The 144,179-nt window shown below is 46.1% G+C and overlaps 1 protein-coding gene across 1 annotated transcript; it reads right to left on the reverse strand.

The window, feature by feature from the left end:
* Positions 1 to 18,006: 18,006 nt before the first annotated feature.
* On the reverse strand, positions 18,007 to 81,833 carry VAMP5 (vesicle associated membrane protein 5). The gene is made up of 3 exons (XM_069619040.1): positions 81,493 to 81,833; positions 22,506 to 22,643; positions 18,007 to 19,406 (listed from the first exon to the last, which is right to left on the reverse strand). Exons 1-3 carry the CDS (start codon positions 81,493 to 81,495, stop codon positions 19,176 to 19,178), a joined length of 372 nt encoding a protein of 123 aa, XP_069475141.1. The 5' UTR covers positions 81,496 to 81,833; the 3' UTR covers positions 18,007 to 19,175.
* Positions 81,834 to 144,179: the final 62,346 nt, after the last annotated feature.

The following is a 144,179-nucleotide window of genomic DNA, read 5'->3' on the forward strand; positions in this document are numbered from 1 at the left end:
TCCAACCTCCCCTCAAGAAGTCGGTGTCAGTGATATCAAAAAACGACTAGAGAACGGAAGTTGTTTTCCAATGACTGTGTGTGACCTGGACCCCATTTTGGAGGTTGAAAGTCAGGAACGTATAAGTGAGGATAAGAGTATTGACTCCTTTGAGGATTTAATGAACTTATCTGTGTATCCAATTGAGGACTTAGAGTCTCAGTTGGAATTTAACAACGCATTGTCTATAGCAAGAGACAATTTGGTTCCTTGGAATATAGAGCTAATGATGGTGTGAAGTTTGTGGGAGTCCCATTCACTCCTAAATTCTTGACATTATATGAAATAAGCTGCAGAGCTGATGAAATTTACCAAGTCTCTGTGCAGAAGGAGGCAAGTATTGACCTAAATCAAGAAGAGCCAGCCCATATCCAGACTAGTATCAATTTAGCAGAGAGCCAGTCTACGCAAAGGCGGGACCAGTCAGTTTCGGCATGGCAAGAACTAAACTGGAAAACTACAACCAAGACACATAGCACTCTATAAACCCTCGGCAGTGAATTAAAAGTTCTCGGCTCAGAGCAAGAAGGGTAGCGCAGGGGAGAGATGAAATACTACGGAGTGGCCTAGCTCATGTAGGCTAGCTCTGGGATGCTCCCAAGGGAGGAACAAGTTCAAGTGTGTTCTGCTAGAGTGAATTGTGGATAGAGATGATAACCTGATGGTAAACCGGAAGAACTTCATGTACCTGCTTCAATGTATCCCAAACGTATGCCATATTCGATCCAGTGACTTAAGGATCATAGAATGTGTTGATGAATCGCGCACTGATAGCATTTATTTGCACACAATCTCTTCCGTAGTGAAACCAATGCTCCTAGGAGTGGCAGAAAGTCTGCAATTGTTCGGATTCAACCTCACAGCGGTTCAATAATCTGCTGAAGATCGTTTGGCAGAACACAAAAATAAGGAAACAAGAATTAACAAAGAACCCCAAACGGATCTTAGTCCAGAGGTTAATGAGGCTGAGTGCTAGGGGAACACCCTTACTAATACCATCAGAGGAGACTCTATGCAGACCAAACTGACAGGGAAGCCAGTATGTCAGGGTCCAGGAAGACATATCCTTAACATCACTGTACATCACAAGTGTGGATCCATAAGGGAGCTCAAGATGGTTGCATGGATGGACCAAGTACCTTGGAAAGGTTTTCCTGGTCATGGCTATCTGGAGCCCTGACACATAATAAAAGGCAATAGCTATGTGAGAAGTGCCAACCATCTTCGGATGGCATCCTGGAACACTAGAGGTTTTAACCACCTGATGAACCAAAGTGACGTGAACTTGGGCAACTTCAACCTCATTTTTTTTCCAGGAGATCTGGTTGTGGCAGAAACCATGCCTAGATGGATATATATCGTGATTGTTAACCCTGCAGAAAGGGTCCTAAAGGGAGACCCACATCAGGCCTCCTGGTGGAAATCAAAGCTGGGAGTGGCCTTAGCCTGATCAAAATAGTCTTTGGAAATTCATTTGCCTAGGAAATGTTAGTGGATTGGTCCCCTCCCTCCAGAAGCATTACACAAGACAGAAAAACTCAGTTTGGTGATCATAAATCTATATTGGAACCTTTCGGCAGTGTCTGAGGAAGTCTTCCTAGATATGGTGTCTTCCTTGATAGATGACGCATATACAAACAAAGATGCAGGCTATATAATCCTAAGCAGTGATTTAAATGCCAAGTGCCCAAATAAAAATGGTACTACTAACAACTACTCACAGTGAAGTCCATTGGAAAGAAGAGGTGCGGCTTGGATGATTCTCCTGGCAGCCAGGGATTTGCAATGCTGAATGGCCAAGTCGCAGAAGATATTTCCCTGCGTTCAACTTGGTCGAGGAACGACATGAGGAGGATAATGAGAAGAGCCAAGAACTCAAATCTACCTGACGTGGCTCTTCAAACTAAAAAGGCGGCTCAGCACTACAAGAACTAGTTGAGATCGCATAAAACAGAAATGTGTCAGCATCATGCAGAAATCATGTTGAAAGTAATTTGGGGGGGGGGATCAAGTGACTTCTGGACCCTGGTAAAAAATACAATTACATCTTTAACACAGGCTAAAGAAGCTTGGGTGACTCACTTCCACAGTCTTTATGAAGATAAAAGCAAGCCTACTATTGTAGACTCGAAAGAAGTGGTATCTGCATGGGTCATTCTGCACAGTGTCAAAGACATTATGGAGAAATTGCGAAATTGAGTGGCTCTCGTACCCCTGGCCTTGATGGCCTTACCAACGCCATGTTAACACAAGAGCCAGGGGCCTGGGCTGACTTTATCCATGCTCTGTTTGAACGAATAGTGGAGAGGCGTTGTCCCAGATACTTGGAAGGAGGCCATTGTCGTGCTGATTTTCAAGAAGGGCAATAGGGAGGATCCTAAGAACTGTCTCCCTGTTGCCCTTCTTGATGTGATCAGCAAGATATTTGACTCCTTGACTATGACAAAGTTGAACGAGTGGTCCGCCCGCAAAGTTTGTAACAATCCTTTTCAGATAGGGTTTGTGCGGGGGATTGGCACAAGCGGAAACATCATGATTTTAAGAATATTGAAAGGGAGGGTCTGGGACGACAAACCCAGGATTTTCCTGGAATTTGTAGACCTTGTTCAGGCCTTTGATTGGGTGGGGAGATCATGATTATGGAGGAACCTTTCTCGTTGGAATTGTCCCGTGTCTCTTCTTGAACCTTTGGTTCTCTTACATTCTGACACCAGCCTAAAAGTAAGATTGAACAAAAGCAGGCAATTGTCACAAGAGGTAAAGACATCTCGAGGCCTCAAACAGGATTGCCCATTTGCGCCAGCACTTTTTAACCTTTTCTTAGCAGATTTAAACATTACAGTAAACCAAGCGAGACGTTTTCCTCTGTGTATTGGTGGGGTCCCCTTAAATCGCCTCCTTTATGCTGATGATCTAGTACTGATGGATCAAACAGCCATCGGCCTGCAGTGGTAGCTTGGTAAACTGAGGGATTATGTGGTTGGAAACAATCTGTTAATAAACACTGAAAAGACCCACATTTTAGTGCTTGAGAAACAAAAAAGGAAGAAATCAAAATTTGTGTTGCGTCTGGGGGCGACATGAATTGAACAGCTGACCTCATTTAGATACTTGGGGGTTCTGATCAATAGAAGTAGCAGTGAAGCCCCAATGTTAGCATCACTGCTCCAAAAGGCAAAAACATTGGCAAGTGAAGCTAACATAATAAATATGAAATTTGGATTCTTTTCATTGGTGCCAGTCTTGGACTTTTATAAGATGAAGGCTGCACCAATTCTAACATATGGCTCCGAATCAATTTTGAAGATCCCCATTACATTTTGGCATCTACTGGAGAAGAGTTGTAAAAGTACCAACTTCTACCCCTATGCAAGTCTTACATAACAAATTGGACCTTCTATGATTAAGGGCCCTGGTTGAATAGAAAAGACAAGCCCTCTTTAGGAAATGTCTCTTGGGCACCACTGTAAAAATTATAGAGGTAATAAATAACGAAATGGCTAAAGGAGATAACGGGGCCCTGAAATTTTGGGTTGAAGCCAACTTGATTAAATTGGAAGAGATTGGCACTACAGAGGAGGATTTAAAATCTAATCCGTGCAGAGTGAAAAGCAAGTTGTGGAAGTGTGACTGGATCTCCACGCTTAGTGAGGCAAGCAAGTATAAGCTGTTTTACCATCTGGAAAAAGGTCCGGGCCCTGGGTGAAATACTCAGGTATTTAGTTAAATTCCCATGCAAACGTTAAAGAGGGCGATTCCTGAGGAATAGACTAAACATTTTACTAACTAAGGAAATAACCTACTACTAAATTGAGAACAAGGCATTTTGGGCGTTTTTTAAGGGATGTAGTATCGTTAGCGCAGGAGGACTGGGGAAAGGGTGCCTTTGGTGTGGGCAGCAGTGTCATTCATGAACGAGATTTTAATTTTAAGAGAATGGCCCACAAAGCAGTAACAATCCGAATTATGGTGGAAAGTATGTCGAAGCTGTCTATTGTAAGAGGATTCAATTCAGCACTACAGCCAAGTCAACGCCTAGTCTAGAATACTGAATGAAAACCCTTATTGATATATCTTTATGTCCAGTTCATGCGTTCTGGATGACTACCCCTATATAACACCCCTCCCTTGGAATCCCCCTGACCCCACTGAGCCAAGAAGTAGTTCTGTTTTGCAAGTTTAAAGGTTTATTTGATAACTTAAACAATATATATTATATCACGCTTTATAATAAATTAATAATTGGATATCACACTTAATCTGGTATGATAAAGATTAACAACGGAGAATCTGGCACTAGCACACTTCTTGATAATCACTAAGGAGTTGACATGAAATGGATAAGATAGCAACAATACTTCTATGGTTTCTTTATAATCAATGATGAGTGGTTATAGGATGGATAAGATAGCAACAATACTTTTATGGTTTCAAATGGATGCAATGTGGAATGAAAATGCAATACAGAAAATAACTTGATAGGATTTCAGCAAAAGACAATGTAATCACTTTCTTGGACAATTCACCCCCCCCTTTTATGCAATGCAAGGAAATGGAGGGAAGCACACAGTTCTCAGAAATGCAATCAAATGTGATTCAGTTCACCCCAGCAACTTAGACTACAGAAGTTGAAAACACAGGCCCAAATGCTTTTAAATGTGCTGGAAATGAAGAAAAAATATGCTAAAATGCTTTTAATTCCCTCTAGAGGTTCAGGGTGAGTGGTATCTAGTTAATATTAGTCCAGGCTCACACTAGCAATGATGCAGGGATGGTTTTTATGAGGCAAACGAATTTCTTTCAGAGGAAAGCAAAAGCAGCTATCTTTTTGCAAGTGGAGAAATTTGCAAATCGCGGTAAAATTCGCGAATGCGTCTGGTGCGATTACAGAGGAACTACAAGGGCTAGCAATATCGTTTTGGGGTCCTAGGAAAGCCTAGGATCTCAGCTTCCAGATGAAAGTTACTGCAAGTCTCTAAGACAAACGGTCGCGGAGATATGAGCGATTAAATAAAGGTCGTTTTTCAGATTTGAAATTTTAAAGTTCAAAAAGACAAGTGCAGCTTGCAACTAGAAAATGACAGGTGACAGCTTTGCAAATGACAGGTGACAGTTAGGAGACAGTTCTACTTAGATTAAACTAGATTGAATTATATTATTTTAACTAGGAGATTGGTTCTGCACAGTTTTCTAGGTACTCACACTATATTCTTGAGTGAAATGGGCCTCGCCATGGATCTGGTCAGGTTTTAGACGGGACTCTGGTCTCTGCACTTCACAGTGATCTGGGTCTGCTCTCTCTCTGGATTCTGAAGATTGAGGGATTTAAAGTCTGGATCTTTCTGCACAGCTTTCTCTGGAGATTGATGGAGGTAAAGTATGGATTTTCCCGGCAGAGCTTCCAGCTGAAAATGGATTTGAAAGTCCCTATCTGTCCTGTCTGTCTGCTTTTATGTGTTTTGAAAATGGGTGTGTGTGAGCAGCATCACTAGCCAGCCCCTCTCCACTTGTCATTGGCCACTTCATCCGCTTCCACTTGATTGGGGGAATGAAATGAAGTGTCATCATGATGAGGTCTGTTTATGATACAGAGAACCCACCCCTGTCAACTTTACACACAATCTATATTTGCTCAAAAAACATATTTGCACAGGTACACATTTGTTTAAAATTACATGCACCCTTCACATATCACAGGAGGTATACCCTGTCCAAATCTGCTCTTCCTGGGGGCTTGCATTCAAAAATGGCACATATTTCACGTTTTAACTGGTTTCGCAATTTCGGACATTAACCCAAATTTACACACATGTGCGCAAGGAGTATGGACATTAGTTGATGAAGTGTCAGATTTTTCACATGCACACATTTTGAGTAATATCCTCTTTTCCGCTAAAACCCCCCTGAACATGCCACCGGTTCTAAAAACCTCTTAAAATGTGGGCAGAAAAATCACAAGAATTATGGTGTCATTTATACAATTTTCACATGTCCGCTCTATGAGTTATTCATCTTTTTAGAGTTATGTTCTGGCCCCAAAGGGGTGTGGTTTTCCTCCAGCACAAGGTTGAATTTCTGGTTTTTCCAGTTCTGCCAAGCCAGCTTGCTCTCACAGGCAGTGCCCCTCCCCTGTGCTTCCAGGAGAAATCTCCATTTACGACTCCCGCCATAAAACATTTGCCTGAGTCAAGACAGGGCTTTGTTCAATTTCCTGCAGAGCCCAGGTAATTCAATCAGGGAAGTGTCATATCCCTTTTGGTGTGAGCAGCAAAAGGGCAGCTAGGCCTGGGAACACAGCTGTGACTCAAGTTTCACTCCTGATGGGGGTAGTTGCCAGGCAAATTGGAATCTCTTTAAGCCAGTTTTTAGCTACATGTCATTTCTGTTCCCCAGTTTCTGCATTCAAATAAAACTAAACATTTTCACATATGCAGCTAGAAGGCTGATTCTAAGTTTAAAACTATGACATTTAAACAATTGCAACCTATGTGACACTCAAAAGTAGGTCACTCAGTCAATTTAAACATTTAGATTTTTTTAGTGTCTTTCAGTCCAAATTTACTTAAACTGCTGAAATCCACAGCTCAGCCAGTCTTGTTATAAACCTTCAAGTCACTTCAGAATATAACTTTACATTGTATCCACCTCTCAGTAAGTCTTTCTTTGACCTGTTTTGGGTTCATTTATTCAGTTTTCTACAAAAAAGTAAAATCTGGTGGTTTTAAAACGCCGGCTTTCTGATAGTGGTGAGTACTGGTACTGCACCCCTTTTTGGGATTTAAGAAAATGAATTCCCAACAGTTATGGGTTTGCGTTTGGCAATCAGCATTGCCACTCCCAATGGTTTCAGACTACTGTGTGGGTAGTCCAATGGTGGTTTTAGGCAGTTTCCTTCTGTGCCCATAACATCGGCAAAAATGAGTGGCAGCCTATTCTTCATGCATTTCCCCGTGCATTTTCTGGGAAGCTCTGGCCATCATGATGTTTTCATGTCAGTACTGCACAGTTTTGAGGTAGGGCTCGGATGCATGGGTAAATACATCCCACACTATGGTAGCCACTCTCTTGGATTCACATTTTTAATATTATATTGTTTTTCGTTTGGTTTAAGTGATATCCTACATTTGCCCTCTATTTTCCTTTCATCCTTTTTCTTATTTTCCTTGTTTCTCTCATTCTTTGAAGTAAAATTGTGAAGCTCTATGTGATACTATGTTGGACAACCTTTGCTAATGATTTGTAATGAATCAATGCAATAAATATATAAAATAACGAATAAGTCAAGTGATGCCACATTCGCTAAACCGCGTGACAGGTTAGTTACTGCATGTTTCATATTTTTCAAAGGAGACCTGCAGCGTTACGTCCTTTTTACTGTTTTTTTTAAATCATTGTTGCAACATGGCATTTTCATATTTCAGCAGATTGGGTTACGTTTTTACACTCGTGTGAACGTACTTATTAGTGCTACACTTCATTTTGCCATCTTAACACCACTAAGCCCGAGCCTAGAGAATTTGTTTTGCAACTATGGAGTCATCTGGTATATAAGGGTCTTAGACACTTTAAGAGAGGAATTAGAGCACACTGGCATTCTGACAAAGAACCAAGTCTTTTAGTGCTTGAATTTTCCCATAGGTTCATGCAGTGTCTGTGACCATGTGATCAAGTTTTGTTCAAATTATGAAAAGTGCAACATATTATATATAATACATGTATGCCTTCTCTCTCAAGCTATTCTATTTCTGGAAAGCCAATCAATCTTCCACAGCACTCTCCAACTATAAGGAAGCTGCAAAAAATTACAAAAGGGCGGTTACTGATGCCAAGAAATCCTACCTGGATTCCAGAATCTCCCAGGCTATATCGAACTCTAAGGAACTACTTAAAATATTGACAGAACAAGAGTCCGTCCCAGAACCGGCACTATCCGCCATTATTAAAAATGACGAGTGGTGTCTGGATATTCAGACCGCCATGGCTAATAAATTGGACGGTATCCGGGAATCTATAGCAACCAAAAAAGCAGCCTCTGACACACCAGGTATCGACTTAGTTAGTAACACCTTCATCAGGGATCCCAATATCCCCATCTTTGATTTTACACTTATATCAGAGGAGGGGTTGGCTTCCATTATTAATAAACTTAAGGCAACCAACTGCACAGGGGATCCCTGTGCTTCGACAATTATCAAAACCTGTCCCCCCTCTCTTGTTCAAGCCATATGTAAATTTGTAAATGCCTCGTTGCAGAACTGTTCGGTCCCAGACGATTTGAAACAAGCATGGGTTACTCCCTTACTGAAAAAACCCAGCTTGGATCAAAACGTCCCTACAAATTATAGGCCCATAACTAACACTCCTTTCTTGCTTAAGATACTGGATCGAGTAGCATATATTCAAATAGCGCAACATCTAAACGCTCACCCTATTCTTAATCCTTTTCAGTCAGGATTCAGACAAGGGTTTGGTACGGAGACCTCGCTTCTTGACCTTAAGTCACAGTTACTACAAAGAATGGACTCTCAAAAGATCTCTCTTTTGATCTCCCTAGATCAATCGGCAGCATTCGATCTCGTCGATCATGCCATATTAGCAGACAGGCTTATGTCAGTAGCTAACTGTTCGCAGGCCACTACCAACTGGCTACTTTCATTCCTATCCAACAGGTCTAGCAGGGTATGTGCCAACAATGCCAAAGCACCTGCAATTCAGACATTGGAGTGCCACAAGGCGCCAGTTTGTCGCCTTGCATCTATAACATCTTCATGTCTCCTTTCTTTGCCCATCTGGCCCATGAGGGCATCCTCTTTTCCAAGTATGCTGATGACACTCAATGTGTCATCCCTTTTACAGGCCAGCATTCGGAGGATGAAAAAGAACTTAATCACATCTTTGCTATGATAGAACAATGGATGATGTTGAATAATCTTGCACTCAATCGCAGCAAGACAGAACTCATGGTTGTAGGATCTGATAGCATCATAGCCAAATTAGACCCAACCTACAAACATTTCCAGCTGGGAGATGCTCTAATTTCCACTCTTCCCAAGGTTAAAATCCTGGGCGTGGTTTTGGATCAATCACTCAAGATGAATTCTTATGTGGCCAGTACCTTTTCTTCCGCCAACTATTATATTAAATTGCTGTCCCATCTACGTCCGTACATCTCCCAATCCAACGCTGAGAACATCGCCCGAGCCATTATCGGCTCCAAACTAGACTACTGTTGTAGCCTATTAGCAGGCTCCAGTAAAAAAATCATCAAACGCCTTCAGGTGCTTCACAACGGAGCTGTTAGAGTAGTATCTGGTCTTGCATACAGGGTACATGTCTCAGAGGCACGTCGAGCACTACACTGGCTGCCCGTGGAATCAAGAATCTCCTTTAGACTTATGGTCATCACTTTTAAATGCCTTCAGGGCAAGATGCCCTCCTACCTGCAAAGGTACATTGGAATAAAATCTTCAGCCAGAAACCTTCGGTCCAGCAACCGGAACCTGCTCCAGCAGCCCAGAGTCAAAGGCAAAAAGGTACAATGTGGTGCTTTTGCCTCTGCTGCACCGGTGCTATGGAACACTCTGTCAGACCAACTGAGAAATTCATTATCCCTGAATACATTCAAGAAGGGCCTTAAAACCTTCCTCTTCAAATAGTTGCCCCTGGTTTACGGTTACTCTTTCCATTAGATCGTTCAGCCTCTCTATCTCCCCTTTCTTCTATGTTTTTGTCTGCGCCCTCACACCTATGGGTTTATGGTGCGCCATACAAATGCTATAAAAGTAAAGCTACTTGTCTTTTTTCTTTCCCCCACTCATGCACGCCTCATATAAATGTACTGCAATTTATGACAGATACATGTTATTTATGTTGTAATGCTCCACTCTATTTTCGCATGTCCGTTATCTCGTTTATACAGATTGTGCCCTGATGAAGGACCACTCTGGTCCGAAACGCATTGGCATCTGTCAAAAAACTATTGAATTAAATTGATCACTTTTTAAACCTTGAAGAACACGAGTATAATATATTAAGCTTGTAGCAGCATGCATGTACATGTAGTTAGCAGCAACTGTTCACCACAATAAGTGGGTACGGTGTTCAGCCCTCATTGCAGGCCTGGTGGCTTAGGTCTTTCGTTCATAGGCATGTTATCAGCCCTGTTCAAGGTGGTTTTCCCAGCTCCACTCTACTATAGGGCTTTTCAAAGACTAAACCAATTGAGCTTTTCAAAGAGGGTTCAATTACTCAAGCTGGGTCACTGTTTCTGCAGTGGCAAAGTTCGAGTTTTTGTGGTGGTATGAAAATGGAAGTTTCTGGAATGGCCACGTCATCTTTCCTTCCTCCCCAGATCTTCGATTAGAATTCGAGGCAAGACAGAAAGTATTAAGGCACCAGATCTGGCTCAGTTTGGACTGGTGAAGGATGGTCAAGGAGGGAGAGTTGATACATAAACCATGAAGGGCAGATCCTGCTGTGTTGTGAAAATTTTACTAGACAATGTACCTCATTACAACACTGGCGGTAGCCGTGCCCTTAAAAACAGCACGGCTGCTGACAGAGCTGCATTTTTTACGGCACCTGTGAATGGGCAAGAGCCGGGTCAGGCTGAGCTCGGCAGACCCGGTAATTGTCCATTTGCGGGTGCCGGAATCAAGGGCCTCCTCTTCCCCATTCTGCCCCATAGGGCTGAATGGGGATGGGGACGTTGGATGCACCGGCACATGCAGAGTTGTGCCGGTGCATCCGACGTGCTGTGCTCACGGGTGCAGGTCAACCCGCCAGGAAACACCTGGCAGGCTGTCTGGCACCAGCAAGCACAGCCTGTAGTATGGCGGCCTGGGAACTGCGGTACCGGCATGCTTACCGGTACCACAGTTCCTGGACCGCCATGCTTGTAATGAGGCCCAATCTGTCAGCAGTCCATTGAGTTCCATCGGTTGAGTACCACCAAGTCTGGAGATGGTCAGACTTGACAGTGGTATTTTGAGAATGTTGCCTCAAGTTCCAAATCTAAATGCTGATTGAATATCTTTCAGGTTCAGCAAGTCAGGTGGCGGATTGATGCTCAAGATTCCTGATCAATTCAAACAGCTGGAGACTACACAAATTAGTATTTTCGAGTTTGATGGATCAGTGGGGGCCCTTTCAGATAAACTTCTTTGCCTCCAAATTCAAAAATAAACTTTGATGGTTTTTCAGTTGGAGACCTGGTCCATTTACTCTTGCTACTGATATATTTCTGAAGGCCTGCGGCCCCGGGGTTCAAGGCACTTCTCCTTTATTGCCAATAATATCCTGGACTCTTATTTGCCCAGAAATAGGCGGCAGAGCTGGTATTAGTGACTCTGTGTTGGGCCTCACGACTGTGGACTTATAGAGCCACTTGGGGAGTGTGGGTGGTTTGGTTGGGGTGAAAAAGGTTTGGATTCCGTATGATCAGATGTAACTGCGGCCATACATTTTCTTTCTTTCCTTCACTATCTTTTGCTTATTTGGCTGTCAATCTTTATAGGCAATCCACTACATCTTTCCTTAAGGTAGTGGAGAAAGGGCCAGTTGAGGCCGATCCATTGGTGCATCGTTTTCTTTGGGGGATTTAGAGCTGAGGGCCTTCCTGAGCCTGAATATTCTTGTTTGTTGGATGTGAAAAGGGATTTAGGCATGTTCCAGGATTGGCCAAATAATGATCTTTTTTCAGAGGTTATCCCCTAAACCTATTATGTTGATGTGTTTGGTTTCTTTCAAATGAGTGGGGGACGTTTGGGCATTGGATTTCTCTTGAAAATTGTATACGAGTGACAAGGTGTGTGAATTTGTTCATTTTCCTAGGATTCCCAACCTGTGTGTGGTTAGATGTTTTTAGACCTACGAGGATTGAGCAGCACCTTTGAGAAAGTCGACGGATTAATTGTTTACTTCCTATAGGCATCTTCTCAGGAGGATAGCTCAGGGGCAACATGCTCGCCTTGAAAGCAAGACGGCGTGGAGCAACACTGGTTCGATCCCTGGATCCACGCTGAGAAACCTCTGGTAATTAAGTGTAATGTAAATAACCAATTATAGATATGCATCCTTATTTACCAGTGTCCTCTCCAACTTTGGATAGGTGGGTTAAGTGGGCCATTTAGGCATCAGACATTGATGCTTCTGTTTACAGGGCTCACTCTGCTGGGTTGGGGGCCATGGGCTGCAGGGCCTTGGGGGCTGGAGCCAGGTTCGAGGACATTCTCAAAGCTGCTGATTGGTCAATAATGATGCCAAGATTATGGGCAGAAGAAGATATAAGAGAATAAGGAGGAAAAGAAAGAAAAGGGAGAAAGAGGAGGAGGAATAGGTGCTGCAGGAAAGAACAGAACCTCAGTTTTGAAGGGATTAAGGTGAAGATAATGAGAAGACATCCAGGCTTGGATATCAAGAAGACAAGCAGACAAAGAAGAGTGAATAGAATAAGTAAAAGAAGGAAAAGATCAAAAAATGTGTGAGTCATCAGCGTATAGGTGATAGGAGAAACAGAAAGATTAAATAATAGGACCAAGGGGAGAGGTATAGAGAGAAAATGGAAGAGGACTAAGAACTAAACCTTGAGGAACACTAATGTAAAGAGAAAGCATGGGAGAAAAATGACCAGCCCAAGAGACACAGAAGGTATGCCCTGTGAGGTAGGAGTGAAACTAATTTAACACTGAGTCCTGAAAGCCCAAATTTGAAAGAGAGGAAAGAATAGAGTGATCGACTGTATCAAAAGCAGCTGAAAGATCAAGAAGAACAAGGAGAGAAGAGCGATTAGAGTGTCAAGAAGAAAGAAGTGAGTTGGTGACTGACAAGAGTGTAGTTCCCGTGGAATGACGGTATGGTCACATCATTGAGGTGATCATGAGCGATAATTCACGTTTACAATCATCTGCTTCAGTGACCGAAGATTAGAAACATTAAAAAAGGACGTTTTATGTCGGTAGTAGTTGACGAACACCACTGGGTATTTTATTTTAGACCACAATTAAGGTGATCTTGCTCTGGAGACTGCCAGGCTCGGCTAGAAAAAACCTTCGAGTGGCATTGCAGCCCACCAGGGTTCGCTGAAAATGTGTCAGGGCTAATAGGGGCCCATTTCAACATGATGTTTGGGGGCCCCTTTGCCTACATCTGGGAAAAACATTCTGAGGCACCCGTTGGGTGCTTAATTTATAATGGAGACATAAAGGATTGCATCAGGGGGTTAATAGTTGCAGCTTATCACAGGACAGGAAGCCAGAAATGAGCTGAAACACTAAATGCCAGCTAAAAATCTATGAATTGCTCTTTGACACTAAGGGACTTATGTAGGGGCTAACATAGACAAAAACGGATTAAATCGTCACAAGGTGACACGAACGCTGCTCGATACTGCAAGAGGCCTGAGGGGGGAGACTGCCTCAGGGCACCAGAAAAACATTGTGTGATGTGTGTGTTACAAAGTTTTCATTTAATGTCCTGAATTAACAGAGTATGTTGATGTGTCACAAGACTTCAATATGGGGCAGCTGCTCGAGGGCCTCCCTGAGGCTCAAGTTCATTTCAGCAGAAGAAGTTGAAAGGTCCTAACGCATTCCCTGAAGCCCACAGATCTTATATCTCGGCCATTTCAACCACAAAAATATCCTATACAATATTGAGAGCTTGACGAGGTGTTCCTACTCTTCACATGATACTTTTATAGGTGAGATTGAGTCGTGGGTTGTTTGGATGTGTGTAACAAGTAGGTGGTTTATGGGGAGCCGTAGACAATATGGGATCCCTGCAATTGTACCACCCTCGCCTCTTGCTTCTTTCCCATTGCCTAATTTTCTCCTGTTTTGCCTCTTTTGGACTCTCCCAGTCCTGGCATGCTTCTTTTCAGGACCCTTTGCACTATAATGCGCACACTGTCCTCCTGTGCAGTGGGAGGAGACAGTGTTATCCCGTGTTACCCCCACACACCAATGCCACTAGCGCAAGGCTCAAAATGCCCTACCTGCTGATGGGGGACATAAGTGTCCACTGAAGAAAAGACTGATACTAAAATAACAATTAAAATACATGTTTGGCTTAACTCCAGTTCATCCCGAGGTCGTCCTCCCTTGTCTACTTTTTCCCCTTCGATGGACAGTCCCTCTTATCCCCTCGTCACCACAGCAGCTTGGGTTGCCGGGGTCCGGAACACGCCGGAGAACAGGACATTTGCACCCATGGGCCGAGCATTGTATTCTCCGAGGCTGGAAATGGTCCTTGGTGGCGCATGGGCCGGTCCAGAGCTAAGAATGATTTGCATTTTTCCTCCTGTATCTGCATAGCTGGGGAGTACGAGTACTCCAGGTGTTTGTCTGGAGACATAGGATGACCAGACATCCGAGTTTTGGGTGGACAGCCAGGTTTTTCACAACATGTCCCACTGTCCCTACAAACTTCTGCAATTGGGCTAATTGGCATACATACACTGCCTTGCTGACCTGGAGGTGAACTTCCAGTGATGGTTACTAGGTGGCGCTGTGTGACTTGGCTCAAAGGAATTATCCTACTTTCTCATAAAAAAGATGAAAGAGTGTGGAGATTTGATGGAATTGAGTGGAACAGAAGAAACCTGTGTGAAACGGCATGCATGCGTTCCTGACGCTGTATAACACCTTAGTAAATGTGATGGAAAGGGGGTGGAATAGAAGGAAAATCCAATGAAGTCAGGGTGTGGACAGGGCTTCCAGTCCAGGGTCTTACTGGTGGAGAAGAGATCAGAAGGATACAGATTGATCCTAAATTTGGAGAAACTCAGTATATGGCTAACAACCACCATTTCCAGATGCAACAATCCAGGAGAACATTCAATTGACCCCAAAGGGAGCCTTTATGACAAAGATAGACTTGTGTGAAGCATATCCACACATTTTGAAACAGAGGAAGAATTCGAAATTTCTCTGGTTCCACATATCAGCGCACCATGTTCAGGTCATCGCGCTTCGTCTATGCTTGACATCTGCACCCATTCTTTTCACCAAGCTGATGGCTCCATTAGTAGGAAGATTTCATCTGAAGGGCATTTACTTACACCAGTAAGTAGACAGGATGTGTAATGCTCAGCTGATGCAAGAGGCCCACTCCCACACTTATCGGGTGTGCACAGTACTGAGCGTTCAGAAAGTCTAGTTTGGAACCCTCTCAGATATATGGAGTTCATCTGGGTAACTGTCAGGACGGACTTGGATCAAGTGTTTCTTCTGGCTGTTAAGCTAAGATCCCATCTGCGGTGTCTTGTCCTCCCACTTGTCATCAGTGAGGAGTTGAATGACCATCCAGGGGGACCGGGCACCCGTTTTCTTCCTAGATCCCTCAGCCAGGGATCACATCAAAGCAGGGCAGGAACTTGGATCAGTCCCTGGGAAATGGTATTGGCCAGCTTGGTGTCTCACTGAACATTCGTGTGTTACTAAACTGGTGGTTACTAAGGAAGTCTTTGGGTAAGCTCGAACATTTTGAGGCATTCATTCTGGATGTCAGCAGACTAGGTTGGGGACCAATCCTGCATACTTTCTCAGCACAGGGTAAATTGGAATCCAGCCAGAGCAAGCAGTTTTACAATTGGACATAGCACTGTGCTATCTTACAGGCTCCACTTTCACGTCCAGAGCAGGTTGCCTGGCCATGCAGTGTTGTACAGAAGCGACAGCACCATGGACTAAGATTAAGTAGACTGAACAAATGGGGAGGCGTCATTGTACACCCCCTTGCTATTCTGGCAGATCACCTGATGCAGTGGGCAGAATTCCAAGCCTTTTTCTTGCTGGCAGTTCACATTCTGGGGATTGTCAATATTGCTGCAGACAACCTCAGTCTGCTTTTTCCCTCATCCATGGATTTCTGCCTCGAGAAAAACATTTCCAGGTGAGCATAGGAAGATTCGGGTTTCCCTTTATCGCCATCTTTGCAGAAAGGTTGACTCCCCTTTTACTGTTCTCAGCAACAGATCACTTGGCACGTGGGGCGGATGTCTAGTCTCTTCTATGGCCCAGGGTCCTCATGTTCACTTTTTCTCCCATCTGCCTCATCCCAAGTGTGTTGACCGAATTGTGAATGGAGTGGGAGGAAATCACATTTGCGGCTCCTCAGTGGCCAATATGTCCTTGGTTTCCTCTTCTTTAGAGGAGTGGTGGCTCCTGTGTGGTTTTTTGAGATTGTCCCTCCCTCCTGGCCTTTCCAGCTCCTTCTCTCCACACTCTAGCCACACACAGATTGGGGGTTTGGAGGGTGAAAAGCGGTTTTCTCTCAGGAGGTTGATGATACTCTTCAGATCGCCAGATGTCAATCCATCAGACAGCCTTATGGAAGACATTGGGTCTCTTTTCAGAGCTGATGCAGTTCCAGGAAGCGTTACGCATTGTCCTCCCGCCATTAGTCATCCTGGATTTTCTCTTGGGGAGGATTCAGGAAGGGTTTGGATGTTTCTACCTGGAGGATGTAGTGGGCAGCAGCATGTGCTCTGCATCTTCCTTGGGGTAACTTGGGCTCAGTTGAATCAGCAGTTTCCGGAATGATGAAGGCGATCACTTTCTTGAATCTACCTTGTAAAATGTGCCATCCACCACGGAACCTGCCCTTGGTCGCTAGACCTTTGCAGCTGACGTTGTTGTTGGGGAAAGATCTACTTACTTCGGCAGGCTTGGTAATATTTGAGCATCCTTCCCAAGGCCCTTGCTCTCTTGGTTGACCTTGCGTTCTTGTCCAAGGTGTGCACCAATGTCAGCTTGGCACAGGAGGATGTTTTGCCAGCTTTTCCTTCTCAATGGCACTCTGGCTCCTCGGGGGACTTTCCCTCGCTAGGTGACAGGCAGACAGTCCTGATTTATGGGGAAACAGAGAACACATGAAAGTGTGATCATCTTTTTGTTTTGCATGAGGGATTTGAAGCCCTCGATCACCGCTCTTAGTAAGTGGATTAGGAATGCAATCACTGAAGCCTGTGAGCTACATTAGATGCACCTTCCGGCCATCGTACAGGAGAGGTCTACTCGGGGCGTTAGGGCTTCTTGGGCAGATGCTTTGCGCATTCCTCATGTGCTTGTGTGTAGGGAGACCACATGGCCTTCACCTTCCACTTTCATGACTCATTAGTAACACGTGCACAGTTCAAGAAAGCATAGAACAACATTGCATTGCAATCCATCTGTCTCTTTTGCGCTACGGGGTATAGATACATAGTTAAATAGACAGGCAGACCGACAGCTATGTAGACTATATAGTTACAGCTATAGAGACATAGAGATAAACAGAGATGGATCGACAGATAGGTATACATGTATACATATATATATGCACTCTTGAAGTGCGAAACGCGTCACCTCTGACCTTTCTGATCCTTTTTTTGGGCAGCTCTGTCCTAGGAATGCGGTCTTGCCGCTTTCAGCAGCTTTTGCTTTTTCTTTCTCTCTTTTCTCTCTCTCTCTCTCTCTCTCTCTCTCTCTCTCTCTCTCTCTCTCTCTATATATATATATATATATATATATGCACCCCCACCCCCAATGACAAACCATTGACAAACCACATCATCACAATGGTGCCATGCTTCAACGCGGTACATGTAATCAATTTCTTTTTTTACGGTTGTTTTTGCCGCAAACATATGCAGAGGAGAAGTCTGTGTCCCCTCTCTTTGTCCCCCTACATTAATTATTAGCCCAAACCCACCCCCATTTATATTTTTGGCAAAATCCGTTAAGGAACACTCAATGAATTCTGTTGACTAAATCTGCTGGGGCAAAATCTCCCATTCGCACTCGGAGGGCACAGCCTGAGCTCCAGGCCTGGTTCTAAATGGAGACACCTGGGAGGCAGCAGAGACTTGGGCTCACAGAGGTCAGCAGAGGGGTAACAGGTCCCTTTCTTCTATAAACATCCCGACTTCATGTTTACCCTCCACCCCACAACTCGGAGTTCCTTTAACACATCACTGTGTTTAAGAGCTTTGTAAATAAAGTTTTTATTTTCGAAAGCTACATTGTTCAAAACAATCCTTCGGTAAAGGCTGTGAATGGTTACAGTCTAAAGACGGCTCGGTTGACCAAGGTCTTGCCATTGTTCCTGCGTGAGATGGGGGGTGGGCGGGCTCGCCAGCTGACTGCTAGACAAGGCAAATGTGCCTAAATTACAGAGCTGCCAGAAACATTAGGAGGCAGTCAGAAGTGGAAATCTCCTGTCCATCGTCCCCACCCTGCACCCCTTACTCAATAGATCTCATAGAGCACCAGGACAGCTCCTTCCCCAGCAAATGTTCGCGAGGTGGTCTTCCTATGCAGGTGGGACCTACTGGGTATGGGGCCTTCACCTGCAGCTGGAACAGGCTTGGAATGGACCCTTCCACCGTCTAGACATTATTCTGCAGATTTTGGTGACAGGGCAGTGAGGCACGTGCGGGAGGCAGACCCCTCCCCGAGACGTAAAAAGCACTTTTATTGTGGGGGGGTTCGTCTGTGGGCTGCAGGACTGGAAGTAGTCAACGTGTGGTGGGGGGAGGGGGGTGGGCACAGGCTGTGATGCTCCCTACAGAGAGGCACATCACATGGACCATCACTTTGCAGGTGGCACAATCTGGGTAAAGGGTCCTTCTTGGTGTGATGAAAAGGTACTTCAAATGGGGCTGAGCCTTGATGAATGGCCTGTCGTTTGGAGGTGGGAGAGGATAGGTAAGGGCCCTTCCCAGGGTGTTACACAGTCATTGGACGGACACTTCTCATGTCCCATCAGGGCCTGATGATGGACCCCCTCTTCTGTATGTCTGGGTGGGTGCCCTTCTGCGAGTGATGTACAGTCTTTGAGAAAGCATTTAGCCAGGCGTGAGGTTGGCAATGGACCCTCTTTCAGCAAGTGGTACAGTCTGGTGGTGGAACCTTCCGCAGCAGGTGATGCCGCTGTGTACGGTCCATTCTCTGAATCTTGCACAGTCTTTCACCTGTGCCAGCACAGTCCGATGATGGACCCTTCTCTGCTCATGATACAGTCATGGTATGGGCCTTTTCTGGGTGTTGCCAATTCTTTGAAGAGGTCTACACTCAGTGGTAGAACAGTCCTAGGCCAGCATTGACTTCCGGGTTTGCATCGTGCATCAAACCTCACAATTCTTACTGTTGGTTCCGTCACTGCCCGGGTGGATTGGTGTTCCCCGAGTTCTCACTCACTGCATTGGAAGACCTTTCTGGAGGGGGGTTGCTTCCCTCCTGCGAACCCCCTGCGAGCGAGAAGTACAGAACCAAAATGAGAATGAGGATGAATAGGGTCACGGCTGCGGCAATGATGATCTTAAACTTGATGTTGCTCCATCGTGTCTTCCGCTCCACAGTCCTGGCTGTCTTGTGGAATACTTTGCTCTGTTAAAGAAAAAGGGAGTAGAAGAGGCGGATGAATAGAATCATTAAAATATCCAACATAATAATATTTCATTCGTACAACTATCTTACAGTGTTCCCTACAACATCGCCACTCCCAGGTGTTGTCTGATTAATCCAGGTGTATGGCATAAGAAGGATCAGCCCCGTTAGCACGTGAAAGTGATCACTGACCGCCTCTCAGCCAATCAGAAAGGTCAGAATGCAATCAATAACTAGCGATATTGACTGCATTTGTCAAGTTCTGCCTTCAGAAGCAGCCAGGGAAACAACAGAAGCATTTCTGAAACAAGGATGCAACTTCCCAGCAATGTGTTTTTCAACAAAAGAAATCACCATTCTTTAGCACAACAAAGTGAAAGATAAGACAAGGAACAATGCTTTCGCTTTTGTAAAGAGGAACTGTTAATTTTAACGTTGCACTCAAAACTCATGCTACAACTGTTCAACCAAGTATACAGTTAAAATGCTGTACTTTAAGACAACCTAGTTATTTAAATATTATAAAGTGAAAGACCATTTAATTTACTAACTCATTTTGTGTTCTTTACTCATTTATAAACTGACATGTTTTACTTCACAGCAACTCGATTGCTACTGGCACTATGTGCTAATACCCTCTGGAGGAGTCATTATCACCTGGCATAATGACCGATTCCCAATTTATGGGCCTTGTCATAGCTCTGGCCATAACTTGGGAGCGGGGAGTTATCCCACAATAATGACCCCTCCTTCTGGCTTCTAGGGCTATACTAATGGCAAACTACATTGAAAATAAGAACCTTTGCATTGGTGCACTAAAGGATTGATTACTATAGGTCAAATATCATATTATGTTTATTGCCTGTATAAAGCTGTACACTTGCCAATGCTATTTAAAAGCAGCCAGATTCGGGAGAACACTATTAGGAAAAGTAAGAGTGGGGAGTGAGAGGTAGGGGCAGTGGAAAGGAGACAACATAACGTTATGTTGATTGCTTGTTTAGCACTTTACACCACAATAAGGCCACCTCACAGCACCAAAGGTCAGGGAAGTGAATTCACCAAAATGCAGAGGTAGCAGAAGCGACATTAGGTGGCCTTTTACCCTCCTCCCCGGTGACATCCCAAGACCTTTAATCCCAATAACACCACAGGAAGTAACATGGATGCAGTCTGTGTATGGGCTGGTCAATACTGTACATCCTTGTGGGATGCCTCCTGCCCATATTATTCCCCGAACATATACTTGTTTCTAATGCCTTGCCCTCTATTTCCACACTGGTAGTGTTGTGTGCGCTTTGGATGACTGACCATTCAATTAATCAATTTAAAAGGGCAGCACAGACATCCTTGTGATATGCTTTTCCTTTAGGCAGTGTGTGTATTCTGAAAGTGTGAGAATACACTGTCCACATGTCCAATGCTTGTGCCATGCTCCTTAGTGGTTCTGCTGAAGAAATCATGGCAAAGGCAAAGTCTGACATGTGAACATTGGACGTGCCTAGCCATATCTTTCTCAGCTGCCGATGTGGCCAGGTGTTAAGTCAGATTCTAATAAACACTCTGTACAACATATAAACTGCTGACATTGTCTGATACTCAATGCATCCAAAGTCTGCATTGGAAATGCTACGCTAAACTGACGAGGCCACACTTTCCAATCAACACAGTGCTGCAGAGGGAAAAATATGAAGCGTAAATAATAATTAAAACTATTCCGCGATTGTAATAATTAGTGTGCAGTGTAAACTAATGTACAACTGCAGTGAATTTGGAACAATAACATTTTAGATGACAGCAAAATGTAGTTGGCCTTTGGGTATCTAGTCTTTGCATCGAATGCCTTACCATAGAAAAGAATGCATCGAAAAAAAGCATTGAATGCATTTTTTTCAATGGTAAAGGGTTTATTTTAATTATTATAGGTTTTTGAGGTTAAAAAAGTGGGCCCCCATTAAAAAAATGAAAAAAAGAATGCATTCGATGCTTTTTTTCAATGCTTTTTTTCTATGGTAAGGCATTCGATGCTTTGGCATTCGATGCAAAGACTATAAACCTGTGCTTTGCCATACAGATTTCTCTCTTAAATACTGTAGGTAACTGTAGTACTTTTGCTTTGCCATTAAACTAACTTTCTTATGGAGATGTCGTGAGTATTTCACGTTATTCAACCAATGTAACATTTACTGCCTTGCTTCTGAAAGTATGCCTTCTCTTCTCTTCTCTTCTCTTCTCTTCTCTTCTCTTCTCTTCTCTTCTCTTCTCTTCTCTTCTCTTCTCTTCTCTTCTCTTCTCTTCTCTTCTCTTCTCCCTAATCGCTATGAAGAACCCAGCATTCATCCATCTATTCTACAAAACGCCCCAGCATTCTTCCGCCCACGCATTAAGAAGGCACCTGTTAAATGCATTTTGCGATCTAACAAAGCCGCCCTCCTGATCTCTTCGTGATTCTCTTTAAAAGAAAAATGGGAGGCCCTGGCTTTGATGCTTGGGATCCTTTGATATGGAACGCCCTCCCTTCTCCACTAAGGACAATTCGTCCCTGGCTCAGTTAAAAAAAATCAATGAAGACTTTTCTTTTTGACAAAGGTAGAGATGAATTCGCTTGATTGTTCCTAGTATCCTTTTAACATGTTTTTTTCCTGTTTGTCTTGTCAGCGCCCTGAGGCCTACGGGTGTCAGGTGCTCTAGAAAAAATATATAGAATAGAATAGAACAAGCAAAATAACAGCACAATACATGGGTTGTCCTTGGCAAATCTCCTGATGCTTCATTGCCCATCTAGTGTTATCCAAGCCCACTCCGCGCTCCCTTTCACTCAAAGCTTTGAAGCAGCCTCTGAGTCTATGCGAGCAGCATAATAGAGTCTTGCAGGTTGCCCACTCTGAGATCCTGGAAGGGAAGCTACTATGTGGGTTTGACACAAAAACTGTCTCCTCAGTCGGAAAGGTCATAACTGGTCCCCCTCCCCTTACCTTCCCCACTTTGTCCCCTTCTGGGCCTCTATTCTGATCACATAAAAGCTCAGCATATATTCTCTGTAGCGCCCGTCAGAAAACAACACTTGTTTGTGAGGTCTAGAACTTTCTTGAATCGTACCATGTCAACCAGCTCTTGCCCTCGCACGTCCAGGTCGGCCAGCTTGCCTTCCCGCTCAATCACCTTGTTGACATTTTCAGACAGTATCCCCGTAATCTCTGCCGCGTCGTTCTCGAGGTCCTTCAGCCTCTTGTCCGCCTGTGATGAGGAGACAAGGAAGACAATGAGGTAGGAGCACTGAAGCAACCATGTCACCTGCACACCAAGACCAACCATTCTAGCCTCCTGAAAGGACCAGAAGACAGGCTTGTTCTCACTTTTTCACTGCCATTACTTCAGCCCGGAAGTGTGTGCAGACGTAGAATGCTAGGGAGAGCCTCTACCAAGGGGATGGTTAACTCTATATAGCAGCCCATATACGTATTGGTGTCCATTCATTCAACAGCAACAATATGAAAGAACATTAGAAAAGCCTTTAGTTTTAATTAGAGGAAAACATTATTTGGGCATTACACATTAAAACACATTAGAATGATAAAAACAGTACTTTCTCTCAATAACGTATTCTAAAAAAAGGAACCATCCGAACACAGTATATAGACCTCGTGAACAGCTATGTACTGCATCAATTCTGCAGCCAGGTGCCTTGGCGACACACAAACCTCCTTCAAATATCTAAAATTAAAGTATGTTTAGGAGCAGGGACTCTTCAGATGTTTTGAACTACAACTCCCATGATCCCACACCATTGACTATGCTGGTTAGGGCTGATGGTAGTTGAAGTCCAAAACACTGGATGAACCAAAGGTTACAGACCTTACTGTGCAGACCATTCTCACCCAGTTCTATTGTTGTAAGTGAATGATCCACGTCTATGTTCCTCTGTTGAACACATCCCCTCTCCTATACATTGCAATTTACTTTAATTGCTCTGCAGCTCTCATATAACAATTAATCGCCCACCAGAAACAAAACTCGTCACTGGTCATGAAAGTGTTGAGAGCCTCTCTCATCTATCAGACCCTGCTATTTACTGAAAGAGTTTAACAATTGGGCTACCTGGACGAGCGAGAGCAGGACAGATTCACAAGACACTGAGCATAATATCAGACGTGTTGGGACAGCACAGGCACCTCACAAATAAACTGGCAATCTTTAATTAGCTCATAGGCTTGTCTATCCATCTAGCTGTCTACAGACAATTTATTTGGTGTGGGCCTGAGTGGTTGCCTGAATGTTGTGAAGAATGGTCTTCTTCAAATCAATCCTTAAAGGGTCAATAAATGACCTTGAATGCATTGCAGTTTAGCAATATAGAACCCCTTCCCTACTTCACTAGATTTGAACAGTGGTGCAGCAAGAACTACAATATACTATTCCCATGTAAATGTTTAATTATGGAAACCATTACCTTCTAACTTCTTTGTTGTGATTTGCCCCATTTAATATTGCATAACATTGATGTAATGATTTACGTGTTCATTTTTAAAGATATTAGGTCTCCTGTCATTTTCTTTCTTAAGGGATACCAATTCCGTCAAGAGAAAAATTCCTGTGATTACCCTGCAGGGCCCAAAAGTTCTACGACCAAGTACAACACCCTGTCTGTTGCCTATTCTTACCATTATCTTGAGGTTCACATTTCCTGATTCAATGTTCTACAATTATGCCAATGTCGGGAATGCAGGGGCCCTGTCTCTGTTTAATTCATTTTCTCTGCATTTAAGGTAATTCATTGAACATATAGAAGATTTGGATGTGAAGAAGACCCTGTCACTTTTCCACACGAGGCAAATTTGAAGCTACATATAAAAACATAGTATGCAAGTACTACAGCAAATTATATTTCAACCCGTGCATAGAATATAGTTGTGATCGACAGATTGGAGGATGTGCAAAAATGACTCCTCGGATCCCCCTGAAGAATTTCCAGTATTCAGTACATACGAGGAGAGAAACATGTAGGAAGAGGCATGAATACATGTAAGGCTCAAGAAATTAGAAGAATCAATTATATTAAGTGCAGTATGCATTGTAGGATTTAAATGCAAAAATACATTAAATGTACTGTGTGGTTTACAGCTGTGAAAATGTGTACAGGTTTCTGATCATAACATTCTCAACTAAAGAATGAGATCAAACCACGTTGTAGAGGGATGAATATTGTGAGTAGTTGGACATAATATGTAAATCAGTTGCGTTATCTTTTAAATAACTTATTTATATAAGTATTTTTAAAAGAAATCATAAATTAAGGAGTTTGTAATCAATTAAAACAAGCAGGTTATTGAGTAGAGGTTGATAACAGAATATCATTTGTATTAAGGTCCTTGCATGATAATGGAGACCTTAGTGCTGGATCACAGAACGTACCCTCTGATTATATATATAAAATGTCTATTGCAAAACAGTGTGATTAGGGGGTACACATTCCCAGTAATCCCAAAAGGTAATAATTGGTTTTCATATCTGGTTTCACCACGACTAAGCCAAGAGACGACAGACAATATATGAAATTTAGAAACAGCCACCATTATTATGATATGTGGAGCAAAAATATTGTGCATGTAACCATTAGTGAGGCTTTTGGCTATCAGTTGACACTGTTGACTGCATCATTTTAGGGAAACCCAATTTTGGTAACTAAGCTACAGTGAGGTTGCGCGATTAGTGCAGAATTACACAATGTTGTGAAGTGGTAAAGCCGGAGTTCATATCTGATCTGCAATGTAGGCCTCTGAGCACATCTCTTCCCAGCCCTGGCTGTGAAGCAAGGTAGGATTATCTATGAATGTTTTGGTTTCCAGAGATAAAATAATGTTCAGTTTCACAAACCCGGCTTGCAAAGCACCCAAATCACAGACGAAACCAAGCAGGTAGGATTTAGGAGATCCTTATAGATGCATGATAATCAAAAACAGGGTGAGTGTGGCCTACTTTCTTTCTAAGTGGCGATATTGCCAAACCTTTGTCGTCCCAGGAAGAGCTATGTGAGTCGCCTGTTTCTGACTAGCATTGGTCTCCCTTGACTGCCTACTGGGGCTTAGTCTTGCCTATTTTTTAACTTATTTTACAGCATTGTATCAGCAATTCGTTTTCTAGTCCGTGATCCAGCTAGCCTCTGGTCTGGCTGCCCGTACCCCCTATAGATAGACTAAAAATATCAGTGTGCCCCTCCGAGCTCAGGGGGCCCAGCAGGAGAGACAACCCCCGGACATGGCCCTGGTTGGGCCTTGCATTGCAGTTTGGCCTTCCTTACTTTGGAGGTTGCAGAAACGAGTGGGAGTCAGACGTGTTTTTGCAAGGGAGGTGAGCTTTAAAAAATGTGCTTGGCATTTGACTTTCCGAAGCTGAGCTTGGTCATCAAATCAGCAGGCCAGTCCCCTTGCTCAGTAGGGCAGGGGTAGCACTGGGTTCTGAAGGAGGCACACAGGGGTGAGGTCGCCCCCGCTACTACTCCTAGCTCTGTCCTTGGGAGCAGATAAACATGTCACCCAGAAACTTGCTTGGGGGCGCTGGAACCACCTTTGGACACCTCAGCAGACTCCACTTCCTTTCTGTAATAGAATTATACAGGTAGGGGCCAAACAGCAGCTCTTTACCCTGACATTGTTTCTCCAACGAGTTATCATAAAGCAGAGGCAGGTCCTCTCGCTTCGTTTCCAGCCATGGAGAGAGGGGAAAGGTGCTGTCTTTTGTTACAATGACACTCAAAAGTGAGACGCTCAGGGACATATGTGGGGGCTACCCCTAGGCTATTCAACCAATATATTACAACAAAAACTCTGACATTGTTTACTGCAGATGGCGACACTTCGAGACACAACAGAGCACTTGTCTTTACCAACATATCTATATACCTTATCAAAAGATCTATCAAAACTATTAAAATACATCCACAATCAATTACATGTTTCTGTGAGGAAAAATACATTTAAAGTGACAAGTGTATCATAAAAAATGTGGATCCAAACAAGAGAACAATGTTCATTCGTTAGCAATATGCACATTTTTCAGAGTTTCATATCAGCTTAGATGGGCTAATCTCATCCACAACAAAAATATAATCTTGGTTTATCGGCATAAACAGAATAGGATTCACAGATCAAAAAACTGAAAATGGCGCTCGAGTGAAGAATCACCTAATATGTGGATACTCATTGTAGCCTTAAAGAATACCCAACATGTTTCGTTCCTGTATCTCTACTCTCTATACTGTAGGAACTTCTTCAGAGGAAGCGAAAGTAAGTTAGCGACATATTTTAGTAATACTAAGGTCATAATGTCCTAATCTCACGGTATCCAAAAGCAAATCTAAGACAATGTGTCTCTTAATTTCATTAACACATCAGTTCATTTAAATTCTCTTCTTTGTGTCACCATCTAGTGTAGCCACCTGTAATATAAAACTATATATTTTTTTAATTAATTATGGATGTATTGTCATAGTTTTGAAAGATCTTTTGAATAAAGCATATAGATATATTGGTAAAGACAAGTACTCTGTTGTGTTTCTCAGTGTCGCCACCTGCAGTAATCCATGTGAGGGTTTGTGTTGTGATATATTGCCTGTTGTTACAACAAGCTTTCCTGTGGCTCATGTAGCCCCTTGTAAATAAATGAACAAGGCACAATTTGTGATCGTAATCTTTCCACACGTGCGTGGCAGCGCTTGCTATTTGTTAGCGCAGGGCTGCGTAACCCGCCTTGCTGCATGTGTGCATGGATGACAAGCCTGGACTGACACATAAGGCATGACAGCAATCCAGCTACCTGCCTGCCACTCCGCTCTCCCTCATACCCCTTCCCACCACAGTAGAATTTGGAACATAGACGCTCCCTAAAGTCCCCGTTTCCAGTCTTTGTGGTTTTTCAACTTCAAAGCCAATCAATCTACTTGGTACCCTTTGCTAGGTATGTGGATGTCGAGGCGGTGCTGTAAGTTGAGTCCATCTCAGTGTTGGTCGTTGTTTGCTGAGTATCAGCCAGACTCTCTTTGTTATCTGGGTACTCTATCAGTTCACCTTCGACCTATCCTGAGTTACCATTTTAATTCACATGTTTCCTCCATCGCTTGGAACAGATGGTAGCACTTCACTGGCTTCATGTGTCAGGGGCTTGAAAAGCGACAATTCCTAGCTGTTATGGACGACCCTAGTCATGTGGTGACCATTGTGCCTTTCTTGGCAGTCACCTAACGTGTGTCGATGTGAAAGGCATATTGAATTTCCCCAAGGCTCTAAGATTTTTCAAAAAATCGGTGCCTTTCACTTTCAGGAATGCTGATGCTACATGTCGTCACTGGCTCTCCTTTTTGTTATGCTCACTGTGACGCCTGGATGTGTCTGCGCTATCATACATTGGAGGGCTCCAGGGAGGAAGAGTGGGTATCCTTGCAAGGGGGGTGGGCAATGAGCAGTGTAGCTGGAGCAATACCGGTTGATGAGTGGGGAGTAATTAGGTACTCCCTTCAAAACTGAAAGGAAGCTCTTTCCTTGTCAGTCTGTTGGTCTACAGTGACCCTCAGTACCTTGATGATGGTGCCCATGAATCTTCCGGTGTCACTGTGGGCTTGTGGCCAACATGGGGTGATGCACTTATGTTGGATGTTTAGAGAGTCAATGAATTAATGCAGGTCCTTGCTCTTGAACAGTGGCCGGTTGTAGGTCTTTATCGATTTTGGCAGCCCTTAAGTGGCAAATATTTTCACCAACTTTGGTATGACTGGCGTGGCTGATGTGGACTTAACATTTTCTACCTCTGGTTAGCAGGAGAGCTTATCTTATATGAGTGTCCTATTGGCAGAGACCCAAAGACAGCAGTGTTCTCCTCTTGGATTGGTGCAGGGCTGGAGAGGGTGTGGCAGGGGATGAAGCCTCCCAATGACCACTCCGCTGCCTGTTCGATGTGTGGTAACCATTCTATTTCCCTTAGGCAAGCCTTTGTCTTTCTTTACCTTGGTGGTCCACGTGGGCCAACTGGAAAAATCTAGGTATGAGTGAAGCAGGGTCCAACATGAACAAAAATCTCAAGGGGCTGCTAGCCCCAGTTTCGGAGAGTTCGCCTGGGATCAAGAATATGTTTTCAACTATGGATATTTATGTGCAAAGGTGGTGAGCCTTCAGGAATCCCTTCCACTTGCCGGTGGATAACACTTGCTTTATGACACACAAACACTTGTCCACTGCCGATGCAGTCAGGATTTCTTCAATTGAGAGAGCTTTTGGAATGGCGCTTGTGACTATGAGGTTGATATACCTTTCTAGTTGGAGGGCAGCTTCCTCTACTTGTGCTGTTGCTGTTAGGGGGTGAGCAACAGGATGCCCAAGGAATTGCCAACTCCAGGTTGGGAATTGATTTAGAAATTATATTCCTGCCACGTATATGGCTCGTTTTCAATTTTGGGTGGTGGGCAAAGGTCAGGCCCATAGAATGTGGGCACCGGGGGCTTATGGTTGATGGTTATTTTGAACGGGTGAATATAGATGTAGACCTGGGAGTGCTGGCACCCCAACATGATGGGGACTACATTTTGATTAATTTACAAATACCTGGATTCTGGGGTGGGTGAGAACTTTGCTTGAATATGCCAAAGGGGCGACTTCTGCAGGGCTCCTCTGTGTCAGCATTGCGCCCAGTCTATGAGGTCTGGTGTTGACCACTAATTCTGTTTGTTGAATCAGATCAAAGTAGCCTATGGTAGTAGTAGTTGGCCATGCTCAAGAAGCTTCTCATCTGTAATTGATTCTGAGGTGGTGGGGTGGATTTGATGTTGTCCACCTCGGGGGTAAAAGTGGAGATCTGTTACCCCTCCTGCTGACATAGCCAAAGAATTTCAATGTTTTCTTATCAGCTCACACATTTTGCTCAAGGTGAGGCCTTGGTGTCTCGGGCATTGCAGGATCACTGTCAGGTGGGGGTGGTGGGTGGGGCTCTGCAAGCGACTGTACAAAGATGAGGATATCATTAGTTATGGTGACAGCTGCCAGAATGTTGGCAATCACTCCCCGGGTTGTGTCCTGTAAAATGTGTGCGACTGAGGACAGGTGAAACTGAGACTCTTGTATCTATGAAGGGCGATGTGTAATGACAAATAGGTATATATCCCGAGACATTGTGCAACAGGATCTGGTGAAAGCCAGCACTGAGATTTAATTTTGAGACACTTGGTAAACTCCTTGAATATCTGCAATGAGTGTGTGAGGGTTGGGCTCTAGTGTCTTTTGCACATTGCAGCCTTGTTTAGGAGATACAAGTCGACACAGTTGCGCACTTGGACTCTCTGTTTTGGCTTCTTGGCCACTATGATAGGTGATAGCCATAGGAGTGGCCCCTGAACTCTCTCAAAGTTTGCTCTTTCCAACTTCAGGAGTTTCGTTTTAACCTTGGCGTACAGGAGGAATGGGATACTTTGGTGTTTGAAAGCAACAGGCTTTACAGTATTGTAAATGTACAAGCATCCTTTATGGCTCGTCAAACTGCCAATAACCTGGAAGAGGTTGTCGACGTCCTGCAGAGGATAATTTGGTTGCTCCTTATAGGGGCTGCAGGTGAAGTGTATATTCTGTATTACAGCTGATGAGTGGCAGTATCAGCTGATGTCATGTGGATCTTGCTGTCAATGTATAGATTGTCATGTTTTATATGTGTGCAGGCTACTCCAAGCAAGGGCTTTCAATAATCGGATTGTTGTGTTCGATGTATGTGGAGTCTACGCAAAGCAAGGGCATTGGTGTTCTCCCTGCGTACTCATATATATCCTCACCATATTGGATATTATCTTGGTCTTGTGCTTCAGAGAGGCAAACTGGGAGTGACCCATCATGTTGACTGACATCCCAGTGTGGATGAGGGCCAGGATGGGCATGCAAAGGTTGATGATTGTCTTCCAGCCTGGGCGCAGATCCTATAAAGGTTGCAACACTTCTTGTTGTATTTTTCAGTGACAGGATGTGGTCTCTCTAGCTTGGAAGCTGTTAGCACCAAAGCAACATACCTTAGCAAAGTTATTTCAATGTCCACATATCTCGCTTTCGATGTTGCGACTATTGTGGGGGACCCCTTCCTCACAACGGAAGGTTTAACCACAATAGTCACCACATTGCAATTGTTTTGATGTGGGAGCATTGTGATTCCGTGATTGCATTCAGGCCATTGAATTAACTACCGCAGCTTCTAGGTATTGAAACCCCTGCTTCCATCCCTGCGGCATGCATTTCAGTGAGCTTGTGCAAGCGGCCTAGCTTTAGGATGCATTACAGGCACAGGCTGGATTTGTTAATACTCTGCCTTCTTATCTTGTTGCAGCGGCCCTGGTTCAGCTGGGCCCTACCTTTATGAGTCTCACCCAATAGAGTGCCAATCAATGCCAGGTGACAGAGTCTTGAATGAAAGGCACCTATGTCTTTGTGTGCGCTGTGCCTCACTTAGACATAGATGAACATGCTTGAAAAGTGGCATTGCCCTGGGGTTCGCAGTAAGCAACTAGTGTGCACTTTGCAGTATCATATGAGCCTCACAGAGGATTTGCGAGCTTGTGGCTTCTCTAGTGCTGTAGATTCATAAATGAGTCACACTCTGTAAGTGACTGGATGCTTCCATCTGTTTATGGGAGCTCTCCCTCATTTATTAGTGTGGTGAAGTGTAGCCTGCATCACTGAACACGTGCGTGGAAGTATACATGGCAAGCCCAGTCTGGCACTTTGGACATGCCAGCAGTTTGGCTGTGCATCACTCCGCTCTCCCTCACATCAGTGTCTTGCATACTGGGCTCCTGCAGTGGTGAGTGAGCTACAGGAATTGCCAGGTGTGAATGGTTGGTAGATTGGCCACTCCGGCAATGCTACCCTGTCTCACCCTGCTAGTCTCAGGTCTGTACAGGTATTTTATCTTATGGATTTTGTTGTGGATTTCCTTTGCTCTCATGTGTTGTGATGATGCACCTATGTTGAATCATGAATATTTCTCATGACTGTCATCAATATACTCAGAGTAAGCCTTCATTTCTGGATATGCTGTTGGGTTTGACCAACTATTATTATTACTGTATTTATTGAGTGTGGAACTAGCTTTGGGAAGCAAAAGACCTCTTTAGAGGTCATAGGTGGAAGTACATGATGAAGGAAGCGGGGAGGGCGGGGATGGGAAATTTGGCAGCAAGGGATCTACAAGCAGCCATTGGAGGAAACAGGGGGGGTGGAGGGGAGGGGCAGATCACCCACTCCCAGTTTAGGTGGGTGTGAAGAGTGTGTGGACCTAGGAGTCAGAGAGGATCCTATCTTTAAAGAGGAGGGTCTTGACTGCCTTACTGGAATTTAGATGCAAGAGTGTGAGTCTGCTGTTTATGTGTTGGAGGTTCCAGACACTGGCGGCATAGACATAAAAGGCACGTATTCTGGTTCTTTCATTATTACACTGGCAGAGTTCAGATCTGCACGTGTCCTTGTTTCTGGCGGATCGTAGGCCTCCAGATATGCTAAGCTACTCAATGAGGTAGTTCGGGAATTTGATACCGACAGCCTTGTGGATGATTCAGCAGGATTTGAAGGTGATACATGCTTTCAGCTGGAGCCAGTGCAGTTCTATGTGGATCGGGGTGATGTGGTAAAATTTGTGGAGACCTTTGATGAGTCATGCCGCAGCATGTAGGGCACATCTCAGGGGTGACAATGTGGTCGCAGGAGGTCATTGACACCATCCAAGTGGGAGCCAACTAAGTCTTGGAACCCTTAGACCTGACAAAAACGACAATGAGGAAGAGACATACAGGGAAGCAGCGTCTATTTGAAATGCTTACTTCGAAGGGTGCTTGCAGTGCTTAGAGAGTTGGTATATTCAGCTGGAAAATTGAAGAAGGTCCAACATATGTGGAAAGAATTTGTGAACCACACACTGACGGGGACACGCCTCTTGGAAATTCTCTCCATTTCATTATAGGTAGGTCTGTCTACGTGGAAATAGTGTGAGTGGTGGAAGGGTGTGTGTAGGCCAGATAGGATTTGCTGGCGGTTTTGGGTGAAAGGAGGGGTGGAGAGTGAAATGTTTGGCAAGGGCCACAGCACCATCCATTTTGAGAGTTTGGTGAGGGACGCGGCTAAGTGGATTAGCCTTAACAGAAGTTGAACGACTTCCCAACAGGCATGTGCCTAAGAATGTAGGGCTACAGACTAAGCAATGCGTGACTCCACACCCCATGCCCTATCTGCCTCTCATAGGAACTCGTTAGAAAAACCCACCTTTTCCTTATACATAGTCTGTCTCATGGGACACAAAATTAGGATATCTGTCTGTGTGTGACAGCCCACCAGAGAACCTTCCATTAGTTGATGTAGGGGTGAAAAAGGGGCAGGGGCTAAAATGTAGAATGGCTATCATGGGACAGGAAGAAGCAGACAGCTCGACATATGCATGTGTGGTGGTAAGGAGGAGCGATAGCAGTACGACTTCCCAAAAGACATGTGCCTTTGCGAAGGGCCTAGGGCTGGGGTGCTGTCGGTTAAATGTCAGGCTGAGGGCATGCAGCTGACACTGGTCCGGTCCTAGTAGCCCTTGGAAGGACATGGCTGTTTGAAAAGATCACTTTTTCCAGACCCAGCTGAAGATGTTTCATGGCTCGTGGGGGCCCATTTCAACTTGATGGTTGGGAAACCCCGCTCGCTTAGAGCGGAAAGCGGTCTAAGGAACCCATGGGTGATATATTTATAATGGAGGCTAATACATACAGCCGGGGTTAATAGCCACTGATTATCATGAGACGGCCAGTCAGCAGGTAGCTGAAACACTAAGTGCCCACAGAATAGCTATAAATCGCAACGAGATAACACTTCTGTATATGCAGCATGTAACACAGGTGCTGCAAAGATCCATTTAAAGCTCCAGAACGAAAGTAATATAGAAAGTAATATATTGCCTTATTAGAAGACTGCTGACACTGGGGCAGTTGATGGAGGGCCCCCCTTGAGGATAGGAGCCCTTCTCAACTGAAAGTCTTGATAGGTTTTTCCCTACAGACCTTATTTAACGCAGTAGATTGGAGTTAAGAGGACTCTGCCTGTGTTGGTCAGTGTGGATTAACTATCTGCAGCCAGGATGCAGACACCAATTGGATCACGCTGGAGCGTTTCGACCAGTTCCTTGCCTTGTGGGTAGCATACAAATCCTGTGCATGACAAATAGGAGTGCACAGTGAGGTGCAGTTCATGAATATTTATGAGCCAGATTTTGCATGCCTGCCTGTTTTCACACAGCTGCAAATACCGACTTGTGTGGCATCGTGGTTTGCATTGTGATCCGCGGGTTGGCTGCATGGCTTGGGCGGCCTCAGTGTATAAAATAGTACTTCATTGTGAAGTGGGCATTGGAGGTGACGGCAGCTCTACGAATGCCAGCCGCTGCTTTGCCTGGGCAAGCGGTAACTATTCAACGCATTCAAACCAAATGAGTGGACAGAAACCATTGACACGTTTGGTTTTGAGTCAAAAGAGGCCCTGGAAATTATAAAGTGGCCCTATATTTTCAGCAACCCTTTTCCTATGAGACATTTGCAAATAAAATAGGTTAACACACAAAAGAGGCCCAGGGTGCAGAGGCCTACCAGGAAATCTCCAGATTTCGCTATGGCACATTTTGAATTTGAAATAGCCCACATGCCAACTCTTCTATGTCACGCACATGAGGAGGTTGCTATGAGGCTGATGCGATTCTCAGTAGCAATTGCATAATGCAGTGTGTGTACACTGCGACCTCGGACTTTGCATTGCAAAGCCTGCACTTTGAATTTTCAGGTATAGCTGGCTTGTGTATGAAAGCCTGCCCCTTCGTCCGCCCTCTATTAATTATATCTATTAATTATTTCTGGTGAAAATAAAAAAAATAAAAAATAAACTTGGTGACGCATATTTAAAAGTGTAATTTATTTAATAAAATGTATTTGTGAGGTATGGAACTTGAGATAAAACTAAATAGATTCTTTTTTTTAACCCGGCTGAATAATTCAGAAGTTATTGTGCTGAATTGCAAACATGCTATTAGGTACTGCCCCCAGTTTATCGTTTTGCAATCCAATTAATTGTGCTTTGAAAAAGGGCAATGCGGACTGCATACTTGGATACTTTGCAGTGTATTTTTCTACCCGACTGAGCAGAGACAACTGATTGGCTGTGTTTAGAAGATTTCTCTTGAAATAAAGTTTCCTCCATAGTCTAGGGACTCCCAAACTGTTTGCATTTGTTTCTGTATCCTAACCTGACTTTTTACAGTGGAGCACAGCCTTCAGCAGCACTCCACTGGGCGTAAGCTCATTGTTATGGGGAAACTGACACGTCCTTTAGGATTTCAGTACTGAGAAACTGTGTTTCTCTTCCTGTTTCGACTTTGTTGCTGCGGTTTGGTAACATTTTATCATTGCACAAAGTACCTTAGGAATATCTTGTGATTGTACAATGTGCCATGGAACAGACTGTGGCAACAGTCACATTTTTATTCATTTGTATGTCTTTTTACCGAGCCTTACCATGTTTACTGTGCCTGGCTCCTGACTGTGGCTAGTGTCTAACATGGCCGTGCCACAAGGTCTTCTGTCTGTTTCTTGGGCCATTTTGTCCCTTGGCCTTCCCCTTGCACTTCTAGGGCAGGGATTTCCTTATTTGGGCATGCAGTTGCCTGTGAAAGCTGGTTCTTTTGCGGGTCCCTGCAGGACACTTGCGTAGGCACCCAGGAAGTGGACTGGGACTGCCTGGTCCCAATACACACTACTAGTGCCAGGATGTTTGTTGTGCTTGCGTGCGTGAGAACCCCAGTGGTCTCTGATTGGACCACTGCTGGTGTGCATGCATGGAGCAGATCTTGCCATTGGTGGGGTGAGTGTGAGCACTCACCTGACTGTGGATAAGAGAAGGGGTCCTGCATTCATTCCATAAGATGGGCAACAGGTCAGAACCGACCTGCAGAAGGAACCAAGCATCCTGAGGAGTCGAGCAGAACAAAGGACGATCCTGAGATGCACTGAAAAGGGCTGGCATGCAAATCCTGTTGTTGTCCCGGTGGAACCCTGCTTTGCACTTGATCGCACAAGACCTGTGAAGATGCTTCAAATCCTTGCAATGGTTGGACCAGTCACTCTTGACATCTCCTGGTAACCCTGCAGGTGAGCCTGTTCGGATGTGACCATAGGCCATCCAGTGGACTGTCCAGCGCAAACCTTGTTTGCTAAGCAGGAGGGTCTTAGTTTTGAGTTTCGACTAGGGACTTTGAGGAATCCTAGCCTATCCAATAAATCACCCTTCTGCTGGATTTCGTCATCCCAGCACCTTTGGGTCAGGAGACTGTCATACCGTGAGAGTTGGGTGCCCAGGCGTCACTGTGCGATAGTGACGGTCACTGAAAGCAGTTTTACTGCGTTCGTTCCAATGTCCTGAGACCTGCTGGATATGTGTTTTCTTCATTCTTCATCCAAATCAAGAGTTACAGCTCCTGTCCCATAGCGGACATGTATTCGCACCCACAGCACCTTTGCATCTGGAAGCCGAACCGAGGGCTGGAATTTGTAACTCTGATGACCACCTCTAGACCTGCCAAGTCTGGACCAAAACTGAACTACGGGCAGTGAGTAGTAAAGTCACTTACTTTGTCCCTTTGTTTATCGCTTTGAAGGTTATTTTTGGCTTTTCCTTTGGCTTGGGTAGTATTCGCTCCCAAAAGCCTTCTGAAAGTTGGGAACAGCTTTGTTCATCATTGCAGATCCTCACCTGATGCTTGGAATCCATCTCACCCCTTCAGAATTATTCCCCTAACTTTGTCCTGCTCCCTAACAAGTACTTTGTGAACTGTACACATCACCATGCGCTTTTACATGCGCATTGAACATTGAGCACAAGGCTCCATTCATCTTAGGGCTGGACTTATAAAGTTAGGGTTGCCATCTCTGAAGACTGCTGGTGCTATACAAGTTATTCACCCTTTTCCTTTGCGGTTACTGGTGGCCTTGCCTCTGGTCTACCTGTGACTGTGGTTTCTGGCCTCCAGAAGCAGATTATGAGTGGTCATGGCACATGCAGATGTGTGATCCGGCCAGGTGATTGCCCAGGTAAAAGTAGAGACCCATAATTGAACCTGGATTCCCTTGCATTGCGTCTGGGGTACGTTCAAGGATTCAACATTACTTTCTTGGTGCAAGGGATCAGGAGTCACTACAACCTAAATTCACACTCAAAGCTCAGAGTGTCTTACAAATGCTGAAGCTTGTCTCTGGGCCTGTGAGCAGCATGGGGTATCAGTTCTCAGATGCCCAGTCTCCTTTTGTGGCGTGGTCTATACTTCCACCAGCTGACAGTGCCCGACAGAAGTTATCAGTTGTTCCTGCAGATGTGGAGATGAGCAGCCTCCCTGGGGAAGTTGTTCTGATGAAGCACCCTACCTCTTATTGCCCCTCCCCATATAAGAGTATTGTGTGCCTCTGCAAATGCTGTCAGTATAGCTCGGGCAACACCAAACAAATTTGCCTAGGACGTGCCAAACATCAAACATCATGAAACCGCTTTCTCATTATCGCCAAGCTAATGGGTTAGTGGAGTGTGCTAACAGGGTCGTGAACAAGTGCGTGCAGTTAGCAGCTGCGTAAGATTTGGAAGTCAAACAGGCTGCTAAATGTCATAGCACATAACCAGATGGCACTACATATCATATCACCACTGCAGAAAGGCTTATGAGGGGTGGATGGGCCACACCACACCTATATCCACTGTGGATGCCAACTGCCAAGGACCCAAAGAACATTCGCATCAGTAAAATAGGCTTCACCTGAAGCAGAAGCAATGGAAGTTGAATAAAATGTCTGACGAAAAACATGCTGCCAGACCTCTTTGGATAAAATCAGGAGAGGACATTAAAATGTAGCTGCCACACAAGAATAAGGACGTCCTATCTAGGTACAGTAGACCTCTCAGAGTAGTAAGAACAGGAGAATATCAATTCGGGTAGAGGACAGCAGCAGGTGGAATCTGGAAAGCGTAGCTAATTCCAAGAGATGGAAGCATAGGACAGAGAGACAGTGCAGATGCGGCCCGGCTGACTGAGAATCATACTTATGAAGAAAGTACCGGATCTACAAAAGAATGACACCAACATCAACAGCTCAACCCTAGACTAGACACCGACGATGCCACTCATGGCAGTCATAACGTCCCAGGCAAGGAGACCCAGGGGAGAAAGAAGAGTACCAGGTTCAAAGTTGTGTTGAACCATATTCAATTTTCTCTTTGAACTTTAAGAAGGAAGATGTGTGGTGTTCAGTCCTGTTTCTCTCTCCACACTCAGCAGCGCACCATGTCAGGATGGGGAGTGGCTGGGGAAGGGGCATGCAGCACACTTCCTTCATTCACAGCAGAATCAGGACTGAGGAACTGCAACATCTGCAGTGCTGCTCAACAGATTTTCCCACCCAGGGAGAAATCGAAATATTGGGCACAAGTAAACACTGTTATATGAATCTGTAAACTGGGTCAGGGAGCTTTGTTAGCAGTTGTTTTCAGACACTTTATAGGCTCGCATATTGAACAGGGACCTCTTATCATTGATTTTCGGTGATGTACGTTTTATTCGGATCGTACATGTCCTTTTAGGTGCAAGTTTAAATGTCTATTTTTGATAATGTGTTGAAGTTTCCGTATGGAATGGCCAGTATAAAGGTTTATTGTAAACCATAGATATTTATTTAAAAAATAATAATTAAAACGATGATGCAACTTTTTACAATTGTAAGTATTTATTTTGTTATAAATAACACCACAATAGTGACTCACTCGAGAGCACAAGGCTTTCCAATCAGAAAAGCAAAAACAAATAAGGTATCTTTTAATAGCACTCTGCTGCTGTGCCGCAGCCAATCAAAAAACTCAGAGTGTGGCTTGTGCTTGCCGATACAAGCCCATGCTCTTAGCTTTCTGTACGCTGCTCACTTTCCAAGTCTCGCGCCCCCTTTGCCTCACACGCAGCCTTTCTAGATTGGGCTATTGGTGGCTCTTGCGCCACCTATAAGTCGAAACTAGAGTACAGCTAGGGAAAAATGTCATATGAGGAGGAACACAAAGCTTTTAGGTGTTGTTTGGTTATTTGTCCACCCACTGACTGCCCATTGCCATGCTAATCCACATGGCCATTCCTACCTAGTTCCCGCCCCTCCCCACCCAACACACTGCCTCATGGGTACTCTTTGAGCTCACTTTACCAAGTCTTACCATCAAACTTTGTACTCGAAGCACCGGCCAGTATTTTTTAAAGCAGTCTTCTGATAGTGAATTACTTATTTGGAGCTGTAAACATGCTACTGGTGTAATACAAATGTCTTAACCAGGTCTGCCTTCAGCCACTTGATTTATGAAAACTGTGCTTGTCCTTCACTGAAGTCCTGTTAAAACCATTTTGACTTATGTATAAATATTGGGCATTTGACAGGCACTGCTATTAAATGACCAGGTACTCGTACCATTTTCTCACCTGCTACCGCCAATGGGCAGTTTATCACTTTGGCACTGCCTAGCAAATGCCTTTCCCATGACTACACAAAAGCCCAAACTGATGGCATTGCCAATGCTTGTTTTACTTACCTTGATTCTGACTGATACCTGATCGCTTTCTCATTTTTCTGGCTGCGGGACACATGCAATCCCTGTATCCAGAGCCGGTGAAGAGGGTGGGTCTTTCTCTTTTGAAGGGGTGTCCTTTCGATTTTACAAGGTGGCTGCGCTTTTTTTTAAAGTTTTTTGTAAAACTCGTTTCTGTAACGAGCACATTGTGCTTGGTTCGCGAACATGTTCTATATAAACAACAAAAGTGAGCCAGGTCATGTGGATCTCACTGCTGATGGAAGAACAACACACTCCTGAATTCGTCACACCTTGACTTGGTGGACACAGAATCAAGCACATACATTTTCGAAAAGACAATTCTGTAGACTGCAGTTTGGATTTAATTTGTTTGCAGTAAGTGTTTCAGATACACTTGAATTTCTAGAACATAGGATATTTCAACATTTATAAATTAACAAGGTGTAGTACCTCAGTTACATGGACCAAATGTTGAATATTTGTGAAACATAGTTCTATTGCTTCTACATATTCGTGTGGGAGAAGTATCAATACTGTGTAGCGGTTGTCGGCGGTCACGTAGCCTTCTACAGTTCTCTGATCGTGAGCCATTCTGTAGAAGGCTACGTGACCGCCGACAACCGCTAACACAGCGGTCCTGTCTTTATTAAACCATCACGCAAGTGATGACCCCAATGGTCTCTCTCTGGAATTTAAGCCGTATTGATTACGCCGCCTGCCCTTAGAACTCTCTCCAAGCAACAGGTTCAATAGGAATGGCCATTCTATGGATAATGAAACCCGCTCAGTGTACATAGACACTTCGATGCATTGAGCCACTGTGCTCCCCAGATCCGACCACATAGGATACTTTTCCCACACGAATAACCCGTCCTGATGAAGGCCTACACCAGCAAAGCTCAATCAGCTTACCCCTTGGCCGAGACACTGTCGTGTTGACTTGTTTTTGTGTTGTTGTTGTTTAACCCTACATTGTGTCCTACACAATTACGCTGATTACCATGCTACTACCTCACTAACTTCTCTAGTCTCCTTCCCAAGGATTCCATAGAGGATGTAGAAGCAATAGAACTATGTTTCACAAATATTCAACATTTGTTCCATGTAACTACACCTTGTTCATTTATAAATGTTGAAATATCCTATGTTCTAGAAATTCAAGTGTATCTGAAACACTTACTGCAAACAAATTAAATCCAAACTGCATTCTACAGAATTGTCCTTTCGAAAATGTATGTGCTTGATTCTGTGTCCACCAAGTCAAGGTGTGACAGATTCAGGAGTGTGTTGTTCCATCAGCAGTGAGATCCACATGACCTGGCTCACTTTTGTTATTTTTAGATGATGTTACCCCACTGGGCAGAGCAAGGCATTAACCAGGTGCCCTTTTGAATATCGCGAACATGTTCGACATAAAACACCCTGACAATGGGGCTGCGGTGGTAGTGACATAAATGCTGGTGTCTGTGAGCCACACCGCGGTAACGTTGCCACAAGCCCTGTTTTTATTTTTTTTATTTACATGTTTATTCATTTTTAAAGCCCCCGGAACTCAGGCTGCTGGGCTGTTACTGGTTGGCACCGGGATAGGGATTTGTCCATTTAAGTGGAATCCAGAATTTGGATTTTCAATCTATTGCTTAACGGAAATACAATTGTCTACGAAGTTTGTTTTTGCGCTGCTACATTCTCCTTTTGCTGCTGCGAGCTAGTATCATTGGCGCAAGACCACTGGAGACTGACTATAATCTCGGAAGACCATGGACAGCCATTGTTTTATTTGTCCCCTAGGAGTGCACTCAGACGGCGGCATCCAGGGACATTTCGGCCCACCCACCGTATCAGCCATTGAAAGCGACACGAGTGGTGTCTAGAGGATGCTGGAAAATGCACGAATGAGTCACTTCCCTTGCGGTGGAGCTCGGCGACGTCTCCACGACTCGGCCTCATCCGTGATGTGGGGATGGAGAGGGAAGAGAATGTATCGAAGAATGGTGGAATGGGTTAACTTGCAGCACTGGCGAGAAGCAGCACAGGAAATAAAAAGAACACGAGACGAAAGAAAAGAAAGATCAGCTTCTGTCCAGCGCTGGCCGGCAGAGCATGAGGTCATATGAGCTTAATAAAAGGACCACACAGAGCTGAGACAAAGGCAAGTGCCAGAGAGGCCCAATGGGGGCGGGCATCTATGCTGGGACTCTGCACGGCGGGACAGATGACATCTCAAGACGTGAGCCTGAGGCCTTCCATAGATACTACGTGACCAGATGACAGAAGGATCGGGAGGTGCAGTACCTGCTGCCTGCGAGCATAAGTCATTCAGTACTCAGCAGCATAGCCCCTTGCTCCCGTGCTTCACAGTCTCCCATGTGAACGTTTCACTCATGGAACTTCTGGGAGGCCGGGTACCTACCTTAAGCCATTTCTGGGGTGTGTGAAGGCAGGGGGATTCTATGGCGGTCACACATCGAGGCCACACAGTAGTGGAGAGAGTCCAGCTGCTATTTATAGTGAGGGGACTGACACTGACATGTCTCAACAATTTGAAACGTTCAACACCAACGTGGGGGTCATGAAATTAGTGTGCGATCTACATCCCTTTCAGAGTGGGGTTAGGGGCGGGCCAAAATGTGCCATACAACTGATTTGCAGGCTTATGTCTTAGTACATTTAAAAAAAATAAAAAAATAGCCCATAATGGGAGATCATGAACACAACAGCATTTCCTAAATGCGTCTTTATTTACATTCTGTGCATCTAGTTCTGGTTGCTTGGCATCCCCAAAGAAGGTTCTGAGCCCGGTCCACATAATGCATGCAGTATTGCCAAATGTCCATGCTGCTTGAGCCCAAAGATCGCCATGAGGCTTTCCTCGTCAATATATGCCAGCACTGCCCCACTATCACCTTCGTGAGCCCAAAGAAAATTCTCTGCACCCTGTCCTCATAGTACAGAAACACTTGTGTACAGGCACGTTATGCATACCATATCATATCATATATGCCAGCACTGTCCCACTATCACCTTAGTGAGCCCAAAGCAAATTCTCTGAACCCTGTCCTCACAATATAGAAACACTTGTTTACATGTGCGTTATAAATGCAATATCATATCATATAGGCCAGCACTGCCCCACTATAACCTTGGTGAGCCCAAAGGAAATTCTCTGAACCCTGTCCATATAATATATGCCAGCACTGCCCCACTATCACCTTGGTGAGCCCAAAGCAAATTCTCTGAACCCTGTCCACACAATGTATGCCAGGACTACTGTCACATATCACAAAGAGGATCGAAAGGCAGATGCTTCATACTTGACTGAGTCCAAGAGACCGTGCAAGAGGCCACCCTCAAATCTATGCAAACAACAGGAGATGCGTTCCACTGCTATTGTTTGTTAATAGCTCTACTATTTTTTCACAACCGTTTTCACAGCTACAGAGCAGTTCCTTTTGCAGATAAGCATGCTGTGGTGATCTGTCTTGGTGTTCTGGCACTGTGTTTGCAGTGATGTCAGACCTGTTGACGCCACGGCTGGAATGTTGGTTTGTTTGAGCTGTGGGGAGCTTCAAGGGGCACCGTTGGTCTGGTGTGGAGGAAGATGGTGGCTGCAGGGTGTGGGGGAACCATTGTTTCAGTTGTCTACCACCCATCTAAGTGTGTGCCCTCTGTCTACCCTTCCCACGCACCTCGGTGGACCTCGTGGCAATAAAGCTGCACCGCTACTGCACTTACCTGCGACTGTCTTCTGCTCTACAGCAGCTATACCACTAGACACATTCCTCTTATTTTTTCTTAATAGGCTTCTTAAAACCAATCATTTCACTTGGACTCCTGCTCGGCTACTAAGCAGCAAACCAATGTAATGTGCTGCTTTCTAGCTCCTGTCTGGGTGTGAAAGGGCCTTCAAGGCGAGCTTCTTGTGCTCAAAGAGGCACATTGTGCGCTCCCTCTGCATTCTTTGATGGTTCAAAGTTGTATATATTCATAGTTCATATGAACACACAGTATTTTCCTGAATTTCCTAAAAGAAAGGATGGGCACATGTAACAAAACTATTGTCACATTTAAAAAGCCACATCGTTCCCTCCTCGCTCACAAACATAGTTCAGTACCACTGGGTGTATGAACATGTTTCTGAAGTATTTTACTTTGAATTAGCGTGGGACTGTTGGGCAACAATGTAAAATGCCATATTGGGGTTGCCAATGATGGTACGAGCAGGACAGATGGTTCTAGGACTTAGGCACTTCTAATCGCATGGAAAGATGGGAGTTGGAAGGTGGTTGTATGTGAGACTCTTCGACTACTTGTAAGTGTTACTTTCCTTTGGTGTGTGAATTGGGCATGTGTTGGAGTGTGTGTTATGCATTCCTCAGCCTCCACACGGGTGCAGGGGTCCGATACATTACAGTCTTTTGGGGGCGTTGGTGTCTACACCGGGGGAATTTTGCTCCAAGGCCTAGGGGCAGAGGGATATCGCGACTACGGCAGAGGGATGTCACGACTGCGGCAGAGGGATATCGCGACTATGGCAGAAGGAAACCGCGACTACGGCAGAGGGATATCGCAACTACGGCAGAGGGATATCGCGACTACGGCAGAGGGAAACCGCGACTATGGCAGAGGGATATCGTGACTACGGCAGAGGGATATCGTGACTACGGCAGAGGGATATCGCGACTACGGCAGAGGGATATCGCGACTATGGCAGAGGGATATCGCGACTACAGCCGTGGGATATCGCGACTGCAGCAGAGGGATATCGTCACTACGGCAAAGGGATATCGCGACTACGGCAGATTTGCTTTGTTCTCCCCCAGGAGATTGTTTGTTCCGGGAGAAAGGCATTGCTGACCTCTCTCACTGGAACGCAGGCTGAATGTGTTAAGAAGAGAAACATCAGTTGTGCAAGTTTCCCTGGAGACCTGCAGGGCTCTTCCATAATTTAGCGCAAACGTTAATGAGGTCATTCTACTAAAGAGCACTGCACGCTTCCTGACTGGGGAACATCTCATGAGGGAATGGCCCTTGTTGGGTTTACACTCATACTGCCAATCTTTTGAAAACACGGGTAAAAGAACAGCTCTCGGTCTCTGTCCAAGTCCGTAGATGGAGAGGCTTTTGGTCCCTGATCTGCCCTGACTTCCGGCGGATGCCACAGCACGGTGCTGATGTGCTGCGCAGTCTTGAGTCCGGTCCCTTTGGTTTTGCATGGATATTATGTTATGTTATTAGGATTTGTGTGTGTGCATCCTTGACATGTGTATGGTCTCCAAGCGCTCATGCAGATCTGGAAGAGAGTGAGTGGGTGGGTTTGGTTAGGTGGGAGCAGGGGCTAAGGGAAGATTGCAGGGCTTTCTGTTGAGGTTGCAGATCGGAAGTACACTGAGATCTGCATGCTTGCAAGCTTTCTAGGTGAGAAGCGTGGGAGGCATTGAAGGATATGGGCCTGATTCATGGAACATTTCGCACGTTGCAAAGCCACTTTTCACTTGTGCAAAGTGACTTTGCACTGCCAACAAACACTGTGGTTCGTGGAACAGTGCAAATTGTTAAGGGGGATTTGCAGAGATGATTGGGAAGTGGCACTGTTCAGGGCAGTGTTCGTGACAGCATTGTTTGGGGCATTCAGGATTAGGGAAGTAGTGGGTTCATCCACATCTGACCTAGCGAGGGAGTTGGCAAGGGGCGGCCTTACATTTGAGGGAAGCAGCTTGGCCCACATAAGGCTGCAAAAGTCAAAATATTGATCAGGAAGGGTGTCAGTGTAACACTAACGGTACACACTGTGGCAGATCGGTAGGACGGCTGCAGGAATATCTGAGGCACAGAGGGGAACAGGAAGGCCCGCTGTTCTACATAAGGATGGGTCTTGCTTATCTAGATACCAATTCTGGAAGATCTTGGAAATCACACGACCCACACTTCTTCAGAATTCAGAATTGTGGCAGCCACCACGGGTGCAGGTTGGGCTCCTGGGGCAAGAGGAGACCAAGGGTGTGAGGGATGACAGGGGGGGTAAGAATGATGGATTGTGGTAGCATATCTTGATGTGGCTAACATACTGTCTTTTCTTGTCGCTGAAAGCAGATAGATGGCAAAACCGGTGGTGTGGGTCACAGGACACGCGTTCATAAGAAGGATTGGTTGTGGAGGCCTACAAGTCTGCCAAGTACCTTCTTTGGTAGAAGGACAGATGAGGAGGGGGCTGCCAGGCCATGAATTGGTGATTTTACACATTGGGGGACACAATCCTGTGACTTTGGGCAGGAAGGACCGGATCATGTACTTTTTATCCTTGTTTACCTGGTTCGGTTAAACCTTCCCTGGGGAATCGCTCGCCTGGTCACAGATCACCCCGAGACTGAACTGGCATTACCCTGGTCCAACGCACCCATTAAACATGTCTGCACGTAAACTAAACAACAAACTGGCCCATATGGCTCTGGGCCACGGGTGCTGGCAGATAGTGAGGAACGGCCTGCTGAGGGGCCCCGGGACTTATCACCAAGATGGGGTGCATCTATCCCAGCACGGGATGGAACATTTGCTACATAACATTTTGGCAACAATAAGAACATTTGTGCAGGTTGGGGGGTCATGGACCAGTGGGTCTGCAACCCTGTGGCAGATGGGGAGGACAATGGAGGCACTGAGATCCCTTTCCAGGGTACTACGCAGCTGGAATGGGGCACGGCTACCGCAGGCTCCCGGCAGGCGAGGGAGTGGCGGGACTGGGGGGCATCTGGGCCTGCTGAAAAAGGGGCTGCCTCTGGGTAATGCCCCTGAGTAGGGCATGGTGGGTAGGGGCCAGGGCCTCATCACCATGCACCGCACCTTCGGGGCAGGGAGCCATGGTTCACCTGGACCACTTGCCAGTAGAAGTGTTAACAAAAATGTGTGAGCATTGTTATTGATGATTACGACTTATGATTTGGTTTTTAAGGAATGTCACAATTTTGGTGTTGATTTATGGTTGCTATGTAATTAAAAAATGTGGCCGGTTTGGCATCCAAATGTAGAGTTTCGTGTGTTCACTATTCCTCTTGTTATGCCTCCCTGTTCAGCCCATAAGGGCAAAAGCCAGTCATTGCGAAATTACTGGATTGGGCGGGCGGGGGGCAGACAGATGAAGTGGCTGGTGGCCTGAACAGGCCCCCCCAGTGGGGGGGTGGGCAGGGCAGTTGGTGCGATCATTGGCTCAGAGGGGGGCGGGCGTGCCGGTGCCAATTTGGGTACCTGTACGCAACCTCAGTGGGACGAGGAGAGCACAGTTCTCTACCTCGTCCCTTGGAAGATTGACGCCACTGTGCTCGCACCGCCCTGGCCGAGCCCTCGCCTGCCAAAAAGAATTTGTTTTCTCATCCCATCCATGCTTTATATAGGGAGAAGGAGAGAGCAGTTGCGGGTTGGTGAGGTCTATGGGGAAACTAAGATCCCTTTCCAGAGGATTCAGGAGCTGGAATGGGGCACAGCTACCGGAGGCTCCCTGCGGGGGTGGGGTGAGTGGCAGAACCGGGGGCAGCTGGGCCTGGTGAAAAAGGGGCTGCCTCCCGGTAACACCCCCCGAGGAGGGCATGGTAGGGAGCTACTAGGGACTCATCACCATGCACCACCCATTGGGGCCAGGGAGCCATGGTCCACCTAGACCACTTGTCAGTAGAAGTATTAACTAAAAGGATTGAGGATTGTTATTGATGATTATGACTTCTGATTTGGTTGTTAAGGATTGTCACATTTTTGGTGTTGATTTATGTTTGCTGTGGAATAAACAAATGTGGCCAGTTTGGCATCCAATTCATGGCGAAGGAGCAGAAGTCCTACAAAATAAAATAACCATCTACCGACAGACAAGAACACTCGGATCAAGCAATGACATCCGCCTGGAATCAAAAGCATACACAAGAAAAAAAGTTAGACGATCTTCATTCTCACATATGGCAGCCGAAATATGGAACACGCTTCCGAAAGAAATAGGAAATAGGAAGGATCACTTAAGATTCCGAAAATCACTTGAAACTGGGCTCTTCAGCTCACAATCAGACAGGAACGAGTAGAAAAAACGAAGACACTGCTGATAAAAAAACAGGCCACAACGAGCTAGCATGGAAGGAAGAAGCCACGGAGGTAGGGAACCCAGGACATACCCACTCACTCCCAAGCCAACACGTACTTTAGGCATTGCCTAAGGACAGACATGCCAGCTGCAGGCGATGGCGGTCTAACTAGCAACCAGTAAGACAGGGAGCACCTACAATTAGGAGCGAGGGAACCCACCCTAGAAACTCAGGGAGGCAATGGCAAGCAACCCCCTTTTGATGACCTATGACCAAACCTCGTACCATACCAATCTCGACCCAAGGGCAGGTGGGGGGGTCCTTCTCTACCTTCCTACCCACAGACTACGGAAAGGTTACAGAGACGCCACACCACTATGCGCACAACACAGCGAGGCACTCGACAAGTGACGGAAGTCCAAAAGCAACAAGGTAACAAAAGCCCCACTAACCCAAATGCTAAACCTCAAATCTCCTCTCTGCATACACCTCTCAAACACTAAACAAACACAACCACATCCTTGCACAGCAATCCGCACACACTTCATTACATTGCAACAACAAAACCAACCACACATACCCCCGCACAACAGCACATGGGAGTCTACCGATCCATAAACCGCACCCATGCTCAGCGAACGGTGCTAACCGAACTGAAGATGTCAACAGTACATCAAAAACTTCTAGCTCTATCTTTGTTCCCGCCATGCCCAAAAACTCTCCCTACCCGCTTACCTTTTCAGTGCCGCCAGAGCGTGAGGGTACCACTCCGGTGGTGATAGTGCACGGTATAAATATCCTTTAACATTAACATTCAAACTTAGAGTTTTGAGTGTTCACTCTTCCTCTGGGTGTGCCCCCCTGCTCACAAATGTTTGGTCTGGTTGTCGGTTGCATTAACATAACCAGTGCTTGGCTTTAGTGGTTGATGCATGAAGATTTGTGTTGAGGAGTAGAGATTCTGGGACACAGGGACGTTGATCACTTATGGTTTTGGGGGTGCCCTGATGTGATGTTTTCTAGTCATTATAGGTTCCTGAGTGCTGTGGGTTATCTTCTAGGTGGACGGTCGGGAGCTGGTACGGCATTCCCTTAGGTTGTGTCAGCGCATGAAAGTTGAACTATTGAGGAGTGTCGTTTGCACTGTTTGAGTAGGTCAACATTTCTGTCTGTTAAGCATTGAAGAGCCAGTTTCTCCTGAATTTCAGGTTGTTCTACACGGTACAGATTTCTTCGATTGTGCATTCAAGTGTTCAGCCACCACAGAGTAAAAGCCGGAGTCTTTGTGTCTTTCTCTGCAAAACTTTCCAGTTTCTAGTGGTCTGTCCTTAGGTTTCTGGTTGGGTGGTCATGTGAGCAGTGCTTAATTTGTAAGAAAATAAGTGCCATCGCCCAAATATTTTCTAGTGCGCCAGTGGCACATCAGGGAGGGTAGCTCACCAGTGACTGTTGACACCACCCATGGCTGCTCCATACAGCACTAACATATTTGGGGTTAAAGTTGCAGCTCCCACCGGTTCATTGAGGGTGATGAATCCACTTTAAATGTTATAGTGCTTCTTTAAAATACATCACGGGTAACATTTTGCTCTGATCCCATCAGTGGCAAGCAGAACATGTTAACCAACTATTCACAGAACAAAAAAACAAATATTATTTTCTCCTTTGATAAACTGATGGGCAAATGCAGGCAAAATCATTACTGAACTGAAGAAATTGCCTGTCAAACACTGCAGCAGGACCTTCTTGTATAGGTTGGCACTCATGACATGCATTCCCTCTTTGATATTGGCCTTTTCACAGACCTCGCCCCTGTGTTGGGGATGCTGGCTGGTAATAATTCTGTTGTTGTCAACCCAACCCACTGGGTAGCATAGTAGAGAATTGGCTGCAATGCCATGCAGCCTAGGTGGAGCATTGTGCAGACATGGCCAGCTTCAGTGCCCAGCACTGTGACCTTTCAACTAATTTTTATTCATGAAAATGGATAAATAGCCCTGCCCTGCCTACCTGGGTCATCAGGTTCCTGGATAACAATGAGAAAGCTGAGGGTGAAAAAGGCTCTGGCCAGTGCACACTGTTGTTGATAGTTAAACTGGTATGACTGGCTGACAGTTATGTCATACTAGCCCAACGTACTATGGCACAACACCACAACATAATTAATTTGGGATCAGAAATAAGTGCCAGGGTGGGGCCCTGGCAAGCCCCCCAAAAATTAAGCACTTAAGCCCCCACAAATTAAGCACTGAGAGTGAGATTTTGCTTTGGGGGAATTCTCCTCCTTGACCTATAAGTGCTCTGTGGGTGATGCAGAGGGCCTTCAACTGCATCCTTGTTTGGATTTGTAGCCAGTGGAGTGTTCTGAATTCTGGTGTTATGTGTTCCCTCCTGTTGTGTCTGAGTAGGGGTCTAATTGCTTTGTTTTGGATCCGTAGAGGTTTTTGTGAAGTAGTCTGGTATACCTAGATAAATGCTATTTGCGTAAACAAGGCTGCCCTCTGGCTGCTCAACTATTCAAGCTATTCATCTCTGACCTGCCGCTGACTTTAAATGGTCAAAGGGTTTTCCCCCCGTTAGTAAATGGGCATAAATTAAGTTGGGCCATCTACGCAGACGATATTGTGCTTATAGATTCCATCCCAATTGGCTTACAGTGTCTGCTCAACGCGCTACATGGGTACTGTGCGCAAAATGACTTACAGATCACCACAAACAAGTCTAAGATCATTGTGGTTGGCCAAAGCAGTACCAAGAGAACTAACAACTTTTCATGGAGGATAATAGATGAACACCTTGAGGTGACAAACAGCATACGGTACCTAGGTCTACTATTTAACACCTCTATACGTGAATGGGAATGGACGCAAGACCTGTTGGTTCGCATGCAAATGTTCGCGCTGCAGGGGGCGAAATTGCATGCAGCCTATGGAAAATTCACTCTCAGGCCAGTATTATCGTTTTATCTCCAAAAAGTGGTCCCAGCGATAACGTTTGGAAGTGAAACAAGTTGGAATATTCCACATGAGTTGTGGGATAAGCTTGAAGGTAAATTCTGGCGTAAGGTGTGAAGACTACCGAAAAACTTGTCAACCACTGCAATACAGTATGAGCTATGCATCGACTCTCTTTACGGATCAGTTCTGTGGAAATCAGTCTCTACCTTCAGGAAAATGCGCGTGAACTCAGTTGTAAAACCCTATGAAATCTTGCATTCAGTTTCGAAGCATCCCTCTGTTTGCCTGTTGAATGAGTGGTGTGCAAGACTGCTACACGTATTAGATAATGCGGATGTTCCTCTAGAAACTGTGCTGTTACGACCTCAAGAAGCAGAAGAGAAACTGCGGTTAAGAAATTTGATAATAAATGAAGAAAATCAAAAGAATTTTGTAACATCGCTTGACTTGGGTAGTGCCTTGAACAAACTTGATGCGATCCCTAAATACTTGGAGCAATTTCCATCAAGTTACCATCGGAACATGTTTTTACGTTTACGTCTACATCTTTACTACACCAAGGAGATCCAAGTGATGAAGCGAGACCCGCTCGTCCAGGACTCACTGTGCCGTTTCTGTAAACATGCTGTTGAGTCTGTGAGACATCTAATTACCGTATGTGAGGCGATCACAGCACAACGTTCACTGCATTTAGCCCATTTTGCACCGCTGTTAGGAAACATGGACGCTTAGTGGAGTTATTTGATTGGAGGATTTAATACTCTGTTAACCTGTGCTACAATAAATTTCATGGATGCCCTGATGTTAAACAACAAGGAGCGATAAGCTCAGAATCAACATGACAAGCATTCTAGGTGGAATGTACTAGAAAGAACTAGAAAGTGATTCCTTTTGTTGATGAACTGTAACTTAAAGTTTTTCTTTCTTTTGTATTAAACTAATGTCACAATAAAAAAATAAAAAGAATTAAAAAAATTGCATAATCGATTCTTGAATCAGGAAGATGGCTATGGGATTTACCTGCAGAGATGGGTCGGACTGGCCAGGATTTTGACTGGTACTGTTGTTCAGTCTGGGGGAGCTGGTTCTTTACAAGTTCCTTCCGTTATGTATGAGGTATGTACATTGCTTCTTTGCAAACAGAAAGACACTTCATACATCCTCGATCTATGCACTGCTTGACTGGTGGTTATGCATAGTGGGCCAGTTGAGATTTAGTGCTGTTTACCAATATACCTTGGACAATTGAGCAGTGTGATGGAGCAGGCAGTGTCAAGGTACCTGACTAGCCCGTGGGGGTGCTGAATGGCATATTGCATTGCCACATTTCCTTTTGCCTGGATCTCAGGCCCTCCTCTATAGGTACACAGGTGCCGGCTGTGTAGCCCTTTCCCTGGGTCTCCTTACCTGTGTTGGGTTTCAAGAGGGTAGGATCTAAGGGAGGGGGATCTATTGCGGTTCGGCACAGAGGCAATCTGACACCTTTCCTAGACCTCGTTAGTAAGTACTGGGATAAGGAAGAGGGACAAGGAGCTAATGCTCCAATAACTTACTTCTAATTTTCATAACACATAGATATACTCTTCCTCATCACAGTACTAGGACCCGTTCTTCCACTGCTTTAGACTGATCATCTTGGAGTATATGATCACAGGAGTCCTATTGGTAAATAGAAGGGTTTTATAGCCCTGTTGGGGTGAAAGGAAGAGCACAGGAGAAAAAAGGAATGGGCTATATCAGAAGTCAGACTGCCTTCGTGTATTGTGACGAAAGGATGAGTAGGACTAGGAGTAATGAAGATTGCCGTTAAGTAATCAGAGCATTTCCTGACACTTCTCAACCCCTGTAACCAATGATCCATATATCGGATTTATCAGAGGGCGAGGGGGTGACAAAAGCGATGTCATTGTGTCTCGCGTGAGGGGGCCCAACTGAGAAATAAAGCAAAAAGGTATTTCTCTAGTTGAACTAATGCCGCGGCAAAAGATAGCTGCAGCCACCCAATTAAAGGGTGCAACACATATGGCAGGTGCTGCCTCTGGTGAGCACTCCCAACTTTCTTAGACCAGCAAATAGAAGCAGGGTCTGCACCTCCTTTAGGCGTGAGACAGTTCAGGCGAACACCGTACACATGGCCTTGTGGAGGCAGGGGTTTGAGTGGGCCGGAGCTATGTGATTTAATAACAGGTGGTATGACCACCACATTAAATGGTACGCATTTCATCACTTTCAGAAATATGAAAGGCTGAGCCAGCACTTTTGTGCGATTCAGACTGTCGATGTGCAAGCTGTCCCCTTGCTCCCATGAGAGGTGAGTACTTAACTTGTGAGCTATCTGGGCAATAACCATAATTATGTGCAGTACATCACGAGGCCCCCAAATAGTGTGGTACAAAAAGTCATGAATTAGCAAATGTGGGCCAATTTCTTTTTGTTGTGGGCCACTTTTTTTGGCTGCCCATGCTTAATTCTTGTCCCAGGCTGACCCTGGAAGAGGAGACAGATTTTCCAGAACAATGTGAATGGTTTCGTTGTTTAAATGCCAGTGCCACTGAAAATATGTTTGCACTTGAAAACAAGAATTGCTCTGGGCATTATGAAACAAAAGGTGTTTTTAGCAATACAGGGAACACTGCCTGTGACTCCTGGAGTTTTCTTCATTTCCAAGACAGTGTCCCAGTATACATCTACTGCACACTACATCTCAGTCATCCCTAAAACTGCAAACCTGCCAGTTCTGGGACATTTGCATGACAATATATGGAACATTAACACACAGCAAGCTTATCAATGGAAACAATCCCCATGGCCGTCAGGGAGTTTTACTAAATTCCACCTGTGGTAGGAAGGTAGAAGACTAACTCTTAGGAGTATGGGGCTCCAACTCTTAGGTCTGGCCTGAACTACTCAAAAGGTTTGGTAGCTATGGTCGAGCAGCCAGGCTTAGTGTAGGAGGGAGAAGGGCTGTAGGTAAGTACAAAGACCTCAGGGCACACTTATAGTCAAGAATACACTTGTTTTATAAAAGAAATATGGTTATTTATTCTAAACACTAAGACCAACCAACACAATACTAGAATTTCAGGTAAGTAAACGTAGTCACATATATACAGTAAAATATTTGCTGAGCATTACTCAATTCAATGGAAGACCCTAGATGATTTACAGGTAAGTAGTCAGAGGAGCATTCAAGTTAGCAAATCATTTCTTCAACCAACATTTGATGTAATGCAACAAGGATACTGGTGAGAAATTTAGGCAGCCTACAATTTGAGAAGTCCAGCCCTATCTGAGGATGAGAGTCGCAATGTCAGTTTGGATACTGGGTCGCCAGGGCCTGTGGGCGGAAGAACAAAGGAAGGCAAACACTGTCAAAGTTAGAAGTTTAGCAGAATTCTTCAATGTTTCAGGTAGGTAAAATGTTCAGTATAAAGAAGGCTCAGCGAGTTTAGATGAACCCCATGGAGGATTGTAGCTCAAAGGACTGATGTCCTTAGGCCTGGGAGAACACTATTGGGTTGTCCACCCCAAAGTGTCTCAGGAAGCATAGGAGGAGCAGAGATCAACGCAGCAAGCACTCAGGTGAGCACCTAGGAGCGGGACAGTACCTTTTCTGATGAAGAACAAGGATGTCACCAGTGGGTCTCCAGGCCGAAGCAACAGCAGCTCCTGTTTGGATCCTTGGTCTGGAGGCGGAAGCGAGAACTCTAGGCTCAAGAAAGGACAAGTCATCAAGAGTTGCCAAACAAAAAGTACAGCCACCATTTTAGGTCAATGGTGACCCATGAGTCCCTTACCATAACTGCGATAGCAAATGGCGTCTAAAGTTCACAAGAACTCAGTAAAAATCATCCATTGCCAGTAGCCACTCAGATGAACTTGTCACTGTAACTAGAATGTTACAGGAGAAGTGGAAAAAGGGATACACTGTGTTCCCTCAGCACTCCACATGAGGTGGGCTGTGCTGATTCCACAAAATAGAAGTCCGGTACGACACAAAGTATCCCCCCTGTCCTTGATAATATCTGCCATAAGAAAGAAAGGAAAAAGAAAAGAAAAAAGGGCAGCTCACGGCAAGAGGAAGTGCTGTGCGCTGCAATAATAAATTGAAGATGCCTCACAAGTTGGAGGAAAACATTACTCCAAACATAAACAACCAAAAGGTTTGAAAAAGGTTCCTAAAGGTAGAGTAAAGGAGGGAGTGAGTGTGGGAAATGTTTCCACTCACTCAGGAGAACTGGTAAACCCCCAAGAGTCCAGCATAAAGTGCTGGGGGACTCATAGGTGGGGGGAATGACACACAAAATGAAAATGCTATGTAACAGCCGTTAAATATTTAGATGTTGAACAGAAGGAACTATATATGATACATTACCAATCAGTCAAATATGTTTTATAAATAGTACAAAGCCACATTCCGTTCCTCTATTTCTGCCTAGTTTAGTGTTTCTGCTGGTAAATGGTTCCCGTTTTTTTTTTTTTTTTTAAAGCAATGGTGTGTTAATAAATTGTGAAGCAATGATGACTGCTAGCAAGGCTTATCAGCTGTCAGTATGCTCTGTGCGTGCAGGAAATCTCGCCCTGCTACGTCCCACGTGCCACGTGCCATTGAACAGATGATAGCTAGTTGAGTCCTTATCTTTGTACTCTAGGATTTGCCTTTCTGGATTGATAATGGGAACTCTGGCACTGCAAGTCGCAGGATGCCCAGGGAAAAACGGGGTCGGGCAATGATACCGTACAGAGCATAACATGCAACTTTGAATGTTTAAAGGCAAACTAAACGGCAATAAACGATATCCAAACATGATATTTTGCCGTAGGTCCTAAACTTGCTATACACGTACACATGTCGAAAGTTTTGATTCTGCGTTTGACTGCAGGTAAGTTGGCCACGCCTCGTTAGGCCCCTCCCAGCACTCAGGCCACACCCCTTGTTAGTGCCAGATTTCTCATCCCACTTAAAGCACTGCACGGAGGACTGCAATTGTTAACATCATTCCACTGGTCGTTTTGAGATGTGTTTTCCTTCACATGACCATCTCACAGTCAAAGCCCCACACCAGCCATGAAGGGAATAACAACACTACGACATGAACTAAGAGCCAGAACATCCAGCACAACACTTGCAGAGGACATGTTTTTAAAAAAAATAATGCTCTAGGGGTGACGTTAGGGGAGAACATTGGGTTGCTATTTTTAATACTGTCTTTATTGAAATCAAGTATTTCCCCCTCAGCAGTTCATTTCCATGGGCATTACTACTGTAAACAAGCATTGGCAAAGCTAACAGTTTTGGGGTTTGTTTAGCCATGGCATAGGCATTTGCCAGGAACTTTGATAATGGTACCACCCGACCATAAGATGTTAACCGCTGGAATACTATATGAGTACTGGTCATATGATTGTGCCGGGCAATTGACTATTTAATGCCTATACACAAGGCAACGCTTTTTGATTTGCCAATGCTTGTTTTAACAGGCCTTCAGTGCAAGGACAAGCATACCGCCGATAAATCATGTTGCTGAAGGCATACTTGATAAGACATGTTTATTGACCAGTAACACATTTACAACTGCAATGAAGCCTTTCACTCTCAGAGGACTGTTCATAAATAAAACACTGGCAGGCCAAAGTTTGATGCTGCCGCTTGATAAAGCTAGCTTAAAGATATCCTAGGGGAGGATGTGTTTTGGGTGGGAAGTGGCCGCTTGTGAGTGGATATGGTTATAGAGATTAGCATGGGCATGGGAAGTCAATGGGTGGGTAAATAACCAAACAACACCCGCAAGCTTTGCGTCCCTCCTCGCTTCCTGTTTCCCTCCTACCTGTACTCCCGTGCAATAGTTTCGGCTTATAGGTGACACTAAGAGGCACCTAAAAGCTAAAACTAAAAAGGGCTGAGATTGACATGCTGAGACCTCCTGCCTCCCAGAAGTCACTTTCTGTGCTGTTGCTGAATAGTCAGGATGTATTCCCTGCATGTATGGGCATGCATGACTAGTGTTGCATGTTAGTAGCAGCTGATTAACACTGCCTGCATTTGCATCCACTGCTGTCCATGGAAGGGCCAGGTTTCTGTTATTTGGTTTGACTTCATATCTTCGAATTAGGTGAGCCATATATCTTAACTCTCCCCCAAAATAAGGGTATCACCATGCTTGAAATATTCACCCTTGCATGGGGTGAAATGTCCTCCATGCAGTCGCGACTGTCCTTGCAAACTTGTCTCCTCCTCCAAAGTACTGATGACATCCATTGACTTAAATGGGGTCACCCTACCAAAACATCTGACTTCAACCTTGTATAGGTATACCAGAGAGGACCGGGGTTTGCACTACGCAGTCACCGTTCAAAACAACCAGGTCCCAATGAACCCTGTCCCGGCATACAAACGGAGGACTCAATCAAGGGCAAGTTAGAACTGTCCTTTATTTTCCATAACAGACAGGGATCATACAGGAAAAAAAATCAGCAATCACACCTCCTAAGCCTGTGTCAGGGGTTTTTGTTACGTTGCGACATCGCAAATATGGGCTCTTCCCCAAAACCTAAGAGTCCTCCTGATTGGGTGGTTGGGGTGATAGCCCCTATAGTGGGCACATACAGATGTTATTTCACTGGCCCTTGGATGTCAGCTGACTTGCCTGACCCTTCCCCAAAACTATCTATTACATTGGTGCAGGGTCGCAGGATTACCATTGGCCCTTGCCCTCTGCCACCCACCCCTGGATTTGTGTTCCCTGATTGGCTGGAGCTGATCTCCCCAGGTCTGCGACCCAGCTCTGTTCTCAGCGCTCAGCGCACCTTCTCAAGGTGATGAGCAAAACTATATGTTCCCATTGTAACTGTCAGTATTACCACTTTGCCTTTGAGAGTGCCTGTAGAGTTGCAACATCGTAAAGCAATATGTGTATCATTTTGTTGTTTGCTTGGCTGGGAACTGCTCTTCTTCTCACCACAAGTAAATGGCCATTGTTCGGCTCGGCTGTACCACGTGGGTGTAGACCACAAAATTGAGCCTTCTTGGTCTGCAATTAGTGAGGATTTATTCTGTTTTTCTGCAGGTGGCTCCTTGTCTCTGTGTTTAGGAATATGCTGCTCGTTTCTGACGTTGGCTGTGAGCCTTGGCTTGGTGCTTCATTCAGCAAATTCTTCTTTGCTTCACCTTTCGTTCAGAGGCCTCTGGCTTCATGTAATTCTACTATAGTTGTTTTGTGATTTCTATATGTCTATATTATGCTAGTCTTCTTATAGGTTAGTAGTGTCTTGGTACTTCCAGGTCCCTTATATGATCATGTAGTTCCATATGGTTAGTTACAATAAGTGTCTGCAAGCTTGCTCTGCATCTTCTCTTTGCCTTGCGTTCTGCATTTCTGCATTTGGCTAATGAGAACAATAATCAAGGCTTTCGACAGAATGTTTATGTACCTGTCCTCTATCTACAGAACTGTGTAAGCATGTTCTTCGTGTGTGCAAGTGTGTGTCCATGTAACTTTGTGCGTGGATGTGAGCGTGCTTCATGGCTAAAGTTACTCTAATGATGTCAGCACCGCAGGATATTTGTCATTTAGTCGATCTTGTCCATCAGGGCTCTGGGATCCACGATCATTGTTGGAGTACCTGTATCCATGATGATGTTAACAGGACAGGGTTTGAATGCTTGGAGAGACTATCTGTTCACATATGTATTTGTCACTGGCCCTCCTGGAGGCTGTCCAAACAGGGACTGGCATCTTGCATCTCAGACTCTTCGGGCTGTCATGCTTATGGGGGTCAAGAGGGGCATGTCAGGGACCCTCTCTTCAGCCTTGTTGAGGACCCAACATGTGGACAGGCATGATGAACTAACTACTCACACCTGACTTGTGGGAGCAAGAGATCTCAGAAGTGGGTGAGTAGATCAAACCTAACCATGTATTTTGGGAGATCCCTGGACTGTACGAGCTGAAATAGTTCGGCATAAGAACTCTGTGCTGTGTGAACCCCCCCCCCCCTTGATATGTGGCAGCATGAGCTCTCTGGATTAATCACCCTTGACATAGGGCAGCTTGAGACCTATAGGCTGAGTGAGAAAATTAACCCAGACATGGCAGCATGAGATCTTTGGATGGGGCGAGACACTCACACCTTATATGGGCAGGCATGAGGTCTTGGGCCTGGATGAGTTACAAATCCCTGACACAGGCCAGCTTGACATCTCTGGAGTGGGTGGGCTACTGAAACCTGCCACATATACCTCCACAAAAACCACGATGAAGTGCTTTGGAGTCAGACACACACATTATTGGTGGGCATGGGTTGGAAGAAAAAAGATTATTTTTGAAAATAAATCATACGCTGATATACAACTGTTTACAATTGGGTTAATTGTAAAACCAGATAATTGTGTCCCATCACTACACAATACTACACAAGAGTAAATACAAGGGAATTGTGCTTGTTTCTGATTCTACAGAGCATTTGGTCCTTTTAGTGAGATGGGGGAGCAAAACATATTATGCACATTTTGGACGTGAGGGCAATGGGAGTGTGAACAGCACATAAGTGACCCTCGAGCCCACTGTGAAAAGTTGCCATCCATGCTACAGTGAGTGTGGTTGCTGCTCAAATCTGCACACTGCCTTGAGATCTCTGTACAGTGTGTGTTTGCTGCTCATATCTGAAGATGCTGTGTGCGCTTGATATCGCTGTGCTGTGTGCCTGCTGCTCACGTATGAAGATTGCCTTGAGATCTCTGTGCTTTGTGTGCTTGATATCTCCGTGCTGTGTGCTTGCTGCTTGCATCTGAAGATTGCCTTGGTATCTGTGCTGTGTATGCTTGAGGTTTCTGTGTGGTGTGCTTGTGTCTCACATCTCTTGCTTGCCATGTGATCGCTGTGCTGTGTGCTTGCTGCTCACATCTGAAGATTGCCTTCAGTTCTCTGTGCTTTGTGTGCTTGAGGTCTCTGTGCTGTGTGCTTGCTGCTCACATCTCAAGGTTGCCATGAGATTGCTGTGCTGTGTGTGCTTGAGCTCTCTGCTCTGTGCTTGCTGCTCGCATCTGAACATTGCTTCAGGGTCTCTGTGCTTTGTGTGCTTGAGGTCCCTGTGCTGTGTGATTGTGTCTCATATCTGAAGGTTGCCATGAGATCTCTGTGCTGCGTGTGCTTGAGATCTCTGTGCTGTGTGCTTGCTGCTCACATCTGAAAATTCCCTTGGGCTCTCTGTGCAGTGTGCTTGCATCTCACATCTCAAGGTTGTCATGAGACCTCTGTGATGTGTGTGCTTGAGCTCTCTGTGCTGTGTGCTTGCTTCTCACATAGGAAGATTGTATTGACATTTCTGTGCTGTGTGTGCCATGAGATCTCTGTGCATTGTGTGCTTGAGATCTCTGTCCTGTTTGCTGGCTGTTTGCATCTGAAGATTGCCTTGAGATCTCTGTGCTGTGTGTGCTTGCAGTCTCTGTGCTGTGCGCTTGCTTTCCACATATGAAGATTGCCTTGAGATTTCTGTGCTGTGTGTGCTTGAGGTCTCAGTGCTGTGGGCTTGGTATCACATCTCAAGGTTGCCATGAGATCTCTGTGTTGTGTGCTTGAGATATCTGTGCTGTGTGCTTTCTGCTCATATCTGAAGATTGCCTTGAGATCTCTGTGTTGTGTGTGCATGAGGACTATGTGCTGTGCGTTTGCTGCTCGCATCTGAAGATTGCCTTGAGATGTTTGTGCTGTGTGTGCTTGCGGTGTCTGTGCTGTGTGCTTGCTTCTCACATATGAATATTGCTTGAGCTTTCTGTGCTGAGTGTGCTTTAAGTCTTTGGGCTTTGTGTGCTTGAGATCTCTGTGCTGTGTGTTTGCTGCTCACATCTGAACATTGATTTGAGGTCTTTGTGCTGTGTGCGCTAGAGGTCTGTGTGCTTGTGTCTCACATCTCAAGTTTGCCATGAGATCTCTGTGCTGTGTGTCCTTGATCTCTCTGTGATGTGTGCTTGCTGCTCACATTTGAAAATTGCCTTGAGATCACTGTGCTTTGTGTGCTTCATATCTCTGTGCTGTGTGCTTGCTGCTTGAATCTGAAGATTGCCTTGTGATCTGTGATGTGTGTGCTTGAGGTTTCTGTGTAGTGTGCTTGTGTCTCACATCTCATGGTTGCCATGAGATTTCTGTGCTGTGTGCTTGCTGCACACATCTGCAGATTGCCTCGAGTTCTCTGTGCTTTGTGTGCTTGTGGTCTCTGTGCAGTGTGCTTGCACCCCACATTTCAAGGTTGCCATGAGATTGCTGTGCTGTGTGTGCTTGAGCTCTCTGTACTGTGTGCTTGCTGCTCGCATCTAAACATTGCTTCAGGATCTCTGTGCTTTGTGTGCTTGAGATCTCTGTGCTGTGTGGTTGCTGCTTGTACCTGAAGATTGCCTTGAGATCTCTGTGCTGTCTGCTTGTGTCTCACATCTCGAGGTTGCCATGTGATCTCTGTGCTGTGTGTGCTTGAGATCTCTGTGCTTTGTGCTTGCTGCTCACATCTGAAGATTGCCTTAACCTCTCTTTGCTGTGTATGCTTGAGGTCTCTGTGCAGTGTGCTTGTGTCTCACATCTCAAGTTTGCCATGAGATCTCTATGCTGTGTGTGGTTGAGCTCTCTATGCTGCGTGCTTGCACCTCGCACCTGAAATTTCTGTGTGATCTGTGTGCTTTGTGTGCTTGAGATCTCTGTGCTGTGTGCTTGCTGCTCCCATCTGAAGATTGCCTTGAGATCTCTGTGCCGTGTGTGCTTGAGGTCTCTGTGCTGTGTGATTGCGTCTCATATCTGAAGATTGCCATGAGATCTCTGTGCTGCATGTGCTGAATTCTCTGTGCTGTGTGCTTGCTGCTCGCATCTGAACATTGCTTCAGGATCTCTGTGCTTTGTGTGCTGTGTGGTTGCTGCTTGCACCTGAAGATTGCCTTGAGATCTCTGTGTTGTCTGCTTGTGTCTCACATCTCGAGGTTGGCATGTGATCTCTGTGCTGTGTGTGCTTGAGGTCTCTGTGCTTTGTGCTTGCCGCTCACATCTGAAGATTGCCTTGAGCTCTCTGTGCTGTGTGTGCTTGAGGTCTCTGTGCAGTGTGCTTGTGTCTCACAACTCAAGGTTGCCATGAGATCTCTATGCTGTGTATGCTTGAGCTTTGGTGATCTCTGTGCTTTGTGTGCTTGAGATTTCTGTGCTATATGCTTGCTGCTCCCATCCGAAGATTGCCTTGAGATCTCTGTGCCGTGTGTGCTAGAGGTCTCTGTGCTGTGTGATTGCGTCTCATATCTGAAGGTTGCCATGAGATCTCTGTGCTGCGTGTGCTTGAATTCGCTGTGCTGTGTGCTTGCTGCTCACATCTCAAGGTTGTCATGAGACCCCTGTGCTGTGTGTGTTGAGCTCTCTGTGCTGTGCAGGGATGGACTGGGAACCAAAAGAGGCCCTGGAAATAATGTTCAAAGTGGCCCGATATTACACATTTTCAGCAAGCCTGACCCTTTTCCTATGGGAAAAGTTGGAAATACCACACAAAAGAGGCCTGAGGTGCAGAGGCCTACCGGGAAATCTCCAGAGATCTCTATAGGTCAGTCCTCCCCTGGTGCTGTGCGCTTGCTTCTCACATAGGAAGATTGCCTTGAGATTTCTGTGCTGTGTGAGCTTGAGGTCTCTGTGCTGTGTGCTTGCGTCTCACATCTCAAGGTTGCCATGAGATCTCTGTGCTGTGTGTGCTTCAGATCTATGTGCTGTGTGCTTGCTGTTTGCATCTGAAGATTGCCTTGAGATCTCTGTATTGTGTGTGCTTTCAGTCTCTGTGCTGTGTACTTGCTTCTCACATATGAAGATTGCCTTGAGATTTCTGTGCTGTGTGTGCTTGAGGTCTCAGTGCTGTGTGCTTGGTATCACATCTCAAGGTTGCCATGAGATCTCTGTGCTGTGTGCTTGAGATCTCTGTGCTGTGGGTGCTTGAGGACTCTGTGATGTGTGCTTGCTGCTCGCATCTGAAGATTGCCTTGAGATCTTGGTGCTGTGTGTGCTTGTGGTGTCTGTGCTGTGTGCTTGCTTCTCACATATGAAGATTGTCTTTAGATGTCTGTGCTGTGTGTGCTTGAGGTCTCGGGGCTGTGTGCTTGGGCTCACATCTCAAGGTTGCCAATAATGAGATCTCTGTGCTGTGTGCTTGAGATCTCTGTGCTGTGTGCTTGCTGCTCCCATCTGAAGATTACCTTCAGTTCTCTCTGCTGTGTGCTTGCATCACACATTTCCAGGTTGCCATGAGATGGCTGTGCTATGTGTGACTCAGCTCTCTGTGCTGTGTGCTTGCTGCTCGTCACACATCTCCAGGTTGCCAGGAGATGGCTGTGCTGTGTGTGACTCAGCTCTTTGTGCTGTGTGCTTGCTGCTCGCATCTGAAGATTACCTTGAGATCTGCATGCTTTGTGTGCTTAGGATTTCTGTGCTGTGTGCTTGCGTCTCACATCCCAAGGTTATCATGAGATCGCTGTGCTGTGTGTGACTGAGCTCTCTGTGCAGTGTGTGCTTAAGGTCTCTGTGCTGTGTGCTTGCTGCTCGCATCTGAAGATTACCTTGAGGTCTCTCTGCTGTGTGCTTGCGTCACACATCTCCAGGTTGCCATGAGATGGCTGTGCTGTGTGTGACTCAGCTCTCTGTGCTGTGTGCTTGCTGCTCGCATCTGAAGATTGCCTTGAGGTCTCTCTGCTGTGTGTGCTTGCGTCACCCATCTCAAGGTTTCCAGGAGATCTCTGAGCGAGTGAGGCGGTCACGTGTAACAGCGTGAGATTTGTGACCGCTCGGGGCGTTGGCTAACTTGGCTGCCTGAGCAGCCACTCCCCATGATGCACCTGAGATTCCCTGTGTGCCTCCAGCAAAAAAAGAAAGTGAAACAGGACAAGGAACAGAATCTCAGATGAGTCTCCCTCGCTTTTCGGTCATCCCCACACGCCAGTGCAGGTTTTCACAATTCTAGTAGTACTAGAGCAGGTGACTAGTACGTGTTTAGTTTGTAGTACGATCATCAGAAACGCAGACGCTTGTCTTACGCTGATAATGCAATACGGGGTGCCACCTTTTAAGCAAAAACTGGACATTTATAGACGGTACGGCGCGTTGCCTGCCGCTTTTTGCAATTTAAAAACTGTAAAACAATAGCAAAGGGAGAGAAAGAAAATCATGCTCGTCGGCCATTTTTTTACGTAGCTATATTCGTTTAAAAAAAAATGCCATGTGCATTATTAGAATACAAAATAATCAATTGTCAAAGTTTATGAAAAAAAGTAGTGGAACTATGTTCCTTGCTGACCTGCCCACGCCCCCCACAAACCCCATCGCTGCACCCCCTCAGACACACAATCCAAACCCCCAAACAAACACACCAGCTGGTTATGGGAATGTCCAGTGCTGTGCACTGAAGTGCAAGCTTCAACGTCTTCCTACACTTTTATTTTAAAACCACACCATTCCAGAACGGTTTCTTTTTCAAATAAAAGTATAGGAACAGTGACACTTAAAAATAAAAAGTATAGGAGCACCGCTCCCGACCGCCCCCGCCCACTTTGACCTATAAAATAATGATGTACAGCTGAAGGAGACGTGCCACTAAATGTTATATGCATACCTTTTGTTACCTTGGTACAATGACAAGCTCAGCTGCTTCTGGCCGAATTTCATCCAGTGACTGTCAAGCTGTTCAGATTTCAGCAAGGTGTGTGCATCACCATGCCAAGTTCATAGATGACACTGATCATTTCATTTCTGAAAATGTTATTAGTTTTAAAAGCAGCTGTAAAAACATTCCATGGGGCACTATGAAAGCCTGTGCATCCTTGCAATAGTCCCTGGAGCTAGCTACATTGAGAAAAGCCGAGAGTGATTCTTCCACCATTGTACAAAGTGCCGATCAATAACCAAATGGTCTCTTCCCATTTTCAAGAAACGTTGCCATTACTGCCCAACTAAATTAATTTGATAGTAGCAAGAAAGTTTAAAAGCTGATTTAGGCATATCTAACAATTAGGCTGTCTCTTCTCAATCACTGCCAACCCTTTAGAGTCATAGGTCACTCTTTAAATCTTGCCAGATAATGTTCCCCACCAGAATCGTATTCATTTTGTCAGATGAAATATGAGGCTGAGCCGGGTGCACTGACGCGCCCCGGGCTTTTCTCCATTCCTCATAGCCTTTCATAGAAGCTGGCCTGTTATTACACCTCCCAGTGTTATCTTGGCTTGTGTACTTGCTATGGAGATCATACAGCAATATTGCTCCATTACACAGTAGTGGTTTGGAAGGCTTGAAGGTTGATGTGGGCCTGGAGGCCTCCAATGATGGTGCAAACCAGAGGCATAGACAGGGTAGGGCCTGAGCGGGCAAGGCCCAACCAAAATGTGTATGTGCCCACTCTGCTAAACTCACACTTGAAAGGAGGGAATTACATCCCAACAAAGCTTCAAGGGTTAATAAGGGGCCCCATACCATGTCTGACAACTCCCACCCAGCCCTGGCTGCACATTCAAAAGTGGTTTGCGTTTTGGGAAGTGTAGTTGAGCTTTTGTCAAAGGTGTGTACCACAAATCCTCAAATGCAAATTGACATTGGAAAATAAGCAAACACTGACCACTACTAGCCAGTTTCTTTCCCACCAATACTTCCTTAACCTATGTGGTGGTTGTGAAGTAAAACGGTATATTCCCTATTCCCTCACGCCATGTCCCTGTCTTATTTGTTTCTTTGCATACTTGTACCCACATTGTGTGCTTACTCCACTACAAGTAATTATAAGTACCAGTATTCAAAGAAGAAAGGAAATCTGGTTTGGATGGACTGCTCGCAGGTGACATATCGGACAATCTCAATTGCTGGTTGCATTTGCTTGTAAAAGTACAAAGCACAATCAAAATGATATCTTTGCGCTCCAAAGTGTTGTGGCGCAGAACGCCCCTGATGACAGGGAGAAGCTGTCAATAAAGTTGGACCAGACCAGGCATGGCCAGGAGTCCCAGTAGGAGGCTCCGAGCCCAGAGCACTCTCTATAACAACTGGAGATAAGGTGGCCAGAGAGCTGTTTGCCCCCACACACTATGCCGTTACCCATGCCGGAGTGCAGACCAGAGTTTGCTGCACTCCAGATGGTGCAGCGAGGCTCTGGAATCACCGTATTTGGTGGCTCCCCACAGGCAGGTGGCGCGTGGAGCCGGGGCCGTACAGGCCTCGACCCCGCAGAAGACCCATCTTGGCCAGTGCCACAGGCAGAGCGGCTGTGCGCCCGGTTCACAGGGAAGGCGTGGTTCCATTACTGGGTCGCTGCTGAGACACAGGGATCACCCTGCCTGCTCTCACTTCTTGGATAGGGAAGGGCCGGCGTGTGGGGATTGTCTGTCAGGGGGGTGTCACTGCTGATCCAGTGGGTGGTGCCAGGGCCAGGTGACCCTTTGAGAGGCCTTACGGGAGTTGCACGTACACCTTGCACCTGTTCTCCCAGCAGAGGCAACATCAATGCAATGACCGGGTATCCCAGTTTTTGTGGCCCATCCAAGGGTGCGTGTGCTGCTGGGACAGGTGCAGCGAGAATGACAGCGGAGAGAGGACGTCCCGGGTCTACTGTCATGGTCACTCATTGATGCACCAGTGGTGCCAAATTACGGCCCTAGGGAAGGATGCGTGTGCCGCTGGACCAGGTGGAAAACCGTCACACGACATGTGGAAAGGCAAGGTGGTACCATGGGTGATGAGGACGAAGTGTCGTCGTTGTACTGTACTCCATATTCAGGCACCCACCGACAGGGGGTACATTAGTAACATTCTCCCAGAGGACACCGCTGAGTCTTTGCAGGGAAACCAGTGGTAGAATTTATTTGATGTCCCTGGTGCTCCGGCCACTTTGGGCCCTAGGTGGGACATGTGGGTCGAAAGGCTCAAGATGTTTTTGGCAACCACAATGGAAATGGACAAGGTGGCGAATCTGGCAATGCTGATATTTTACACAGAGAGTGAAGTACACCCGATATTTAAAATGCTATCGAACACGGATGACTTGTATGAGGCGGTGAGGGAGGCACTACAAATGTACTTTTGCCCTTTGGTGAACCAGGACTACTTAAGATTCCATCTGCAGCAAACTCATCAGGATCTGTAGGAGTCGTGGACGCTTACCATTGCCGTCCCAGACACCTTGTGGTTTCATGCATGCTGTATGACGAGACTGACGAAATAAGGGCACAGATCATTCAACACTGCGCATTCTCTGTGGTGTGTCATCAAATCCTGAAGGAGCCATACATCCACGGATCCTAGAGCTGGGCAGGTTGCACGAGTTGCCAGAATCCAGGGCGGCTCACATGGAGGAGGCATCAAGACCAGTCGCATGCGAATTAGCACATGCCGTCATCTCAAAAAGCCTGGCGGGAACATGCACCAGAAGGAACCAGAAAGTGAGGCAAGCCACTCCCAAGCCTGTGGACGAGTGGAGAAAGTCATGTGATGCGTGCAGCAAGGTCCTGCCACATGAACAGACATGCCTGGCAATACGGCTTACATGAGGTCGCTGTGGGAAACCCAACAATTTTGCCAGGCTGTGTCGCACCCCCACTATGTCCATGCCAGTGGCGAGAGGCCGCCCTGGAGGATGACCATGCATCGGTGTTGTCCCGGAACAAAGGGGCAGCAGACATTGAGGATGCATTGTTTGTCTCGGCCATCTGCATTGGAGCCCAAGGAAGATGACGGCAATCTAGGTGCTCAGTGTCTATCCTTTCCGAGAAGGTGCCGATCCTTATTGGCACGGGCCTGTCTGTTAATGGGATGCCCTCCTCACAATTCCATAAGTCATGCCTTCCCCCGAAGCTGGCCACGTCGTGCATCAGGATCTTCCCCTATGCTGGATCTTTGCCATTGCCACTGGATGGAGAATTTCACATGAGGGTGCTGCATGAGGTGGTGTCAGTTCGAGCACAATTTTACATGACACCCATGGCTACAGACACTCTTCTGAGCTGCTCCACGGTGGCCGGCCTCAGCCTGGTGCACTTCCAATATCAGGTGTACCAGACAGCCATTGATGTACTCTGGACAGAGTTCCAGGGGTGGTTTGGTGGCATGGCTTGCCTCAAGGTGCCAGGAAGTGAGGCTGCATGTGGACTCATCGGTCCAACCAATGGCTCTGTGTCACCGAAGAATCCCCTTTCACCTGCTGCAAAAGGTTGAGGAGTGGGACAAGTTAGAAAGAGTAGACATTAATGAGCTGGTTGATGGCCCCACGATGTGGGTGTCATTATTCCGGTAGCAAGCAAACTCAAGAGCTCTGATGAAGTTTGCATTTGTGTGTACATGTGGCTCCCGAATAGGGCGATCTGAGCATCACCTGGCTGACCTGATCTTTTTGGCAATCAACCTGAAGTCTGCAGTGACACAGAAGGAGCACACAGTCAGGTTGGCAGTAGTTCTTCAACGCCTCGTGCATCATGGGCTTATAATCAATTGGAAGAAGTGTTGCTTCCTGCATTTGAGGGTGGATTTCTTTGGCTCTGTCTTCCTCAGAAAAGTCTCTCCCCAGACCTTGCCAAAGTTTGGAACATTAAGAAGGCAGCAGCCCTGATTTCCCAGTCAGAGGTGCAGAGCTTTTTGGGGGTGGTAAACGTTTGTGGACGGTTCTTCTCAAATCTGGCTCCATTGATGGAGCCACTCCGGATCTTCACGAAGAAGGACTTGGACGGGAAGTGGGACAAGGCAGAGGAGAAGGCCTTCGGCAACCCTAAGGCAGCCCTGGCAGCAGAAATGTTAATGGCGTACTTCAACCCATCACACACCACAGAGCTGGTAGTCAATGCCAGCCTGGTGGGGTTTGGAGCAGTACTCCTGTAGGTTGACCTGCAGGGCGACAGGCGCCCTGTCGCTTATTCCAGCAATGCTCTCACCTATACAGAGCTTGCAATATTCGCAGATAGAGAGGGAGGCACTTGTGATCCTGTGGAGATGTCCGCATTTTCATCTCTACATCTATGGCCACCCCATGACTGTGTTTACTGATCACAAGCCGCTGATCCCCATCACGACTCGGCCGGTGCTGCATCCGCCCATCACATTGGAGCAGTGGCTGATACAGCTACTGGAGTATTGACTGACAGTTTGATTACCTGTTGAGGCATCCTCTTCTGCTCACAAAGTGCTGCAACAATGTGGACGAGGATGTGGAAGTTCTGGTTAACATGATTACCATATTCCATTTCTGTGACTGATATTGTGGTGGCCACACGCCGAGATGAGGGCCTGCAGGAGCTCCCGGTCCAGCTGCAGACACTGGGAATTTAAGTCGTTCCTCACCGGATGGACACCTACAGCACGGGCATTTCTTCAGGGTCTGTGGAAGGTGAGAGGTGTACTGTCCGTCATCCTGGAAGGAGTACTCCTGAGGCGTTCACAAAGTCACCCCTCTGGAACTGCAGCAGTGGGTGCTGCACTTGGCCCACATTGATCACCAAGAGGGAAGCAAAACTAAGGCACGCCTCAGGGAGAAAGTAGGGTCCATGACGTGAAGGCCAAGGTGGAGCGTACCCTTGATAGATGCGTTTGCTGACAGGCAGGTCGACCAGCAACCCAGGCACCACCCACTGAGTCCTCAGAGAGAGCCACAAAGCAATGGAAAACTCTCAGTCTGGATTTTGGGACAGTACATCAGTTCGAGACACTTCCTAGTGGTGTTAGACAAGTTTTCCTGATATCCCATGGTACTTTTATGGCATCCACACGGTGGTACGGTGCTCCCGTTCTTGGAGGAGTTCTTTGTGCGCCACGGAATCCCAGATTCTGTTAGGTCGGACAATGGCTCGCCTTTCCACGGGGAAGACTTTGCAAGGTTCTGTTGGCCACAAGCCAATGGGGATGTCGAGCAGCTCATGTGGACCCTTAACAAAGCCTTCCACATTGCACAGGATAAGGGACACCACTGGAGGAGGCCCTGACCTCTTTCCTTCTGGGGAACAGGACATCATCACATGCTACGACAGGGGTAGCCCCGCAAGGTCTTCCTGGGCAGGAAAATGCGATCACTAATTCCGGAGCATGAGTTGAGGGAGCTTGTCCTGCCATGTACGGAACGGCTGTGTGACACCCAGCAAAAGATCAATGCCAGGCAGACGAGCCAAAGACGTCTGGTCAACACGCCTATGGGGGTGGGGGACACAGCCCTCTCCTGCATTAGCAATCCCTGGCACAAGCTACATCTTCCTTGTGATAGCAGCCCTTGGGTGGTGACCCAGAAGCAGGGCTTGACGGTGACGGCAGAGAGGGGCACTGAGTCCCTCACCAGAAGCTGCAGTTGGTTCCACTGGCTCCAAGGAAGTCCAAGAGATGACCCTGGAGAGCCAGAGGCAAGCGACATGCCAGGGACACCAAAGGGTTGTGAAGCTGATGCAGATGGCGGGACTCACCTGAGTGAGTCCGAGTCAGAAGGAAGCCCCTGGGGCAGATCGAGGACTTTGTGATTAGTGAATACAGTTGGGACTTTGCCCAGCAGTCTTAGTCGATGTGGTGATAAATATTGCTGTTTGTTTTTGTTATAAAAAGTTGGGAGGGATGTTGTGATAAGGAACGGCCCCTGATGACGGGGTGTGCCCAGCATGGTCAATAAAGTTGGGACCCGCCCAGGCACGGGCACAAGTCCCAGTAGCACTAGCCGTGTGTGCTTCCGGGGAGGCTGCACAGGGATGTCATTTGGGAGTCGCCAGGGGTCGCAAGTGCGACCTTTGAGGTCTCCTTTGCGACCTCTGTGGTCTCCCTTGTGACCTCTAAAAAAAAAAATAGTATTCTTTTTTTTTTCTTCAATGCAAGCTCCTGGGCTGTGGCCAGAACCATGTGGATCTTTAATTCTGGAGTGGCTAGCTGTCTTGTTCAGGCCCCTTAAAAAAATAAGAAAAATAAGAACATGAGGGCCACAAGGCTAACACTTTCAGCACTGAACCTAAATAAGAAAGAATAGGAATGCCAAAACATGTGTCTTGTTCGATTCCGCGATATCATTTTGGAGTGGGGTCAAATAACATCCCTTCCTGTGATGTCATCAGGGGGTCAAGGGTCATGTGATGTCACTTCCGCTACCCCAGGCATTTTGGTGAAATGACGTCCCTGAGGCTGCGGAGTATCTCAATGCATGCAGCGCTGGAGCGCCCAATAAAACACCCAATAAATACATCGCCATTGTCCGCGGCAGGTTGCTTGATGCATTGGCTCTCATTTGAGAAACATTTCCTGCGACAATCTTTCTGGGGTGCCTGGTGAGCCAACCCCGAGATGGAACTGTGTCTTGGGTCAGGTGTGAGTGGCCCACCCTGTGCTGAGAGCCTTTCCCTGCCTTCCGGCGCTCGTCGCTTTCCTTTTCACGTATCTTTGCAGAAATGTGACCGATTCCACAAAATGATTCAGGCCTGGCTGCCCGATTCGCATGCGGCTCTGACAAGTCTCCTGTGGGCTGGCATTAATAAGAAACTTTGCTTGCTTTTTCCGTTATTTGAGACAGGCCTCCTGCGAGTTTTTTTATGGTGTAAATAAAATTGATAGTTTTACAAAAAAGTTAATTTGTTTGCTTTCAAACAAGCGGACATCTTTGTAAATGCATATAAACATACAATTCATATACCGAATCAATGTTTGTTGGTAAACTAAGCCCCAAGTCCCACAGCAACAGCAAACTGAGAAATTCTTTGTGAAAAGAAAGACTGCATTGTGGGTAATTGAATAACAAGTCCCATACAAACGAAGAAGTCATCTGATTAACATAACTAGACCCAGTGGGCAAAGAGGTGTCGCGTGAGGATAATTGACTCATGAGTCCCACACTGAATTGAGAAATCACGCAAACATCAAATGCCAACTCTCCATTCAGACCCCACCATTGAGAAAAAGAATACTCAGAAAAAGAATATATAAGTAAGTCGAGAATATGCATTAGCAAAGTGTAAAAAGGAGATGACGGAGAGGACTAAAAAGCAGAGAAGAGGATTGTGGAAGAGGCTGGGAGAAGGGGTTGGGCTAAAAACCACCCAATTTAAAAAAACGTAAAAAAAGAATTTTCAAAAAAACAAAACAAAGCGTCAATGTATAGCCCATTCTCAATAAAGGACCCTTTGAATGCATGACCCTTAACCTGCAAGTTGAGGCGTATTCATGTCAAGAATTGTTGAGCGTGGAGAAAGTGATATCAAATGTATCTGTCGTACTGGGAGACTCCATTCCAGTGACAGGGGGTCCTCTTGACCACCATAAAGACCAGTCCTGTTCAAACCCTACGGTTCTTCTAATGAAACCCAGTTCAGTTTATGCGCACGCGCCTGCCATCTGCTGACCTTGCCATGCAGCCGGTCACAGATGGTTTCACAAAGTTCAGCAATTTACATGTGACTGCATTTCATTTTTTTTTACGGTTCGAGGAAAGACACTTCTAATGGGTCCTAGAGCCAAGCCAAAACACCCGTGTAGGTACATACGTAATTATGGAAAATTACCAATGTCTTTCATTTTTTATATTTGTATCTATGCATTGCAAGCCGAGTGTCAATTCAACCAGAAATGACGCACATCAATATAGAGCCATTTGGCTTGGCGCCTTTATCGTAGATGGAGGATACACGAGTTTTGAGTAAGCGGGTGATGAGAGGGTCGGCTAATGGCACATAGTCCAAGAGCTCGACATAGACATCACATATAATAGGGGCGCATTGCCACAGTAGATGAAAGCCTCAAATTTGCACTAGCCATTGGCTAATGATCATTGACTTGTTCGCGCGTAAGAAACAGTGTGCTTTATGAATGTGCAAAATTCAGGACTGGGGACATTTTCTACCCGGCTAGTAGCTCACAACGTGACATTTTTACCCTTGGTAGATGGTAATATGCACATTCATATATTTGCACATTGATGATAGTAGAGTCGAGTGGAAAGGGGTGGATCGAGGTCAGTAAGAGAGGCGGTGGGAGAAGTCCCGTCGCAGGTCAAAAGGTGAAGCTTGGGCCTGGTCTTGAACTGTTCAGCAGATGGAAAGGCTTTGATATCCAGGGGAGGGCCTTCCAGTAGAGGGGCTAGTAGGGCGAAGGAACGGAACCAGGAAGAGGAAGGGCAGAAAGGTTAGGCAGGGGAGAAGAACGTAGTGTACGATAGGGAGAGTTACAAGGAGATGCAGTCAGTAAGGTAGAGCGGGGAAAGGGCGAGACCATAAATATATTAGAAGACAAGAAGAAGGAATTGAAAGAGAGAGCAGGTTTCCACCGGTAACCATCCAGCATGGTGGCGGTGTGTAGAGGAAGGCGAGGCTCTAGATAAGTTGAAGAAGACACCTGCAGCAAAGTTTAGGACTTTATTAAGGGAAGAAAAGGAGAAGCAAAGGAGTGGTCTCGAGCAGTAGCCAAGATTGCAGACCACAAGAATAGTAATTGATGTTTTGACAAAGTGGCGGGAGAGGTGTGAATGTATTTGATCAGTATGAAGATCGATGACTCTCGCAGTTGCGGCAGTGGCCGTAATGGAGTCTAAGGCAGCTGTCTAAGCAAGCCCAAGGTTCTCAGCCATTGGTGAGAAAGTGAGATTGTCTGGTGGGAATTAGATAGGAGAGTGGAATACGCGTTAGAGACAGGGAGAAATAGGACTTCAATTTTCGAAGATTTCAGCATCAAGCAGCAATCCCCATCCAGTGACAGATGGTAATAAAACAATTGTTGATGGGTTGACCGATGTCACAGGTAAAGGGGGGAAGAGAGAAAAAGATCCGAGTCATCAGCAAAGAGGTGGTAGTGAACCCCAAAGGAGTAGATACGCTTCCCCAGGGAGGTGGCGTAGAGCGTGAAGAGGAGTGGATCAGGAACAGATCCATGCGGGGCACCAACAGGAAGGGGTGTGAGAGAGGAATTTTTTACTAAAGAGGGAGAAGTAGTGGTCAGGGAGGTAAGAGGCCATCCATTTAAGTGCGGCATCCTTGAAGCCAAGGGAGGAGAGGGTTAGGAGCTGGGAAGGATAGGCCACCATGTCAAAGGTGGCAGAGAGGTCAGGTAGGATTAATATGGAGAATAGGTGAGAGTGGTGGGCACTGGTTATAAAGCTGGGCACATGGGAGAGCCCGGTTACAGTGTAGTGGTTACAACGGAATCCAGAATGGAGGGGATGACAGAGTGAGTGATTCCCAAGGTACTTGAAAATCATGGCAACGATAACTCACTCGAGTATTTTTAGAGAGAGAGACATGCCTATAAACGCAGGGATTGTTGGGTCTCCAGATTTTTGTTTGACAACGGGATGGCATGGGCTATTTTATAGCACTCAGAGAAAAGGCCTGTGATGAGAGAGAGGGTGAAGAGGGAGGACTGGTCCGGGGTGGTGATGGGTGCAATTTCTTTAATGGTCATGCAAAGGGGTGAATGGGAGCAGAGGATTGGTTAGCTGAATGGAGGATGGGTAAGAGTTTAGTGGAGGAGCTAGGGGAGATGTTGCATAGATAGAAGCAGAGGGGTCGATAGGAGGGAGGAGATGGGGGAAATAGAAGGGTTGACATGGTGTGCGTTTGGAGGAGAAGAGGCAACATTGTCATCTGAGCAAGAAGTGGATAGGGAGTGTTGTTTTTGTGGGATGAGAACATGCGCTGGAGGGGCATGGAAGATCTGTAAGGGCGTGTACAGTTAGATGATATTTGGTCAGTACAGTAGGATGATTTGGCAGCCTCAAGAGCAGTGGTGAAAGCCAGGAGAGAGTATGTGTAAGCAGCATGGAGAGTGGAGGAGTGATCTTTAAACCAGTTGCTTAGGTAGAGAAGCATTGATGTCTTTGGTTCTTGGATGGCTGTCATGATCCGTGGTTGGGGGACAGAGGGGTGTAAGGAGCCATTAGGATAGTGGTATTAAAGTGAGGTGCAAGCGCATTGGAAGTTGACTGTCACTGCAGGACTAAAAAATAACTCCTCAACCAAGAAAAGGAACCATCAATCCAATACGGAAATGTGACCTTCATGTCAATGCCAAGATATGAGCACATCACACAGGACACCATCACTGCTATGGCAGAACCTGACCTTTACTGTGGGATCGATACAAGTGCACCTCGTACATGGCACGACCACTGCTATGCCATGTCCCTTTTTGTGGGATTGATACAGGTGCACCTCATAGAGGACACCACCACTGCTAAGCCAGACTCTTTCCCTTAGTGTGAGATTGATACAAGTGCACCTCATACAGGACACTTACACCACTAAGCCAGACTCAGTCCCTTATTGAGGAATTGTCACCGGTGCACCTTACTTAGGATGCCACCACCGCTAAGCCAGACTCTGTCCCTTACTGTGGGATTGATACAAGTGCACCTCATACAGGACACTACCACCACTAAGCCAGACTCTGTCCCTTACTGTGGAATTGATACTGGTGCACGTCACACAAGACATCACCACCAATATGCCAGGAAATGTCCCTTACTGTGGGATTGATAAAAGTAACACCTCATACAGGATGCCACCAGTGCTATGCCAGAACCTGTCCCTTACTGTGGGATTGATATAGGTGCACCTCAAACAGGGCACCACCACTGCTAAGCCAAACCATTGATACGGGTGCACCTCAAACAGGGCACCACCACTGCTTAGCCAAACCATGTCCCTTACTGTGGGATTGATACAGGTGCACCTCAAACAGGGCACCACCACTGCTAAGCCAAACCATGTCCCTTACTGTGGGATTGATACAGGTGCACCTCAAACAGGGCACCACCACTGCTAATCCAAACCATGTCTCATACTTTGGGATTGATACAGGTGCACCTCAAACAGGGCACCACCACTGCTAAGCCAAACCATGTCCCATGCTGTGGGATTGATACAGGTGCACCTCAAAAAGGGCACCACCACTGCTAAGCCAAACCATGTCCCATGCTGTGGGATTGATACAGGTGCGCCTCATACAGGACGCCACCACTGCTAAGCCAGAACATGTCCCTTACTGTGGGAGTGACACAGGTGCACCGCCACTGGAAACTAAAAGAAACCTACCCAATGCTGCTAAATTTGTCAATGAGTCTTCTGTGGGTGGAACCATAGCAAGTACTTCACTCCACTGGGTGCAAACATCCAGCGCAGGAAGTGTAATATAAATCATTGGTACACTGGTCCACTGGTTAGTTTACTTTTCTAGATATAGATTCAGCTCGGCCTGCAGGATCAAGCACTGTCAATTTCCCAAGTCACGGCCAGGCTTTGACACACACGCAGCGTCTGTCAGTGGCTCTGCAGCACCTTAAGGACCTGCGGGCACATTTCTTTTATCAGCAGCAGAGGCTTTCATATGCATGATGCCACATTTCCAACTGAAAGACCTCACAAACCAGCAATGTTCGTTAAAGTGAGCAACACAAAGCATCCTTTTAAATATCTGTTTACATCCATGATGTCTACTAGACTGATATGAACAAAATAAAGTTGCTTTATGTTGCTACTCAGTTTCTCTCAACATCATGAGTAACAACAAGCTGGAGGTTTGTAACAAAGAATCTCCATATCTATCAGAGTTTATTACACAACTTCTTTTATTGCATGTCTTAAATGACTTGAAGTACAGTGGGGTTAAATAGATGTTTCAGGTGTGCATTCTCTTGCAATCTCTGACTTTTAGTACCATTAATGATGTGAAAAGTAAAGCCAAAATGATCTTCTATTGGCTTATCATTTTACTACAAGGATTTGCATGTTGCCATGTGGCTTTACTATGCAATGTGTGCGTTTTGTAAGTAAACACTGTGAGACAGTATTATTGCAGGCCTTGGAATCCAACATTTTAATATGTGTACCATGTAAAGCTTGGAAGGTACGTGGTCAAATTTGCAGAGTGGGTTAAAATCCCTGCTTCACTGTTTAGCCAAAGTGTGTGATCCTGGTCCATTATTTAATCCTACTCTGACTTAACTGCAAACATTGGAGTCCTTATTTCAAATAGTGTGAACTTAATCACACTATTTTAAAAAACGAAACCCTTGCAAAGGGACAAATTTAATGAGTAGGAAGAAAATAGTGTACACTCATGCTCCTCTGTTACTGGACACCAAAACTGTCACTTGTAATTTCACTATTGTTGCACTGGCCCTGCCTCAGTCCTATATCACATAATTTTTGACAGGCAAATATATAGTCTCATTAGCCAGTCAGTAACTGTGGCAGAGCCAACATTAATTTTCTCCCCTGTTTTCTGCCAGTCACATTGCAAGGTGCTTGAGCCGTGCATAGTTCTGTCCCACAGGAGAATGAGTGAAACTCTTTGCTATGTCCTGTTCTGCTATTTTATTGCATCTTTCATAGCACACCCGCTGCCATTTTCTCACTTTCTAGGAGCTTCAGGATCTGCAGGCAGTGGGGGAGGGGACTAATAAAGTAGCGCATAACTGGGCAAGATTGCTTTGTTACTATGTTGATGTGTACAGATCCGAAGATGCGCCTCTATTGGGTGTAGGATTTGGATACTTTGTGAGCAAGCTGTTTTGTGCAATGGTTAATGTGCACTCCAGGTTAATAAGGTACTTGTTTGTGTGGTTGTCTGTGGGTCTGTCAGAGTGGTGCATAAGGAGTGTGGGGAGTTGTGTTGGTGTGTCTGTTGTGGGTAAGTTTGGTGTTTAGGGAAATTGAGTGCATCCATCTTTTCACCTATGTTTTTTCAATACACAGGTTGTGTGCCGGAAGGTATTTTCAGTTAGGGTGGGTGGTAGAGTGGTTTTGAAGTGTCTCTTGTTACCATATCATTCTCAAATCAAAGGCAAACTTGATTGCATTGACAGACCATGCAAGAGGGTGAATTTGAGGCTTTCAAAGTGTACTTTAAGCAGTACGCTAAAAGCTAGTAATGGTGGTAAGTGGCAAAATGCTTTAACAAATATAGGTTTCGTGAAACTGAATGGTGCTATGGAAGGAGACTCTCCTGGTTGCTCTACTTGGCATAGAGGATTATCCTCTTCAACGTTACGTTACATTTCTACTGACAAATGTATTTTTGATAAATGTACGAGATTGAATATAGTGCATAATAGTTGGAGCGATCATATTATGCTGCAGTGTGCATTCGAACTTAATTTGAGCTCCTTTTCTGATATTTATAAGTTTGACCTGGTTCCGAATGCACTGCGGAACAGAATCTCGTGGAACGGCAATAAGGTTACCAGAGTTAATGGGATAATGGCCAAGACTATGGCCCTCATTATGAGTCTGCCGGTAACCATCAGTGCTACCGGCGGGTTAACGGCAGACTCACATTAACATTTCCGCCGTCCGTTATCGGAGTAATGTCAAGATATTACGGGCGGCGGCGGAACGGTACATTCCCATTCCCATAGATTCCAAGGGAATGGGAACACCGAAGCACTGGCATTGTTAGTAAGGGTGCCAGTGTTTCAGTGAAAAATCTGCTGGTAGGGGCTTGAACTACCAGGCAGTCAGGCCTGCTGGTAGTTCCCCTACTGGCAGACATGTAGTTTGCCGGTCCGGAAAAGGTGCTGGTAACATTTGTAACCAGCACTTTATTCCAGACCGGCATAACTTCTAATCAGGGCTTCTGTGTACTACTAGCTATGAGTGGAAGTTGTTCACTTTGACAACAGATAACTTCAATAACTTTTTTTCTCACACTTTGGAGGACACATTTGGAGGATTCTAAGTTGGGAGGGTTAGGGGTGCCCAATTATTTAGAAAGACCCATTTGTACAACTCCACCTTAGCGTTAAGAAAAAATGGTATGAGATCAGGTCTATTAAGGGAAAAAAATATGGCCGCGACTGGGAAAACGTTGACTATAAAGAAGGTCAAGCGCAGTTATGAAAACTGGATTAGAAGGTGTAAGGCCAGCTTATTACACGCGGATGCAGAAGTGATGTTGGAATGTCTTAGAACTAAAGATATTACAAACTTCTTGAGAATAATCAATTCAGTAAAGACAGGAGTGGAATCTATCATCAGCGTTGTTGCGGAAGAAGACTCGGTATCACATCTAGGGTCTCTTTATGCAGAGGTTGGTTCACCTTTGATTGAGAAAACGGGCACCGTTAACACATGGGGCATTAAGAGATTTCACTCTTGGCTTAGAGGACATGTATAACATTATCCTCAAAGCTTGCAATTCTTGTGCCCCCGGCCCTAATTATTTATCTAATAAACTAATTAAGGGAGATCCAGTTAAATGGGCAACGGCATTGAAATTTATTTTTGTAATTTTTTTGTAATTGGTTATGTATAACGCGCCTAATACCCAGAGGTTTCTAAGCGCAGACCCGGGGATTGAACCTGTGTTGCTCCACGTCGTCATACTTCCAAGGCAAGCATGTTGCACCTGAGCTATCCTCCCAAGATGTTCAATTATATTATGTTAAAAGATTGATTTCCAACTTCTCGGCAGTATCGTTTATAATTCCCATTTTTAAAAGAGGGATAATATCAGATCCCAAGAACTATCGCCCAATCACAATATTAGATGTCGACAGTAAAATCTTTGCAGCACTAATCTTAAATCATCTGGAAGATTGGGCGATAGGGACGGGTAGAATAAAAAAAATGGGTTTAGAAAATTGCATGACACCAGTTTGAATGGGTTTATAATAAAATCTTGCCAGGATTTAGTTTGAGGGGAAAACATTTTAGGTGATTAATCTGACGGCAACTGACCACACTTCCGCATTTGATATGCCGAGTCGCAATCGTCTATGGCAGAAATTAGTGAGTTGGGGAAGTCCTGCTGGCCTGTTCAAGTTAGTGATGAGAATGCATGACAATTCTAACATGCAGGAGCTGTTGAATCAAGAGGGGGTCCTTTCTCAAAACATTTCCACACGAAACGGTTTAAGGTAGGGGTGCATTTTGGCCTCCTGCCTTTTTAATGTGCATGTCTCGGATGTGGGTGCATTTTTTTTAACAGGCTGCCTTTGCACCCTCAAGATTTGAATCTTTGAGTATAAAGTGGTTAGCCTACGCGGATGACTTTATTTTATGAGATCACACTTGTACTGGCCTGCAGAGACTGTTATCTGCCTTTTTGGGTTATGTAAACGTTAACTTTTTAAAGATGAACGCAGTCAAAACTAAACTCCTGACATTAACAACTAGTAAAAAAGCTGTAAACCTACGATGGACAGTGAATGAGGCCCCTTTATAAAAAGTGAAAGCTTTTGGGATATGCCATTACGGGGAAACCAGAAAAAGCTTACAAAACTGATTATTTGAGGCAAATGACAGAATCCATTGTATCCCAAATGAAGTTTATAACGAATAAATACTGGAAATGTACGTATTTACCGATACTTATATAAAAGATGGCTTGAAAAGTCCACAGACCATAGTAAGGTATTCATACAAATATATAAATGCTTACATACATGTATACATTTTTTTGCATACCTTACTATGGTTTGCACACATGTCAGGCCACGCCTATCAATGAAGCCAGGCCCCCAAATAAGGGCCCCCCCTCAATGTTTTACCCCATTTAAAGCACTGGTCCCGCATCCCACTCGCTCCTTTTTGGATGCAGCCGGAGTCCCACGCGTCCCACCACCACCACCACCGCACTGATCTGCTTGCATCTCTCCTGGTCCTTCGCACCACATGCTGGCCAACATGCCGACCACTTCACGCGACCACGTTCATGAATGCCCCCGAATGCCAACCGGCATCAGGGCACAGGGCCATTCTGGCCTGCGCCACACACGTAGCCATATTCTGCATACGTCGATGCTTCTAAATATGACATCACTGACCTGCATGCATCGCAGCACTCGTTCTCCCGCCTGCCTCGCACCGTGGATTTAGTGACAGCATCACTCCCCCCTTGCTACGCCACGAACCCCTCACCTTTCAGGGCCCACAGCCATAGCGCCCACAGGCCTTGCTGGCGGCAGACAAGCTAGCCAGCCCTTCCTTTTCTTCCAGGACCCAAAACGCCAGCAACCCACATAACATTAAATGCACTTAAACTACATGAATCACCCCTCCCTGTAACTACATTCTGGTCACCCAGAAGCATAGTTCAGTTACACGTATGAAGCATGACAACCGCCAGGTAAAAACATGGCAGTGTCACACTGCCAACATTACCCACTCCATTTGTGAGACACTCGTCCAGTGCTGGTTTTACCTTTGCATTCAAGGACTCGTATTGCTGGGTTTATAATGGGCAAATCCAAGACTACACGTCCCAGAATGCAAAGATAAAACCAGGACTGGAATGGCATCTCCCGAATGGAACAGAGAATGTTGCCCTGCACGTGGTGTTGATCCCGCAAGCTTCCGTGGAGGCGATGCGGACAAGCTCATGCTTGCTAGCCTTTTTCTGCCTTCCCACTGGTGCCTACTGGGGCTGCATGTGAGATATAGAACGCACGTGCAGGCTTGTCTGTGACTGGGGTCATGTTCGTTTACTTAATTAACCCAGTTGGATATAGTCGAGTGGATAGTTTTAGGAAGGCTCGCGTGCAGGGAGAGACCTCGGGTGGCACGTGCTACCCCTGGAATCTGATTGGCCACCCCAGGTGCCACCCAATTATCCTAAACTATGATCATGATGTGTGATATGATATGGCATTTATAACTGCACACAAGTGTTTCTAGGCGTGTATGTGTGTGTGATCATACTTCATGCCACCCCTGCATAAGTCAGTGCCCCGCCTGTGCCACCCCAGTCAAACGACTCTGGGCACGCCACTGCACATGCCAACCCTCAAACTCGGTCATTGTCACATGCGTTGGAACATGTAAATGGTTAGCGCAAAGCATGCCGCTGAATCCTGGGGGGGGGGGCATTCGGAGGGAGGGGGGTTACATTGGTATACGGTGCCACTGTATTCTCATAATTTACTGTAACAGTAAACCAAGCCCACCATGCTTGTATATGTAATAGCATATGTTAGTAGCCGTTATACAGCATTGTTTTTATTTATTTTTTTTAGGAACAGATGTCCAGCCAGATCTGGGTTCAAAAAGGCACAAATATTTTTAAAACTTCTCTGGCGAGGGACGACGGGGTCATTTTGGAAATCGATGCACATGTACACATTGTACATTGGGGAACAGCGCATGATAGTGTGTAATTCCCAACACATATTGCAATCTACATTTTCCAAATAGGGACCCCATGGATGCATGCGCCCAGGTCCCTGAAAAATCCTTCAGAAAGCTCTGAAGCTGGGGTGTATTCCACCACACTGACCCCCCACCCACTGGACAGATTCGCAAAGGGGTCGACTCGGATACAGTTATCAAAAGGTGGGAGGGGACAAAGCAGGGGGGCTGAGATCGAATCCCGCAGTCCTAAAGTTCTCAATTGCATAGTAATAGTGTGATCCTGGGCAGATAAATCACAACACTTTCGTTCTCTAAGCAACAGGAGTGCACAGGCAGGAAATGGACGCGGCCTTGCGTGTACTATAAAATAGGACCCCTTACCATTATTCCTGCTGGGCCCGCGACAGCCTGTCACGGTGCTGGGTGCCCGTCAGTCGCCCTGTACCCTCGGACAAGTGCCTTTGCTCCTCGCCCTTGGTTCCTTTTCCTCGGTCGCCGCAGAACTTCCCCCTTCGCGTGACTTCCGATCCCGGCCAGGACTGCCCCGGACTTTCCTTTCTCGCTTCGGCTCTGGTGAGGTTGGACCGGTGCCAGGTGCCTGGGAACAAAAGTCACGGCCCCACGCCGGGTGGCAGCAGCTCGGCTAGGTGCCCCCCTAGCACGCCCAGCGCGCAGCTCTGGCAGTCGCGAGAACAGCGGCAGGAAGAGTAAATATAGAGTGTGGGTGGAGGGAAGGGAGGGTCCTGGGTTCCCTGGCAGGATATCAGGCTGTTGAGAGCAGAGAGCTCGCCCCAGCTCGCGCACACTGGCTGCGTTTAGAGGCATGGCGGGGCCCGTGTGTGGCCAAAGATGTACAGGTGGGGTGCAGGTGTGTTACTGGAAACGCAGTGCACAGACACTCACACAAAGCGGGCAATAGAAAAGTAAGGCAGGCCTGAAGCCAGCGCCTGTCTGCGGCAACACAAAACAAACATTGCCATGTTTGAAAATCGCAATTTGTGACTTTTCGCAACAGAGTCGTGAGTAGGGCACTCATTTTCAAAACGTGTGTAGCTATAATGGCAGTCGTCAAACTCACTAGCTGAACAGAAACGAAGTCACTAAGCAGCGCACATTAGTCCACAAAACCAAGTCACACCGTTCTATGAGCAACTCAGGGGAGCTTGGCAGGCCCCGGGGATCCCCTTGCGTGTAACCCACCTGGGTTTCCGCCTGGTTGGCGCTCGCCCTGAAAGAGGTTCTCTTTTCTTAGCCTGAGGCCTTCTGAAAAGCCGTACGGGGCAATGCTGGTGATTCTTTTTCAAGCACCAAAAGAGCCGCCACAGTTAGTGTGAAGCTGGAGACCAGGTAGCTTGCACAGGTAGCACGCGAGGTAAGCCAAACCGATCTCCTGCAGAGCTGGGCTTTGTCAGCTTGCACATCATGTCATGTTATGGCGTTCTTAACCCCTGTAACGGCCCAGAAGCCAGAGTTAACGGCCCGAGCGAAGTGAGGGCAGTTAACAAGAGCACCAGGACCTTACACCGGTTTGGCTCGTCGAACGGGTTAAGAAGGCCATTAGCACCCCGGGTTAACAAAGTGGTAACCTGGGGTGTTAAAAAACTCCACCATTTTTTAATGTGACGCCACGGACATCCTGTTTAATGAATGAAAATGCTTTGCCAAAATGGCCGCCATATTAGTGGAAGGCAGGGTTCTTTACAGAGCCCCTCTTCCATTACGATGGAGGCTGGAAAAGGAAGAGGCAGGGGCGCTGTGGTGGCGGGAAGTGTCAGTGCCACGGTTGGGGAGGGGGTTGGGATTAAAAAAGTACATTTAAAAAAGGTAACAGAGAGTGGGGGGAAGGCACGCTGCTGAGTCGTGAGTATCAGCCTGTGTTTCCAGCCTTCCGATTGGCCGCCTCCCACCCGCAGGGTACTGATATGGTTTACTGATCAACATGTGTACCTAAAATCGAAAATGTAATTCACACCTGTCTCTAAGTATCTGAAATAGTTTGCGCCATCTGACCTTCAACTATTACCTTTTTTATTTTTTATTTTATTGCTTGTAGCACGTACCTAGCTCAAGAGCAGCAGACAGCTTTACAACAGGTGGGTGTCCGTATTGGAGGTGGCAGTTTACACAAAAGTGCCACACTGATGGTGGAGGGAGCAGGGAATTTCTATTTGCCCGGCAGGCATTGTTGAAAGAGCCACATGTTTAGCGTTTTACAGAACTGGAGGATGGTGGGTGCTTTTTGGGCCTCTGCTGGTATTGAGTTGCAGATGGTTGTGACAGGAGGACTGATTATGATTGGTTATTTATAACGCACTTAATACCCGGAGGTTTCTAAGCGCAGACCCGGGGATCGAACCTGTGTTGCGTTGCGTTGCCCCTGAGCTGTCCTCCCGAGACTGCTGGTGAGCTTCTCTTTAGGGGACAGCTTAGACGTCAACCTTTTGATAGCTTTGTTCCATGAGGTGCGACAGACTTCCGAGGTGTGTAGCTGCCACGTATGTTGGTGTTCTGTTTGAGACTGTTAAATTATTCACCTGATTATCCCAGTTTCATACATATTACTGGAGCCCCTTGGTCAACATTCTGGGCCTTTAAGGACACCCAATGACTGATTTCCTAGTTCCTTACTTGGTTTCTATGAACTCCAACCCTATTATCTATGCTTCACGTGTGATTATTGGGGAACAAGGCACTCTAGGGCCCCTGGACCGAATCATATTTCTATAATGATTCTTTATCTGGGGTGGCTGGCCCCTAAGTCATCAAAGTGCCCAAAACAACTGGCACAAAATGGCGTGTTGGGTCAGCCCTTCAGGCATTACCTACTAACCCATAGGCCCGTCTGATTACTTGATGCCATCTTAAAAATGTTTCTCTAAGCTCAAGTTTTTTGGCCTGGACTAATGGGCAGGGTCAGCTGCCATCCTAATGCATTGCGCAGTGGCTTTCTAAACGGTATGGTCCCGGGACCACTGCATGGTCATTTATTGGGCTACTGTTCGATAGGGCCCTCAAGCAGAGGCACTAAGCTGCTCTTGTACTCGGTCCACTTTAGTGTGGCCATTGACATGGTTGACCGATTGAGGGTGCAGTGACAACTTAAAGCAGTGGGAGATTGGCCCTAAAGTCTGAAGATCTTCCAACCAGCTTCTGTAGGGCCCTGGAGCTGGCTATGGATGCGTGCTGTGTTTGGAGATAGGGTGCCCTCTGGTAGAAGCCTTTGGCAGGCTGCCCCTTGAAGCCTTGGCTGCTTGGCATTCTCCCGACTGACCTCCGATAGCAGCTGGAGCAGTGGAGGGCTTTCTCTTGGCGACAAGGTAGAGTCCATGAGTGAGTTTTTGTGTATATCGATAATGTCGTCCTCAGGGACCCCAGCCCGATAGGACCACCCAGTAAGAATGATTCCTTGAAAAATTCGTATTGAAACAATTCCCAGGATAAACCGTCGTCAGATATCATTTTGTGTTTGGCTCACGAGATGTCTATATCTGGGTCCCAAATTTAGCAAATCGCTGCCATGCTCTCAGCAAGTCCAAAAAGAAAATCTATCCTCAAACACACCAGTTTCCAAAAGTTAAAGATCAACTCAATAATGATATGTACGAAAAATGCAAAGAAGGTATAGGTGCAAGCGAGAAAATTCAATCCTGGCACAAAGATTGCTGAAAGCATGTGAAGCAATGTGTCCTATGTTAAAGGACATTCCTGAACACTGTCGACGACTTAGAAAGCCAGACATTTCAATTGGTTCTGTAGAATGTCTTGTGGTAATTCTACAACTTTAGTGCTAGATGTCAAATGGTTCTTTATATATAGTGTTGGATTTCGAAAAGGAAATTAATTTGTTCATACCATATCATAAATCATTGAACTGGATGCACTCACATCATGATTATTGCAATATTATTTAAGTTCGAATGATTTTAAAAAATGTACATTTATTCATCATAATGAGATTCCAGACAAATAAACAACTCAGCTAAACATGGCGATGAAATTTCAAATAAAATCATCTCAACGTGTTTTGGGATATATTGATCCCTTCATCAGTAGGATGGTTTTAGAATCTTAGTATCAAGAATTCAAGTTTTCTTCAATCTGTTAAAAAATTGAAGAAATATGAAGGTATATTTTAGAAGACTATCAAAAAAAAGGTTACAATCAGCCAATTAACTATGGCTTATAGATAAACTCATGTACTTGTAAAATTCTATTTAACTTAGTCTAGGAGCACGCACCATCCATTAGCAACTGGGGCGGGAGGTGAGGGGGCGCAGCCAATCAGGTTCCGTGGATCGCGGGCTGAAACCGAAATCTCAGCCCACGTTCTATGGAAACTGCAGGCTGCTTTCCCCGCCCTGCCATCTTTTCCCCACCCCACCTTTCCTTCTTTTTTTAAAATATCCCCAACCCTCCTCACCAGCCCTACTTACCTGATTTTTGCAGCAGCACACCTGCCACAGCTTCTCTCCATCTCCCTTTGCCGGCTGCCACAGAATTGAAAGAGGGGCTGCGTAAGGAGCCCTGTCTTCCATCTCCATTGTGGCCATCTTGGAACAGTATTTTCTAAGAATGAACGAGACGCCACGAGGCGTCCCGTTCATTCATAGAAAAGACCCCGCTATCAGCACCCGGGTTACTGGATTGGCAACCCGCGGGTGCTTTCGGTGTTAGTCACCCGTTCCACAGGGTATACTGGGGGTAACTTCCCAGTGCTGTTGTTAAATGGGATTCGGTTAAACTGACCGAATCCAAATGACCTACACCACCAAATTAACGAAATTAGATACTACTAAATGCCCTACTGACTAAATGTTCGTAGGACATTTTGTAGTATCTATTTGGTGGTGTAGGTTATATTTTTTGGGAGGGGGGATAGGGTTTCTTTAGATTTGGGGTTGTTTTACCTTGAATGACCGAATGGGAAATGCATGAACAATTTTCATTACGTACATTTCTCATTCGGCCATTTCCGTCGCGGTTATTTTGCTGCAGTAAAACAACCCCAATTCGTTAAACGCCCTCGCTTTACTCGGGCTGCCAGGCCGTGACCCCCAGGTATAGCCTCTGGAACGGGTCTCTAACACCATAATATTCTCCTGCCCGGAGCAGTACTAACGGGCGTAGTGAAATTGAACCAGCAATTTTTGGGGCCTTTGAGTTTGCCAGTGAAAAGTGCTTATGTGTCTAAGATCATTCCCATGTTAGTTCTCAGCGCTTTGTGTTGGGATTCTGTGATCTTGCTCAGATTATTCACTTCCAGTGTTCGTGGTGGAGGCGTGTCCTGTCTGTTTCACAGTCGACCCTTGCGCTATTAGACTGGAAGCGGGTATCCTCCCTACTGAGTTTAGGGTTAGGGAAATGAGCCCCAGATAGTTGCGTTCCTTTGGAAGACAGGAGGGGTCAAGTATTGCATCTCATGTCTTGGGGAGCAGAACAGCAACAAAAGGTCAGCCCATTCTCCTTATTCCTGGCACCCATATCACACTAACAATCCCCCAAACCTCAAGGACTGAGATGCCAACAGGCTGACCTTGTGTGGTGGGATCCCTCTTTTCTCCTTGCCCCAGTCTATGCACTGCCCGGCCGAGACCCGAGTTTAGGTCTTGGGTAGGCTCCGGCTTCTCTCGATACAGGGCACTCATCCAAGGGCAAACCAAACCTGCATCTGCATTCCTACTGTCTTTGATGGCCACTTGCATATGTTGTTCTCTTGTAGTCTTTTCAATGAGACCCAGCCATTATTTCAGAAAACCTATAGGTTGAAAATATGGGGTCAAATCGAGAAGGGGCTCGTTCGCCTGACTCTAGCACGTCAGACTATTGGGCCATCTTCAGTGAATGTTTGAGCTTAACATGTAATATTACATATTTTAGGCACACCCTAATGTCACATTTTCAGTAACTAATGCTCAACTTTGATGCTGCCAGAATGCACTGGCCAATGGAGCTGGAAAGGGACACTGTGACATTCTGCTCTGAGGTTTCGAGCAATTCAACTTCTTTAAATAATGATGTGTTTCTTTGAAGCGTGTGTCCGGAGATGTATTCATGGCTTGACAATTTTTAATGCTTGGACCATGCGAGGTAAAAACCTCAAATATGTAAGTTGCTCCTATTACGTGGATCAATGGCACTCATTGTATCCATTTCAGGAGGGAACTAAAGGCTGACATCTGTGACACACGCACATTGACTACCTGAGTTATCTTACTGAAGTGCCAACTTGTGACTTGCAGGTCGGCGACAGGTCTCAGTGGCAGGTGGATTAACACCCTGGGCTATTTTACTTGAAATGGAACATGTGACTGGCTGGTTCCAAGAACACCTTTCCAGCTGGTGTACTCCTTGGAGCTGTGATCCTAAGGTTTAAGACATTGCTGCTGCAGCGTTCAAGACAATCAGCTATCTTAGCAGCAAAAAATAAATAAAAAATACAGAAACCCTTCCTTGTTCAATGAGATAATTACAATTAGTCCTACCCTCACTGAACCATTGCATTATTGTCTTGCGAACATGTACAATGGGGAAAAAAACACATCGACTCCAGTGCCTAATTTGTAAGAAAATAAGTGTCAGGGTCTACATTTTTTCTCGCAGGCTTGCGACACTGCCAGCGGGCAGATCCCCACCATTGCTGCCACCACCCACAGCTGCTCCCCACAGCCTTGACACATTTGGGGTTGAACTACAGCTCGCACCTGTGCATTGGGGTTCAGGATGCTCTGGCTTTCATTTCGACATAATCAATCGGAGTCTGAGACAATAAGTGCTTGTGCTCAGAAATAAGTGCCAGGGCCGAGCCCTGGCAAACACCCCCACAAATTAAGCACTGACAACTCTAATGTGGAGAAGAAAAGAAACATTAGCGCTAATTGCAAAATCTCCCACTAAAGTGTTAATATTATGTTATGTGGCCTTTCTAAAGTTCTGGACCTCCATTGCTACATGGAAAAAAGGTTATGATCCGAAAAAAAAGTAGGCAAATGCCCCGTTTATTTATGTTGCACGCGGCGGCGCGCAACGTCACGCCGCCGCATGAGCGCCCAGTCATCGGGCAGCGCCACAGGGACCAAAGTTGGGTTGTCTGGGAAGTTCTCTTGCCATGATAAACAGACGATGGCTCCTTGTAAGAAAAGCGCATTGAAGCGCTTACCTTTGCTTTGTTCTGCTACACGAGTTCCCTACTCATTCGTTCATGATGCTTATGTCACAAATACATTCATAAAAGAGCTTTTTCTACCCTAGACAAATCAATTGTGAAATACTTATTTTTCAGATCCCTGGAGTGTTAAAAGAGGTGTAAAAACCAGTGTAAAACATTGAAATGCGATTCTGCACGCTCCGAGGCTTTTTCAATGTTTTGGCAGCTGGAGTTGGGGCATGGAACCAAATGATCGGAATCCGCGATGAACGCCTCCCACCACTGCACATGGTGGGAGGCCTATGCACTACAATCTGCAAATAAGGGTTGGCCGGAATTTGCATGCATGTATTGCACTTCACAGTACAAGCCATGAACCTTGCACGGAGGCAATTTAAGCGTACGTAAATGCACACGTTGCCGGGTCCCTCCTTGCAATTTACACTTTAAAAAAAATGACCTGCGAAAGACCTTTCGCACTGATCCCGCGCGCTTCTCAACAGCTGCTCCGTGTCTCAATCACGCTCAAGCCACTTTCCCAGAATACTTCCCACCTGTCCCAGCCAATCACATACCTGCAAACAGGCAGGCTGCAGGGGGCAAAGTCCTTCAAAACATGCATATGTATGTGGTGTAGTTAGTAGCTCCTGCTTACAAATCCATGCTGCCCAAATGATACAAAAGGGAGAATTGGCGAATATCGGGCTCTATGTTCTGTGAACTTTTAAAAGCCTGGGAGGTGTTTTGCCCTCGTCTGCACCAGGTAGGGCAAAGTAGCAGGACAGAGGTAAGTTGAAGAAAGACACCTGATTATGAGTTGGGCGGTGCAGGTTAAATGCGGCATTGTAGCATATACTGCCGCATTACCGCGAGTTGCATGGAAAGTTGGAGGATTCACCTCCATCTATGAGCAGGAGGTAAATTCGTCAGTTTTCCGCCCGATTTTGCCAGAATTACCGTCGGCGGAATTTAACCTTGATAGCCTAAATGATATCCATGTGGCGCTCAAGGCAGGAGCAGAAGTGGATAGAGCAGCATAAGTGGCCTGGGAGGGGGAGGAGGAGGGGGGGGAGAGGTCTCAGCGTGCCATCCCTGTCATCGCCTTTATCTCTGTCGTTGCAGATGGCCAGGGCGGAGAAGGGTGGCCCAGCAGAAGACACACAGGCCTGCGGCAGTGTGATAACCCAGGAGAGCGCTTACAACGAAGGGGTTGTGAAGGCTCCACCATCGGTCAGATGCAAAGGAGTGGGTGTGGGACAAGACACGTTGGCCAGCACTACAAACTCGGCTTAGGTCATTAGGCGAGAGATCCAGTGACCTGGAAGTTCCCAAATAGTGGAGAGAGTGGGGAGATCCGGAGAATGTCGGGGTGCATGAACAGAGGACGGCTTAAAATGCAGCACATAGGGAGGTTGTGGTACTGCGATTTACATCATTGGTGAGGCCTCATCAAGCGCACTGGGTCCTGCTCGGGAGTCCACACCTGGAGAATCGTTCGTTTCTCACACACCAGCAGTGCCATCAACAGGCGAGATAGATGAAATGATATTTTATTTATATTGCGCTCGTACACAAGTGTTTCAGAGCGCAAAATGGAAGATGGAAGGCACCAGGCGCAAGGCCCCTACCGTACACTATGCTGGTAAGATAGCTCCGGGGACTGAGCGCTCGCTGCTGCGATGACTGTGATCTGCAGGTCGCAGGTTCGAATCCTGGCAACACCAACTCAGCCTTTCATCCTTCTGAGGTTGATAAATAAGTACCAATTTCGGTTGGGTGATATTGTATGTAAATATGTGCTTTGTAAAGCGCTTTGGATAAAGGCGCTATATAAATAACACATCATTATCATTACCTTTACAAACCGCCTAGCAGACAGACACTACATCCATCACACGGTGGCAAACTACCTTGACCACAGCCTCAAAGCATATGATATGTGTACACATGGCTTTATGTGGGCCGGGGAATATCCCTGCCAGTCTCCAGAAAGGGCTCCCTGCCAGGGACCACTGCGACTAGCCCCAGCCATGCCGACACCTCAGGCAGCCATGTAGCCGAAGCGCCGCACGGTTAAACAGACTACCTGCAGGTGTCAGCACTTCGGAAGTACTAACATCTGCAGACAGCCAGTGTAACCGTGGCTTCGGCTATACGGTTGCCAGATGACTCTGAACTCCGAAAGTCTCACAGTCTGTCTTTTTGTTTCTGAGTAGAGTCATCACGCAGCACAAAACCTTTTAAACGAGGCTTCATGATGCGTGATGACTCTTTACTCTGAAACAAAAGGAGGGCATGGACCCTCCAGCTCTCCTGTTTCGAAGCACAGAGTCATCATGCAGCAGACAGCCCTTTCATTCAAGGAGCCAGTGCTTTTTAGCCACGCAGTGCCTTGAATGAAAGGGCTGCCTGCTGCGTGTGAGAGCTGGGGTACACTGGTGGTGGCATGCCTTTGGTGTGCCAGCGCGCCCCAGCTGTCCTGCTTTCCTCAGCCCCTCTGCCCCCCCCATTGGTGAGTGGGGGGGGGGCTCTCGTTAGGGGGCGTGGCCTAAGTACACACACAGTCTACGCCCCCTAATGAAAGCCCCACTTAATCCACCGTGTGTACATGAACCCATCGGACATGTGTATTCCACTGGCAGAAACGTTGCTGTAAATAAACCAAACTCGGTTTCTCACTTTGGGATAATGCCTGCCCTAGTAAACTAGGCTCTGGAATCAAAACAGAGGGGACGATTGTGTGCCGTCAAACTCAAACAGAACACGTACTGTATGTACCTTTGGCGTGACTTCCTGTGACGTTTCTGGTGCCACTCACCAGAAAATACTCCCGAGTACCTCAGATGGGCCCCCGCCAGGACAATCAGCAGATATCAGACAGAACACAATGAGGGACGGGGAACAATGGGTTACGCACACCAAGGGTTAACAGGATAAACCCTGACCTACTAAAGAGACAATGTAAACACGATCTTGTATTGTGAACGGCTAATCGTGTGACTGCCTCTAACCCAGTAATACCGAGTTCTAGAGGCACCCCTTTGGCGGGCAGTCTTTCCCCTAACTTCCAATAGGCCAACACCCAAGCCCACCCCCTCCCCCGCCCCCAGTGCCCCTTCACATCGCCGTACGTCTTTTGGTTCTGGAGTTTGTGTAAAAAGACCATTGTGTCCCAAAATGAAAATACTCTTGACGTTACTCAATACGTTGAAAGCTCCAGTTTTCAGTTAGACAAGTACCACTTCATCCAATATGATTATTACGCCACCTGGCGTCCTATTATACATTCAAGCCTCAGCCGAGGGCCTGGAAATAGGGCTTGTTCAGGACACAGGGCTTTTCATTACATGCCCACGCTATCATGGCTGCACAGCTGAAAGCTAATCGGTATGACGCAATGGCAATCAGACACCGCTTCCCCTGCCTTCACATTCTAGCAACACTCTGTGGGGCGGATTTACCCGGCAACCCCCCGGCACAGGAGTGTGTGCGGACTGCAGAGATAGACACCCAGGGCCATCTTAAACGTTTCTGGGGCCCAGGGCACAGGCAGCCTTGGGGCCACCCCTGAAACCCATTGCCTGGGAAGGTCGAGGCCGCTTGTGGATAAAAGGTTGTTATAGGAATACGGTATGAGTTGTTCATGTTTTATGTTCTGCTTAACTAGGATTGAATGTATTAGAAAACGCATCATAGTTAACATATGTGTACCACGATTCCAGATTTAACAAGATATGATTGACTGATGATCTGAAGCACCCTTTCCTATATGTGTATTTAGGTGGTTGGCCTCCTCCTGGAATTCTCCCATTGCATGCTGGGAGACCAAGCTTCACCAAGACTTCTGCTACCGATAGAGCATATTTGTCCTCTATGTTGGGCCGTGCTGATATCAATTCCGATATTCCCCAAGCTTACACGATCCTCTTTAATAGCCGCGTTCCATTGCTCCCAACAGTTGTGGACTATATAAAGAGCAGAAGATTCCAGCAGTCCACTGAGAAGGTTGTAGATCTTAATTAGTAAGATCTGTGTATTAGGAGTGATCATGATTTTTAATGTCAGAACATCGAGGGAGTTAGTTGTTAATTCTGAGCAAGATTTAATATACCCCACTCTCAGGTTGCTAGGCCCCCACTATGCTAACCCTTGCTACCTTGGCTAGCAGGAATCAAGAAACTCACAAAGCCATCATTTCAAAGGTCTTCGATCGCCCATGTTTCCTGGAAACATACGACATCCTTCTTATCTATAATTTGGGTCCAGTCATCATCGATTTGATTTTTCTTTAGGTCCGCAATGTTCCAGAAAACTATCGTTGAGTATTCAATGTCAGATCTCTTAAGCAGAAGAATTGGGTATGAGCAAGAAGGATGGGCTGGGGGCGGGAGGTCCTGTCAATATATTCAGTTCAAGGGTATCCCAATAGACATCATCCACCATTGTGAAGGTTTCCATTATCTGAGATCTGGACTCTCACTGACATTGATTGGGGTGGACTCTGATTCTCATTTCTTAACAAGGGACCTGTGCTCAACCCGCGATTTGAACCTAGCAGATGGTTCTGTGCTTTGATGCTTGGTGCCACTAACTTGATCTGAATATTTGTAGAATAGGGGGGAAAGGTTCTAAAGCCAATTGACAATAGGCCTTCTGCAATACATTTATCTTTAAGTGTTACTTTTAGGAAGTGAAGACCATTGGCTGGTTTATCTTTGTGACTAGAGACCTATGGGATATCCTCCCTAGTTATTCAATAGCAGCCTTTTTGTTTTCCTAAACCAGTTTAATGTTTTGTTCCGTAGTGAATCTTTCTTTTCCCATGGGCCAGGTTTTAGAACCAGCACATTAACTAAATATACTGAATTATTGCAAGGTGTAGCTATCTCCCGCTGCTCTTCTGGGTTGCTTATCTCAGTCCTTAGAGATCGTCCAATCTTAGTACTGTTATTTACCCATGCGGTTAGATCTGGATGGAGTTTATTCAGTATAAGCCTCAATTATAGATAAAATCTTACCCTTTGGGTCATGCGATTTTTGGTTCAGAAGACTTTTTAGTTTAATCGCTGGTGTGTCTAAGATTTCTTGAGTCGAAAGTGACCATGACCCCCTTTGCCTAACAGTGGCGATCGATGACTTACCCTCAAAGGGAACCAACCCCTACAGCTTATCCGCTAATGCCCTCAGACCGCCCCCAAGGAAGCCCACCAAATTGCACAGAATAAAGCCTGAAACCATTGCTGCATTGTATGATGAAATCAACTCAATGATTGAATTAATTGAACAAGAATGGACTGCCAACAATCAGGTGATTCTGCATGACTCATATGAAGAGACCAGTAGAAGGATAGGCACTGCTCTCGCGATGAATGCGCTGCATAATAAGAGCAACCTCTTCCCTAAGGCAGGCTAGTATGATAGCAACTTCCATAAGGTGAAGAGTGAAATCCTGTCTTTAATTAAAATGAATGACTGCAATATTACAGAGGACCTGAGAAAAGCTTGACTAATCTATAAAAGCCTCATAGATGGAAAGAAAAGTTAATTCCTAGAACTAAAATGGAAATACCTTCTAAAAGCGGTGGAGGATGGAGATAGAAAAGCCTTTTGGAGAATTATCTAAACAGCTCAAATTCCTATCAAACACAGAAGGTGAGGCATGGTTCAAGTATTTAAAAAACCCACCATACAGAGAAGACAGGTTACAGTGTCAACTTCTACATAGGGACCTAATACAGTATTTCTCCCATCCATTTACTGATCATTGTTTAACTCTTACCCAAAAAGAGGTAGTTGCAGCAATTCATTATTTCAAATTGAAAACACTCCCTGGCCCAGATGGAGTTCCAATATATCCGGTGAAACACCAAATATGATTTTGGGCCACATACTTAAAGGGGTTGTTCGCTCAGAAATTGTATTGGCCCAATCGATCAGGCATGTAAACATTGCATCACCTTCAAAACAATGTGCATAACACACAGGGAAATCAGAGGACAAGAAGCTGAATTCCTACAAAAGAAATTAATCTACAAGCCAACAAGACTCCTCAGATCAAGCAACGAAATCCACCTGGAAAAAAAACCAAACCTTAAGAAAAAACTTGGGGGCTCCTCCTTCTCTCACTTAGCCGCAAAAACCTGGAACAACATCCCGAAAGAAATAAGAAACACCAAAGACCACCTACAATTCAGAAAATCACTACAAACCTGCCTCTTCAACACCACAGATCCAAACTGAAAAACCAAAACAACCGAACTGGAAACACAAACAAAAAGAGGACTAAACTTAGGACAACACTGACCACAGCCAGAACCGACCAGAGAAACCCTCACTACAACAACAGAGACGAGGCTAAGTCAAATAGGACAGAAGAGACACCCATGAGGACAGAAATCAGCATCTCTAGCCAACCCCAGCCAACAACCTCACCCGCCCCATAATTCCTACCAGATTTCAGACTTATATAGAGTTGTGTGAATGTTAGCAGTGGCCACTCTTGAACTAAGTTGTGGACATTGGCATGGGCACTGACCGTGTGGAGTTATCAATGAAGTCAGGTGCCGCTCCTGGACGTAATTGCAAGCGTTGGCATGTGCCACGCCTCGAAGGGGCTTGGAGGAATAGCCAGCAAACAACCGTATAAGATGATGAATGCCAACCACTGCCACATATGGATGGAGTAGCATTAGCTAGTCAACGCTGCGCACCGACTGGATTAGAAATGATCTATGGGACAAATCTGAAGGACGCACAAATGCCTGCCCGCCCCACATACAGACAGGTGTCAAGTAGGTGGCCGAGGCGGAACTGGGGTAATGTTATGAATGCGACTGGATGCCATGTGTGAAAGGGACTGTGAGTATCGGACGGTCCAGACAAGGACAGAAACGCAGAGATACTCCTGCACCCCACCTAGAGAGAATACGGAAATTCAACGCCTCACTTCCAGAAAGCAATACCAATTAACCTATCCACTAACAATTTCACCCCTCCGCATACACCTCTCAAAGTCTAACCAAACACAACCACAATCCTACAACACAACCATCCGCACAAACTTCACTACACTGCAACAAAAAAACAAACCACACATGGAGTCACACAACAGCAAACGACGACTACCTACCCTAAAACACCCCAAGCCCAACCAACGGACCCACCGGATTGAGGCTGCCAACAGCACATCACCACTCTCTTGCACTTCTCCAGCTTATTCCCAATAACTCATCCCCCTTCCCTATTTTTTTCAGAGCCACCAGAGCGCCAGGGGCCCATTCCGGTGGGGATAGTGCGCGGTACAAATATCCTTTAACATTAACATTAACATGTATTTTTGAGCATACATCGATCGATCTTAAAAAATGTCCAATGCATCTTACCTTCATTTTTCTCACTTTTACACATGCAAAAAGGATGGGTCGGGTACCGCCTTCTTGTGCTAATTTTATCCTTTGATCCATCGCCCCAAGTTCAAGTGCCCTTGCGGCAGTAATTCAGATCACCCGCCCCAAAAGCTGACATCACTAGACACTCACGCCCCTTTTCACAATGCCAGTGCACGTCTCATGTCAACATCCTCTTTGCGCAATCTATTGACGTGTCTCCATGGAAATGCCGAAACGCCTCTTTCCACGACAAGTGTAAACAAACACTTTCTGATCACACAACATTGGGGTTTCTTTTTCCTTTGTGCCAGTGTATTTCATTTCGAGCCTCCCTGACGTGTTTCTGTTCTGTTGAGCTATCTTCCAAGCATGCCTCACTGAGAACCGGTACTTACACTGCCTAAAATGAATTAACTCAATAGTCGTTTTTTATTTAATAATTTCTAATATTATGTATAAATGTGTTTATCCAAACTATATTTAAGTTCTACTTTAACAAGGAATGTTCTTTACATGTGTCCATACAAACTTTCAACGTTTGTGCCTATTAATCTTGTGTTTGCACAATAGGTTTTTATAACATGGCTGTTTCTTCACTTGTCTTTCTTTAACATTGAATTTTCAATGTAAAACCCCATTTCGTTACTGCATACAAGCAAAAACATTCTTAATTATCTCACAGTTGATTTTGTGCTTCTTCAATATTCAGGAACTATGGCAACAATTCAGCCCTACCTGTGCGAGCCTGAATATTCAGAAGAGGAAATCCTTGAAAGAGAAAGAAATTGAGACAATGGGGAATCAGATGAGTTATGACGATCAATCGCCTCTTCTCAGGTGGCCTGGGAAAGGCTATCGCTTTTGGATCCTGACCCTGGGGTGGAGAAGCAAGTGAGGATAACGTGGGTGGAGGCTCGTTGGGGATTGGGGGGTGGGGTACTCAATTGCGAGACATGGTATCCCCGTTCCCCTTTTGAAAACCAACTTAACCCTCCCCCAGCATTCTTCGGCTATTGTAAAACCTCTCATCTCATTTTCCCACACTTTACCTATGACAGTACTGAGACGAGGCATAGGCTACTAGGAGTAATGAACACTAGTAACTCCTTTCGCCACTTTAGTACTGGCATGAGGAAGATGACTGCAAAGTACTGTGAAGGTCAGGCATGTCCCTCTAACTCTAGTCAGACAAATCAAATTGAGAAGTCACACCTGCAACCTGTCAAGTTGTTGCAGGTGAATAAGAGGGGAGGCAGAGAGCAGCAAGAGGATGACCAGCAGGGAGGCCTGTGTGGGAGGGACCAGCAGGGGACCCTGAGCATGAGGAGGCAGCCATGGTGAGACATGAGAGGAAGCCAGGACACCAGCTCAAGTCCCAGAGGACCTGTGGAGCCCAGGATGCGTTGGGCCATTAGGCTTCCACAGGTGTGGGAGCATCTGTGGTCGATAGAAAGCAATGGAGCTGCAGACGAAGAACAAAGAAGAAAAGATGCTGTCCACATCCATACGTGAGGAGCGGAGCTGCTAGTGTGTGCTGGGAAGCACCGGAGTTTGAGCGGGGCTCGCAGTAACCGGTCCCCAGCCGACAAAGCAGAAGGGATGCAACAAGGCCATCGGAGAGGAACGCTGAAGACCGGTGAGTGCAAAAAGGTACTGTATGACTCAAATTGAATACCAAACTGAATGAAAACGTCAAGCAAAGTTCAATTATGCTAATCAAATACCAAACTGAATGAAAACTTGAAATCATGCATATTGAATATCGAACTGCATGCAAAACTTTGCGGTCAAAGCTATTAATTTATGAAAGTTAAAAGGAAGAGTGCCCTTTTGGAAAAGAATCCACGGAATAAGAGGGCACGTATGAAGAGCATGACAGAAAAATGGGGAATAAGAGACCACCACACAGTGAACTTTATGAATGAATACAATGCAGCAAGGCCCAAGACTGGCATGACATGTGATGGCACAGCCAAGAGTCTAACCAGGAGAAGCCAGGAGAGGGTGAACCTGCACATAAAGCTAAGAGGACAACAAGGAGAAGCTAAGTGAATGTGAATCCGTACACAGGGGCAAATACAGAAGAACCTGTGTGGGCTGAAGAACCTAGTGTTCCCGGTTGCATGACCTGTGATGAGTGGACCGTAGGGTCTGACCAAGGGCCCTAAAATTGTGAAAGCCAGAGACATTGGGAAACAAACCAAGAAGGAGCAATATATGTGAACTAGGGATGCAATCCAGAAAGAGGGTCAAGTTGATCTGGAGTTATGTTGAACATTGAGAGACTGAAACAAGTACAAGTTGCTAAATTGAAGTCTTGGGGAAGGAAACCCTGAGACTTCATGACCTGAAATATTGTCTTGAGAACATAGCCTCAATACCCTTTCTTTGTGAACTGTGGTCCTGGAACTTGGGGAAGGGAACCCAGAGGATTGTGTTGAACTGTATTGCCTTGAACCTGGGGAAGGGAACCTCAAGGATCTGTGGAACTTTCTTGAACCTGGGGAAGGTGAGCTGAAAAGGAAGCTAAGAGCTGGAAGAAGCTCAGAACTGTGCTTCCATCAACATTTCTTTGATTATTGACACCCCTACACATTGCTTAGCTTTAGTTGTGAGGGCAGGGATAGGTTTTGGACAAAGACAGACTTTTAAGTTGAACTCTTTAACTCAGACTTTCCTTAGTTCTGTTCAGGAAGGGAAAGTTAGTCCTTCAACCATTCTGACATTTGATTTAATAAACTATTTGATTTTGAATCTGTTGTCTGTGTCTTGCTTCATACTACCTTCACAGAAACCAGTCACATGGAAGACGTTTCCACTTGGTATACCTGCCATCATTGTGAGGTTATGCCAACTGTGTTGGAGAACCTCTGTTGCAGAGAAGACTCTGGATGCTTGGCCTACATTGCCGAAGAAGAGACACCACCACTATGCGTTACCGATCTACATGACTTCAGGGCAGCTTGTCTTACAAGATCTGTGTTGCGAATGATGATGGTCCTTATGCATGAACTTCGAGCGACAGTGCGCCGTCGTAATCCAAGGAATGAGTATGTTTACTCTATATATGTTGTGTGTTTGACAACCGAGACGGCTAACAATATAATTTGTTCTCCATCATCATTAAAACTTCAATGGATCACTAATGAAAGAATTATACTGTGAAATGAATGCATTTCTCTTTCTAATCTCAAACCAAAGTATTCATCATTAGATTTAACGTCCAAACAATTATATTTCTTTCACTTGGAAGTTAAAAACAATATTCCTCTATCTCCTAAACTTTTTTTGCTGGAATGGGCATTCACATTTCTAATTGGTCCCTATTTGAAATCACAAGTACTGTCAGTACTTTGAATGAAAAGGTACTTTTTAGAGCATAACAATGCCTTCCATTTTAAAAAGTACTGAAAAAATAAATGCAATTATTTGGTTAATTCAAGTAAACTATGTCTGTATCTCTTACACAGGTGGTACGGGCTTGTGGCCTATCGTGCGTTTACATCATGGATTCATGGAAGACTGGGGTTCAGCGTTCCACGAGGGAAACCTGCCTGTGTGGTTCGAGCCATTCATGAGAAATTCCCAAGTGTCTGGCTACAATACCGGGGATTTATACAGAAAATAGCTCAACCACGGTAGTACAATTTGTTGTTTGTCATTGCCATCCACTTCACCAAAGTAAATTAAAAAAAAAGAAAATAAGAGTTAATATGAAAGGTTGTTAGACAACTCTTGTAAGTCCACAACATTTGCAAACATCTAAGAGGATCATGAAAGATCGGTGTGCCTTAAAAGGTTTACTGGCCTATTGCGCTCCCCTCATCCACATCCACCCCCCCTGAACTATCAATGGCATTTCTCTTCGGTAGCCATCGGCTTGCAAGGTGACTGGGTGCATGGGAACACTGAAGGTGCGGAATACCATGTACCCCTCAAAGGGGTTCTTTGGCATAGGGACTATTGGCTGCATGGCCACCCCAGACCCGGTATCTCCAGACACCCCTTCGAAGACCACGTCCCTTCAATCTACATATCTCTGTGTCCTTTGACTATGTTCTGGGCCTATTGAGCTCCCCTCATCCACATCCATCACCCTTCCACTATGAATGGCATTTGGCACCTGTTGCCGTGCACTCGCAAGGGGACTGGGTTCATGGGAACACTCCAGGTGCCGAATACCATGGACACCTCAAAGGGGTTCTTTGGCATGGAGACCAATGGCTGCATGGCCACCCCAGGCCCAGTGGCTCCAGACTCCCCTTTTAAGACCCTGTCCCTGCAATGTACATATCTCTGTGTCCTTTGACTATGTTCCGGGACTATTGCGCTCCCCTCATCCACATCCATCACCCTTCCACTATGAATGGCATTTGGCACCTGCTGCCGTTCACTCGCAAGGGGACTGGGTGCATGGGAACACTCCAGGTGCCGAATACCATGGACACCTCAAAGGGGTTCTTTGGCATGGAGACCAATGGCTGCATGGCCACCCCAGGCCCAGTGGCTCCAGACTCCCCTTTGAAGACCCTGTCCCTGCAATGTACATATCTCTGTGTCCTTTGACTATGTTCCGGGACTATTGCGCTCCCCTCATCCACATCCATCCCCCCTCTGCTATCATTGGCATTTCGCACCTGTGGCCGTGCACTCGTAAGGGGGCTGCACTGGCAGGATTGAGGAGGTCAAACATTTTCATAGAGATCTGGTGGGTGTAAACGAACACGTCAGACATTCACATACACACCCACTTCTGTAAGTCTTCTATCCACTTATTACCTTGCTTGCTGAATCAGCTCATCTGTTCTTCTAAGAAACGGTTAGTCACCTACTACTATTGGTTTCTATAGTGTCAGCGTTCGCTCCTCAGCCACCTTCTATTTCTTTATACTGAATGTACACCCTATTCTCATTTTAATTTATTCATAAGGTCTTCACAATTATCAACCGTCTTACGTAATGTTATGTCTGGAATTAGCACATACCATTACAGAGTATGGTTTCCAAATGTAATCTTTTGCAGTGCATGTTTTCAATGCATGTTTGCTTTAGGTGGCATTTTTTATAATGTAAATGTTTTTTTTAATATCAAAGCAATGTGATTTCTGATTTACACACTGTGAGACTTTTGTAATAGTCACATTTATTTATATTTTGTTTCACAGATCATAGGGACAATCGAACAATGCCTTCATGTATCATTTTGCATTGCCCTAATATCAGCCATGCCAAAAGTCATAGTACAGTCAGGCATGTATTTCCAAAGGATTGAAATTTAATAAGAACTTGGCTGTTGAACTGTGGATTTCCAGAGTCTGAGATTGATAGCAGAGCCAAGGAGGTCTTGGATGATGTGCGGGGCAATCAATTCCTCATGGGCAGCATGCACTTTTCAGAAGATATGTACAAACCATCAACGTACACTAAAAAACAATTCCCCCAACTCCTTTGCAAATTACTTCCTAATGCAGTCAGTTCCAACTGAATTTCAGCACACGCTGACCCAGGTGAGTAGTGGATGCTGAAATTTTACTATTTTCAAAAATTGTCTGCATAATATGTCTTCTAAATGTTCACTCAATATATTGAACTAGTCTGTGAACAGGTAGATAATGAACGGTTTTGAGTTTTTGGGGAATATTTCCATCGATATTTTATTACACAAGTTTCCTTCGTGACACAATGTACTGTGGTTTATACATATTTCACTTTAGATTACTTTGTGTATCCCTACTTTAGGGATACACTAATAGTTCATTGCAATGGGAACCTTCCCAAACACTTATGTTGCGTCCTTTAAAAATATGCCATTTTGATAAATGAGTTAATTACATTGTCTGTCTTTACGTAGAGCAAACTAATGGAAGTACAGACGGTTACCATGAAGGAAACCACAGGCAAGTCCAAGATCTAAATGGTGAGGCCAAGTGACTTGTACATAAACTTATTTTGTAGCTTTTGATGTGATCTAAATTATAATACTAACGCACATTTTCTATTGAACACTGTTATGAATATATACATTGATTAAAGGGCCAAGATTCTACATTAGTCACTATTCCATAGTCAACAATAATCACACTCACCTTTCAAGTAATTTTTGTTATACTAATCCTTCAGATGCAACTTCACAAAATATTTATATGGTCAAGTTCAACTTTAAACATATTGATTATTGTTATCTATAAAATTAGCTTTTGATACAAAGTGGCATGTAGGCTTGTTTGTCAATATCGACCATCTTTTGCATGTCATTTTTTTTTGTTGATTTTGACATCCTTATTGTTACAATTACTTTGATATAGGGAGATGCTGGAACTTCAACAACATACTATTCTACTGCAACGGTTCTGGAGGATGAGGTATGAGAAGTGAGCATTCATTGAATTATATTAATAGTTGTTGATTAACAATATCTTGTTTAACTTTAAGATCAGTGTTATTTATTTTGAGAATTTGCAATACTGTCAGCAAACTGCAAAGCATTCAATCAACAACCTTGATATATTTATCTCAAAGATACATGCAACAATGAAAGCAAACCTTCACAAAAACGTACTTTGTTACTGAATAACATAGACCCTTTCACTATATGAATGGTGTATGTTTTAGTTCATAAACATTAGCTGCCTAAATTTACTCACTGAGTTTTGCATGATGATCTCACACCAACTCGTGCGACATCTCAGAAGTTTATCAGGTACAATTTCAAATATGTCTTTTAAAAATGTTACATCTACACAGTGTTCGACGTTTTGTTAATAATAATGCAAAAATTGTAATCCAACGATTAAACATACCTTTTTAAAAAGTTTAACTGATATTGTAAGGTTGACAATCATTGAGTCAACTTTCTCAAGCTGTACTTTGTGAGGTCAAAGATTTTAACATTAAATTGCAGAACAATTGAACCATTTTTGTTAAATTTGTTTTGTACAAAGAATGCACCACTGAAGGGTTGAAATTGAAGAGACACATGAACCAGAGGTATGCATAAGATACTATCAACTATTAGTTATTATCCATTTTACCTTTAATGTAATATTTAATATGTTTTAATGGTTTCTATAGGGGAATTTGGTTATATTTGTAGATATGTAGCTATGATTCTTGAAGTGGAAGAGCAAATTGCATGGTTTATACATTTTCAAAATGCTGTTTTTCAGCTTGGTCTTGAGATTCCAAATTGACAGCTTAAAGGCAAATTAGGAAAACAAGGGTAAATAAACAGGTTTTTTAAAAAAATGTTGTTTAGAAGTCATTATATTGATATTACAATGTGAGGTCGTAATTCATATATTCTGTATGTGTGCTATACATTAAGCATGATTTCATTCCCTCGTTTAGAGTCCTAGGAAGAAGAGTCCGATAACAACACAAACTAAAAATGTCACTTGCCAAACCAATGTCACTTTGGAGTGGCTACATTTTGAGGGTCAGCGTGGTCCTCTCAAAATTCACGATGCAGATGTCCAGTGGCTGGAATATTAATTGAATGTCACCAGTGACTCATGGAAAGTAACCATGGATCATTGTTACAGCACACAACATCACCCAGAAGAGACAGACAACACAGAAGATGTTTCAGAATAGCTTGCGGACAAGCTCACAAAATCCACATCCTCTCAAAAATGTCAATCTAAGAAAGAGACAATGTTCCCTGTTTCCCCAATACGTGCGAAAAATCTGGAAATATCACCCACACAAATAACTGAAGCATCTTGGCAACTGATAGACGATTGTGCGCATTATCTGGACTTCACTCGTCCTAGTATGGAGGACTTGTCCACCACCATGGAATCACAAACCACAAGAAATCACCTGCAAAGGGACTTAAAGAATCTCTGAAATTTTCGGGTGAAGTGTCTGACCCGGCCCTCGTGGAGAGCACTTTGTCAATGGATTTGAGAATTGTTCCTTCTAAAGGTACAAACCTCATGAAAGAGGACACTAGGGCCCTTCCCGATCCTGGACCATCGGAGGATAACCAACTAGCCGACACCATCACAGAAACAAAACCTTTATGTAGGTCAGGCTCTGTGGAGAAAGTTCAGCAAAGAATTGCCAATGAGATGAAAAATTCCCTAGAGGCATGTGCAGCTGACCTAGCCTGCCCGCTTCACAGGAGTCCGGCTACAGCTAGTCGTCCGGAATTACATCAAGTCTATACTACAGGGCATTAAAATATTGAGATGATGAATAAGCTGAGCAAACCGCAAGATGAAGCCTAATCAGCTCAATAAGAGAGCAAGAATTATTCCAAGCCAGGATGAATCGACCGACTATCCACTGAAGTTAATCAACTGCGCTACACTCACTGACCCAATGCAGGAAAGCATTCCAGCTCGCCCCAAGACATCTGACTGCCCTCAGGTTCCACAAGGCCTTGATACTAATACAAGTGTGGCCTTAGCAACAACTATGTCCCCGTTTATGAAGCTATACGTAAATATAGATAATCAACTGAAAGATTAAATGACAATCATTGCGATGATGCACTCTTAAATGATGTTCGTTGAAGGCTTCATCACAGGCATCCAGGACCATCTGAATAATAGCTCGGCTCGAGTCTCCAATATATTGCCCCCTTTCCCATGCAGGCCCGGCGCAGACCAACAATTGCGTGTTTACACTGTCCCAATTCGTCTTGGGGGGTCTGGCCGATCCCTAAATAAATTTAAATTTTTGGTTGGGGAGGGTTATTGCAGGTGCCTGGTGGTCTAGGGGATACATCCTGGTCTCCTAAGTGGGCAGACTGGGCTGGTGTGCAGTGCGAGGCTCCAGTGACTGCAGTGTAGGAGCTTTGGCATCTTCCTCTGCTGCTTCCCATCCTGTAGTGTTGCTTTTACACCGCTTGCATAGACCTGATGCCAGGGAAGCCAAGTCTCTGTCTCTCCTTCCATTAACTCTCTCTCAGTGCCGTAGCGCTCCAATATTCTTCAATGGGGGCACTGCTTGCTCTTTGTCCCGTGGGTGTTCTTATTCAGACACTTTGGCTTTTCAAAGATGAAAAGAGAAAACATGGGCAGCATTTGGGGTCGTTGGCATCAGGCGATGCAATTTGGTACTGCACATAAACAAACTGGTATATGGGGAAGGGATAGGAATGTTGGCCCTCCCAACTGCTACAGTCCCCTTCTGTAGAAGGACAGGATCTGGATTCCTCCCTGGTAGGCTTCCCGTCCCAGGCTGAGAGGGTTCCCATGTCCTCTTGACAAGGTCAGGGGACTGACCTTGCCACACACCTCCACTCTTTCTACTGAGTCCTCCCCTCTCCCTGTCCACTAGCTGACTGAGTATACCTAGGAAGGAAGTCAAACCCAGCCTGATGTTCCACTTTAAAATAATATGGCATAGGGCCAAGATCCACCTACAAATTAGAGGATTTGTATCCATAATGATACAAATCCTATAATTTTTAGATGCCATCCAAACTATTAGATTAGTTGTCATCCAAATAAAGTTGGCATGATCTGTCACGAATTTAAATTGCCAGCCTATGAGATGGTATTGTAGGCATAACCCAGCCCATTTTGATGGCTAAGCACGCTAATTCCCTATGGAATAGTTATTTTCCCTGGCAAAACATTCTCTGCTGATGTAAATAATGTATTTCTCCACTCTTCCTGTATTTGAAACAGACGAGTTCCAAGGCAAATAGTGGAAGCATCAGCTTGGAGAATTCACTCTTAGGAGAAGTCTGGCATGGTCAATATCATAGGGCTTCCTTGAGTTGATTGAAGGCAACCTGGACAGTGATGTTCCACTGGACAACATGTGAGTGGCTCTTCCTCAATCGGTCTGTCAAGGGCTCAGTCTTCTCTGAGAAGTTTGGCATGTACCGCTGATAGTAGCTAACTAGTCCAAGAAAAGCTCTTTGATCCTTTTCTGTAATTAGCCTAGAATCTTTTTCACTGCTTAATCCTTGACTTTCTGTGGCAAGACCAGTCTGTTTCCAACTTAGAACCGTAGGTACTTGATACTGGACTGTGCCAGGTGACACTTCCCCGGGTTTGTTGTTAGGTGGGCTTTCTGAGTCTGTTCACAGACAGTCATGTTGTGTAGTTGCTCTTTCCAGGAGGGACTGTGGATGACAATATCATCGAGATGGTCCCAGTGAAGGAGCAGAAGGAATCCAAGTCTCAGTCCATCAGTTTCTGGAATGCTGCTTGGGCTCCATGAAGACCAAACTGCATGACTGAACTGAAACAGACCTCCAGGAGTGGAAAATTAGGTCTTGGTTTTGACTTCTTCATCCATGGGTGCTTGCCAGTAAGCCTTTGTCCGGGCAAGTGTTGAAAAAAATCGTGCTTCGCCCAATGTCTCCACCAGCTCGTCTATCCATGGCATCGGATATGCATTGAACTTCTTTGATCTCATTGAGCGGGCAGAAATCAATGCAAAGGGGCATGTGTTACCGAGCTTTGGGACAAGGACAACTGGTCAGGACCACTCACTGTATGACTTCTCAATGACCCCCAGCTCAAGCATCTTTTTCAGTTCTTCACAGACTATTTGCTTTCTGGCCTCTGGTATCCTATAGGGCTTGAGCCGTACCACCCTTTTGGGAAGAGTTTGAATCTTGTAGACTACTCTCTGCACTTGTCCGGGCTTCGGGAAGAAAATGTCTGGGTAGCCGTCAATCATCTGGGCTAATTCTTGGTGTTTGATCGTGGATGGCACCATTGGTGCAGTTACCCCACATGGGCTTCGACAAGTAAAAGTGTTTCATTCATCTTGTTGGCATATTACAGTAGTAGCTGCGCGTTACTGTTTTCTTTCCAGTGCTTGACTTTATTGATATGGTACAGCATGGATGATTCTCATCACTCTCCTTGCTATACCTTGTATATTAGGGGTAAAACCACTTCAGTAATTACATACGGGCCATTCCAGCCTGCTAGTAGTTTGTTCTGTGTGGTTGGAAGCAAGACCATTACCTTATCTCCCACGTGAAAGGTGCGTAATCTGGCTTCTATGTTGTATGATTTGTCTTGTGTGGTCTAAGCTTTTTGTAGATAGGTTTTTACCAATTGGCGCACCGTCTCCGTGTATTTGCAGGTGTTTCTTACCACGGGAGGGCCACTACTCTGTCGGCTCTTGGGTCCCTACCATTCTTCCCTTATGATGTCCAGTACATCATGAGAGTTTCTGACATAGACCAACTGAAACGGTGAGAAGCCAGAAGATGACTGAGTCATTTTCTAGACTGAAAACAGGGTCCACGGGATTAAATCATCCCAATTTTCCATCTTCAGTGACCAGCTTCCTGAGGGTTGATTAGAGAGTTTAATTAAACTGTTCTTTTAGGCCATCAGTCTGGGGCATCTGGGTGCATATTTTGCAAGTCAATGGTTACATACAAGTTCGCAGGTTTCCCAGATGGGAGGCAAGTCTTAACAAAACTGAATAGCAAAGGCAGGAATACATGTTAAGTACAAACAAGTGCATCATTACAATAGTCGCTATAGTCATTACAGATGGTATTGCATGAGCATACCACAAAAAAACACTTGAGAAAGACGAGGGTTACAGAGATAGGTGCAGAGTATGGCAGGCCTCGGGTAAAGCCTGAGGTAATAGCAGGGGGTAAGTTACATGGATGAGAAGGAAGCATCAAGTTCGAAGAGCCAAAGTTTGATTTTGTTCTTGAATGCGTTGAAAGTCGGTTCTGTTCTCAATGTGGTAGGTATTGTGTTCCATAGTTTGGCAGAGAGGATTCGGAAGCTTGCTCCCCCTGCTGTCTGCAGCTTCAAGCTGGGGATAGACAGTGTGTGCACATAGGCAGACCTCAAGGGTCTGTTAGCAGAGTGACGCATGAAGCGATTGGCTAGGGAGTCGGGTGCCAGGTTGTTCTGGGCCTTATAGGCTAAGGATAGAGTTTTGAGCGATATTCTGCGCGCGACAGGGAGCCAGTGTAAATTGCGTCTAGTATCAGAAATGTGAGATCTCCTAGGTAAGTTAAGGGCAGCCCTGATAGCATTATTCTGGGTAACTTGTAGCTTGTCAATGTTTCTTTGGCGAGTCCCTAAATATAAGGCATTGCAATAGTCAATTTTTGCCATGATTCTGGCAAGTATGATGCAGTTTTCGGTTGTCAGAAAAGGTCTGCAAGCTGTGATGAGTTTGCAAGTATAAGCCGATGCAGACGCCACCGCATTTGCTTGTGTGGTGAGAGAAAGTGTTGAGTCAAGGTAAAACACCAAGAGTTTTTGTTATGTTAGACACTTTAATGATGTTACCATCGATAGTAAATGAATTATAGGCAAAGTCTAGTTTAGCCAGTTTGGCGTGCGAGCCGAGGATCAGCAACTCAGTTTTTTCATCGTAAAGGCAGAGCGCATGATGTGCCATCCAGGCCTGGATGACTGAGTAGACTTCATTGAGTGCTTTGGCATCAGAGATATGGTCGCCTGTGAATGGAATTAGTATCTGGGTGTCGTCGGCGTAATTGGTATAGGAGACACCCCGATAGTCAAGTATCTCGAAAAGTGGCGTTGTAAACATATTGTATAATGTGGAGGAGACAGAGGACCCTTGTGGCACTCCACAAGGGACAGGTGCTGGTTCAGCCCAAGCCAATGGCGAAAAAACCCTCATGGTTCTGTTAGCCAGGAAGGAACTGATCCAAGACGAGGCTTCGTCAGAGACATGAGCAGCAGTTTTGAGATGGTAACATAGAATGTTATGTTCTACCACATCAAAAGCTGCTGAAAGATCAAGGAGAAGGGGGAGTGGCAACTTCCCCTTGTCTTGTAGGGCCTCAATTTGAGTTTTTAAATCAATCAGGACAGTTTCTGTTCCATGTCTAGGACGGAAGCCAGATTGACGGAGTCCCAGTAGTTGGTTCAATTCAAGGTAATCCTGAATTTGTAGGTAGGCAGCACGGTCCAAAATTTTCAGTAAATATGGCACAGTGGTAATGGGCCTGTAGTTAGACGGGTTACTTGGGTCAAGAGTGGGTTATTTGATTAGTGGAATGACCCAGGCATCCTTGAGGTTGTCCGGGACAATACCAGATTTGAAAGAAGCGTTTATGAAGGTGGTGATAAAAGGCACAAGGTTGTAAACTGCCTCCTTGATAATAGGAGCAGGACATGTGCCACCTTGACAGTTTGAGGGCTTGAGCTTCCTTATGATATTTGCAACTTTCTCAATAGTAAGAGGTGAGAAGCTGAATGGTTTACAAGTATGTTCAGGGGTGGAGAGGTTGAATGAAGGTGAGTTCAGGGCAGAGTTCAAGATGTTACTTCTTTTAGCATTAATTTTAGTTTGAAGTGTGGCGATTTTATCTAGAAGTGCTTTCTGGATGTTGGTACACCAGGCGGTGTCAGGGATGCAAGTGTCCAATGGGGGTACAGGGGACTCTAGTTCTTTTAGGATCTTGAAGAGTTCCTTAATGTTAGATTGTGCCTGCAGGATACGTTTGTTGTAAACGTCTTTTTTGGCTGTGAGGAGAGCAGCTTTATAAGTGGAGGAGGTGAAGGTTAGGTTGTTTTTGTTAATTAGAGATGGTATATTTTTCCAATGAGACTCAGACTTTCTTTTTTCTTTAAATAGGTCTCCGAGTTGTGGAGTGAACCATGAGTTGAGATGAAAACAGGGTTTTTGTTTACGCAGCTTTAGCGGTGCAATGATGTTGAGCGCTTTTAGCATGGCCTGATTGTATGTATCCACTAGAACAGTGGGATCTGAGCAAGTGAACAGCAATGTATTGAGTATGGGAAGAATAATGGGAGAAGTTTCTCCGTCGTAATATCCTTCTTGTTTCGCGTTTTGATGGACGGGGCAAGAATAGGTTTCGAGGTTTGAAGAGAGGAGTCAATTTCAAAGACTATTTTATGGTGGTCGGACCAAAGGCAGGGAGTTACTGCAATCAAGTTAAGAGTGCAGTTCAGGTCAGCAACCCAGTCAAGGGTACGACCTTTGATGTGTCTGGGCACATTGATGTGTTGTGTGAGGCCATAGGCTGTTAGAGTGTTTACGAGGTCAGCAGCTTTAGAATCGTTCACATATTGGTATCCTAAATTGAAATCACCAAGAAGGAGGATTTGCGAGTTAGGCTTGTTGTTGGAAGCAAGGGTAGAAGATATATCCTCAATAAATGATGAGATAGGACCTGGGGGCCTATAGATGAGGTGAACTGTAACCGTTTGGTTGGGAGAAATAGTTAGTTTAATGACGAAATAGTTCTGCAGGAGGTATCTGGATAACTTTGATAAGCTTGGGTTAAATGAAGATGTCCAGAGAGAATCAATATTCATCAACACCTTTATTTCGCTCATCAGTTTTGACGTGAAACTACTTGCCTGGTCTGTGAGGATTTCAGATAGGAAACCCACTTGAGTAAAGAAGGGTTTCCTTTCATGTTGTTGCGTAAAGAAGGGTTTCCTTTCATGTTGTTGCTTTTTCAAAGGAAATGCTTCAGGATATCGGGTCACAGTCGACAATCACCACAATATGTATATTCCCCGATTTGGAAGGTTCCAAAGGGCCAACTATGTCCATGCCAATCCTGAGGAAAGGGACCTCTATAATTGGCTATGTCTGCAGGGGTGCTCACGGTACTTCATCTGGATAGGTTTTTTGACAGATCAGACAGCAGACGCAAAACTGTTTGATCTCGGCATATACCTCAGGCCATATGGGTTTCCTCTAATTCTGGAATCTCTTCGGCACCAATATTTGGTCATAGTTGGTGCCTTTTCCTCTTGGAATAACATCGACTCCATCCAAGAGTCCATTCTTGTCAATAAAGTGTTGCGTTTTCAGAATTCACCTATCTCAGTTTATGATACCACGTTCTTCTGAGCCTGATCTAGAAGCAGATCGGCTCTCTGGGCTTTGACAAACTAAATTGAGGCAGTTCCCTTGAGCCCTCGGAATGGGTTCTTCCTTCATGCACCTCTGTCATTTCTCCAAATACTGCTTTGGCTCCTTCAGTGGGTTCCAGTATTTCCAACTCTGATCTCCAGGACCAGGATCTTCTCACATATAAGCTGAGCTATGGGTTGGCCCGTTTTCACAATATAAGCAATATATCAACTTCAAAACACTGACTACTGCACACCGCTGCAACCACAAGGAAGCGTTCAAATACCTGAACAATGGCATCTCCACTAAACATCATTTGTGCACACTAAAATATGCTTCCAGTACCACACTACTGGTCCTGCGCTTTGAAAGAAGAGATCAGGTGGGGTCAGCTTTCGTGTCCCAGGACCTACCGTCTGGAACCCGTTACCACTGCATATCAGAAACAAACAGTCCTATACAACCCTTAAAAAAGTGGTAAAAACCTGGTTGTTTAACAAATATGACGAGAACTATATGAATCTCCTTTACTAATTCACTGTACCAATGCTGTGACACCCCAGGGTCTGGGCATCCATAAATGTAATAAATAAATAAAATAAATGTTGATGAGGCTTAACATGATTACCTTTACTTCCCCTTAGTATTTTCTGCCATAGGTCCTGTTCCAACCTCAATAGAATACTTGTGGGCCAACCCAGGCTTTGGGGCAACTCTTCTGTAGGTTTCCTCTGGTGTCTCCATATGTAAACTGGTCCAAATCATGGCCTCCCCTCGTGGAGAGATGGTGACTTTTGTGTCCCCATTTAAATCACAACTGCTGCTCCTGGGGTTATCACGCAGGTACTCAGGCCTTCTTTGTCGGTGACACTAGCCTTAACATTTTGGATGGCAGTAGGTGACCTCTGCATCGATGTGTATAGGGTCCTACGATGACACCACATGTCACAGATGACTCAAAGAATACTCTGAATCTCAAAGATAGTGCAAGGGCTTTAATTTTAATTTTCATGGCCATAGGGTTGCCCATCTCTACCTTGTCTAGAAAGTGCCAATCCCAGCCCAGGTGTCTCTACTCCCCAGGTTAGTATATAGCAAATATTGACTCCTACCATCTAGGTCTTGGCTAATACTAGAGGTGATCAAAGGCAGAAAAATTATCTATCTAATCTCCCTCAGGGAAATCCTAGACTCAACTCACAATATCAGGGGATAGTAATCTAAAAGGGGATATTGGATTGTGCCTTCCAGACACTGTCTGATTTAGTCTCCTTCCTATCAAACCCATCTACTCCTCTTCCTCTCACTTCCTCATGTTCCCTTTTTACTACTCTCCTTCCCTCAACTCCACCCACATTCACTATCCCTTGCATTTGCCTCTGCTGTCCCTACAATGTCTCCCACTCCTTCCAAGTCTTGCCTCCACTCACTGACATTATTCCTTCCTCCACAATACCACTACGCACTCCCCACTGATATTCCCTCCTCTCCACTACCACTCCTCACTATCTTCTATGAAAACATCATCCTTTCACTCACTCAAGCGCTTCACATTAATTCCATGTACTCCTCCTAAAAACATTTGTCTCTCTTTTACGCACACTCACAAAGCAGCGTCCACTTACACTCGCTAAACAATGCCTCGCCTTCTCCAAAAATCAGCTCCATAATCATATTCACTGTCCTTTCTCTTTCTTGTCTCTTGGTCTGCCCCCTCCTCCTCCTCTGACCTCGCCCGAACAAACCACACCGCACTGCTTCCTGTGGTCTCTTTTAACCCTCTCCAAATTCTCTGCTTGGTCTGCTGTCCCTGGCCAATCTGGCCATTTCTTCCCAGCTGGGGAGGTGTTACATATAGCAGAGTCTATGTATAGTGCCTTCAGCTCCACCCCTTTTCCCATGCGGGGCCGCTGCAAAACAACAATTTCTTTTGTACAGTGTTCCAGTTCGTGACATGGCCGTCCCTAAGGTAAGGCCAATTTTCTGTTGAGGGAGTATTGCAGGCCCCTGGTGGTCTAGGGGATCCGCCATGGTCTCCTCAGTGGGCAAATGGAGGCTAGCACAGCTCTGGTGATTGCCAACGTGGGAGCTCCAGCTACTGCCTCTATTGCTTCCCCTCCATGCCTCTCCTCCTGTTAGCTCGCTCTCGCTGTTGGAGTGCGCCAATGTGTTTTTGTGGGGCGTTGCTGGCTCTTCATCTCATGGGTGGTCTTCTTCAGACTCTGTGCTTTTTCTGGGATGAAAAGAGAAAACCCGCATTTGGGGTCATAGGCATGGGGTGAGGAAATTTGGTATACGTGGAGGGGATAGGAATTTGGGCCCCCCCAACTGTTACAGTCCCCCTCTGGGTTAGGACGGTCCCTGGATTCCTCCATGGTAGGCCTCCCACCCAAGGCTGAGAGGGTTTCCCAGTGGCCTGACCTTAATATACTAAAATTATTTTAAATATACAGTTATTTTCAATAGATGCATACAAAACCGTTTTAACCACAGAAAATGACATGTGACTAACATTAATGTTATTTTAAACACATGTTTTCACAAGACCATAACATACATGCAACGTGTCAGCAAAAGCAGAGCAACGACTTTTAAAAAAAATTAAATATTTCACTGGCAGATGGCAGAAGAATGAGGCCTGTCACATTACAGGCCACCCTCAGACAATCACGTCAGCAGAACATTTTAAGCTATGAGCTACTGAAGACAAGCAAGAAACACATGATACCCAATATTATGCAAAAGTACATTGGGCTTCATTAGGAGTTTAGCGTTAAATCTGCTGAATTACTGCCAAATTGTTTACTGTTACCTCCATTTAGTTCATAGGTTTACCACGGGATTAGATGTGGTGGTAGGCGATGTTAGTTCCAAATTTTGAAGTCCATAGGACTCCAGGGGGATTTTAGCAGATTTACTGCAAGTAGTAATTCTGTTGCAGTAAATATGCTGATTTTTGGAGACAAAGTGGAGGGAGGATTTACCTTTTTGCTGGATGTGAATCCTCCACTTTTCTTCCAAACTTGGAATTTGGCACTGTGGGTTAACAACGGTGGTAATTCATTTGCAGACAAAATATAGGTGGCAACAGAATTACCGCCACTTGTTTGCCGCAACACCCAACTCTTAATGAGGCTCATTATGCTCAAAACTCGAAATCACTTCAAATGTTTGATCAACAAGAGATATTGACAAAATGAGAGATGCAACCAAATCCAAGTTTTACGTGCAGTAAGAGCAATTCAGGGGCGTATGCAATTGTAAAATATTTTCAAAAACGCCTACATACTACCAAAAAATTCTCCTCATGCAGCACCATTCAGACAGTCAAAGTCAAGATTGTAGCACTAGAAGACAGACTATGCATTACGAGCCAGATCCTGGATGAAATCACATTATGCTACGGTCTGGCTGCCTCCATGGAAGCTTGACCAACCAGTCTTTCTGTAGCATCTTGGGGTTCAGGGTACGTTCACTGGAACTGCAGGTTCCAGGCCTCCCAAGCCTCGGTGGCACCTGCCGCCATCAAGGCTACTGGCCGCCCTTCCGTGGAAGGCTTTTCCGCTCCTGAGAACTTCTCCGGGCCCACTGAAGAGGCGCCACGCGGGTGCTCCATTAGAAATCCTGCCATGTCACTTTTCCGGGTGCGAAATGGTGTGCATCCTCGCTGGCCAGGTTCTGCGAGACTTGTCCTTGGCCTCAAGCACTGGGATCGTATCGCTCCAGCTCTGAAATCTCTCCATTGGCTATCAGTGGATGAAAGGATTACATTCAAAACCCTCTGCATTGTCCACAAGGCTTTCTGGGGCCTGGGTCCAAAATACCTTCAGCTATCCCTCTGCAAATACCTCTCCTCTCGAGCTCTTCACTCCTCTACCTCCAACTCCCTCCGGGTCAATCGTTTTTCAAAGCAACAAGCTGGGGGTAGATCTCTATCTTCGGCTGGGGCCTCCCTCTGGAACAGCCTCCCTGCCACTCTAAAACTTGAGGAGAACCATCTCTGGTTCCGGAAGCACCTCAAAACCTTCCTCTTTGCTTCTGCCTTCGATCCCCTTCTCCCCTGCTGATCTGCTCTCTTGGCACTGTGCACCTGGCCACCCTCTGTCCCCTGGGCCCAGGTACCTGCTCACCCTGCCACCTTCCTGCACTGCCTCCTGGCCACCCCTTGCACTGGGGACTGTATCTGTACCCATAGGGCCCCCCACCCCCCATTTTTCTTCTTTTTTGCACTTATTCAGACTTACCCACTCTGCTGCCTTAAACACAGCACTTGAGACTTGCTGGCTGCACTACCACAGTTTGCCTCCATTTTCTATTTATTTTATTTATCTGCGCTCCTCGCTCTGCACTTTCCACTCTCCCTCTTCCATGCACTTTTTTCCGTTTCCCTTTCCCATGCACTTGCGCGTTCTCAATGTCACTTGGCCTAGTAAGATCGTTTTCATGTTGTGTTCTCACTTGTTCCCCTCCCTTGCCTAGTCTCGCTCTGAAACACTTGTGTACAAGCACGATACAAATAAAATATCATATCATATCATGCTACATCTATCGCCTGAAATATCTACCAATCGGGGGGGGGGGCCGGTGGAATCGCCAAATGCGGGTTTTGTAATAAAGGTTGATAAAACATTAATAATCTATCCTTGGGCCGTTTGGAGAAGCATTTGCCTACAGCAACAACAACATCATGTTGCGACGAGCTTTCACCCCCTGACCCGTCCCTGTGTCAACATGAACAGCTGACTCAGAGTTAGAAAGAACAAGAAATGACCTATTAGGCCCTTGCAATCGCTGGGCGACATGCAGACTTGGCAATGGCTTTAAGCACAGATGATGGTAAACAAGGCCTCATAGAGTCCTTTGGAAAGACAGACGATATACCACAAACTGCGGTGGCCGCACGGTGCCAAGAAAAAGAAGATGCACAGATGTTCGCTACGTCAGCCCACACCGATGTGATGAATGCTGAAAATGCCAGCTAGGTTCCAAGTGAGATCATAGACAAATGTGAACAAAACATTGGCATTCAAGTCTTGACTGTTGAACTGGACAGTGACATTACATCGTACTGAAGAAACCTTTTCAACAAGATAGAATTCGTACATTTAAACAGGTAATGTATTGAACCTTTCTGGTCATGTGATGCATGCACAGTAGCGGTTACATTTTGACTTTCTACGTAATAACCTTTGAGATTAAATGATTTTACAGAAAAACATAGGGCCTCATTACAAGTATGCCGGTCCAGAAATAGCGGTGCCAGACACTCCGTACCGGCATCCTTTTCCGGTCCAGCCTACTCTGAGTTGTGATGCCGCTACACCGCCACCGCAAGCAACCTACCGTAACCGTAAACACCATGACTGGAATCTGTGGCAAAACGTGTCTGCCGTGTTTGAGACACTGGCATGGCGTTAGTACGTGCACATTCTGAATACCACATAACACAGAAACACCGGCATGGACATGGCGGTAGCACTGTGATTTCCACACCAGAAAACACCAGTACTGCATACCAGGCGTTAACTAGAGTTAGGTGTGTAGTAACAGGCCACAGGTGGCCAAAATCAGCACAGGTGGCCTCAATGAACACTGTAAAAGTACAAAAGGACCACTCCCACACCCCTTCCAACACTACAATGTTAGCAGTAGCAATACTGGAGCTGTAGACCCTGCATGCCGGCCTACTACTTGAAGAGGCAGGGAGGCAGAGGATGTGGGGGTGGCGCAGCGGGAGAAGGAGGGCCATCATGGCTCTGCAAAACAACAATGTCCAGCAGGTTGCAGCCCGCAGGCAGCCACCTATACCACGCATAAGAGCCCCCTCTGCAACCTGAGCCCAACACAGATCCACACCCTGTACCGGCTAGACAGCGAGACCATCACATCCATAGTGGACATGATCCATGATGACCTGGTAAGCTTCATACAAATCCATACAACCATCACCCCCTTGCTCAAAGTAGTGTCTGTGCTACACCTCCTAGCCACGGGCACTTACCAACTCACTGTGGATGCACTGCATGGGCTATTGCAACCCTGTTTCTTGTGTGTCCTGATCCAGGTCATTGATGCACTCCTGAGGCATGTGGCAGATCACATAGGCCTAGCGAGAACGGCTGACGAGGTCAATGCCATGAAAATTGCATTCCATGCCCTTTTAGGCATTCCCAATGTGATGGGTGCATTGGACTGCACACGTGGAATTGGTGGCCAGGCATGCCAATGAGGCATTGTACAGGTACCGAAAACTCTACCACTCACTCAATGTGCAGATGGTGTGTGATGCCTGCCACTTCATCACCCACTGCTGTGCCCGATTCCATGGTCAAACCAACGACTCCATGGTGCTGTGGAACTCCTCACTGCCAGGGTACATGGCTCGTCACAGCGGAGAGCGTACCTGGCTGTTGGGTGTGTGTATCTACCAAAGCATGTGTACTGTTGAAGGGGGTGCAGGATACACCATAGTGTACCTGGCTGTTGGGTGAGTGTATCTACCAAAGCATGTGCACTGTTGAAAGGGGGTGGGGGCAGGATACACCATAGTGTTCCTGGCTGTTGGTCGAGTGTATTTAACAAAGCATGTGCACTGTTGAAGGGGGGAGCAGGGGCAGGATACACCATAGTGTTCCTGGCTGTTGGGTAAGTGTATCTACAAAAGCATGTGCACTGTTGAATGTTGGGATGTACAACAACTATCTGCAGTGCATGTGTGCAATGCAATGTCCAACACAGAAATATCATGCCAGAGTTCTAGTCCTTGACCGACGTGTGTCAATTGTCCAAACGGGACATGCACATGCATAACAGCATCAAATCTGTACTCCAACATCAAAACCACTACATGTAACAGAATGCATCACACCAATGTCCCTAAACCCTGCACAAACACACTCAGCACAACCCACACCACCTGCTGCACGAACTAATCATTCTTCAGCATCACAATACTCCACCTCCTTACCCCCACTAGCATTTCTCACACGAGGTAGCCAGCTCCCCTGCCTGTTTCAAGTGCATATACACACATGCATGTTACCTTATTCTCAAAAATGCAGCCAGACATGTTTATGAATGTGTGATATGCTCAGCGCAGGACTGCAGAATTGAAAAACAATAAGAACACACACCACTCTAATTTGTGTGTGTTGACACGAAAGGGTCACATGTCAAGGTGGGTGTGAATGAGCAATGGAAAAGCGACAACAAACCACAGAATCACCACTCATATTGCCAAGGCGTATTGGCTTGTTGGGAATCATACTGCAGTCATTGCTTTCCCTCTCCATTCAATTCCTCGTATGGTAGCTCTCTGTGAATATATTGACATCCATCATTTTGCCATAATCTTTGATGCTGTACAACCACTCCCATGCATCACATCATGTACATCAGAATGCAAGCATGATCAAAAATACATTAACACACATTGCAACTCAGATATACATCCTTACCTGTGTCAGACCTGCCTACCAGGTCTGAGGCCACCGGCAGGGACTGCTGTGTCTGGCACACCAGCTGTGTCAGTCCAAATACTATTTTGCAAGCCGGGAAACATTGCCACTTGGTGATTGCACCAGCACGCTTATACCCGTACAAGCCACAATTGCATTTAGAATGTGCCATTACCTTTTCATTGATGACTGCAGACATAAATCCCTAATATGATCCAGATGCTACACAAAATGGTCCATACAATGCATGGAAATCCATTCACACTGACAATGTGCATGTTACCATGTACAACTATGACATATGCTACGTTACCAGCAGTTAGCATGTGTACAGTTGCATTGCTTAGTTATACATACTGTACCAACATGGAACAGCCAAAACAATGACCTTCTACCCTTTCTGTCACTCCTGTGCAGGTGATGCTGGATATCCCCTGATGCCATGGCTTTTGACCCCCGTGAGGCAACCACAGAACCAGCACGAGCAGGGTTACAACCGTGCTCACATCCGTACTCGTACAATAGAGCAGTCATTTGGCCTGTTAAAGACAAGGTTCCGCCGCCTGAGCAGATCGGGGGGCGCACTTATGTACAGCCCGGTGAAGGTGGGCAAGATAGTCCTGGCCTCTGCCATGTTGCATAACATGTGTTTCAGGTGCAACAACCCACTGGCCCCTGACATAAACATGCACCCACCAGAGGCGGAGGAAGATGACAGTGATGATGAACTACCATTGGCACATCGCAGGGGTGCATGGATGGCTGTGTTGCATGCGATGATCGGATTTACCACTATTTTTGAGCACTTCACACACGCATGTGGCACAGATGAGCCAATGCACATGGCACTGCAAAGTAAATACATAATTTACAAAAAAAACAATGTCCAGTCATGAGTCCAATGCTACACCAACTGTAATGTGTATAATGAAATTATTTACAAATGTGGAATACCAATCTCTGCCAAAACTATTCCCTCACCACTCCCCCTCCCCAACTATCCCTCCCCACTCACCAACTATCCCTCCTCACTCCCCCTCCCCAACTGTCTCTACACAACTCCTGTCATGTTCTGCAAGGATGACTTGCACAAGTCACAGACGGGGCACATGTGTGTCCTGGGCCTATTTACGTCCCCTTTTCGGGTCACATGCGGCTGTGTGCCGAGTTGGACAGCCACATTGAACCCCGCCATGGGCTTCTCTGCACGGAACTAGCAGGCGTTGTACTGGAGCATAGTGCGTGAGGGAGTCTGTGGGCCGTCAGTCTAGGAAGGCCTGGAGGAACATAGCGATTGTCTCAGCTATTGAAGACATTACACTGTTGCCCTCCAGTACCCTCCTGGATATCTGTACAATGGCTTGTGTACAACGGCCAAGTGTACAGGCATTACAACATCCAATAGCCTGGATGCTCTCCCACATCAGCTGCGTCTCCTGGAGGTGCTGCTGCAGCAGGGCAATGAAGGCATCCTGGCGTTGTTCCATGCGGCTGAGTCTGCCATCAATTTCCCTCACAATGGGGTTGTCTGCTATCTCCTCTACACTGGATACATGTGCACATGCATGTGGCTGCGGGGGTGGTGGTACTGCTGCAGCTGGGGCTGCCCGGGTGGGTGCAGCTTGTGCGACCGATGGTGGCCCAATGGCTGGGGCTTGTGCGACCAGTGATGGCTCAATGGCTGGAGATTGTGCGACCATGCGACCAGTGGTGGCTCAATGGCTGAAGCTTGTGCGACCAGTGGTGGCTCAAAGGATGCAGCGGGGGTGGCAGAGGCAGTTGTGCCTGTTGAGGCTGTGGTGTCCTGGGTGGAGGTGGTGGTGATCCCTTGGGTCTGGCGGTGTCAACGGCTGGTGCCCCTTGAGGTGCTTGGATGGGCCTCTTCGAAGACGGATGATGTGCCTGAGGGAGTCAGAAAGGCAGGTTGTCAGTGAACAGTGTGGATTGATGGAGCAGAGATTCATGCATTTTCTTGTTTGTGCCTGTGCTGTATCAGGGACACGGTAGGGTACATGGCATGGAGCACACATGCTTGTGTCATGCGTACTGTGTGGATGGATGTGTGATGTCCATATATGGTAGGTTGGTGTGCGGGAGATACTGTTGTGGTGTACTGACAATTGCTGTGTATGGTGTTAGAGGTGTGGGCATCACGCTGTGGGATGCTGGTTTGGGGAGGGGTGGGCCATGGATGGGTTCGCCATGTGCCTGCTGCCTGTAGCACTGACAAGGATAGGTGGCCATTTCTGCTCATGTGTCGTGCTGAATGGGACGAAAGAGTCACATGTTTCCTTTGTGTCTGACGCTGGTCATTTGTGGGTGGATAAGGGGCTTAGCACCGATGTGACTTTTTGCCAGGGGAAGAACAGCGGGTGCACATGCATTAAGCTGTGACCGGGGGATGTGTGTCTGAGTGGAAGCAGAAGCATGTTCTGTTGGCAGTGCAGGGTGACTGTGCTGTGTTCTAGGTGTATTTGTAATATGAGTGATGTTTTGGGGGAGGGTGTATGTCGGTGTATGCACCCGGGTTGCTGGTCTCTTGGAGGAGCTTTATTGGTGTTGTGGACGATGCACTTGTCATATATTGCTACAGTAGTGGGTGTAGGGTGGACAGGGAGGTTGACATTACATTGAGGTTATGTGTACTCATTAGCCTCTTCAGGTGTCCTGGCTCTGGCTTCTTCAGAACTGACCCCTTTGAGGGCTTTGAGGTGCAGCACACTGCTGCACGTCCGCTCCCAGAGCAACAGGCGCATTGGGGAGAGGAGGTTGCGCACCCGGAAGTGCAGATCGTCCCACCTCTTGTGGCAGTCTCACATTGTGCAGGGGGTTGTGCCGACTGCAGAAACTTTCTGGGTAAACTCCTCCCAGATGCTCTTCTTGCGCAGCTAAGCCTGCCTGCTCTGGTCGTTTGTGAAGAGCTCTGCAGCATGCTGGACTATGGTGTTGGATAACATGTTAAGTTCTGCCTCACTGAAGCCTGGATTGTGCCTCCTGGTCTCACAGATTCTTGATGACATGGTAAAGGTGGAGTTTCTGTGGTCAGCAGTGGTGAATGTCGCCTATGCTTTCAGGATTGCAATGGATTGTGTTTTTGTAATGGACGCCGGCCGATTTCCTGTTCCGGCGATCACTGTTTCCGAATCACGGTATTTGTGGTACCACTGTTACCGGTGCCGATGGCTTTGGGACTGTGTTGCCGAATTCGGAGTCACCGGCATCCAGGACAATGGTGTTGTCGTTTTTGGGGGGTGCACACCAACACATAATCCGCTGAAGATTCCGGCATCACGGGTTGCCTGACACAGTGGCACCGGCATGCTGGAAAATCGGATTTCTTACCGGCAGACTTATAATGAGGCCCAAAGTGTTGCAGTGTTGCTGAGACCCAGAGGTTTAGGGTCTATTTATCCTACCTATCATGCACAATACAATATAGCGCCTACACATCTAGACATAGGGATGGCATGCATTTTAAAATGAAGACGGCACCTAGCCACAGCTTCGACTAGAATGATAGGCACTACCATCCTTTGATTTTATAAATGTTAGACTGCAATATTCCTAAAAAGCTGTGGACCCTAGCGTGTCCTTATAACAGTAAATACACACAAAGCCCTTCTAAAGCAGCCGCTGAATGCATTACTCCATGCTGTTACAATACATAACGCACATCAGAGGAAGTGCTTGTTACCATGACCTTGTGAGTTAGAGGACAGCGCTAACCTTGGTAGTGGTACATCGAAATCTACTGCAAAGTGCCATGTTTTGATTATGTGAGAACACGCTCTTCTTTTTCAGAGGAGTGAAGATAGGCTGATGAAAAGCAAGCAGCAGGTTTTGCAGCTGGGGAGTCTTGGCTGAGAGCCCTTGGCTGTGATCAATGCCATTTTTAGTTATAGCTATTAGGCAGTGCTTGGCATCTCGAGGGGGTCAATAGTACAGCCTCTAAGTTCAAATAAATGTCCCTGGAATCTAACAGATGTCTTTCAATGCAGGAAAAAGTACCTAGAGCCAAACAAATGCCTCTTTCTCCGTTAATCTTAGTCTTGGCTGGGTTTAAGTGACCCTGGACTTCTTTTTCTGATTCCTTCTTCTGTGGATTCATGCCTCTGCTTCCCCAGGATGACTCCTTTTCCTGGGTATTGGGGCCCTGCATGCACCTTCCCATTAGGCCTAGGCAGTGGTGAGAGCTAGTGCTCAGTGAGGTGTGATTACATCCCAGAGTTTACACCGCAAGACTGGTCACCTCAGCTTCTCTGTAGGTGAAGCTTCTTTATAAGGGTGCCTTCTTTCCTCCCTATGTGGTGGTCCTCTGACTAATCCTCAAAACCCCATCATCTACCTACTCAATGAGTAGCAACAATCTTGTGCCTAAGGGGACATTTCTTGCACCTCCTATTCTCTCGTAATTCCGCTCTTTGACTCATAATCCCATAATCATCACTCCACCCTGCCTCCACGTACACCTTGTAGTCTTAAGGTATGTCTGCCTCTTTCTCACTAGCTTTCTTCCCCTTCTCAGCTCTCCACCTGGTCTCTTCAAAACACCCCTCCTCTTCTTGTACATTTACCATATTCACCCTCCTATTGAACCCACTCTTCCACCTCTTCTCTCCAAGTGTCTCTGCCAGCCTTCTCTTCACACTGGTTACCCACCTAATCTCTCCTACTCATGTTCCTCCATGTCACCATCTTAGTCTCCTTTACTGCCTTCATGACCTTCCTAGTATTACTCTTTACCACCTCCATATTCTCCTTTAGCTCTTCCACACTCCTCCTTCTATCCTGTAATAGTGGCAAGGGAACTATTCCTCCAAAACCATTAAGGACCACATTGACATCCTTGCTCCAGCCTTGGCCAACTTCTGCAACCACTCTTTCACCAGTGGAACCTTCCCTTCCCCTCTGAAGCACTCTTGTGCACCCCCTTCTCCAAAAACCCTCAGCCGACCCCTCCCATCCAGCTAATTATCGCCCAATCTCCTCCACTCCTTTCCTGAGCAAACTCCTGGAAAAGCTGGCCATCTCCCAGCTCAATCTTCACACTGAATCTGTTGGTTGTCTCCATGACCATCAGTCTGGCTTCAGAGCAGCCGAAAGCATGGAAACTGCTCTCCTGAACATCTGTGAAGACCTGCTCTCTAACTTTGATGCTAATCTCCCCTCCTCATCCTACTTGAGCTCTGTTCTGCCTTTGACATGGTCCCCATGCCATTCAGCTCAACCGGCACAGTGATAACCTGGGACCACTGATCAGGCTCTGGCCTGGCTGACTTCTTTCCTCTCAGACTGACCCTCCCAGGTCCAACTTGAATCCTTCCTCTACTCCATCTTCACCTGTGGTGTGCCCCATGGGTCTAACCCCTGGTTGTTCAACCAATACCTGGCACCTCTCGCCCACTGCATTGCTGCTCCCTGCTCCAACTTCCAGTGTTATGCGGACGACATTCAGCTCGCTTTCAGGCTCCCCTCTGCCTCCTTTGCTCCTTCTCTCATCCAGATTGTCTGTCCGCAATCCAGGAGTGATGTGCCAGCAACGATCTCTGCTTGAATGCCATTAAGACAGAGATCCTCCTCATCGGCACACCTGCACCTTCCTTTCCTGCCACTTCCTGGCTGTCCTCCGCTGGCCCTCTTCCTGCTCCCACCTGTTAGGCTAAGAACCTTGTGGTCACCTTCGACTCCACACTTTCCTTCTCTCCTCACATCTCTGACATCTCCAAGAAGTCAAACTACCAACTGAAACTCCTCAGAGGTATTCTTCCTTTCCTCCCCTTCCCCCAGAAGCTCTCGCTCCCCTTAACTCTGGTTCTCTCTAGGCATGACTACTGCAACAGCCTCTTTTTAAATCTGCCTGACTCTACTCTCTGTCCTCTGCAACTCATCCAGAACAAGACTGCAAGACTTGTCCTTGGCCTCAAGCCCAGGGATTGTATCTCTCCAGCCCTGAAATCTCTCTTTTGGCTCTCAGTGGCTTCAAGGATCAAGTCCATGACCCTCTGCATTGTCCACAAGGCCTTTTGTGGCCTGGGACCACAAATCCTCCATCTTTCCCTTCAGAAGTATCATCTTACTCAAACTCTTCGCTCCTCCACCTTCTTGAGGTTCAGTTGCTTTTCCAAGCAACGAGTTGGAGGCAGATCTCTCTCTCTCTCTCTTCGGCTAGCTCCTCTCTCTGGAACATCCTCTCCGAAACCTGAGCAGAACCATCTCAGGTTCCCGAAGCATCTCAATACTTTCCTCATTGCTTCTGCCTTCTCTCTTCCTCTTCCCTGCTGATCTCCTGTTTTACATTGCACTGGTCACCTGGCTACCCTCTGAACCACTGGCCCAGGTCCCTCCCCTCCCAGTTGCACCCCTGCACTGCCTCCTGCAACCTTGCACTTGGGTCTGTATCTGCATCCCTACAGTCCCCTACCACCACTTATCAGACACTTGTTGCCTGCACCTAACCTTGCACTGCCACCTGCTGGCCGCACTACTTGTTCTTTGATGTTTTGATCCTGTGTCATGCACTTGCTCCTCCTCCCCTTCCCCTGGCACTTTTCCCCTTGCCTCTCCCCTAAACATGCGTGATCTCAATGTCACTAGGCCTAGTAAGATCATTGTCTTGAACTCCCTTTGTTTCCCCTCCCTTGCCTCATTGCGCCTTGAAACACTTGTGTATAGGCGTGTTATAAATACCATATCATATCATATCTATTATCAGTCTCCCTGTTTACATGCAAGAGGAACTAGGCCCTGGAAACCCCCTGTCACAAGAAAGGAAGGCCCAGCCATAGTACTAGGTTCACTGTTTTTATTAAGAATTCACAGACAGGTATTGCAGCATGAACAATGCAACATTCTCTAAGCGCTCTCACTCTCCAGGCGCCTGTCCTCCAGTTTTGTTAACCCATGAAGTCACAAAAATGGGATTACCTCCAAAAACCTAACTGGGGAAGGGATTGGTTAGCGAGGTGAACAATATATGCATATGCATTCTATAAGGTTTAGTGCGATTATTGGGCAAGCCATATCTGGTGCCTCCTCTTGAGACCACCTCTATGTGTTGCGAATACAAACTTTCAGGCTAGGGTAAGGTGATTGGCCAGTGCAACATAGTGCAAGCTTAGCTTGGAAGGTGGTTATGGATTGGACAGCAAGGGTCTTATCAGCTGTGGAGTTTTGGACAGTTACCAGGCCAAGTGCAACTATTCAAGGTAGCGGGAATGACCCCAAAGGTGCTGCATGTTCCAAATAAGTTACCATCTCCGATCTCCTAGGCCTTGCGACAGAACATTCAGCTTTTTCACTGTAGAGCATTATAGCCTAGAAATGTGTAGGTTGTGTACAGATGAGTAGAAAAAAGCAGTGTGGCTACTTAACAGCGCAAGCGTAGTATTATTATTGTCGAACGGTTGATTGAGCAGTTGTTTGGACTGAGTAGCGGAGCTGACCCTCGTCGGGAAAGACAAGGTAGAGGCTAGACCCTCACTGCTGCCAGGTCCCATGCTTAATGACAAGCACGTCCGGGTTTCGAAGCAGTGAAGAGGAAGTGAAGAGCGCCCTCTAGAAGCTCCACCTCGCCTCTGCAAGGTCGAAGAGAGCAGTGCTGGGCCAGTGCAGAAGAGCGCAGAGTCCCGCCAAGCTCCCTCCCTGTGGAAGCGGGGCCTCCACCACCATTACAGCGAGCCAACGCACGAGAGCGTCGGCCTCTCGAATGGACTCCCTCACTCCCCGGGGTTGAGTCCTCTGCCAGACAGCCTGGGCTCCCGCCGGGCCCCTTCCACCGGGAGGGCGTGGCCTCTGCCCGGCAGCAGGGCACAGGAGGCTTAGAAGAGTGAGGCCTCACGCTTGGGTAGGCGGGGCTCCTCCTTCATATCCAGCGTTGCACAAGTGACAAGATATTCCTTCGGGCAGTGCGTACATAAGCACTATGTGAGATCCCCTAGTGATTAAAGTTATTTGAAGGCAAAAGAACGCGACAGTTCTCAGGAGCTGGGAGCAGTAAGCAGACACACCAGGGGCAGTCACATCACATCAGGCATCCTAAGGAACAGCGATGTGCACATAAGTTTGCAAGCTAGACACTTGGCACTATAGCCTATACCTCAACATGTCTAACTACAACTGGAAGGAAGAGAAGCAAGCTCAAGACCTGACATTCAGTTTTAAGGAGGTGTTGGGGAGTTCTTTAGCTGATGCCATGGCTCAAGGGGTCGTACCCTTACAGGAGAGACTGGTCACACTGGAGACATTGCTGAGCCAGAAATGGGGCACCAGGCCGGAGAAGGTCGGCAAGTCCACAAAAGCCTGTGACAATGCAGGATCGCTGGGGGTAACGAGGTCCAGAAGAGGAAAGACTCTTCTACTGCCCCTCCGGGCCACCAGTACGGGGCAGGCATTGAGGTCTCAGAGGCAGCCGATTCCTTCAGCAAACTAAGGAAAGCATTTGTCCTGAGATCGGCAGTGCCATGCCACCGAACCCCCACACCAGGGGAAAATAATATGGGTGAGCTTGAGCCTGACTCAGAGGAAGAGTCACAAGAGGCTGAGAATTCCTCGCAGGAGTAAGATAATAAGGCAGAGGAAGACTGGGCAAAGCCCAGCAGTAAGAGGCACAAGAAAGACAAGAACTTGGAGCCAGAGGACACATAGATTGCTAACATGTTCGACCCAGACCTCATAAGGAAACCCAAGTCTTCGGACTGGCAGCCCTCGCTGAGAGCAGCTATGGGAGAGAATGGGTAAGTGTGAGTTTGTGTTGTGTGTTGTGTGTCTGTGTTTGTCTGGTTTAGGGGAGTCTTGGGTAGGGAGTGAGGGGCTAGGGCTGAGGGGGGCTGAGGGAGGCGGTTTCAGGCAGTGAAACTCCCCCGATTTCAAACAAATCCCACCAGAGTGGGGTTGAGGGATGACGAAGCAACCTTGTCTTTTCACATTTTGTAGGCCGCCTAAAAACGGATGGAAAAAATCAGTCTTTTTGTTAGGCGACCTACAAAAAGCAAACATAAGACATAGAACCATGGTCTTGTGTCTCTTTTTCCATTGATCTTAGATAGGGAACCAGCATTTTGTTCTGCCACTCTGGTTTTCACAGTGGGGGAGGGATGCCAGTTCCATTGGTCTGTCCTCTGGGGGAGTTAGAACATAATTCTGTGAGGTGGGTTGGTCTTCCTAATATTGTTCCTGTCCTCAGATTTGTAATGGGATTATGGAAGATGCGGTTTTTCTCAGTGGTTTGTTAGCCAGGCCCAGATATCTGAGCTCGAATCCTGTTCTCTCACGTCTCTCCTAACATTAGGAACTAGATTAAAGTCTGTCCACAGTCCTCTATCATCTAGAACTGCAGTTGACCACAGATTTAGAAGTTCATGGACTGGTCTCGGATCCAGTCCAGGTTTTCCTCCGACACGGACTGGAATTCTGTGAGGTGTGGTAGTTGAATGTTGTATTTTTCAAAATGGGTGGGGGTGAGATCACCTGGGAATGTTACTTTCTGGTTTACCGAAGGTTCAGGGATCTGTGAATGTCATTAACAGGTCCAAGTGTTCAAGACCGCAAGGTCCCTTCCTCACATTTCCCCACAACACCCTCAACTACAATCAGTCACATGCAGATAGGTCAGAAGAAAATAAGACAACAGGTATAGAATGTGCAAAGGCACATCAAGGGTTAGTAGCACTAGGCCCCTAAACTGTCTAGCATACATAGCATTTTTCAGAGATGTGTAGGACAGTTGCAATCACCACTGACGCACCAAATCTGAATCCTAAATTCATGCATAATTGGCCATGACCTAATTATATATATATATTTTTTATAACGCTGACCCGGGATTCGAACCCGTGTCATATCAAAAACTTTCCATGGGACGCCTCACGACAAGAGTATCAATATATGGAGAAATGCACCACAACCTACAATATAGTACAATAGCATTCCAAGCAAATCCACACAAGAGAACATGGCATTCAAGTATGCGCACACACAGCATCGCAATCACCAACCTACAAACCCCTGTAGCTAACCTATCTCCCTATGGACAGCTAACATGAATGATAGCAGGTCCAGGCACTACTCTCTCAGAACAGTATGCAACACCACATGCCCCCGACAGCCTGAATAACGGAAGGATCTCTAATGGGCCCCGAACAAAGACAACTGCTAGTTGCATCAAAAGTTGGACCACAGTACTTTTTAAGCAACACTGCTATGTCACCAGGGACATTCCACAACACTCAAAATCTGCAGTTTCCTGCTATGTTGGCGCAACACACCACAGGCACTCATTTCAAAGCCATGAGGACCCATGTATCTGTAACCCCCAAAATCCTGATGAGGGGTCCAGAGGTCCATCTATTTGTTTCCCTCAATGTGGGGAGCACCTGTGGCAGAAGCGCCAGCCAGTGAAGTAGTCATGCTCAATAGACAAAGCTATTCTCCCCAACTGCAAAAGGTTTATCAAGGTTATCATTAGTTTATTGAGAGGCATGAAGGGAGGGGCTCCAATGCATTCCCGGCTATGAACACGCGCCACCAGAGTATATGAGTCCTGCTTTTCAGGGAATCTGGACTCGGGGCAACACTAGGCTTCCCGGGACACAAGATAAGGCCAGGACTACATAGCCGTCCAACATATTTTCACTTATCGTCACTAAAAATCGGAGCACTGTGGTTAATGCTTACCATGCAGCTGCAGTACTCCCGCCCCCAGAGCGGCTGTATGGGCACACTACTGCCTCTCCTCTGCCACACTCTTCTGGCTGGAGTCTTTATGGGCACAGATGAAAAGCTCACACCAAACTCATCTGCCCAACCAAAACGTAGATAATTACAGAGACACCATACATTTCTTCTTTACGGATTTCAAATTCATGTAGCTCTTTGACCTGGCTACCAGCAAATCCACTCTTAGTGGCCTAAAGAAAACCAGACTCACTGGCATGCCACATACTAATGAACCAATCCAAGAGCAGTAGAATGCTATAACATAAACAACGCGGACCAGCTTGAGGGTTGAGCCGCCAACCTGGTTTGTGATCCGCTCAAACCTGGCCAACGCCTTCTGAGCTGACTTAAGCCGAACACCCCAGCTTCGAGTGATACACCTTTGCAGCCTAGTGGAACAGTGTCTAACTCAGACCGTCCCCTTTTCCGCTGATGCTTGGAGTTTCATTGTCACCCAGGCTAGACGGCCTCCCAGAGCTACACAGTCAGAGCCACAAGCTTCCTGTATTTGGTGTATGGGTCCCAGGGCCTCTGTCCAGATCGAAGGGACTTCATGTCTATTCCTGATGAGCCTGTCAACCCCCTATTATCATAACTATATATATATATATATATATATATATATATATATATATATATATATATATATATATATATATATATATATATATATATTTAAATATATTGCAAGGGTGCAGAAGGAGAAGACCGACACACTGGTGACACAGTGATTGCTAAAGACATTTATTTAAGATCAAAATAAAGAGAAAACTTGCCTTTCTCTAAATCTAGGAGGGGGTTCCTTACCTCAACTAAAAGTGTTAATGTTTCTGTCAGGATGCTTAATGTTTCTGTCAGGATGTCGTTACAACAAAAAAGAGTCCGCCGCCCTGTGTCAAACATCCCTATCTCTGTTCCTTACACGTACAACTAAACCAAAGATTGTGCCAATGTTCTTAGTCCAGGAGAATGACTCTCTCCTCCTGGACTGGCTGGCACAGCTCTGCTTGCAAATTCCTCACCAGTGAGAATGACTCCTTCCCCTTGGTTTTAATGTTTCACAAACAGAAGGTTGCTGGTCCTTTAACACTGCATCAAAAGTTCACTATTTCTTTCCTTCAGGGGGAATGACTCCTTTCCCCTGGATCACTGGTTTGATCCTTCTTGTAAGGTCAATTACCAGGAGAATGACTTCTTTCCCCTGATGTCCGACTCTCAGTGTTTACCACACCAAGCCAGGGGAATGCCTCCCCCCTATGGCCTTTCTTGACTTTATTTTCACAGTTCACAACACCACAGGGGATGACACACTTCTCCTGGCCTTTCATGGCTTTACTTTCACAGTTCACAACTCCCTTTCCCTGGCCTTTCTCATATATAACTTGTTGGTGCAGGTCCCAGACCTGGGTTACTTTAAGACTTTGTCTCGGCAGACCTCGTACACTCACCTGTCAGGTACTGCCACAAAGAAGATGGCTAGTGAGGATCTCCTCCTCAAATTGCAGGTCCCCAACTCTGTTTTCTCCTCTGTATTTTGCTCCTGATATACAGAGGGTTCACTCTCCTGCCAGGTAATCATATGGCCAATTGCTTAGGCTATTCTCCTTTGTATATCTGGGTCCCAGACCACGGGTTTGAGGTTTCTTTGGCCGCTTTTCCCGATCCAGACAGCTCATGTACCTTTTGGAACTCTGCCTGTTCTTCTCCATCGGCCGCATGTTCCTCCAACATCTTGTTCTGCTTCTTGCGTTCTTGCACTGCAGATCGGTCAATTGGGTTCCTAGTGTAAGGAGGTGTGTAAGATGTGGAGTGGGGTTGTAATACCGCATCTCCCTTAGATGTTTGTACTTGTCCCTAGAGGACGGAGTCTCTCTCCATGAGATCCTCCCCGCAGGGTAGCACCCCCAGAGGGACTATCGGGTAGCGGACTCACCTCCCTGGCCTCATGGGAAGGGGCTCCCTCACAGGGAGAAGTGACGACATCCAAGGATTCATCACAATATATACACCTAGATCTAGATTGGAGAGGGAACAAAGGCGAAAGCCCAACTAACATGCTCGGACCATGAGCACAAGTATTGTAGGGCAGGCGTGCAGCCAGTGCTTGAAGACCCAATGTCAGAGTTCCCTGGAAAATGGTAACTGAATGAGAGAGAGGAGATCAAAGTGAAAAAACCTCAAAGCATATGAGAGGCCCTAACCATCGGCAGGTAAGAGCCACATTCTCTCGAGCTACTCTGGAGCCAAATTGGAGAACTGATGGGTCTGAAGAAGAAGAGGAAGTTTCAGAGATGCCTGCTCACAAATGAGACAAGATGCTTACCCTCCCCAGAAACCTCGCTGGACAGTGGAGAGCAGCGCCAGAGAGAGACATGGATACTCGTGTAGCACCTCAAGAGTCTGGATTGCTGCAGGAATGCCACAGCCGAGGTAACAGTGGACATAGTTGGAGGAAAGGTGGGACTTCATCCTAGAAAACAGCGTCCACCAGTCATTTTATCAGCTCTGGCCAAACAGACCAGAGAGGGGGCTTCAAACTTGAGTTTGAAGAGTACCAGGGGATATTACAAAGAGCTACCATATTTAGCCAATTCCCAAAGGGAAGGGAAAGCATGACAGAAGGCAGGGCCTATAAAAGAAAACAGAGGCCAACGGGGGAACGGGGGTTGGCGTGAAAGCAGAAGCGTCAACAACAACCCAGAGTGCAGAGTGAAAAGAGCAGGAGCCTAGACCACAGAGGAAACGGAGAGGTCTGAAAGATTAGAGGAGAGTGGGCATTGCAGGAGTAACAGCTTCCAAGCTTATCTGGGGAGTACTCTCCCTATGAAGATTGAAGTAGTAAGTACCTACTGCTATTGTGTTTTCAGGTAATTGTTCCTGGACTCTGCATTTTTGTTTGGTGTAAAATAGGCTTCAGACAGGCCTGGGGTGGCCTGACTAGGTTTTACTATAGGTTTCGGTGGCCACACATTTGTCAAATGCATCCAGGTTATCAGGGCCAAAGTCTACTCGGCTTGTTTGTACAGCTGTAAAATATGGGGCAATGTGAATTGTTTAACTTTGGATTGTATTCAGCATGTCTTTTTGAGGAAGCTACTGGGTCTGGGCCCGGGTGCCCCAGGGGTGTCACTCCGATTGGAAGTGGGTATTCCCAGTATCAGTTTGCGAGTAGAATTGAGATTTCTGGAATTAGTTCGGAAATTAACTTCACCGTCCTCAGGAAACCCCAATGTTAGGAATGCGATGCAGGAAATTGAGTCGAAGAGCCCCCAGGTCAATTCTCCTCGCTTTATGAAGTGTGCTGCCTTATGCGCCAAGTCAGGTAGAGATTTCATGCAGCTCAGGGCGGGTGCTCCAAACAAGCAACAGCTGCAAAGGAAAGCCTAGACTATGAGTGGAATCAAAGAGTTCAGCTCATTGAGATATCTAGCTGTTGCACGCAGCTCAACTTCTATGAGTACCTTAATAAGTACAATAGGATTGCCCTTCCAAAGGGGCATCATGGCAATGGTCAGACGTAGCATCTTAGCATTAAGGGTTTGCATGTCCTAGTTTTTTGAGAACAGGTACTGCTCCTGTGGCAGTGGGGCCACTGAGGATTTACCCCACTTTTTGCTGATCTATGATACATTATTGAATTTAAGGAGGCAATAACTGCGCAGCCATTGTATTCGTAACAATGTCAGATCAGTTGTCGAGGCCATGTCGTTCATTTTGTCTTGCAAGGACAGTGGTTCTGAATCCGATATTTGTGGATATGTTGCTGCTTCTTTTAAGCGTCTTGGAAGACAACTTGAACGAGGTCCTATTTGTAAAGTTGAATCTATTTAAACTCATCATCCATATTTTTAAAAGAAGCGCACACCTACACGTATTTTATTCTGAATTGTGTATTTGCACATGTGTTCATATGTTTCATTTTAACTGTCTGTAAATGGTGAACGCCGAATAAAGTATTTACCTACCTACCTGCAGCTCAGAGGGAGATACGTGTGGAGAACTCTGGAAGCTCATGGAAGGCTAGCCTCACAAACGTGAGTTAACTGGTGTAGAGTCCTCAGGAGCCGAGTACCCTGGACATACTGAACTCAGTTCCACTCTCAGTGTGCCTGGTAACACATTCCTACACAGTGAGAAGGACTCTGTAAACCTTAAGAGAGAGGACGGGAGAGCATTCCACCCCTCCTGAGTGAGAGGGACATTATGACCCTCAGAGGAAAGAGTGGTAAAGAAACCCTGATACTGGGAAAGGCGCAATGTCCCTTATATTAAGAAAGAAGACCAGGGGGAAAGAGGTTAAGGTGGAAGGCCAGCAAAGGACAACCCAATCCTTCAGTGAACTAGGGCAATGTAACCCTGGATCACTGCACCAGGCACCATCCGTCTTGCGTGGACTGCAAATATCAAGCAGGATGCTTCAACCCTGGAAGTGCTAAGTGAGGTATCCCTAGGACTGAGATCTAAACAAAGAGGCAGCTGGGAGCCACATCCATGGGACTGTACGCCAAGAAGCAGCTGGGAGCCACATCCATGGGACTGTACGCCAAGAAGCAGCTGGGAGCCACATCCCTGAGACTGTACGCCAAGAGGCAGCTGGGAGCCACATCCATGAGACTGTACGTCAAGAAGCAGCTGGTAGCCACATCCCTGAGACTGTACGCCAAGAGGCAGCTGGTAGCCACATCCCTGAGACTGTACGCCAAGAGGCAGCTGGGAGCCACATCCATGGGACTGTACACCAGGAGGCAGCTGGGAGCCACATCCATGGGACTGTGCGCCAGGAGGCAGCTGGGAGCCACATCCATGGGACTGTGCGCCAAGAAGCAGCTGGGAGCCACATCCCTGAGACTGTATGCCAAGAAGCAGCTGGGAGCCACATCCATGGGACTGTATACCAAGAAGCAGCTGGGAGCCACATCCCTGAGACTGTACGCCAAGAGGCAGCTGGGAGCCTCATCCATGAGACTGTATGCCAAGAGGCAGCTGGGAGCCTCATCCATGAGACTGTATGCCAAGAGGCAGCTGGGAGCCACACCCATGAGACTGTACGCCAAGAAGCAGCTGGGAGCCACATCTATGGGACTGTACGCCAAGAGGCAGCTGGGAGCCACATCCATGACACTGTATGCCAAGAAGCAGCTGGGAGCCACATCCATGACAATGGACTGTACGCCAAGAGGCAGCTGGGAGCCACATCCATAATACTGTACGCCAAGAGGCAGCTGGGAGCCACATCCATGACACTGTATGCCAAGAGGCAGCTGGGAGCCACATCCATGACACTGTACGCCAAGAGGCAGCTGGGGGCCACATCCATGGGACTGTGCGCCAGGAGGCAGCTGGGAGCCACACCCATGGGACTGTGCGCCAGGAGGCAGCTGGGAGCCACATCCATGGCACTGTATGCCAAGAAGCAGCTGGGAGCCACATCCGTGGGACTGTATACCAAGAAGCAGCTGGGAGCCACATCCATGGGACTGTCCGCCAAGAGGCAGCTGGGAGCCACATCCATGACACTGTATGCCAGGAAGCAGCTGGGAGCCACATCCATGAGACTGTACGCCAAGAAGCAGCTAGGAGCCACGTCCATGACACTGTAGGCCAAGAAGCAGCTGGTTCTGTAGCATTGAGACTGTATGGTTTTGTGAAGAACCAGGAGAGGACCATTATCCCCACATGCAAAAGACCTGAACACTTTCTTGTGTGTCACATGCTGGCACTGTTCTTTTTACAACAGACACACGAAAGATTTTCTTATGTGTAGTATGCAAAACCATAATTCCCATAGGCATTCATCCAAACCATATACTACATAAACTTCTTGTCGATCTGCCAGTCTGACCAAACGCAGAATTTGGATTTTCTATTGTCCCTGGTCTCAAGACAGATTCTCCTCCTGTTGTTTGTGTTGCTTGACTTTCCCCCCCATTTCCCTATCTTGTGACAACAGTAGCATACCATAGCTCGTCTGATACTACACATTCATTCCAGAGGTGGGCCATAGGTCAGCCAGCGACCCAGTCCTTGGGTTTATGGTACTAGAGCTAACAGTCCAGGCCTGAATAGTGTCGTCTCTGCTTCTGCCTGGGATGTGCTACTCTGAACTACATCCACTGGACACGTGAATAAGTGTCGGCTGCCCTATTTCTGATTCTTCCCTTATGCCCATTTCTATATTCAGACCAAGCAAGTCATTAGCTTTTGCAATATATGGGGAGCATATCTATCTCTCTCTCTCTCTCTCTCTCTCTCTCTCTCTCTCTCTCTCTCTCTCTCTCTCTCTCTCCCCCCCTCTCTCCCCCCCTCTTTCTCTCTCTCCCCCCCTCCCTCTCCCCCCCCCCTCCTTGGCCAGCCTGCTCGTCGTATGAGGTGGTGATTCCAAGTGATACTGCCAAGAACCATACAGGCACCTGTGAAGGGGATGGGAACGGGGGCCTTCCCACTCTGGGGTAGGAATGGCTCCGGCTTCTACCCTAGTAGCCTGAGCAGGGTCCTGGATAAACCCCTTGACAAGTTCAGATTACTGACCTTGTCACACTGGTCATGATTTGGGATAAACTGCCACACTCTCTAAATATGATCAAACAATAGAGAAAAATGTATTTGCAGCCTGAGTAGCAAGTAACTTATGTTGCCCCCAACATGTTCCATGAGCCCTTTTTGGTTTCTGAACAGATTGTTCCATGGCTTATACCATTGCATGCAAGTCATGCAACCGTTTGGGGATTTTTTTTTAATACTAATGAAACAATTGCATTAGTATGTTGGGCACATCACTAAATTAGGTCTCGTCTAATGCATCCTTCACTGCAAATGTAAAATGAGAGATACAATGGACCCCTCCTCCCCGCAATACGACCCATAAATGCCTCAGTCTCAGCGGCCCAACCTATCTGTCATCCCGTATAGGCATCAAACCTAACGTGAGGAACCTTCGCTCTTCTTCTGCGGTCACTCTCAATTATCCTACATTTAGGACAGCCAAATTTGGAGGTACTACACTGGATGCTCAGGGTCCCCTTTTATGGAACACGCTTCCAGCTGGTATACGGCAGATTCAGAGCTATACAGCGTTCAAACGTGCCGTAAAGACTCACTTATTTAACCTGGAATAATCTCCTGACTCGCTTCTCCATCTGCCTCTTATGCTTGTTTGTCTTTGTCTTGTTCTTGTTCTTTGTGCACCCTGAGGCCCACTGGCATGTTGGCGCGTTACAAAAATTAAAATAAATAAATCTCAGAAGTGCTCGCGTATCCCAGGAATGGTGATCTACAAGAGGCCTCCCACCTCTCTTTTAAAGAACTAATTACCCATCTATCCCTGTCCTGTTGGGCGCCATTTTAGACCAGGTAGACTTCCGATTCCAAATGTCATTTCACATGTTTAACAGCATAAATACAGGGCTAGAAACCCCCCTCCCCCACATACCTTTCCCAAACTAACCATCTATATTTGTGGAGCCAAAAAATTGCAAAAGGATGCCTCAAAAAATATTCGGCCAAACTGTTATTCACCAGCAGTGGGTAATACGGATTATCCAGCCTGATAATTTGCCACCTGTCCGTCACCTAGCACCAGGCATCCCTGAAAACGGTATCCAATCTAAGGCCAATGTCTGTTTTGCCCTGTTAGGGCTTGGTAGGTGCTAGTTCTGGTCTACTTCAGCTCCCTCTACTGACCTCATACTTGGATACACATCAGCACTGCCGCCCCCACCCACATCTGATTTCACTCCCTCCTCTGAGTGTATCTCCGTCCAGTTCCTCACTCCCAACCTTTTTTCTATCCTCAGCCACCACTCACCAGGCACACTCAGCTTCTTCATCTCTGATCTTGACCTCTTACTCAAAATGTTATAAGCTGATGTATCTGCTGTCATAACGGGTAACCTCAACCTCATCCAATATGTCCAAATCCCAACAGCTCCAACCTGACTCCACTCTGACAACATGACTTGTCAACCTATATATCTTCCAGCCTTATCCAATGGAAACTCTCTTGATCTCATATTCCCATCTTTCACCCTAGCCTCCTCTGCTTCCACAAATGACCCCTCCGCCTTTCACCACTCTTTTGGTCACTTCACCATATCTGTTCCTACCCCACTCTCCTGCCGCTCTCACTCATCTGTCACCAAACCAAAACCTCAAGCCAAATTCCATTGTCTCCCGCCTCGACTAAGTCAACACCTCGCTCCAAGCCATCCTGCCTCGATTTGCCCAACCCATTGAGCTTGCCTTTACAGAATTCAACTCTGCACTGCAGACTCCCTTCAATGATCAGTACTCTACCCGATCCTTTACCCCCACCAGTCAGTGTCCTCAACCATGGATCTTGATCACTGCATCTCACTGTACTCTCCCTCTGGAACTCTGTGTCTCGCTTCTTCACAACCTTTCAGTGCCCCACCCATCTAGGCTGCCTTCTACTTATCCGATTTCCCCACTGCTAAGGAATGTACACCTCCAGGCATTAAAGCCACCTCTTCAGTGAAAATCTGCAAAATGTGACAAATTCCATCTGCTACCGATGGAAGAATAGAAGGGAATGGGTGCTTCTTCTATCTAAACTAACTTCCTGTCTCACCCGGCCTTCATTCTGTCCTCAAGAACCCTTTAATTTGTAAAGGAGTCCATACTGACCTCAGATTGTCAAAGTTTCAAATATTGTTTTTGACCTCCAGTACCTGTCCTTGGTACGTGTTCCCACTCTTACCCCTTCACCACCCGATATATGTACCTCAATGAAATTATGATCTTATGTAAAGCCACCTCACCCTAGCACTGACTCTGCTCAGTGTTTGCCTACATTTACAGCCATTTCTGTTCAAAACTGCACCCTGTTCTTTGTCAATACAATAAATACAATACAATAAAGATACCAGCCAAAGCTGCAAGAGGTATGATATGATATGTCATTTATAACGCGCCTATACACAAGTGTTTCTAGGCCCAACAATACAAGGGGGAAGAACAGAGGCAAGAACAAGACAAACAATCTTACTGGGCCTTGTGTCATTCAGCTCGTGCAAGTGCACCAACGTAAAGTGCAGGGGGGAAAGGGAGGGGGGAAGTGCCAGGGAGAGGGAAGAAGGAAGTGCAATCAGGGCAGCAATGCTCTGAGTAAGTGCAGCCAGGACAGCACGACTCTGGGTAGGTGCAAGGAGGCAGGGGAATGTAGGGGTTACAGTTACATCCCCTAAGTGCACGGTAGACCCAGAGGCAGTGCAGGGGGGAGTGATCGCGGAGGAGCCTGGAACCCAGCGAGACTCTGAGGGTAGCCAGGCAACCAATCGGTGCCGCAGACAGGTAGGTCAGCAGGGGAGGGACAGAGTAAACGCAGAGGAGAAAAGGAAGGTCTTTAGCTGCTTCTGGAACTTTAGGTGGTCCGTTTCACATTTAAATGGGGCAGGGAGGCCATTCCAGAGGGAGGCACCTGCAGAGGAGAGAGATCTACCCCTGCTCTCCACCTGGAGAAGTTTCTGAGCATCAGAGAGCTGGAGGTGGCTAAGCGAAGGACTCGCAAAAAAATGTATTTTTGAAGAGAAAGTCGAATGTAGTGCGGGCTATTGTAGTAGTCCAGCCTAGAGAGAACCAGGGCTCTGAGCCAGTGAGCTTCTGGGGGAAAGTTAGAAAAGAAAGAATACCTCTGATGAGGTGCAGCTGGTAGTGGGCCTTCTTGGAAAGGTCTGTGATGTGAGGAGAGAGTGGAATCGAAGATGACACCAAGGTTTTTTGCCACAAAGAAAGGCAAAGGAAGAGGGCCCAAGGAGGGCGGCCAGAGTGAGAGAGGGAAAGAGGGAGCAGAGGTCCCAATGAGAAGGATCTCTGTCTTACTGGCATTAAGACAGAGATCGTTGAAGGTGCACCAATCCTGAATCGCAGATAGACATGAAAGAGCGAGAGAGGAGAAGAGGCTGAGGGGATCCTGAAAGAGGGAATTGGCCAATTTGTCCAAAAGTATTTTACTGTATGGCCTAGTTGACCGGATTTAGGCTGTACAGAATGATTGTACAACTAAACATTCGGTCAACTAGTCCATATGGTTCCATTATAGTGAACAAAGGGAACAGAGGTTGCAGGGGTGTCCCCCCTCCCCTTGCTTGCTACAATGGGAACGGGGGTTGCAGGGGTGTCCCTGCTTCCAGGACATTGGAAGCGGGGACTTTAAAAATACATTTAAAAAAAGAAAAAACAGAGAAAGGGACGTTGCGGTGTCAGTTCTGACCGACGCTGCAAGGACGGAACTGACGCTGCAGGGTCAGGATGAAAGCATACACTGAAAGTTAAGTGGGGTGAGGGTGGTGATGTATTTCAGGGGGCGCAAGGGGGGCATGGATTTGTTGATTTTGGCTACAGCAAAATTGGGCTCGCAGCAAAATTGACAACGGTCAATTCCGCCGCAAACAATTATGCCACGGTCAAATCATACCAATCCTGAAAGAGAGCTGAGTGTCATCCTCATAACACTGAAAGTTGGAGAAGGTAGAGATCAGATGGGCCAAAGGGGCCAAGTAGACATTGAAGAGCCAGGGTGAGAGGGTAGAGCCCTGAGGAACACCCCGTGTGGAGAGAGAGGTGGTGCAAACGACCCAAGTTGGACCTGGGAGGGTCGGTCCTGGAAGAAGGAGGTCACCACTCCAGGGCCTGATCGGTGATGCCCAGGTTCTCACAGAGTCGATTGATCAGGATGGGTGATGGACCGTGTCAAAAGCAGCAGACAGACAGATGAGGACAGAAGGAAGGCCTGACTGAAGGTTAGGTAGCAGGTCTTCACGGGTGTGCAGGAGACCAGTTTCTGTGCCTCTGGCTGCTCTGAAGCCAGACTGATGGTAATGGAGACAACCAATAGATTCAGGCCCCTATTCTCAACTTGGCGGAGTGAAGGTGCCAAACAGCACGATTCACTGCGCCAAAAGAGGCCGCCAAGGCTCCACTAGTATTCTCAAGTGGGCCTCGGCGTCCTTGTAGAGCATGACAGTGTACTATGTGGATTGTATCTGATTTTAGTTGTAACGGGCGCAATCCAATCTCAGCAGCATATTTGTAAAATAACGATATATTCGTTATTTTACAAAAATGCTTCCGAGAACACAGGTGTGTATGAACACGTTCCTATACACCAAAGTGAGCAGCTTCAACATTGCAGGATGTTGAAGCTGCTTACTTTGGTGTATAGGAAAGTGTTCATATACACCCTTGCAGTGTATATGAAAACTTTCATTTACACCAAAGCGAGCAGCTTCAACATTGCAGGATGCAGGATGAAACATTGAAGCTGCTCGTTTTGGTGTAAATGAAAGTGTTCAGATACACCCGTGTGTTGTATATGAACACTCATGTACACCAAAGCAAGCAGCTTCAACGTTGCAGCAACGTTGAAGCTGCTCGCTTTGGTGTACATGAAAGTGTTCATATACAACACACGGGTGTATATGAACACTCATTTACACCAAACAAGGCTTCTTGTGGCACTCCTCCAGTTTAATGCCACCAAAAGGGTACCATATATGTGCGCTAGTTTAGCATACATATTAAACTGGCGAAGTGCCAAAAGAATAGCCTTCCAAAAAGCCTATTTACGAAAGTGGCAGTTGCTAGGCTGGTTTCCAACCCATCCTAGCAACCGCCACATGTATTTTGAAAGTGGTGCATTCCTTCCGACTTCGGAAGAATGCGCCACCTTCAGACTAGGTCTTAAGTACTGAAAAGGTTGTTAATGATTTTAACGTCCTTTTCGGTACTTAACACCTTGATGAGAATATGGGCCTCAGTGTGGAGAGTAAGCTGGGAAATGGCCAGCTTTTCCAGGAGCTTGCCCAGGAAAGAAGTGATGGAGATTGGGTGATAGTTTGCCGGACAGGTAGAAGGATTTTTAAGGAGGGGTGCACAAGTGAGTGCTTGAGGAGAGAGGGGTAGAATCCAGTGGCGAAAGAGTGATTGCAGAAATCGGCTAAGACTGGAGCAAGTATATCAATGTTGTCCTTGATGGTTCTTGAGTAGCAGGGGAGCACCTGTTTGGACTGCACTTTCATGGATCAGACTTGTCTAGAAACATCATCAGGTGTAGTCAGAGAGAAGGAGGAGAGGGAGAGGCAGCCAAAGGGGGTGGCAGAGGGAGGTAGAGCGAGAGGGAGAGGAGAACGAGGACAGGATGTCCTGTGTTTTAGTGGTGACGTGAAAAGCCAGAGTAGTACAGACGGCCTGGGAGGGAACAGGAAAGGTGGAGACTGAATAGGGATTGGCCAGCTCCTTGCAGATTTTAAAGAGTTTGGCTGTATTGTTAGAGTCCACGGAGACACAGGCTTGGATGTGAACTCTCTTCTTGGACAGGACAGAGAGTCTGTATTGACTTGAGCAGGCAGCAGCCCAGTTTGTCAGAGGATGTGTCTGAAGCACTCCACTTCCTGTCAGCCACCCTGCACTTGCATTTCTGGGTGGCGAGGTAGTTTAGTCCCCAAATTACAGATGCCCTAATATAGCCCCAAAGCCCACCAATTCTTGGAAGGACAGCCCTGTTTCAGTAAGAACTTCCAATAGAAGTATTTGCAGTCCTTCACAGTGACCATGACTAAGACACCTCCACTTCATTGTTTTATGTGTTTACAAACTCAGTTTCGACTTCACTTTTCTACTATGTATGCTACCGTTCATTAAACCCGAAAAAGTATCAGCAGTTTTAATGACATTAAATACTTCTTCCACAGTGTTGCGCCCAATTCAAAAATTTGCTTCATATAAGAGAATTCATATATTTGGAGCCGAGGTCCACACCATGTCACTTCTGTTGAGCTAACGGTGTAAGCTTTTTAATAGGAAGACCCCCTTTGCTATCATATAAAGGATTTTAATTAGCTTGCACAATCAGGCTAGTCTGCTGGAGCCAAATGTCTCCCTATTGCAATAAATAGAAATCAGAAAATCATAGCCTGCAAAAAGCAGCTTACCAGTTGCAGCTAAACAAGTTCAGCCGTAAGAAATGATATCTTTATTCGCTTACAAATTGAAGTGTGTCGTTAAATGCCTAAACCCCCACATTTTCTTCAGGTGTTCTGCTCTTCTGTGCTGCCCCGTTTCTAGGTCCTTGCAAAGTGTGGCAGCTTTCAACAGGGAGACATTGACACCAGAAATCGATGAGCCTCGTCAAGAGCAAATCTGCTTGACACTCTGCACAAAGTGTACATCTTGGACTCATGTGGGGTTCCCCCTCACAGATGTCTAGCCATGTTTTACCTGGCCCATATTTATTCTGCCACCCCAAAGCTACGGCCAGTTTCACAGGTGGTTTTGAGGGGTCCATGGCTGAAAACAATTAGACATCTATCATTTGACTGCATCATTCTATGTCACCCAATAATGATACAGATACAATGAGCATTTGACAACCTGAGGACACGAGCTAGCTGCAGTGCTCAAACTTCAGTAAATACCCACGTCAGTATGCCCACGGTCAGTGAATTCTTGCTGTTTCACCAGGAAGGTATCTGAGCAAATGCCGGAAGTTCTCATCAGTGAGCCAAATATGGCCAGCCAAGTTATTAGATAATCATCGACTTGCGGCTTTGGCTAATTAGCAAGTCAGCAAACCCTATCGAATGATCTAGAAAAGCAAACACAATGTTTTAAGAGGGCACGCCGTGCCAGGCACACCTCTATCCACAAAGAACAATTTCATCAGGGTGCCAAGAGACGTAAAACTCTCTCTCCTGGCACCTATCGCACACACAGGCGTGCATTTTGTAACTGTATCACTATAAACCCACACAATACCCTTAGTTGGTATCCCAGCATGCAGAGCACTCTGATGATTTTAGGTTGCCAACTAATGCTGCAAGGTACCAGCTTTGCGTGTAGACGTTCTGCACATCAGTAAGACGTATCACCACTTGTCGTGAAACATCATCTTGAATATGCCGTGCGCACATGGACTCTGCACTTCTATCCGGAAGGCTCCCTGGTATTGTCTTTCCAGGCCATGCATCAAAATAAAGGTTTGAGGAGCAGAAGCAAAAAGCAGCTCTTGGATACCATGCATCTGCCAGTAAGCAGGAGCTTCCCCTGGGAAAGAGGAGTAGCTGTGCCTCGACTATTCCACACGAGATGCAAGCTAATGTTTTGTCCAACACTTGGAAAAGGAGCAATTGCACAGTGCCGCAAATCTAACTTTCACCGAAACAGCAACATTTTGCCCATACCAGTTACGCTTTAAATGTCTTTTAGATTAGATGCCCTAATTCTCTAGATTCCCAAACACAGAGTACATGTCACAGAGGTATATTGGTATGACACCAGTTGACCTCAAGCAGCTAACAGCATGTCCATGCTAAAAGCAGGCGCTTAATAGCTCCCAAAAATGTCAATCCGTGCATTCCGTGTAATCCTGCCCCCTAAAATACCTCTCAAAAATATAGGGAAAACCCAACATCTTGCTCTTGGGTGTTCTCAAATGCTGGTGTCCATTTTGCCACTCAGGGTAAATGCTTATGGATCATAAAGCTTCAGAAATAATTGCAGGGATTGTTGTGCAGGGTTTACCTGTTGGGGACTAGGATGCCAGACGTCAGGCAGAGATATTTGCGTGGGGAAAAACCCAGCATTTGTGGTATAGTAGAACCCAGTGGCATAACAGTGTCAGGAGGCAGATGTATACGTCACCCATAGCTTCTGCCCTGTCCCCGAACAAGTATCGCACAGGTGAGAAGCGTTACTGGCTAAGATAACCGTACCAACCTCATCCCAAGCAGGTACAACAAGACAGAACCTTCTGCCGACCCTTCTATTCTGGAAAATGAATGCCTGAACTCTATCACTCCATTCCTGGGAAAACTCCTGAAGAAGTTGGCTATCTCTCAGTTTACCCTCCATACTGAATCTGTTGGTTGTCTCCATGATCATCAGTCTGGCTTTAAAGCCCCCAGAGGCACGGAAACTGCTCTCCTGAACACCCGTGAAGACCTGCTCTCAAATTACTCTAACTCTCCCTCTTTGTTCCCTCTTATTGACCTCTCTTCTGCTTTTGATACCGTAAACCAAAACATCCTGATCTCTCATCTCTGTGATACCCTGGGCATCACAGATCAGGCCCTGGCATGTCTTGCCTCCTTACTGTCCTTCCCAGGTGGAACTTGGGTCTTTTCTCTCCGCTACCACTCTCTCTACTTCTGGTGTCACCCAGGGATCTAACCTATCCCCCTGCTTCTTCAATGTATACATGGCCCCTCTGGCCTGGAAGATGTCTGCCTTCACCACCAACTTTCAGTATTATGCAAATGACACGCAGCTCTCTTTCAGGCTACCCTCAGCCCCCTCCTCCTACTCCGAGTTTATTCTCGACTGTCTGTCCGCAGTTCAGTCTTGGTGTGCTGTGAACGATCTCTGCCTTAATGCCAGCAAGACAGAGATTGTCCTCGTTGGGACCCGTGCTCCCACTTTCCCACTTTCACTCTGGCTGGCCTCCCTTGGCTCTCCGCCCTCACCTACTAGTGAGGCTAACAATCCAGGGGTCATCTTTCTCAATCTTCTTACTTGTACTCTCCAACCTCTCCAACTCAT

The sequence above is a fragment of the Ambystoma mexicanum genome, chromosome 10, assembly GCF_040938575.1.
Source record: "Ambystoma mexicanum isolate Mex_15411 chromosome 10, UKY_AmexF1_1, whole genome shotgun sequence".
In the NCBI taxonomy this organism is placed as follows: domain Eukaryota; kingdom Metazoa; phylum Chordata; class Amphibia; order Caudata; family Ambystomatidae; genus Ambystoma; species Ambystoma mexicanum.

What these genes read in the sequence shown, in the direction of transcription:
- VAMP5 (XM_069619040.1), bottom strand. An exon ending in GGCAAGAGCTGGTTGACATG is followed by an intron (nt 19,407 to 22,505) that starts GTACGATTCAAG and finishes TTTCTTTAACAG; the next exon opens with AGCAAAGTATTCCACAAGAC.